Raw genomic sequence first — 132,479 nt, forward strand, 5'->3', positions numbered from 1 at the left:
AATCCCAGATCCCTCAAAGTCCACAGGGGACAGACAGCCTGTGCTTTGCACCGATGAGCCAATGGCACCAGCAGCAGCATGTGAATTCCCACCGGTTATAACAAGGGTTATAACGGATGAGGAAACACTCTTAGCAGTGAGAAGTAGGACGTCCTAGGGTCACAATAAGTGACAGAGCTGGCATTCAAGCCCACATTTTTAACAACAGTTTATTGAGCAGTCACTAAGTTCTTTGTGTGCATTAACCCATCTTACAGAGGAGACAACTGAGGCACAGAGAAATTCAGTCTTGCCCAAGGTAACACTGCTAATGAATGGCAGAGCCAGGGAAATGTGATGTGGCATAGATGTGTCCAACACTGAAAAGGACACAGGCCCACATCTCCTGGGAAATTGTGGCCAGTCCACTGGCCACAGAATGCAGTTACCCAAGCCTGGCCTACTGAGTGCCCCGTATAGGCGTGCTCTTATTAAATGATCTGAGCTGGCCGAGAGGAGATGGGACCACCTGCACTCATGAGGCACGTGGGCTGTAATCTCTGCCATAACTGAGGACGTTAGCCTGAATCCTGATCCTGGTTCCAATACAATCTTATTTACAAAAACAGGCAGCTGGTTTGTGGGCCACACTTTGATGTTTTAAAATATTACATTAACATATTGGTCTCAGTTAACTGAGTTTTAGGGGCCCCCTTAAGTTTGTGCCCTAGGCAGGTGCTTCTCTTGCCTTGCCAGAGCCCTGACCCTGCCATCACCAACTGACAGAGCCCCTGACAGTGAGTGCCCACGTCCTTACACGGGCCTGCCCCAACCCTCTTTCTGGAACTGGGTATCTCCTCTTTTGTCTTGAATTCAGGGCCCTGCAACTCCAAAGGACTGAATTCCCCTTTCCCCGAACCCAGTGGAGTGGCTCTCCTTCGCCACCAGAGGTCGCAAGTTACCGTCATTCTCTGTGCAAAGAAGTCAAAAAGAAACTTCCCTCCCCTTCCATCCTCTTTCACTTCCTTCTCTCCTCCCCTCCTCTTCCTCCTCTGTCCTCCTCCCCTCTGCCTCCCTTGTTCTCTTTCCTCTCCTTCCCTCTCCTCTTGCTGTCTCCCTCCCTCCCTCCCTCCCTCTCTCCCTCTCTCCCTTGAACTTGTTCATTTATTCACTCAACACCTTAGCTGAGTGTCCAGATGTGGTGGGCACCATGCTTATCACTCAGGATCCTGGTGAGCAAGACAGACCACACGTGGGGACGTCTAGTTCCCTCCTGCCTTGATTTTGTCATGCGTTCTCTCACTCACTCGCTCACTCACTAGGCATTTAGCAAGCGTGTTGGCTGTGTCCAGCTCAGTGCCAGATCCCGAAGAAGCTACAGTGACGAGGAAGTCCCCCTACCACCATCCCAGTACCGCTGCAATCAATGGTTTCCCCACTGCTCCCTGTCCCCCCCGCCCTGCCCCACTTCTGCCCTGGACCCCCCTGCATCCTTCCTCAGCAGCCAGAGACACCCTTGTAAAGCCAGAGGATGCCACTTCCCTCTTCAGAAGTGTGACGGCTTCCATCCCATGTCTCCTTGCTCACCAGCTGCATGGCTTGGGACCCCCTCACTGTACCTCTGAGCCACAGTGTCCTCATCTGTAAAATGGACTAACAGTGGTGTCTACCTCGTGGAGCTGCTGTGAGCACTCTGCTGGGTCGGCATTCCCAGGAAGCACACTCAGCGATGCAGTTTAGCATGTAGGATGTTTATTAAGGTGTCAGCCTCCAGAGAAGGGAAGGGAGGGAAGGAAGCAAGGGAGAGCGGGGGCAGAAGTGGGGCTGAGAGGCAGACCCAACAACAGCCTCAGCCAGCTTCCCCGCCCGGTGGAGGGGGGTGTCTGCAGCTACAGTGGCCCTGCAGAGATGTCCCAAGTTGGGCAGAGATGGCCAGGCCTTCATAATCTCACATCACCCAGACATGAGCGGGCCACCCCTGGAAGGGTGTGGGCTTGGATGAGGCCACTCTGCTTGTGACTCGATTCCTGAAGGGGAGACAGATGAAGGCTGCCTGCTGACTACATCTGCATCTGGGGCAAGCGGTCCTTCCTTGTAGAGGAACTGGGTCTCACATCAACGCCCCCATAAGCATTAATGAAATAATGTACGTAGAGCCCTACTGCAGTGCTTGGCACATGGCAACAATTAGCTGTTGTTGTTATTATATAATTTACATTGCTACTATTTTTAGAGACCAACAAACAGGCAATTATTATACAGCATCATTTGCTTCACTTTATAAGCCAGGAATACACAGGTGCACATTGCCTGATCTGAATCTATCTGAATCTATCTGAATCAAAAGGTCTCAGGCTGGGCTGAGAATTTTCATTTCTAACAAGTTCCCAGGTGATGCTGAGGCTGCTGTTCTGAGACCACTGCCCTAAGGGAAATCAAGGTGTTTCGCGGGAAGATCAGGAAACGGATGCTGGTAGGGCAGAAAGAATAGTTCTTTGCTCTACCCCTTTTACAGAAGAGGAAGCTGAGGCTCACAGATGCTAAGCACCTTGCCTAGAGTCATCAGCCTGTATGGTAGAGACTGTGCTAGACATTGTCTGTTGCCTACTAAAAGCCAGCCCCCTTGTTCCTTTTGGACAGAGCCTGGATTTGTCCAGGTATTTATTAGGTGCAGATGGCTTTATCTCAGAGAAGCCCAGATTGGTCCCTGATATAGGGGTGGGCATGTGACCTTTTTCTGGCCAGTAAGATACAAGAGAAACTTGCAAAGTTTGCTTTTGGGGAAGATTTTGCTTCTTACAGAAGGTGAGAGAATTCCAATCCAAGAGCATGGGATATCTTTCTGACCCCCTCTTCTCACTTTGGGCCAGCCACACGGTTCTTCCAATAGGCAGTCATGCTCCCATCTCAGGGCCATTGTACTTGCTGTTCCCTTTGCCTGTCACACTGTTCCTCACACATCCTCACATGGCTACCGCCTTCACTTCCTTCAATTCTCTGTCAAACACCACTTTGTCTTCCATGAGCACCCTGTATAGAAGCTAACACCCCCAGCCTCAGCCCTCCCATCACCTCCCCAGCTTTGTCTCCATCCCATTCACGAGCACCTGCTACCATTTATATTCACTTGCTCATTTGCTTCTTGTATGCGGTGCGGGGCAGAGGGTCCTGTTTGCTGCACTGTCTCAGCCCTTGTTTCTGTATTGGTGCCTGGAAGGTAGTGGGTGCTCAGTAAACATTTACTGAATTGAGTTGGATTCCCTTATACAAGCCCAGCCTGCTTGTTGGAAAAAAAACCAAGGAGCTACGTGAGCCTTCCTCCCCTATGCCAGCCAAACACACACACACACACACACACACACACACACACACACACACACACACACACACACACACACACACACACACACACACCCCACCTACCCACAGTCTTCCCTGCTGGAGGCAAAGCAGAGTAGGGTCCTGGCCTGCAGCTTGGAACAAAAAACAGTCAGAAGCCTGGGGGTTTGGTGCCGATCAAAGGCCTCCTGATGTTTGTAAACCTTTGCTCTCTGCCCGGGATAGAGGGGGTTAGGGGATGGCCCAGAATCCAGAGTTACTTGTAGCTCCAGGCCAGGGGAGTCCGGGCCCTGCCCCTTTCCCCGTAGAGAGGGAAGGCCCTGAGAGGTCAAGTTGCTTGACTCCCTCCCTCCAGGGTATCTCAAGGGGTGACTTATCTCCGCCCCAGCCTCAGCCCACCTGCTGAGACTTGCTTCAAAGCCAGTATTGCTCTTGGAGCCATAGAGGCCTTGACCAAGATGTCACGCTGAAAGATGCTGACCGTGGTACGGGGCTCAGTGAAGGGAGTGGGGGAGGCACTGAGAGTCCCTTCCGTGCAGGTGAAGTGGAAACTGGTGCCCATACTCTCCCCTCAGGCCCTCTCCCCTCTCCCTGCTTTATGTTTCTTCATAGCACTAAGCACCGTGTGATATGCTATATATGTCACTCAGGCATCTCGTTACAGAGCTGCCAAAATGAAACCTATGAGAGCAGAGGCTTTTGCTTCATTCGATCACTGCCAGAGCCCAGCACCCAGAAAGATGCCTGGTACATAGTATGCGCTCAATTCATATTTGTTGAACGAATGAGATGCATGATTCTGGTCGATGTTCATAGTAATAAAATACACTTTATTTAAAGCATGTTCAACTATTCAATAGTTGATTGAACCCCTGCTATGTCCCAGGTGCTGGGACTGTAGCACGGTACAATCTGGACTCCTTATTCTCATGGGGCTTCATCTAGGAGGGAATAATTTCAAATGGTGAGTCATGCTGTGAAGGAACAACTGAGGGGATTTTATACAGAGGGAGTGTTGTAGAGTTGAGGAAGGCTACGGTTCATTAAATTAGGTAGTCACGGAGGCCCTTCTGAGGAGGTGACATCTGAATTGAGACCTGAGTGAGGAGAAGGAACCAGCCACTATGAAGGGATGCTGGGGAAGGAGTGGGGAAGAGAGATCCAGGCAGAGGGAGCAGTCAGTGCAAGAACTTGGCATGTTCAAGGAGCAGGAAGAAGGTCACAAAGAGGGTGGCACCCAATGGTTGAGGGGAAGGCAGGTGGGACATGGTGTTGAAGTATTAGGCAGGATTCAGTTATTCATGTAAGTGACCAGCACAGTGCTTGGCACATAGCAAGCCCCTTAGTAACTGAGCTGATGTGTATAATTAGTGTGCGTGTGTATATATATATATATATATATATATATATATATATATATATACACACACACACACACACTTTACAGAGGTTGTAATTTGCGTATTAAAAAGGGGGGTAGTGGGCTTCCCTGGTGGCGCAGTGGTTGAGAGTCCACCTGCCGATGCAGGGGACATGGGTTCATGCCCTGGTCCGGGAAGATCCCACATGCCACGGAGCAGCTGGGCCCGTGAGCCATGGCCGCTGAGCCTGTGCGTCCGGAGCCTGTGCTCCGCAACGGGAGAGGCCACAACAGTGAGAGGCCCGCGTACCATCTGTCCAATGGGCATACCAATGGGAATGAAAATAAATGGTAGTCAAACCATCCTCTGACTGTGGAAGTTCTTTAAGAATTCCCTCCCCCGACACACACAAAAGATAAAACACACCAAAAAAAGGAAAAGAAAGAATTCCCTCCCACACTCTACTTTCTTTTCAGTGTAAAGGGGGGAAGAAACAAAGGCAGGGAGCTAATTAGTGGGTCCAGCCTTGGAGCCCCCTTGTCCCCTGTAGAGTTCTAAGTCATCCAGCTACAGGCCTCATGTCTGCACTCTCCTTCCTATAAGAAGCTCTTCTCCAGGTGAGAAAAGTAATAGTGGTGGTAACATTTACCTATTGCTGTGTGACAAACTGCTCCACAACATAATGGCATAAAACAACCATTTATTGTGTTTGCAGATTATGCGGGTCAGAACTTTGGACAGGGCAACTCAGGGATGTCGTGTTTTTTTTTTTTTTAACCGAGGAATGTCTTTGATCTACCACATCTGGGGCCCTAGTTGAAAGGCAAAGGGCTGGAATTATCTGAAGGCTCATTCACTCATATGCCAGTTAGTTATTGCTAGTGGCTTCTTGGGTTTCTCTCCATGTGGTTTTACTGCCTGGTTTAGTTTGAACTCCAGATATGACAGCTGGGTTTCAAGGGCGAGAGTCTCAAAGAGTGAGGGAACCAGGCAGAAGCTGTACCCACTTTATGGCTCAACCTTGGAAATCACATCGCATCCATTCTGCCATGTTCTATTGGTTGGTGCATCACAAGCCCCCACCCACTTTCCAGAGGTGGGGACATAGACCCTCAATTCTCAGTGCGAAGTGTTAATCACATTGTAAGAGGAGCATATGGGATGCACACGTAGGATGGAAGATATATATTGGTGCTGTCCTTGGAAAATCTGCCACAAGCAGAGTAACAATGGCCAATTGTTGCACACTTACCGTATGCAAGTACTGTGCTCTACGCTCGCCTGTTAATCCTCCCAACATCCCTATGAGTTACATACAATTTTTGTTCTCTTTTCAGATAAGGAAACTGAGGCCTAATGGGTTGCATAACAAGCAAGTGGTACAGCCAGAATTTGAGTGTTGCTTCATCCAGTGCGGTGTGACAGGCTCAATAAGGTAATGAAAATGGATTATTATAAGGATTAAATAAATTAATACATGTAAAGTGCTGCAAACAGTGCCTCACACATAGTTAAGTGCAGTATATGTGCTTGCTATTATTAATGCTATCATTATTATTATTACTACATTTGAGTCACCAGATTGAAACCTCTGCTCTAATAGAAGATATTTGTACTCTGAATCTCTCAGCTGGTTCCAGAAACAGGGAGCCAGTCCAGGGGCGCTGGGTGCAATATACCCTGGTCCCAGTTGCCTCTGGGCTTTGGGGAATGGGCTTGCGTTTCTATGATGTCAGCTGGTCCAAATCCCCAGGACTCGTTTTTCCGGTTTGGAGCACCCCATCCTCCCACACCCAGGCCTCACATGTCCAAAGTGCTCTCTGCAGGGCCTCGCTGACCATCCCAGGCTGTCTGACACTAACCTGGCTAGAACCTTTGATGAAGCCGACTATTGGGCTGGCTCAAGGTCAGGTCTCCAACTTGAAAGGACGTGGGAGAGGGTTTCATCACAGCCTGCAAAGGGTCCATTGGGAAATAACTTGCCCTAGGGGTTTACGGGAATCATGGCAGCATGACCTGGATAGGAAGTGAGCACTGCATCTCTTCCAGGGCCTTTCTCTTGCCATCTCTTGGTTTCCCAAATTTCAGATCTTTGCATCCAGTTTTTGGAATTTTGCCATAACCATGCACTTCCCATACTAAGAGTTACTTAGTGTTTTTCTTTGAGTTGCTTCACATGGTAAACTTCAATAGATTTAACTTAAAAGGAGGATTGTTTTAAAATCATGGGCTTTAGTTTAAAAAAAAGAAAGAAAGAAAGAAATCACTTGTCCTAAGTCAAAAGTAATTAGAAGAATGAATAAAATAAAAAGAAACCAGTGCTGTCCAGTCGCAGCAAGATGTCCAAGTCTCTGGCCTTGAAATCTTCTTCGGCTGTTACAAAGAGAGTTACCAAGTGATGAGATGTTAAAGGAACACTAACACCCAGCCGAGACCCTCTCCGTGGTGTAATGAAGAGTTAAAGAAAATTGACACAGGGAATAACTTTCACCCTGTGGGATTAAATGTTATTTAAATACCGTCTAGTACAACATAAAATGATCTGTGTTTCCTTACGCGTCTGCCTCTCAGGTGTTGAGAAACATTCCACCATCTAATTCGGTCTCAATGACAGCTCCTTTCTGTCCCTCCCTCAGAGATCTGAAGACATGTCCACAGAAAAACCTGCGCACAAATGTTCATAGCAGCGTTACCATAATAGCCCCAAAGTGGAAACAACTCAAATATCCATCAAGTGACACATGGATAAATAAAATGTGGTATATTTATACAATGGAACATTATTTGGCCATAAAAATGAGAGAAGTACTTACACATGCTACAGCGTGGGTGAACCTTGAACAAAATCATGCTAAGTGAAAGAAGCCAGACACAAAGGACCACGTATTGTATGATTCCATTAATACAAAATGTCCAGAATAGGCAAATCTAGAGAGACAGAAAGTAGATCAGTGGTTATCTAGGGCTTTGGAGATTGGGGGGAGATTGGGCGTTGGTTGAGACTGTTAATGGGTGTGGGGTTTCTTTCTAGGATGATGAAAGATTTCTATAATCGATTATAGTAATGGCTGCACAACTTTGTGAGTATACTAAAAACTCTGGACCTCTTGGCTTTAAATGGATGAATTGTATGCTATGTCAGTTATATCTAAGTAAATCTGTTACTAACATAATGAAAGCAGCATCTGTCACTCTGCTTAAATCCCTGCAGTGGCTGCCCTTGTCATTCAGGGTAGAATGCAGAATCCTTACTCAGCCTTTCAAGATCCTGTGTCTTCTAGTCGCTGGCTGCCCTTCTGATCACACCTCTGTACCCAGTTCCTTGATGACTCTAAGCCAGGTCTTGCTTGCTCTTGCCTCAGAGCCATTGCACTTGGCTTTTCCTTCCTCTTGGAATGCTTCCTTCACATACTCAGAGGGTCCACTCGCCCACTTTCCTTGGGTCTCTGCTTAGCTTAAGGCCCTTAGTCACCTAGTCATCCAGGGCTTCCCTGACCACCTTATCTGAAATGGTACCCCCGCCCCCCATCACAAGCCATCTCCCTCTCCTGCCTCATTTTCCTCCGTAGCACTTGTCATCTTCTCATCTTTATGCCATAATACATTTTACTCATTTGTTTATCATTTGTCTCCTCCAACTCCATCCCCCGCCAACTAAATGAAAGTTCCAGGTAGGCAGAGATTTAAAATTTTTGGTCTTATTCATGATTGTATTCATAGCCTGGTATATAGTTGCTATGCAGTCAATATTTATTGAATAAAAGGAATAATGAAAGGTATGTATGATTAGCCCCAAGTTTGCTGGTGAGGAAAACCAAGTCTGGTGTTTAAATATTCATTTAGTAAACATTGACAGAGCACCTACCACAGACCACGCCCAGGCCCTGGAGGTATTAAGTGGCAAAAATTTGGTAGAACTCAGGAGGGCCATGAGAACCGGATTGAAGTCTCTAGATATGAAGTTGTAGAAGGCAACTCAGATTTTGCATCAGGGAAATGATTCCACCAGAATCTGACAAAAGATGGATTAGCTTTTAGGGGTGTGGGGAGTTGGAAAGCAGTGGAGTTGTTCCAAAAGTGGCTCTCAACCCCAGCTGCACATTAGAATCTGCTGGGGGCTCTTAAAAATCCTGATGTTCAGACCACATCCCAGACAATTAAATCAGACTCTCTAAGGGCAGTGCCTGGGCGTCAGCATTTTTAAAGCTTCCCAGGTGATTCCAAGTGCAGCCAGGGTTGAGAACCACTGTGTTAGATGGTTAGAGGAGTGTTGATGACCCTTGTTATCTGATGGTACTGAGTATTAGGAAACAGCTTCTTGAGTGCATACGCTCAAATTGTTGACAACTCTCAAATATTTGAGGGGATGAGGTGTTATTTTACTTTAATGTTCACCGTAAAAGTCATATTTCTCGTATCTAATAAACACATCTAATGAAACATATCTAATAGAACATATACTCTGAGTCATTACTATGTCGTGGTTAGGCATGGGGACTCTGGAGCTAGACTACTGGGATTTGAATCCTCCTTAATAGCTGTGTGTCCTTGGATAAGCTACTCAAGCTCTCTGTACCTCAGTTTCCTCCTCTGCAAAATGGGAATATATTAGCATCTACTGCATAAGGTCATTTTTGTGTTCAGTGAGTTAAATCATATAAAGCTCTTAGAACAGAGCCTGGCACAGAGTAAGTACTCAGTGAATGTTGGCTGTTATTATTCATTAATAAGTAAGGTATGAAGACAACATTCCTTGAGCATTTGACATAGATCACTAATTTGATTAAATTCTCTTGAACAGTATAAACTGCAATTATACATTTTAGTAAATCTGATTCTTTTGAATGGTTCAAGCATATTAAACAGTAGACCAGGGACTTCCTTGGTGGTACAGGGGAATGCAGGGGACGTGTGTTCGATCCCTGGTAGGGGAACTAAGATCCCACGTGCCGCAGGGCAACTAAGCCCGCGTGCCACAACTATTGAGCTCATGTGCCTCAACTATTGAGCTCACATGCCTCAATGAGAGAGCCCGAGTGCCGCAAACTACAGAGCTCATGCGCCCTGGAGCCCGCGCGCCACAACTAGAGAGAGAAAACCCGCATGCCACAACTAGAGAGAAGTCCACGCGCTGCAACTAGAGAGAAGCCCGAGCAGACCGTGAGCCATGACGCAAAGATCCCGCGTGCCTCAACAAAGATCCCGTGTGCTGCGACTAAGACCCGACACAGCCAAAAAAAAAATAAGGAAAATAAATAAATTAAATAAATAAATATATATATATAAAAACTAGTAGACCAAGTATATACAGATTCATTGTGGATGAAACTCATGCATACTCTTACACCAAGACAGGTTACAAAAGTGCTGACCCCATGGAATTTAGTTTATTTCTTATTCATATTTTTAGAAAATCATAGTTTTAAAAAATTTATAGATAGAACTATAGAAATTACATAATCTGAACACCAGAGAGAAAATAGACTGAAAAAATGAACAGAGCCTCAAGAATCTGTGGGATTATAACAAATGGTCTAACATTTGTGTCATTGGAGTTCTGAAAAGAGAGGAAAAAGAGGAAGGAGCATAAAAGTATTCAAAGAAATAATGGCTGAAAACTTCTCAAGTTTGGCAAAAGAATAAATGTACGGACTCAAGAGGCTGAATTAACTCCAAACAAGATAACTAAAACTACACCAAGGCATATAGTCAAACTTCTGAAAACTAAAGACAAAGAAAAACACCTTGCAAGCAGTGAGAGAGAAATGACATCTTACCTCTAAAGGAAAAGCAATTCAAATGACAGTGAATTTCTCACCAAAATTCATGAAGTCCAGAAAAAAGTGGCATAACGTTTGTCAAGTGCTGAAAGAAGAAACTGTCAACTCAGAATCCTATATCCAGTGAAAATATCCTTTAGGAACAAAGGGGAAGTCAAGACCTTCTCAGATGAAGAAAACCTAAGAGAGTTTGTTGCCATTGGACCTGCTCTAAAAGAATGACTAAAGGAAGTTCTCTAAACCAAAAGGAAATGATAAAGGAATATTTGAATATCAGGAAGCAAGAAAGAACATAGCAAGCAAAAATATAGGTAACTGCAATAAACTGTTTTCCTCTTGGGTTTTCTAAATTATGTTTAATGGTTGAGGCCAAAATTATGACATTGTCTGATGTGGTTCTAAATGTATAAGGAGGAAATACAAGATAATAATACTATAACAGGTAAAGTAAAGGGACATAAAGGGAGATAAGGTATCTATACTTTACTGAAATTGGTACCAGTAGACTGTGCTGAGTTATGTACATACAATGTAGTAACTAGGATAAGCACTAAAAAAATCCATACTAATAAATGCACTCAAAATCACTATGTAAAAATCAAAATGGAATTCTAAAAAATGTTCAAGTAATCCACAGGAAAGCAGGAAAAAGAAAACAGAGAAATAAGAGAGATAGAGAATAGATAGAGAACATATAGAAAACAGAATGGCAGATTTAAGCCCTAATATATCAACAATTATGTTAAATGTAAATGGTCTAAAAACACTAATTAAAAGACAGAGCCTAGCAGAGTGGAGTTTTTAAAAGCATGACCCAACTGTATGCTGTCTGTAAGAAACTCACTTCAAATATAGGGCTTCCCTGGTGGCGCAGTGGTTGAGAGTCTGCCTGCTGATGCAGGGGACACAGGTTCGTGCACTGGTCAGGGAAGATCCCACATGCCACGGAGCGGCTGGGCCCGTGAGCCATGGCCGCTGAGCCTGTGCGTCCAGAGCCTGTGCTCTGCAACAGGAGAGGCCACAACAGTGAGAGGCCCGCGTACCACAAAAAAAAAAAAAAATGATATATGCGTATTGAAAGTAAAAGGATAAAAAAATATATATGGTAAACGGTAGTCAAAAGAAATCATAAGTGTCTATATTAATATCAAAGAAGGTAGACTTCAGAACAAAGAAAGTTCCCAGAGACATAGAGGGACATTATATAATAATGAAGGAGTCAATACACTAAAAAATTTAGCAATCTTAAATGTGTATATGCCAAGCAACAGAGCTACAAAATATGTGAAGCAAAAACTGATAGAACTGAAAAGAGAAATAGACAAATCTACATTTATAGAGACTTCAACACCCTTGACTCAATAATTGATAGAATAAGTAAATAGAGAATCAGCAAGGCTATAGAAGAACTTGACAATACCATCAAACAACAGAATCTAGTTGACGTTTATAGAACAGTCCCCCCAGCAACAGCAAAATACACATTCTTTCAAGTGACTATAGAACATATAGAAAGATAGTTATGCTGGACTGTAATACAAACCTCAAGAAAGTTAAAAGAATTGAAATTATACAAGGTTATGGTTCTTTGACCATAGTGGAATCAAATTAAAAATCAATAACAGAAAGATCATAGGAAAATCTCCAAACACTTAGAAACTAAACACCTCACTTCTAAATAATCCACGGGTCAAAGAAGACATCTCAAGGGGAAATAAAAAATACATTGAACTGAATGATAATTAAAATACACCACATAAGATTTGTGAGACACAGCTAAACCAGTGCAGAGAGGGGGAATTTTTATCATTAAATGTATACATTTGAAAAGGTGAAAAAGGTCTCAAATCAATAATCTAAGCTCCCACTTCAATGTCCTAGAAAAAGAAGAGTAGAAAAAAAGAAAAAAGAAAGAGAAGCATGGAAAAAAGAAAGATAGGCCTAGAAATCAATGAAATTGAAAACAGAAAAACAACCTCCAAGCATTGGTTCTTTGAAAAGAGGATTAAATTTAAAAATCTCTAGTAAGACTGACAAAAAGAGAGAGAAAAGATGCAAGTTACCAAATGAATGAATCAGGAATGGATGAATGAATCAAGGATATCACTATAGAACCTGCAGACATCAAAAGGGAGTACTAGAAACTCTACATGCAAACATTTAACAATTCAGATGAAACAGACCAACTCCTCCGAAAATAAAAACTACCACAATGTACTCAATATGAAGTAGATAATTCAAATAGCCCTATAACTATTAAGAAAATTAAATATAAAATTTTGCAAAAAATAAAAAAATCTATAGGCCTAGATGGTTTCACTGGGAAATAATACCAAACACCTAAACAAGAATTAACACCAATTCCATGCAGTCTCTTCTAGAAAATAGAAGAGAAGGGAACAATTCCCAATTCATTTATGAGGCTGGTATTATCCGGATACCAAAACCAGACAAAGGCAATAAAAAAAGAAAAACTACAGACAATATCCCTCATGATTATAGATGTAAAAATCTTTAATAAAATATTAGCAGGGCTTCCCTGGTGGCGCAGTGGTTGGGAGTCCGCCTGCCGGTGCAGGGGACACAGGTTCGTGCCCCAGTCCGGGAAGATCCCACATGCCGCGGAGCGGCTAGGCCTGTGAGCCATGGCCGCTGAGCCTGCGCGTCCGGAGTCTGTGCTCTGCAACCGGAGAGGCCACAACAGTGAGAGGCCCGCGTACCGCAAAAAAAAAAAAAAAAAAAAAAAAAATTAGCAAATAGAATTCAACAAAATATAAAAATAATTATACATCATGATCAAGTGGCATATTCCCCAGGGATACAAAGCTGGTTCACTACTTGAATACCAATCACTGTAATCCATCATATTAATAGGCTAAAGAAGAAAAATAATTTGATCATATTAATTGATGCCCCCTCCCAAAGCATTTGATAAAATTCAACACTCATCCATGATAAGAACTCTCAGAAAAATAAAAATAGATGGGAACTTTCTCAATTTGAAAAGGAGCATTTACAAAACACCTACAGCTAACATTATAGTTAATAGTGAAAGATTGAATGCTTTCTCCCTGAGATTGTGAATCATGTAAGAATGTCCTTTCTCAAACTCTTATTCAACCATAGTGCCTGAAGTTCTAGCCAGTGCAGTAAGGCAAGAAAAGTAAATACAAGACATACAGATCTGAAAGGAAGAAATAAACCAGTTCTTATTTGTAGATGACATGATTGTCTATATAGAAGTCTGAAGGATTTGAGAAAAAAAAAAACCTCCCAGAACTAATTAATGAATTGAGCAAGATTTTAGGATATAAGATAAACATACAAAATTCAATTTTATTTCTATATATTAGCAGTGAATATATGGATCCTGAAAAAAATAGAATACCATTTACATTGCTCAAAAATGCAGTACTTATGTGCAAATCTAACAAAACATGTATAGGACTTTTAGGCTGAAAATTATAAAATGCTGATCAAAGAAATCAAAGAAGATCTAAATAAATGGAGAGACATACCACGTTCATGGATTAGAAGAGCCAACAGAGTAAAGATGTCAATTATCTCCAAATCGATATGCAGGTTTAATTTTTGTAGATATAGATAATATTCTAAGAATTTACATAGAAATGCAAAGAAACCAGAATATCTGAATCAATTTTGAAAAAGAAGGATAAAGTGGGAGGAATCACTGTCCCTATTTTCAGGACTTATTATACAGTTACAGTCATTAAGACAGTGTGGTATTGGTAGAGGGATAGACAATTAGATCAATGGAACAGAATAGGGAAACCAGAAACAGATCCACCAAATATGCCCAATTGATTTTTGACAGAAGTGCAAAAGCAATTCAATGGAATAAAGATAACTTCTTAAACAAGTGAAGCTGCAGCAATTGGTAGGCAAATTGATAGGCAAAAAAAAAAAAAAAAAAAAAGAACCTCAATCTAAGCCTCATACCTGATATAAAAATTAACTCATGGACTTAAATATAAACATAAAACTATAAACTATCAAACTTCTAGAAAAAAATGTGAGAAAAATCTTCAGGATCTAGGGCTGTGCAAAGACTTTGACACCAAAAGCGTGATCCAAAAAAGGGAAAATTTGATAAATTTGACTCCACCAAAATTACAAATGTTTGCTCTTTGAAAAGTCTGTTAAGAGGATGAAAAGCCAAGCTATAGACTGGGAGAAAATTTTTGCAGACAACGTATTTGTCAAAGGACTGGTATCTAGACTGTATAAAGTACTCTCAAAACTCAACAGCAGAAAAAACGGTCCACTGAGAAAATGGGCAAACAACAGGAGGAAATAATTTCCCCCAAAGAGGATATACAGATGGCAAAGAAGCACGTGAAAAGATGTTAAACATCATTAGCCGTTAAGAAAATGCAGATTAAAACCACAGTGAGGGCTTCCCTGGTGGCACAGTGGTTGGGAGTCCACCTGCGGATGCAGGGGACGTGGGTTCGTGCCCCAGTCCGGGAGGATCCTGCATGCCGCGGAGCGGTTGGGCCCGTGGGTCATGGCCGCTGGGCCTGCGCGTCCAGAGCCTGTGCTCCGCAGCGGGAGAGGCCACAACAGTGAGAGGCCCGAGCACCGCAAAAAAACCAAAACCAAAAACAAAAAACCACAGTGAGATACCTCTACACCCCTATCAGAATGGCTAAAATAAAAAATACCACCCCAGTGCTGGCAAGGACGTGGGGAAACTGGCTCACTCATACGTGGCTAACAGAAATGTAAAACGGTGCTAACACGCTGGAAAATTGCATGGCGGTTTCTTCAAAAACCAAGGGTGCAACTACCATCCAATCCAGGATTGTACTCCTGTGCATTTATCCAAGAGGAACAAGAAGACTCCTCCGGGCTCCAGCCCACAGACGACTGACCCACCGTGGGAGAAAATAAGAAAAACAATCTCAACAGCAATAGCTGCTAACAGACCTCTTGTCTAGCAGAGACCATCACTGGCATCGCCCCCACTGTGTGGTTGAGAAAACTGAGGCTCAGAGGCCGTTGTCAAGGCCACGCAGCTAGTATGTGGCAGAGCCAGTACCTGAACCCACTTATTACTAGTAAGTGATTTAATCTTCCAGTTGTTATGGCCCTTTTCACGGGAGAGTAAGGAAGGGTTCAGCCAGTTGCCCCCGGCCACATAACTGGAAAGTCAGGAGGTTTAAACCGGAGGCTACTCTGCCTTCTGGGCTGGAGTCCTGTTCCTTAGTTCTAGGGTCGAACTTTTCCTAACTTTCCCGGGTCTCTTTCGCCCAGTCCCGGGGGAGCAGGCACCACCCTTTTCCTCCGGGAGGCGCAGGGAGAGGGCGGGCCCCCAAGCGCAGTCCCCTCCCCAAACCCTCCCCCAGGCTATAAGCCGGAGCCGGGGGGCCAGGCGCGGGCAGTCCCGGACTGGCCCGCTCCGCGGGGCGATCGCGCAGATGGCGGCGCTGGCGACAGTGGCTAAGAAGGTGTGGAGCGCGCGGCGGCTGCTGGTGCTGCTGTTCACGCCGCTCGCGCTGCTGCCGGTGGTCTTCGCCCTCCCGCCCAAGGTAACGCCTCCTTTGCCTGTGGGCCCCCCGTCCCGCGCCCTGGGCGGCCGTGCAACAGGCAGGACCCTCTCCTCCCGAGCCTCTGAGGCGGAACACCGCTGAGGTCCCAGTCTAGACAGATTTCACCAGACCCCCTCGACTGTCCCCCCTTTATCCTGCCTTGGCCTGCTGTGAACACCTCTTGCCGCAGTTCCCCTTTTCTAGCTGCTCCTTGGAGCCTGGGTCCCACCTAGCCTTCCGGATCTTCTCACTTCTCCAGGCATGATTTCTTTTTATTGAGCTCTAACTATGTGCTTGGCGCTGTGTTGCACATTTCACTTGATAATCACAAGGAACACTTGATGAATGCCAAGCTGTGTAACCTGGGGCAAGTCATTTAACCTCTCTGAACTTCAGTTTACTCATTTGTAAACATAGGGGAAACGATAATGCCAATCCACTGGGTTGTGGTGAATATTAAATGAGGCAAGCTATGTAAATCTCTTAGAACTGAGCCTGATTCACAGTAAGTGCCTAAGAACGCACAGGCTGGTCTTATTTCCACGCGCCTCATATGATGGGGACGGCCAAGATTTAATAAACGCTTGCCGAGAGCAAGGTGCAGTGCTAAAATTTGCTTTATGTGCATCATCTTATTTAATCCAGACTGAGAGTGCCCCTCAGAGGGGGAGGATCATTTGCCCCATTTTCCAGAGGAGAAAACTGAGGCTCGGAGAGAAGTGACTTGCTTACAGTCACACAGCAAACAGCTGAGTGGGATTCAATCCCTGGCTTATCAGAATCCAGAACATGACCTGTTTCTAGACTCTCCAAGAAAGTAATCCCTAGGAGATCAAAGGCTGCAGACTGAGGCCAGGAGTGTCATGATAAAAGTCACTACCAATGGGAGCTGGAAGGAGATGGTACTGCAGGTCCCTGTTGAGTCCCTCACCTCTGCTCAGCCCATTTGCAGCATCATGGGAGGGCACTAGGCTCATTAGACAAGGCTTCTACCTCCAGGAAGTTGTTTCACTATCCCTCATTGAGATAGTAAATATTCATAAAAGTAAAAGTAAAGAGAGTGTGTAACTTAGTGGCGGATTACCCAGCACCACCAGCAGAGACCAGGGGAGCTGGGAGAGGTGTTCAGAGAGGGATGCCTGGAGGAAGGAGCCCTCCTTGGGCCCAGGGGGTGAGGAAGTGATACGAAGGAGATGGTGTCAGGAGATCCAGGGCAAGTTCTTTGGTGTGGAATTATCCAAGCAATTAGACTTTCTTGACATGCAAGAGAAAACAATACATCCTGGTGTAAGGATCAGGTTGCTTATTCAAAAACTAGCCCACCCCAGACCACTCTCTGACTTCAGGACCTTGGACCAATCTCCTTTCTTCTTCGGGTCTCCCTTTCTTTGTCTATAAAATGGAGCGATCTCCATGCTAGCTTCTGAGATTTGACGCGAGGGGCTGAGTAAGGAAGTTGCCTCGCTGTGTGAAGCATCACCCGTGGAAGGCTGGATGGGTCTGGGAGGTCCCAGGCGGAGCTCTGGGGAAGAAGTGATGAAACACAGCAGGGGGTTCTGAAAGCTTCTCTCCGCTCTGCCCTCTAGCAAGATTTGTGAACCCAGGGGCAGGTCCAAGTGTTACGGGGCCTGAAGCATGTACTATTTAAGGGGCTCTCTTTAAGAAAAAGCATACAGATTTACAGATAGAAAATTCAGTACAGGGTTTGGGAGTGGCTCTGAAGCTTAAACTTCATTAGCTTCACAGAGAATCCACTTCCATATGATCCCCAGTGTGCACAGGTGACAGCGAGTGCCTGACCCTCTGCGATGGTGGTGAGCCTAATACATAAAGTGTTTCACTGACTGCTTCGCTCTTCTTATGTGCCAGGCTCCATGCTAAGAGCTTCTCAGGCATTGTCCTATATAATGTCCACATAATCGGGGAGGCAGCTGCTGTTAGCATCCCTATAGTACAGGTGAGGAAATGGAAGCTCAGCAGGGTTAGGTGACTTGCCCAAGGCCACACAGCCAGTACAAAGCCAGAATGCAGTGTCTGTACTTCTAACAGCTGCGTTTTATACTCTTTCTTTCGTTATAATTGACTAAGAACCTCTCCTGTTTCCCTACAGATCCCTGGTGGGTACTCTTGGTGTGGCCCTAGATGTCACTACCTTTTAAAGTGGCTGATAAGCCAGGGCCTCCTCCCAGGAGGCAGGTCTGACTTCTTGGGAGATCTTATTAGCCTCCCTCAAAATCTCTGTCGGCACACTCAAAGCCCCCTCCTCCGTGTAATATGCATGTATTTATCATATTATATTATTATTCTATCCTTGGATATTAATAACTGACATGTCTCTTAATGTACAGTGTGAATAAAAGCATCCTTAGAGAATAATGAACAGAGAAAATTGCTCTTTTTATTGATCTGTGACATACATTTAAAGCAAACCGAGTGGGTGTGCTCTGCACACATAGTTTCAAGACAATTCCCGTAATCGTAACCAGTTTTAATCCCGTGATAACCTCCCCAAACAAAGGCCGGCAGTCTAAAAAAACATTGCGCTTTCTGGGCAAATGAAGCTTCAAGGCAAGTGTCCTCCGCGTCTACCCCACCCCCAACATCAGAGTGCTGCTTCTAAGCCGCTCTCACCTGGAAACTCTGGAGCCACCAATGCCGGGCATAGGGTACACCTGGGTTCCCAAAAACTTTTGCAAAATTGTAGGTATCGGGAAAGAAGTTTGAGATCCTTGGCACTGATCATTTGCCCCTTGCTGGGTTCTGTTTTTCCAGCTTCATAAGGTCTACAGGCCATTGCTGCTCTGATGTTCTAGAAGTCTGTGTGATGGAAAGGGTTGGTTCTCATACACCTGTCCCCTGGCGACTGGTGAGGGAGGCTGCAGGGAGGCTGGGGTTAATCTGAAGGGTAGAGCCAAGGGGTGGGGATGGCAGGGGATGGGAACAATTCTTACATTATGTCCTCCTGGCTTGGAACCCTGTCAGCAGGGGTGAAAAGGAGTGGGATGCCCTTCTGGAATGCAGTGGCTGCAATTCCAGGGCCACTGGGGATCATGGCTCTTGCCACAAAGAGTGCCAGAGACTAAGGAAGTCAGGACACTGCCGGAGGGACCACCTCAAAGTTTTCCAGGAATGGGCATCTTGGGAGGTGGATATTAGAGGACTGGGCTTGGGCAGCTGGAGGGGATGGATGAGACTATTAAATCAGGCTTGCAAATCTGCACCAGTCCCTTGTGCTTGCAGAGAAATCTTGCCTCCTTTCTCTTCCTACACCCACTGAAGGCAAATTTAGCTGGACTGACCATCTGGCCAAGATGAGTTCTTACAGTGGGTACTCACAGGTGACTCTTTCTAAGGATGCTTTGAGGAGGGGAGGGGGTGCTCTGGGCAGGACTGCTGCAGAGTGTTCTACAGGCTGTGCACTGCACAAGGAGACCTGAGGAGGCAAAATGAGACTGAACCAACCTGCACTGCACATGCCGAGCTGTGTACTCTGGTGCAGTGCTGGGTCCACCTGAGGAAGAGCCCCTTTTCCCAGTTTGCACAAAGGCATCAAGTCTGGCTAGCAGCATGCTTGTTCTGGGGCGGTAGTACATCTGTGAAGTCAGAGGCCCACTTTTTTTTGCATATGCTCAATTCTTGGGTGGGGGAAATTCAGGTGGGTGACCAGGAAAATGGTTATTTCATTCCCAGTTTTGAATCTTTGGAATCAGAACTGGCTTCTCATTCCACATCATTGCTCAGTGACCTTGGGCAAGTCATTTGGCTTCTCTGGGCCTCAGTTTCTTCATTGATACCATGCCCATAACATCACCTTCCTCCCTGGTTATTATTTGGGCCCAATGAAATCGTATATTATACTTGCACCATAACTTCTTACTTTTTTATTCAACACTCAAGACATGTTTTAACTCTCCTATTTTGCAGATGAGGAAACTGAGACTCAAGTAAGATGATCAAAATAGCATGGTCCTTGGAGCTGGGAAGACCTGGGTTTGGGTCTTGGTTCTGAAACTGTGAGTCAGGGAGCTTGGGTTGGAGAGTTCACATTTCTGACCCTCGGTTTCCTCACTTGTGAAGTGGGGAGAACTCACGTGCTTCCCATAGGGCTACTATGGGACTTAATTAAGAGAAGATACAGAAATTGTCCAGTGCCGTGTCAAACGTGGTGGGAGTTTATAATACTAATAATTGATAAGAATTTTTTCTATTTGCCCCACACTGTTTTACATGCCTTTCACATTTTAGTTCATTTACTCTTCACATCAGCCTTAAGAAGTGGGAATAATGATTATCCCCATTTTTACAGATGAGGAAAGTGAGGCCCAGAGAAGGAAGGAAGTTGCCTGAAGCCTCACAGTGAGCTGTGAGTGGCAGGGCGGGGATGAGTGCCTCCATCTCCCTCTTCTTGTCCAGTGATTTCCCCCATCTCAGGCTCCCAGTCATCACTGTTTTATTCTACCGACATTTCAATTAATCTCTGAAGCCTAACTTCTAGATTAGGGATGCGGGGAAGCAGAGGTTAAGCTCCCTTATTTCCGTTCAGATTATAGTAAGCCCTCAAGAAAGGATAGGAACAGCTAATATTTATTGATTACTTACTAGAAGCTCAGGCCCCCTCTCTCCCTCTGCACCAGCCACACTGGCCTTCTTGGTGTTCCTTAAATATCCCAAGATTGCTCTCACCCCAGGGCCTTTGCACTTACTGTTCCCTCTGTCTGAACTGCTCTTCCCCCCAGGTGTCTGCAAGCCTTTCTCCCTCACTTCATTCATCTTAGTTCAAAGATGAACCTCCTCAAAGGCCTTCCCTGGCCACCCTATCTAACATAGAATACAAACAATCCTTTACACTTTCTTCTCTGCCTTGTCTTACTTCATGGTCTTCATCACTATCTGCCAATATATTATGTATTTAAGGAACGGACAAGTCAGAGTAAGCAGACTTAGGACTGGCTAGTTCAAATAATTTCAGTGGGCTTTGGGACATAGAGACTGTCCCTAGTTGTTTGGTCGCTGGCCCTGGATGATTACAGCAGGCGAATTGTGGCCTGGAGTGAGAGAGCCCAATAAAAGAGGTGGTTGGGGGTGTGGGCTCTGGATTGGCTGGTTTACATTTGAAAAACTGATGCACAGGTGAGTTGTTTATTATCTCTAGGAATTAGCTAGCCCTGGGAGAGGCAGACACTCCAGGTATAGCAAGGTCCCAAGATGCCAGAGCATCAAATTCAGAAACTTGCAAACATGGTTGTTACAATCTCCCATACTCCTCTTCTCTCACTATGGTCCAGCCTCATAGGCCTTCTTTTGGTTCTTTAAACCTGCCAAGCTTGTTGCTGCCTCACGGCCTTTGCACTTGCTGTTCTCTGCCTGGGATGCTCTTGCCCCTGATCTTCCGCAGCTGGATCTGTCTGGTCATTAGGGTCTTAGCTCCAAAGGCACCTCCTCCAAGGAGGTGCCTTTTCTCAAGAACACTTACTCTCCTCACCGTACAAAGCACTCTCTTAAACAGCTTCCTATTTTTTTTCTTTCATGGCATTCATCCCAATCTGAAGTGTTCATCATCTGTTCACTGTCTGCCTCCACCACTAGGCTGTGAGTGATGTAAGGGCAAGACCCGTGTCTGTCTTGTTCCCTGCAGCATCCCCAGTGCCTAGGACAGTGTCTCACACATAGTAGGTACTCGGTAAACAAGTGAATGAATGAATTTGCATTTGAACTCAGGTATCTGATTTCAGAAGACATGAACTTTCTAAAACCCCAGACTGCTACTCATTTGTGGAAGATTTGAGCTGGAATCGGTGTTTCCAGCCCTTTCGTTTTTCAGTTGGGAAGACTGAGGCCCAGAGGGCACATGGAGGGACTTTCCCAGCCCCTCCCAGCCAGGTGGTCCCAGAACCCTCATCTGTTCCCCATCCGTGCTCTCCTGCCAGGTTTCACCCGTTGCCCACACAGACCCCTTGGCCTCGGAAACGCTCCTCTGAGGTCCAGCCAACTTTCCACTTTCCTGGAGCTCCTGCCAGGTGTGTAAACAGGCCAGTGCGATTCCTGGTGATGCGGCGGGGAGCAAGATTGTGTTTCCTGACCTAACTCGGCAGGACAATGCCCTCTGGACTGATGAGCAGGATTTCAGACACCCTCAGACCTTGAAGACACAAAGTCAGCATCCTAGCTAGGCTGGACCTGGCCAGGGCCTGGAACAAGTGACACAGGTGTGCCCAAACTGCTCTCTCCAGCGGAGATGCACTAGGGACGAGAGAGATACACAAGGCCACGCCATCTCTGGCAAGCCTCCATTTCCTCATCTCAAAAATGGGCATAATGAAACCCACCTGCTTGGAAGACTTGACAGTGCCTGACATAGTAGGTACTTGATAAAGAATTGCAGCTCTTTCTATTATCTGCAAAATAGGGGTACCAGGCTCTCAGCTCTATGTACTTGTCCCTGAAATTCATAGGGGGAGGGGCAGCCAACGGGAAGGAGCCTGTGCTGGGTCGGGGCCGGAGGAAGGCAGGAGGACTGATACACAGGACAGAACAGTGATCCCCAGTCCGATGAAGACATTGGAAAAGGTCTGGTGAGGCCAGCATGCCCCTCCTGGCCAGCCCATGGTCCCCCTGCCCAGTTCCTTTTGCTCTACTGTCCTGTGGGGTCCTCTCTCAGTCTGGGCTGAGAGAGGGATTTGATTTCAGCTGTATTAAGCTCTCTTACAGGAATGTGCTGGTCCCTGGGAGGCTCAGGAAGTGAATTCAAGTTTGTTGATGTCCTGGGCCACATGCCTTATTCATACTCTCTCCTCTGTCCCCCAAGAGGCCTCCTAAGAGCCATAGTCAACACCTCTCTAGCACTTATGAAGTGCCAGGCACGGTTCAAAGCACTCAAGATATGCCTGCTAGCCGTTTATGCTCGCCCTGGCTCTGGCGCAGGTGCTGCTGTTATCCACATTCATAGATGAGGAAACCGGGTCACAGAACGGTTCAGTCACTTGCCCAAGCTCCCACGTTTTGGATGTGGCAGAGCTGGGATTCCGACTCTGGCATTCAAGCCCCAGAGTCTGTGCTTTTAGTTGCTGTGTGACGCAAGGGTGATGGACCCATTTTACAAATGAGAAGGCTGAGGCTCAGAGAGGTGAAGTCACCGGCCACCTCACGGCCATTGAATGAGTAGTGAGGCTGCCAGTCGAGCCTACGCCTGCCTTGTTGAAAGCCCACACTCCTTCATGGTTCAGTGGAGGCAACGGGGAAAGGAGTGATTGTGCTGGGTGCGGTGGGGGACATTAAGAAAGGCTTCCCAGAGGAGAGACCTGTCACTCTGACACTGGGGCGGGAGTTTGGAGGTCTCAGAGGGACCTGAAGATAGGAACTAATGTGGCTGGTCAAACATGATAGGTAGGAGCTTGGATTTGGGTGCTTGGGTTCAAATCCTGGCTTTTTAATATGCTGTGTGACCTCGGGCCAGTTACTTAACTTCTCTGTGCTCAGTGTCCTCATCTGTGAATGGGTATGATAATAATTAATGATGCTTGTAAAGGGCTCAACAGATGTTGCCTGCCTTCATGCATAAACCACTGCCTGTGTCCTGGGCTCTGGGAAATCCTTTAAATCAGGGTTCTTAAGCATTTTGCTCCCCAGGAGACATTTGGCAGTGCCTGGAGACGTTTTTGATGGTCTCAGCTGGAAGGAGCTGCTACCGGCATCTAGGGATGCTGCTAAACATCCTACAGTACACAGGATGGTCCCCACAGCAAAGAATTCTCGGGCCGCAAATGTTAGTGGTGCTGAGGTTGGGAACCTCTGCCTTCAACGCATTAGATCGTTTCATCCCCCAGCAGGCTATGAGGCAGGCACAGTCAAGTCCAGTTTTCTGTTAGGGACACTGTGTCCCAGAGAGGGGAAGTGCTTGCCTGTGGACACACAGCCTGGCCACAGAAGGCCTCCCAGGGTGGAGGGGATTTGGAAATGGAGGGCGTTCCAGGCAAGACAAAACACCCCCTGGCCCTCCAGCCCCGTTCCGGGCTCTGCTGCATGGAGCTGACCCGTTCCCTCTGCCCTCTGGGCTGTCAGCAGCCGGGAACAGCCTCCTTTCCCTTGGTTGGGAGAAATAACAAGAGAGGCCCTTGTTTGCTGCCACCCACAGCCCGGATTGTCCCCTCGATTTCACATGCCGCTTGCACCTTACTCTCATGACAATCCACTTCGCTGGCTGGCTTGGGAGGCCTGGAGAGTGGGAGAAGGAAGGGAAAGTCTTCCTGCTCCTTTTAGCCATTTCCTGCCCCTGTCTGGAGCCCCCTTGGATTTCTCTGGAAAGGGCTGGGACTCAGCAAAACTTCTCCTGGTGCCTGAGCAGGGCATTTTACAGCACAGAGTCCAAAAAACAGAAGTGTAGGCAGTTTCCTGAGACATGAGTCCTGGGAACGTGGTCTGCTGTGCCGACATCTGGGACTAGAATGTGGGGTCTCCAGGCCTGGGGGAGCTGGCAGAGGCCTGATGCAGGGCCCTGCCCACGACCCAGCTCCCACCTCTTGTTGGGGAAACTGAGGCTGTCCTGAGAGGCTCTTCCTACCTCCACTAAACTGGCCATCTACCTGGGAGGCCTGGCTTCCTTTCCTGCTCCTGATCTTCTACGGGATCTGGACCTCCTTCAGACCTTGGCTTTCCTCCTCTGGACAAGGGGTCTGCCCAGAATCACTGGGCTGGTTTGTCCCCCAGAATCACTTTCTGAGGGGGAGGGGGCAAGATCATGAGAGTATGAACTCTAGCACCAGATTTCCTGGACTCCAGGACAACCACTGCGCCACCAGGGAAGCCCTCCCTTGCCATTCTTCTTCTTGCCCTGAAGCCCAGAGCCCCAAAGGCCTAAGAAGTGAGGGACTGTGGGCAGTGGAGGGTCATTGTCAAGAACGGCTTGGAAACTCCACAGGTCAGGCCTTAACAGCAGGGGTCAGCTTTCCCATCCCCCATTGCATCAGCTCCCAGGATGTCTGGGGCAGGGCCAGCTGGACCAGAGTGGAGGTGGGATGATGGTAAACGGTAGAGAATTGAAAATGTCGTGGACAGGGAAGACCTCAGGGCCCAGGAGAAGTTAGGCTAAGTGGTGGGCACACAGGATGCAGCCTCAGATGATCCAGGCTGGATCCCTGCCAAGAACTTGCTCTGTGGGGGGAAGCAAGACACTTCCCTTGCCAGCCTCAGTTTCCTCATCTGTCTCATGCACCCGCTTGCCTCATGGGGCTGTGGGGAGGAGCCAGGGAAACCAAGCACTTTGTAAACAGTGAGGTACCCTGCAAATAGTAAAGTACAATTAGGGATCCTGCCCATCTTGTTCACTAATATACCCCTAGCACTAGGCAAACGGGGTGCTTAATAAGTATGTCCAGAATGAATACGGAATCAAAACAATATTTCTTTAGTGTTTCCTGTGTGCCAGACACTGTCCATAAGTGATTATTACATTGAGTTTAAAAGTATTAATTGAGCACCTACTACATGCCAGCTACTATTCTAGAGGAACATGGCAATGAACCAGATAGTCACAAATCCTTATACTTAAGGAGCTGACATTTTAGAGGGGTAAACATTAAAAACAAACAAACAAAAGCAAGCAGATAAGTAAGGTCTATAGTATGTCAGATGTTGATAAGTGCTGTGGAGAATAAAATCAGAGAAGGCAGGGAGCCTGGAATGGGGCTAAGTGCAATTTTAGAGTCGGGAAGATTTCGAGAAGGGAACATTTGAACAAATACCTGAGGGAGATGACATTGGAGCAAAGACTTGAAGGAGGTGAAGGAAGGAGCCCTGAGCGCATATAGAGGAAGAGCATTCCAGGTGAGGGGACAGCAAGTCAAAGGTCCTGAGATGGGAGCATGGAGAGTGTTCAAGAAATATCAAATGGTCTTCCTGGGTCCTCGTGACAGCCCTTCAGGAGACTGACCCCTGAACCCCTGAACATAGGGAAGCTAAGTTGAAGATCTTAGATGGGATTTAAAGGCAGATCCCACCATAATGCCTTCAGGCTGGATTTTACTTCAAGCAGAGAAAGGCTTCCTTCCCACACCAGGCCTCCAAAGGTGTGGGACAGGCTGTCAGGAGTGGCGAGAGGTGGAGAAGCCCTGAGCGGGCTGTAAGCACACCCGCCACCCATGTTGGGAACTGAAGGGCCCTTTGCACAGATGGGGAGACTGAGGCCCACAGAGAAGAAGAAGCTGCCCTCCAAGGTCACACAGTCAGTTGGCCTCTTTTTCAGAAGAACATGTTCTGTCCTCCTCTGGCAGAGCCAGGTCGCTGGGGACTCCAGGGTCCCATGCAGCTGCCACCCTGCCCCCAGCTGCCTGTCTGGCTCATGAATGATTAGCGAGGCCTGGGCAGCAGTGGGGTGTGAGCTGCTCCAGGAACGCTTTTAATGAATGGCTCAAAGAACTTTACCTTGTGACAACACCTGCTAGTAAGTCCAGGGGTCTAACACAGTCCGTTCCAGAGGAAAGGGTAGGAGGATAGACTGGCTGCCTCAGAGGTCTCCTGGGACAAGTCACCCCCTCCACTTTCTCCTCTTTCCCCCGTTGAGTCTTGAGCCCAGATAGACACAGCTGGCTCCTAACTGCTTTCTCAGAAGAGAGGGTAGGAGGGAGCCCTGCCTGGAAATCAGAGACTAGACATCTGTGCTGTCTCAACTATTTCCCTCTGGGTCACCCTGGGCTAGTTTCAGTCTTAACCCTCCATGCCTGTCTCCTCCTCCAGAAGGTGGGCACTAAGATCAGCCGGGCTTATCCTCAAGACTGAACAGATCCAGAGAGAATGGGAAAGGGCCTGTAAAGTGCTTTGCTGTTGAATATCTGTCCTTCCATTTCCAGAAACTACCAGAGTGTGGGAGGAGCAAAAGTCACAATAAGTGTAAAAGGCTTAGCTCAGCACCTGTAGGTAGTGAGTCTCAGTAGATGCTGGCTGTTACCATCACTACTGTTACTCTCCTCGCTGAGCCCAGGACCAGGGCCCAGGGGATCAGGACCACGGCCCTGAGCTCGGACCACTATGCGGAAATCACGGCTTCATCCTTTGCTAGAGATGCACACATGGATGAAGACGTTGCTGGACCTCTGTGTGCCTCCAGTTTCTCATTTCTAAACAGGGTTGTGAGACAAGCAGGTGAGCTAACGCAGGCGAGGCTTGGCGCCTGGTCATAGTAAGCCCTCGATGAACGGTAGCTTTACTATTCTCACCTGTCATTCACACTGAGGCAGTGTGAACTTGGGCCAGTCACTCAAGCTCTCTGAGCCAAACGGAACAGCGGTCGTAGCTGCCTCGTGGGGCTGTGGGTAGAGTTGAATGAGGGAATCCACGCACCGTGCCTGGCACATAGTAAGTGCTCAGTGTGGGCAGCCGTCCTGAATAACAGTGCTGCTGTTCTGAGCCCATGAGGGACAGCTGCTCGGAAGACCACGGAGAGAGCTGCTGCCAGCGTTGCAGGGCTTCCAAAGAACGGCCACATCCATCCATGCTCTCTTTGATCTCCTTCCCAGCTCTCTCAGGATGGCGTAATAAGCACCCTGATTTACGGATGAGGACGCAGAGGCTCAAAAAGGCCACCGGTCCTTCCAAAGCTTGAAGCTTGTAGGTGGTAGACCAGGATTTGCACCGGCAACTCTGTGACTCCTAGTGGCCGTGCACCCAGAGCCTCAGCTGGCCTTACTTAACTCCCTTTTTGCAAGTGGAGGCTCATGCCTCAGTGCCTCTTGGCCTCAGCGGAGAGGGTTTCTCCTGGGTTGTCTCGTCTTGCTGGGTCCTTTGCCTGGGCCTGCTGTGTGTGCTCCAAACTCCTTTCCTTTTGGGGTCAATATCTACCTAGCATCATTGCCTTCATCCCCACATGGCAGACTGGAAGTGCTTTAGGGATCACTGAGATGAAACTCCTGATATGAAGAGGGCAAGAAATGTGCAAAAGTAACAGATTCCATCAGTAGGAGGTAACATTTTATATATATTCCTTACTCTACCAGCACTCTGCTCGCAGCACTCAACCTACATTCACTTTATTTAATCCCCATAGCAATAACTCTATGAGGTTGAAATTCTTATCATCATTATCATCATCCCCATTTTACAGATGAGAAAACTGAGGCACAGAGTTAAGTCACTTTTCTAGGAAGCGGTAGAGGCAGGATTCAAGCCCAGGCACCCTGGCACTGAAAGCCAAGCTCGTGACTCAGGCTCCTCTGCTTCTTGGCATCAGGTCCTGATTTCAGCCCCCGTCTCCTAGCTCCCTGTCCACTGCTCCTTCTGCTGATCCCAACAGCTCCAGCTTCTCGGGAACTGGTCATTTTCCAGGTGCTGTACCACTGTGACTCTGAGATGCCATCGTTCCTGAGTTATCTGTGAGCAAACAGCTCCGAGCCTGCCCAAGGCCACTCACACCAGTCATGGATGCCTGAGCCACCGTGTTTCAAGCCCTGAGTGGCCCCAGGGGTTTTGACCACTGTGTAGGCCCAGCCTTGGGCTGGGGGTGATGAGGGGATACTGAGAGGTTTAAGGCATGGCTTTGGCCTTTCTAGAGTTCAATGTTCAGGGCTTCCCACAGCCCTGGCCCTGGACACTCCTGGGGAATGGGCCTCTAGTGGGCAGCAGGAGGGCACCACTGTGGGCAGCTGGCCCTGGTCCTGCTCCCTGAAGGGCCTGGCATGGAGCCTCCAGTGCCTGCTGAGAGCCTGGTCACAGCCCAGTGCCTTGACAAAACCTCAACCCAGCAGGGAGATGGGGCACAGGAGGGAAGGTGGTGGTGGATGCAGTTTCCGGACAGCTCCTGCCCTGGGCTCAGAGAACACACCATTTCTCTTTCTTTCTTTTCCTGAGTGAGGGGGGCAGACTTAGGGGCAATGGGGGAAGGTTGCCGTGTGTCTGCCTGGAAATCATTCCCCAGCTCAAAAGTTAACCGCCTGACACGGCACTTTCTTCTTTCTCCCCTGCCACCTCTGCGTGTTTTGCCTGCAGACTTTAATCCCCGTGGTTATGGATCGGCTGAGCCTGAGAAGCTGGGATTTCTTTGGTGGGGGGATTATAAAGCTTCCTGTAAGAAATGTCTGGATTGGGTTGGCATGAATCAGGCTGGTCAGGAACTAAGGGGACCCCTGGCCCAATTCTTGCTCCCAACCAGGGTCAGGACTAGGGAGGGCCAGGCGAGGCACCCTGGGAACAAAGTTTAAGGAGGGACTCACTGTCAGGGTCATGCACCTGCCTCACCCTGGTCCCAGCCCAGCTCCCAGCTCCTGCTGTCTGATAAACCTCAGGGCGCAATGGTCTTTCCATGAAACAAGATAAAACAAGTCCTTACTTCCGACTTGCTGTGTGACCTCAGGCAAGCCACTTTCCTTCTCTGGGCAGTCATTGTATTAGGGGTTAAATTAGACCAGGGTTTCTCAGCCTCAGCACTGGTGACATTGATCCTACTGGGAACAAATGATTTTCTGTTGTGGGGCACTGTAGGATGTTTAGTAGCATCCCTTGCCTCTACCCACTAGACGCCACTAGCATCATCCCCTCCAATCACCCAAAAATGTCCCTTTGTCCCCTGGAGGTCAAAATCATCCCTATTGAGAACCACTAGATTAAGTAATCTCAGGTTCATTCTGGCTCTGATATTTTAGGATTTATTTAAAGATTTAAGAACAATGTATTTGAAGCTCAGCATTTAAGGAATTAAACTTGTATTATTAAGAATAAAGTAACATTAATATATGATTTTTAATAATTATTACAACGTAACAATAGGTCATATTTGTTGAGCATTCCCACGTGTCCATCACTGCGTCAGTGGTTATGTTATATGAAATAAATCACTCTCCGAGGTAAGTACTATTATTATGTGCCTACAGCACACAGGGAGACTGAGGGTGAGGGCAGTTAAATAACTAGGTCACACAGCTAGAGTGTGGAAGGATTGAGTTTATAGCTCAGGATTGTCTGATTCCAAAGCCCATACTGTTTCTACAGTGCATGTTTATTGAAGGAAGATTAGAAAATACAGATAAACAAAAGGAAATATAGTACTTTCTGATGACAAAATCATTAGGTGGAAGGCACTTCTGGTTTAAGTTGGTGGAGTCCAGACTTTTCTATTCCATTCACCTTTCTGAAGCAGTCTGAAAACAGCAACAAAAAGCAGCAAATGGAGAAGAAAATGCCATCTCTGATGAAAGAAGGGCAGACCACAATCCCACCCTTGGTTTGTGAAGACGAGCTGACAATGGTGGTGGGATTTGGACCAAATTGCAGGAGGGAACCAAGAGCTTCTGCAGCCCCTGGGCAGGAGGCAGAATTCTCCAGAAGTATTTTTCAACTCTATGAGCCCTTCCTAATCCCAGCAAAGCCTGAAGCATGCACACGGGAAGGGAGAGTCGCTGAAATGCATGTGACAGTTCAGAGTTCAGATGAACTGGATGAAGAGGCTCGAAGACCATTGGTAAGAAGCAGGATGTTAAAGTGGCAGGTGAGAGAAGGATGGATAACGATCAACCATATGGTTGTAAGGGTTCTAATTTTCTCTCTCAGTAAGTCGAAGAGACTTACTCAAGGAGATACTGAAGAACTGTGACATTCTTGGGTCTTTACACTTAATCTCCACACTAAGTCTATTGCTTAGAGTAGAGATATATTTCAGGGCAGTGGTGGTGAGAAAGGGTTCTGAGATAATCCACAGGGCTACTGCATAGACACCTGCTGCCCCAGCTTCCTCCTAGCCCCTCTCCCCACACTTTCTTTTAACAAAGAACTGTGATAAGTAGCCAGCATGGGACCTACAAAAAGACTGTGTGAGAAATAAGAAGAAAGGGAACATCAAATGAATAGTAGACAAAGAATAAATACTAGAAGAGTTGTGTAATGAAGAGAAACTACTGAACAGACATTTCTCTGTGAAATACACAAAAAATTAAAGAAATGATGGCTTTCCTAAAATAAATCTCAAGACGAGAAATAAAAGGGTCAAAGAAGGGCTTCCCCGGTGGCACAGTGGTTGAGAGTCCGCCTGCCGATGCAGGGGACACGGGTTCGTGCCCCGGTCCAGGAAGATCCCACATGCCGTGGAGCGGCTAGGCCCGTGAGCCATGGCCGCTGAGCCTGAGTGTCCGGAGCCTGTGCTCCACGACGGGAGAGGTCACAACAGTGAGAGGCCCTCATACCACAAAAAAAAAAAAAAAAAGGGTCAAAGAAGAGATAATAAAAAGTAGACGGAGATGAAAAAAGCAGTCTTCTGGAAGTGGAGGGAGGAGAAAAGTGAAGCCACTCTATTATAAAAGCTCTTTTAGAAACAGCAAAATGGAAAATATTAAAAACATAATCAAGGACATGTTACACAGGCTAAAGAAGATTGAACAAAATGAAGTGGGAAAGAAAGAGTAAGAAAGGATGAAAGAAAAATGATCAATGGGGGACAAAGGAAATCCAACTTCTGCATAATTGGTATTGCTGAAGAAGAAAGAAAAAGAAATCAAACAAGTAAAACAGAAAACAATATTGGAATCTTTAATAGTAGAAAACGTCTCTGAAACCAAACGAACTTAAAACATATGCAAATTTTCTGTCTCCTAGAAAAAAACTTATACTCATCGACACTGAGCTATATCATGGTAACATGCATGAACTTGAGGATTCAACCAAAAAATCTTATGGCTATCCAGGCAAAAATATGATGAGCTGTAAGAGGGAAGAAATCAGGCTGGCCTCAAATTTCTGCACAGTGAAATATCTCCTAATTCTCAGAAAAAGAAAGCAAAACCCCAGAATTTTACAGATATATTAACTGTGTATTCAGGGAACGTCTACTTTAAAAAAATACATATTTATTGTTGAAATTTGGAAAAGCAGAGCATATAATGAACACATTTATTCATAATCTCACTCGTAAAATAGTCTGCCTTTCAAGTACATATTTCAAAATGCTTTCACGTGCATTCATTCTCATGGGATCCTCTGTGACGTAGACATCGCAAAATTATTATTTCCAATTTGCAGATGAATGAACTCAGTGACTTGACACAAGAATTCAGTGGCCAAACCACTACACCCAGACGTCCTGGCCCTCAGTCCCAAATTCTCTAGAGTAGCTCTGTCCAACAGAACTTTCTGTGGTGATGGGGATGTTCTAGATCTGCTCCATTGAGAAAGGTAGACACTAGTCTCACATAGCTATGGGACACTTGAAATATGACTCGTGTGACCGAGAAACTGGAATTCTAAATATCATTTAACTTGAATTAATTCAAACTTACATAGCCACAGGTGGCCCGAAGCTACTATATTTGGACAGCCCAGCTCTAGAGATTTCCTTGGCATTCTTTTCCCTTCTGAAAAAGAAAGCTGACCACTTTCCATTTCAGCCATCTCCCAAGCACATCCACATCAAGTTCTTCCAAATCCTGGCCTCTGGGATCAATCAGCCTTCATAGTGAGGACCAGCCTTCTGGCTTCTGGCCCCTGTCTTCTCGGGCTGCAGTCTCCTTCGGGCTTGTCCACCCCTGGAGGTTTTAGCTGAGTCATTCCAGCTTCTGCCGGCAGAGGGGACAGGCTGGGGATGTGAGAGATGTTTCACCTGGAGCCACGACTCCGTCTACCCTGGGCCACCTCAGCGAGATTCCCCTTCCTGAAGCTGAGCCTCTGGACAGAACAAAGTGGCAGACTGCTGACTCTTGAGATGACCCAGAAAGTGAGCCTGCAAGATCAGACACTTTCCCCCACCTCTGGACTCCAGAAGTTAAAATTCAAAGGAACAGGGTCTCGGGATCATGTGACTCTAGCCTTCTACCCTCCTTCTACCCTAATCTGCCCTTGAAGGATCAAAGGAAGATTCCATTCTGCAGACACGCAGACTGACTCTCCCTGTGTCCATGTGGCTGCTCTGAGTTCACCAAACAGGGGGCCCAGAGGTGGAGGTGGGTCAGACGTGCTGTGCACTGGAGTAAAATCATGGATTCACTGGACCCCACTCCCTGATCCACCATTTGGACCGGGAGCCATGAGATCTTCTCTTGTGCTCTGTGTGGTCCTGAAGAGATCACTCCTCCTGTGACCTCAGTTTCTGCACCTGTAAAATGGGGATTTTAAGACGGAGCAGGGATTTTTCACAGAGCATCCTGATTCCTAGTAATCTGTGAACAACTTGACATTAGATTCCAAGTTGTGTATGTGTGAGCCCTTTTCTGGGATTTTCCACTAATTAAAACCACTTAGATGAGAGGTCATAAAGTGGTGACCATGGGTCTGATGCATTTTGCAGATGTGTTTTTTGGCCCACGCTTTCCTTTTAATAGGCAAATCATTTAAAATGGTGAGATTTCACATAAAAGCACAATTTCAAGCTTCTCTTGAAAAAACAGGAGCTCTGGCATCATGGGTCCCACGTTTCCCCATGGCAACAGTCAGGAGCTGAGCAGCAGTTGCTGTTTCCAAGGGGCCTATGTTCCCCACTTCACCACAGTCCCCACTCCTCCCTATTGCACCCACGACACTAAAGCCCAATGCCAGCTGTAATTTATCATTAAACTTGGGCATTTTTTTCCCTGCTAAAAGGATGGTTTTCTGTACCCACAACACTGTCAGAATTGCAAATCAGACTTGAGAAAACAAGGTGATATTTCTTATGCCAGCCCACTTCGTTCATGAAATTGTCCCTTGCATTTGAGTTTGTGATGCCTGATTTAGAGTACTTAATCATTCATTTACCAAATGTCCATCGAGGCCCTGAAGACAGAGGTGAACAAACACAGACAAGGGCCCTGTTTGTGTGGAGCTTACAGTCTGGTGGGAAGAGAGCCAATGATAAGTGAACAAACAAGAAATACTTCGGCCATTGGTAAGTGCTTGACAAGAAGGCTGGATGGTGGAGATCAGACCACAGACAATAGCGTGGTCTGTGAAGAGGAGACCTTTGAGATGAGGCCAAACAACAAGAAGGAGTGAGCTGGGCAGAGATCAAGGGGCCAGAGATCAAGGAGTGAGGGCCAGGCGGGCCAGGCAGAGGAGATAGCAGGTGCAAAGACCTGGAGGTGGGAACGGGCTTGGCCCGCTGGATCTCTGAGAGCCCACCGCTTACTGTCCACAGGCCAGCTCTCTGGTCCCTGCCTCCATGCCTCCTGGGAGACTTTTGCTCTCCGGAAGCCAGTTTTTGTCCTTGAGGCCCGCCGGGGTGGAGGGGTGGGGGTGAGGGGCAGTAGTACTTATTAATTCCTCACCAGATGTCTGGCATCCAGATGGCAGTTCTGAATCCAGTTTGCCCACAGGAAGCTCAGCTGGGGCAGGGAAGCTATTTGGGGTCACCTCGGCCCTGCTGCAATCCCTAACCAGCAAGGTAATGAAACACTCTTGACCCACTCACTGCCCAAGCCCCGTGTGGGCCAAGGATCGACTTCCCAGCTCTTGCCATTTCCCTCACATCACCTCCCTGGCTGACACATGCTGTATCTGGAATCATTCCTCCACAAAGGATTGATGTTGACATCCCGGCAAGAGCACCCAGAGAGCGAGGAGGGAACAGGAGGGAGCGAGAGAAACAGAGAGAGAAAAGAGGGGAAAGAGGGAAAGGGAGAATGCATGCCTGGGACTCAAGGCCTTTGAAAGGCAACACTTGCAGCCAGAATTTACCAGCACTTCTCCCCCTCCCCCCCATTCTATAATGTGCAGAATTAATACATTGCACTAAAGAACTGGCAGGATGTCACCCCTGAAGCAGAAGTCCTTGAATATTTACAGCAGCTTTATTCATAATAATGCCAAAATGGAAACACTCCACTTTCCACCAGCAAGAAGATGTACAAAGAAAGAGTGGTATATTTACAGGATGAAATACTATGCAGTAGTAAAAAAGAATTAACTGCTGATACATGCAACTTCATGGATGAATCCACAGGCATTATACTGAGCAGAAAATACAAAAGTACATCATTTCATTTAAGTAAAGTCCAAGAACAGGAGAAACCAATCTCTAGCAATGGAAAGCACAGCAGTGTTTTGGAGGAGGTGTGAGGATTGACCTGAAAGGGGCTAAGGGGAACTTTCTGGGGGATGGAAATATTCTATACCTTTTTTTTAAACTATAGTTGATTTACAATGTTCTGTTAGTTTCTGGTGTACAGCAAAGTGATTCAGTTATACGTATATACATATATATATTCTTTCTCAGGTTCTTTTCCATTATAGTTTATTATAAGATATTGAATATAGTTCCCTGGGCTATGCAGTAGGTCCTCTATTTTATATATGGTAGTTTGTATCTGCTAATCCCAAACTGCTAATTTATCCCCACAACCTTTCCCCTTTGATAAGTTTGTTTTCTATGTCTGTGAGTCTGTTTCTGTTTTGTAACTAAGTTCATTTGTATCATTTTTTTAGATTCCACATATAAGTGATATCATATATTTGTCTTTCTCTATCTGACTTACTTCGTACAGTATAATAATCTGTACATCCATTCATGTTGCTGCATATGGCATTATTTCATTCTTTTTTGTGGCTGAGTAATATTCCTTTGTATGTGTATTTCTTTATTGGAAATGTTCTATGTCTTGATTGGGTTGGTGGTTGTGTGGGTACATACATTTGTTGAAATGCAAACTGTACACTTACAATGGACACATTTTATTGTACGTAAACTATAGCTCATAAAGCTAATTTTTTTTTAAAGTCATGTTTATTTTTCTCTCCAGCTATTGCTCTAAAATGTATTCAGTAGGGGACATTCTTCCCCTATAATCTGGACTAAAACTCCTGCAGACCATGACTTTCCCCATCACTCTTGAGAAGTAATTAAAATCCTCCAGTTACTTGAATATACAAACATGATCTCTATTCCGCAAGTCAATGTTCAGTTCCAGGCAAGGATCGAAATGTGGAACTTGGTTTGAAGAAGTCTTTTTCCCTCCCCTACCTGGGTGCTCCACGGGCTGGGAGCCACTGAGAGAGAGATCCTTCTCTCCCGGACTCCCCCTTAAGTTTTTCCTCTTCCTCGTGTTCTAGAGCGAGGTCTCTGACATCCAGTGTGAGAGAAGCCAGAAGGGCAGGAGGCGCCTGGGGAGCAAGTGAGTGCTTGCTGGCTCCTCTGTTCAGCTGGCTTCCCCCACTGGGGGCCTGGTACGTCCGTCGAGCATCGCAGGAGGTGGGGGAATAGAGCGTCCCCACTCCAGGAACACTTTCCTTGTGGGATACATTTTATCTGATAGGCTGCGCCCTTCCAGTGCCTGGTTTTCCATTGGTTTGCTGTGTATGAACTTTTGGGGGGGTCCTAGATAGAAGCAGACTTCTTAGGATTTAAAGTGGCCCTGGTGACCCACCTCTGGTCCTCAAGGAACACTCGGGATTTTCCTCTTCACATCTTTGGAGTATTTGTCCAGCTAGGGTTGCCAGATAAAATACAGGGTGCCCAGTTCACTTTCAGTTTCAGATGAACAGTGAATAATTTTTTTAGTATAAGTATGTCCCAAATGTTACATGGGTTATATTTATGCTAAAAAATTCATTCATTGCTATTCATCCAGATGCTGATTGGACATTTGGAAGTAACCTGCTTAGCTTCTCCCCACCTCCTACTTCTGTACTGACGTAATGCTAAGTGGAGGCCCGGGAACCTGCCTGTTTTATCCAGTAGGCTGCCCTTGTGACCTTGGCCAGGTTACTTAATCACTCTGTGTATTAGTTTCCTTATCTGTTAAATGGAGATAATCACGGGACCTACTTCATAAGGCTGTTGTGACAATCACAACTAAACTGAGATAACGCAGGGACAGTAGTTGGAATGATGGCCGGCACATAGTACATTCTCAGTAAATGTTGGGTCTTAGTAGTCTTATTGTGGTTGTGGTTGCTATCCTATGAAGAGAGGGAGGACTATAGCTTCCAGTTAGATTATTTTCTAGAGAAAAGGAGCCAAAATGGAAAGAAGGATGAGGCTCCTGGATGGGAGAATTGGGAGGGGACATGGTGATTATTAAAAGCATGCCCTTTGGAGGCAGTGGGGGCCCAGACGAGAGGTGATGGAGGGATGTAGATGGCAAGGCCAGGCTTGAGAGGGTTTCTTTTGGTCTAGGAATGCGAGAGACTCCAGGGATGCTAGAGAGTTAGAGGCTGCAGGGCACCCATGGATCACGCAGAGATGCAGAGGGGTACGGAGTGCAAACTCTGTAGTCAGATCGCCTTGGGTTCAAATCCTGGCTCTGCCTCGGCATCCTCGGGCAGGTTACCTGACTTACCCTCTTTGCCTCAGTTGTCCCATCGCTAAAATGGAGACAATAATATCTGCCTCCAAGCGTGGCTGTGGAACGGAATGAGTTAATGCATGTAAATTACTAGGAAAAGAACCTGGCCGATTGTAAGCACTTGTTCATTAACTCTCATTATACTCGGAGCCCTTTAAATGTTTAGGGGAAGAGAGTTTAAAGATTAGAATTTCTGTTTAGATATGCAGTTCATGAGCAGCAACACTACCCTGGGACCGAATTACCTGGGTCATAGCTTTACATGCATGACTAAATCGATGTCATTTATAATCTCCTCTGAAAAATAATAGGACCTCTCATTAAATGAATTAATACATGTAAAATACCTGGAACTTAATAAGTACTCAAAACACGTTGGTGGTTTTGGTTGTCATTGTTATCATAATTATTCTCCTACATGGTGATGTGAGGCAGGATAGAAAAGGCAGCTCTGAACAGAGCTTCTTAGGGTTCGGATTTACCAGGTGGGTTTTCATGCCACTGACCGCGACCATTATAATATTCTCTTTTCTTTTCTTTTCTTTTCATGCCCTTGTAAGGATAACTCAGGTAGCAGCGTTACCGTGGCCTCACAAAATGAATTGGGAAATGCTCCTCTTTTCTCTGTTCTCTGGAAGGGTTTGTGTAAGATGGGTATTACTTAGTCCTTAAATGTTTAGTAGAATTACCATGGAGGTCAGCAGGGCTTAGAGGGGTTTTTTTGTTGTTGTTTTTTTGAGGGGAGTTCTTAAATGATTGATTCTCTTTAATAGACAATGAAATATTCAGTTTTTCTTTTTCTGATAGTTGAATAAGTTATGTTTTTCAAGAAGTTTTTCTGTTTCCTCTGAGTTATCAAATTTATTGGTATAAAGTAGATCATACTATCCATTTAGTATCCTTTCAAAGCTGTAAGATTAGCTTGGTTCATGAGGGCGGGGTGGGGGGGCCCATGATGGAATCATAGCCCTTATAAGAAGAGAGCTTGTCTCTGCATGCCTGGCACCAAGGAAGGACCACGTGGGGACATAAGGAAAAGACAGCCGTCTGTAAGCCAGGAAGAGAGCTCTCCGCACAACCCAAATCTGCTGACACCTGGATCTTAGATCCTCCAGTCTCCAGAACTGTGAGAAATAAATGTCTGCTGTATCATTTGATTCAGTAAAGAAGACACACCATTGGTAAGCAAGTGACGTCCTGACATGTTCCTTCATTGTGTCTGTTTTGTCTTAATTAATGTAAATTAAAACATAACCGACATTCATAGTGGAACTAAACTCAGTGGTCAATGACACGAGTGGCTTCTTAGCTGAACTGAATAATAATCAAGAACTTTTACACACACACACAAACATATACACCCACAGTTTTTTCAGAGAGCCAGTTGTTAAACATTTACCAGCACACCACTTGAGGGATATTTGGTGGGTAGAGTCTGATACGGTCATTTGAGTTTGAGGAGAACTAGCCATGGAGAATGGTCCTATGATTGGCACTGTCAGATCTCCTGGTAAAAGTGCCATGACTATGTCTCAGTCATTTTCGTAGTCTCAACTCCCAGTCTGGTGCTCAGCACGTGGTCAGGAATAATGTTTGCTGAATGGATGATAGTGAACATGTTGTGAGCACTGTCTGAGTTGCAGAAGCACGTATTAGTTATTCAATAAATATTTTGGGTTCCTACTATGTGCCAGGCACTGTTCTTGGCTTCAGGGACACAATCCCTGCCCTCCTAGAGCTTACATTCTAGTGGAAGAGAAAACCAGTAAAGTACAAACTCTGCTTTCAGGTTAATTTTATGTCACCTTGACTAGGCTAAGAGATGCCTAGTTAGTTGGTGAAACATTATTTCTTAGTGTATCTGTGAGGATGTCTCTGGAAGAGATTGCGTTTAAATCAGTAGACTGAGACCTGCCCTCACCAATGTGTTGGGCATCATCCAATCAGCTGAGGACTTGAATAGAACAGAAGGGTGGAGGGAGGGCAAATTCCCTTCTGGTTTATCTGAGCCATCCATCTTCTCCTGCCCTCGGACATCGGTGCTTCCGGTTCTTGGGCTTTTGGACTCAGATTGGAACCTACACCAGCAGTCCCCTGCTTCTCAGGGCTTTGACCCTGGACTGAATTACACCACCAGCTCTCCTGGTTCTCCTGCTCGCAGATGGAAAATCATGAGACTTCCTGGCCTGCATAACTGTGGGAGCCAAATCCTATCACAAATCTCCTCTTACATGTATCTAGATATGTCCTATCCATTCTCTTTCTCTGGGGGACACTGACTAATACAGGTGGCAGCAATTGGTTATATGAAGAAAAATGAAGCAGGATAAGGGGATGGAGACAAGTGGTATCACGCTTCTGCCACACAAGGAGCCAGGACATGGCCTTCTACTTAAAACCTGGCTCCATCTCTAGGAAGCTGTGTGTCTTCAGAGTAGTCACTTGACCTCTCTGAGCTATGAAAACTGTCTCTAGCTGATGTTCGGGTCCATTTGTGGACTCACAGGTTCCAAGCCCTAAGAAGACCTTGTTGGCCACATTTGCTTTTTTGTGGCCTGAACCTTTGGATCCATTGGCTTCCAGGGTGGTCCCTGAAACTCCCCTGGCAGAACGTGGGCATTCCAGAAGCTTCTGTAAATGGGGTGCTGTTTATTGTGCTGCCACTTTCCTGCATCTTTGTTTGCTGTACTAGGAGTACCTGGGTTGGGTCTGCCCCTTTGTTTGCCTCTGTGGAACCCTGGAACGATGCCTTTTGGCTCCAAGCACCCATTGAGACAAAGAGGTCCTTTTCTATAACAGATGCAGCGCAGGATCTCAGCTGCCTGGGAAACCCCAGTTTGAGGTTCTAGAAACATGCCTGACACCTATCTGTTGCCTCTCTGGTCTCAGTGTTCATATCCATAAAGCAGGGGGCTTGGCGATGGTCTGACTGTCCTCCATTGAATTCCTGCATCAGGGAGGTATTAGGTTTGCCAGGGTAGGTGGGAGGGAGGGAGTGAACAGGGGGCCCAGTAGGGAGCTCCTCATCCCACTTCTCCCAGAAAAACTCCTTTTAACTAAATTTTACTCTCAAGGTTTGTCTGTTTCATATTGTGATTCAATATACAATTTTGCTTGGACAAAGGGCTGGAAGTTATAAATACTTATAAATCTGTGATTATCTAAGATCTCTCATCCCTGATATGTAGGAATCTGCCTGGTATAGGAACCAAAAAGATGTTAGGAAATCAAAACTTAGGCAATTTTTAGTCGTGGTATTTGATTCCATATTATTGCTTTTGCTTTTGATCTTTAAAATGTGTGTCCAATAGTCTGACCTCTTAAAATATTCGTTTCAAGCGGTTTTGATTTGTTTTACAATTATTCTTCCCTGACCCCAACAACTCAAAACTGTGAGAACTAATAAATGAAGTCAGCAAAGTAGCAGGCTACAAAGTCAACACACAAAAATCAGTTGCATTTCTATACAATCTAAAAAGGAAATTAAGAAAATAATTCATTTACAATAGCATCAAAAAGGATAAGATACTTAGGAATTAACCAAGGAGGTGAAAGACATGTACAATGAAAACTACAAAACATGGCTGAAAGAAATGAAAGACATAAATACAGATCTTCCTCAACTTGCAATGGGGTTATATCCCAATAAACACATTGTAAATTAAAAATATCATAAGTCAAAAATGCATTTGATACATCTAACCTACTCAACATCATAGTTTAGCCTAGCCTACCTTAAATGTGCTCACTTACATTAGCCTACAGTTGGGCAAAAATCGTCTAACACAAAGCCTATTTTATAATAAAGTGTTGAATATCTCATGTAATTTATTGAATGCTGTACTGAAAGTGAAGAGCGGAATGGTTGCCTGGGTGCAGAATGCTTATAAGTATATCGGTTGTTTACCCTCATGATGGTGTGGTTGGCTGGGAGCTGGGGCTCGCTGCCACTGCCCAGCATCAGGAGAGAGGATCAGACTGCATATTGCTAGCCTGGAAAAAGATCAAACTTCAAAATTCTACTGAATGCATATCACTTTTGCACCATCATAAAGTTTAAAAAATTGTTAAGTTGAACCATCAGAAATAGGGGACTGACTTTAAGTGGAAACATATCTTGTGTTCATGGGTTGGACAACTTAATATTGTTAAGATATCAATACTACCCAAAGTGATCTAAAGAGTCAGTGCAATCCCTATCAAAACCCCAGTGGTTTTTTGTGTGGAAATAGAAAACCCATCCTACAATTCATGTGGAATCTCAAGGGACCCCAAATAGCCAAAACAATCTTGAAAAAGAACAAAGCTGGAAGACTCAGAAGTTTTCCTGATTTCAAAACTTACTACAAAGCTGCAGTAATCAGAACAGTGTGGTACTGGCAAAAAGACAGATATAAACCAATGGAACAGAATAGAAAGCCCAGAAATAAACCCTCACGTATATGGTCAAATGATTTTTGGAGAGGGTCCCAAGACCATTCAATGGGGAAAGGACAATCTTTTCACCAAATTGTGCTGGGAAAACTGGATATTCATACGCAAAAGAATGAAGTTAGACCTTTATCTAACATCGCATACAAAAATGAACTCAAAATGTGCTCATGATCTAAACATAAGACCTAAAACTATAAAAATCTAAGAAGAAAACATAAGACAAAAACTTCAGGACATTGGATTTGGCAATGATTTCTTGGATATGACACCAAAGGCACAGACAACAAAAGAAAAAATAGACAAATGGGAAAAGAGGATTTGTTTTACAAAAATTCCCACTGCAAGAGACTTTTTGTAGGTCTGTAAATTGCATGAGAGAATGTAAACACTGGTACAAAAGCTAAGGCAATTGGGAAATGGAAATTCTCCTATGTTGGGCTTGTTAAGCAGAGTCTCAGGATGTGTTTTCAAGGTTTGGAAATGGATGTAGGTGGGTCTTACAGTCTTCCCTCTCTCAGTAAGGGACAACCTCATTCTTCCATTGAGGCCAACAACTAGAATTACCCTGGGCTTCTCTCTTTGCCTTACACATCATAACAGATCCTTGGCAAAGCTATCTTAGAAATAGATCCAGAATTTGACGACTTCTCATTACCTCCACTGCTCCCATCAGACCCTAGCTGCCAGTATCTGTTGCTTGGATTATTGCCAAAGCCATCTCATTGGTCTCCCTGGACCATTGGACCTTGCCCCTTTAGATGGATTAACTAATTGTAGTGTCTGCACATAGTTTGATGCCTGTCCTGTGTAGCTGAGGATATGTTCTATTAGGATGGTGCTTGTTAGGATGGAATTCAGTTCAGTGTGCTGTGGACCCTGAATAAAGTCAACAAAACCTACTATGAGTAAGAAGTAAGAAGAATAAATGGCACCAGACAGCACCAAATCCAAGAAATAGTCTGTCCATGCAAGATCATTGCCTTGAGAGAATATAAGAAAGCAAGGTCAGCGCAGTAGGCAGTTTTATTTAAATAGTGACTATGGGAATAATAAGACACTATTTGTTATGGATCCTGTGGGACACTGATGTATCAGAAGATGTTACCATTACTGCGCTCTTGTTTCATAAGCAGGTGAATAGTTTCACAAGTTTTGACAAATGTACAAACCCATGCAACCACCACCCCAATCGAGGTCTAGAACATTTCTGTCACCCCAGTAGTTTCCTTTGTGCTTCTTTGCAGCTCCCCCCGCCCCCGCAAAACACAAACATCCTAACCCCAGCCTTGGCAACCACAGATCCGTTTTGTTTTGAATCTTTGAAATTGCATTGTCAACCTGAATGCATAGATTCTAGCATTCAGCTGATAGCAGCTGTGGGGTACTTGGTTATGAGAGCTGGCTCTGGAGGTAGACTGTCTTGTTTGCACAACCATTGCCTCGCTACTGACCTCCTGGAATCTCAGTTTCCCAATCCACCAAATGGTCATAATAATTATACGTACTTCACTGGGATTTTGTGATGAATAAACAATAGCAGGTACCTACTAGCCCAATAAATATCAGTAATTATTATTACTATTTATAGTGTGGGTACCAAGTGTTGGACGTTGTGCTAAATGCCACGTATGGATGCAGCAGTTGCTACTGGTGCTCTGTCCACATCCCTGTTGGCGGTTACCGTTCTGCACATGCCAATAGCTTCTTGCAGAACCCTGGATGCTCTGCATGAACTTGTTAATTTGGCTGCTGCACAGGGCAGGTCGAAGTGCTGGAGAGTTAACGCTCCCATGAGCAGCCCTCCACCAGTGATGAGCAAGAGCTGGCAGATAAATAGCAGCTTCCTTGCCTCCCAGGGGGACTGCTCTGAGGCACGATCTCCACTGTCTTCTAGGGTCCCCATCAAGATTGAGCCCCAGCTGCCCTCCATAGTAACCTTCTTGTTAATACACTGTCTTGGCGTCCTTCTCTGTTTCACTTCCTCACCGCCCTTCCAGAACTTACTGAGATTCCCTGTCGAGCAAACTACTTTTCCCTCTCATGCTCATCTCAGGGTCTACTTCTTAGACAATGGGGTCTTTCATTTTATCGTCAAACTATAAAATGGACAGATATAGCTTCCCCATTTTATAGTTGAGCAAAATGAGGCTCAGATAGGTGACACCACCGGCTCAAAGTCTGAGCCTTGGGCACTTACCCTCTCCACTGCCTCCCCGAGGAATGGGCCCTGATGGGCCCTGCTCCAGGACCTCTTCTCCCTCTGCCACCCAAAGCTCTGCTGACCCTCCTGGGCCTGCATCTCCCCTCTGCAGGAAGGTCGCTGCCTGTTCGTCATCCTGCTCATGGCGGTGTACTGGTGCACAGAGGCCCTGCCCCTCTCGGTGACGGCCTTGCTGCCCATCATCCTCTTCCCCTTCTTGGGCATCCTGCCCTCCAACAAGGTCTGCACCCAGTACTTCCTGGACACCAACTTCCTCTTCCTCAGCGGTCTGATCATGGCCAGCGCCATCGAGGAGTGGAACCTGCACCGGAGAATTGCCCTCAAGGTCCTGATGCTCACTGGGGTCCAGCCGGCCAGGTAAGGCCAGGTAATGGGTCCAGCCCAGAGGTGGCGAGGCAGAGGGACCACATCTCTTGGAACCTAAACCCACTCTTCCTGCTCTGGTCATCCAGGGCAACAAACTCATCATGTTCCACCATCCACTTGTTTATTCATTTCTCAAATATTTAGTGAGCCGCTCTGTGTGCCAGACACAGTGCTAGGCCCTTGGGCAGTTCTCGAAAGTATGTAAGAATCACATGGGAATCAGTTGAAATGCTGATTCCCAGACCTCACCCCCAGGGATTCCTGTCCAGTAGTTCTAGAAGGGGCCATATTAGCAGTTTGACTCAGACTACTTGGGGCTGAATCCCACCTTTCCTGCTCTGGGAGGTGACTTAGGCTCTCTTTGCCTGTAAAATGATGATACAGTAGCTTGGACCTGCACAGTAAATGCTGGCTGTTATCATCCTGGTTTTCTATTTACCAGCCAAGGTGACATGGTGGGTGTGGAGTGGATGGAAAGATGGCCTTGGAGAGGCAGGGAGGTAGGGTCCATTCCTAAGGGCCTTGGGCCCCCTAGCTAGGATTCCAACTTTTATTTTAAGATGATTGAATGGCCTTTAAAATAAGGTCATTGTTGTTCTTTTAATCTTTTTTTTTTTGCAATTTGTTGAATCTTAAGGATTCCTTCCCAGTAATGTTTTTAAATTCATAAAGCACAACACATAGGATTTAAAACAACAACCACAACAATTACAGCAAAATGCACTTATCCAAACAATTTTTTAAAACCACACAAATTTGTGATAGAATACTATATGTACTTCTTTATTAACACAATAAATGATGAGATCTAGCAACAGCCTCATAACTGTAGTTTTGAGGCAGTTCTGAGTGTCGATGATATTCCAAGATGTCTCAACTATTATAATGTGATATGGAAATGTCTGTGATCTTTACTGGTAACCAACAACCCTTCTAACAGAGAAAAAAATTTTTTAATTAATTAATTTATTTATTAATTTTGGCTGCATTGGGTCTTCGTTGCTGCACGCGGGCTTTCTCTAGTTGTGGCAAGCAGGGGCTACTCTTCGTTGTGGTGTGCGGGCTTCTCACTGTGGTGGCTTCTCTTGTTGTGGAGCACAGGCTCTAGGCGCATGGGCTTCAGTAGTTGTGGCATGCAGGCTCAGTAGTTGTGGCTCATGGGCTCTAGAGTACAGGCTCAGTAGTTGTGGCTCATGGGCTTAGTTGCTCCTCAACATGTGGGATCTTCCTGGACCAGGGCTCGAACCCATGTCCCCTGCATTGGCAGGTGGATTCTTAACCACTGCACCACCAGGGAAGTCCTCCCCTTCTAATAATACTGAACTTTTTTGCCTATGTTTATCACTGAAGGAAATATTTAATTTCTATTAGATGTTAGTAAAATAGAGGTATATTTTCCCCTATCATGTCCATTCTGAATTATATCTATGGCCCCCCTGGTTATCAATCTCTGCTTTAAAGAATTCTAAGCTGGGGAGTGACATGACCAGATTTGCATTTTTTTAAAAATTCCTCTTGGCTGCCATGAGGGGATCAGATGAAGGTGAGAAGCCAGATGCAGCCCAGGTAAGAGACTGTTCTGGGGATCCAGGCGAGAGATGGTGCCACCTTGGACTAGGGTGGTGGCAGTGGAGATGGGCTGAATGGATAGGTTTGAGAGCTCTTTTTGTGGTGGGGATGGGGGTGGCGATGAGGGAGAAGGAGGTTCTGAATAACTCATGGTTTTCTAGCGTCTGCTCTGGGCCAGGCATTCTGCTAGGCTCTGTAGCTGTTTCCTCATGGAGGAACTGTCAGTCCTATGGGAGAGATTCCATCTATAGAACTGATCCCAACACAGAACAGAATTTAATACCTAAGGGACACATGGTGCAATATGAGCCCACGTGAGAGATATAGGGTGACTTCTTGGAGGAGGTTACATTTGGCCTTGAAGAATGGATGAGGCTGCTGTCAAACATGTTTTAAAGTTACAGCAATGAAAACGGTATGACACTAGCTCAGAAATAGATTTTTAAAACACAGAATAAATAATCTGGAAGAAATTGAAATCCGTGGGAAAGGGAAGGATTCAAGAAGTGGTGGGTGTTGGAATAATTTGTGTATTCTTTAGGAAAAAATTCTACTTAGATCCGACTTTGTTCTATACAGCTAAATAAATTCCAGGTGGATTAAGAGTTCAATGTAAAGAAAAGCAAATCACTAAACTTAGATTCCTGTTGGTGGGAGGGACCAAGCAATGGCAGGCAGGCAGGACATCAAGGCGTGTTTGGGAGCTGGCGAGAAACTCAGCAGAGCCTGAGCAGGGGTGCCTGGGAGGAGTGGGAAGGGAAGGGGGAGAGAGGAGGCTGGGAAGGCCACTTAGGGTGAAACAGTGGAGAGTCTTGGTGCCAAACCAAGACACCTTTATTCTGCAACGGGAGCTATCCAGGATTTGTGGGCAAAGGAGAGAAAATGTCAGGGTTGGTGTGTCTTTAGAACTAATTTACCTTGGGCACCTGAGGTCAGTTCACTTACATACACTGAGTCAGTTTCCTTAGATCTAGAATAAGCGTGGTGAATGGATTTGGTTCCCACTTGGTCACTAGCTTGTCCTCTCTGGGCCTTAACTTTCCATGTGTAAACAAGTGGGATACAAAGCAGAGGCCCCAGTTCTAGATCGGCCTCTGACTCCCTCTGTTCCCAGGCTCATCCTAGGGATGATGGTGACCACGTCCTTTCTGTCCATGTGGCTGAGCAACACGGCCTCCACTGCCATGATGCTGCCCATCGCCAGCGCCATCCTGAAGAGTCTCTTTGGCCAGGAGGTTCGTAAAGACCTCAGCTGGGAGAGTGAAGAGAAAGCAGGTGAGTTTGTGGGCAGGGACTGGGAGGAACTCCACCAAGGTGGAAGAGTGGGAGTGGGGACATCCAGAGGGTGTTGGGGAAGGCCAAGGGAATGCACTTATTGAGCACCTACTACGTGCCAAGTTTAATAATAGTAACTGAGAATTCACTAAGTCAAACCATGGTACCTTTTTTAAAAATTTACATTTATTGAGCATTTACTGTGTACTAAGCAATGAGTTAAACACTTTACATACATTAACTCCTTGGCCTCTCAAAACAGCCTCATGAAGTAGGTACTATGCAACTTGAAACAATGATGAGATTTATTTCAATGAGATTGGCAAAAATAAGAAAGCTGGATAGTGCCCAGTGTTGGCAGGAATGGGAGCCATTGGAACTCTGTGCGCTGCTAGACAGTGTGGACAGTCAGCCTTTCTTAAGGGCATTCTACAAATATTTGATCAAATTAAGAGTGCGTATACCCTGGAACCCAGAAGTTTGGCCCTGAATGCAAGTGCTAAAGGCATTCTGACACGGGTTCATGAGGAGACACATGTGACCATGTTTAGTGCAGCATTCCCTGTGGTATGCTGGTTAGGGTTCAGGTTCGGGTTAGGTTTAGGGTTGTGGTATGGCCACCATCGCCAGTAAAGGAGGAGATTGAGTGTGGTGGGTGCACGTCACCGAGCACTATGCTGCTTTTAGGAGCAAAGAATTAGAGGGACATATAGTTATAGAAATAAATCTCATAAAACCTAGTTGTGATTGGAAAAGCCAGAAGGAGATAATAGAACACAATATCGTTATGTAAATTAAAAATACTCTCAAAAGACAAAACGTTTGCAAGAACATAAACAAAGGAAAAGCTACACATTAAACGCATCCCAGTGGTTGCTCTGGGAAGGATGGGATTGGGAAATGGGGATAAAAGGGACCAAATTAATAAATAAAACAAAAAGAGTGGCCTTGTGCAACAGATAGTGAGAATGTGCCGTGAAATGAGGGATTGGATTCACTTAAATCTCTGAAACTGTGTTCTAAAGAAAACAAAACAAGTAGCTGCCATGTTTTTAAGTGACTAAATGAGAGCTCAGAGAGGGGAACTGACTTCTCCAAATCACACAGCGAGCAAATGGTAGAGCCCAAATTTGCACCCAGGCAGTCTGGCTGCAGAGCCCACTCTCTTCCGCATGAAATCAGCTGCATCAGTGAGAATTCTTTTAGCTGCAGGTAAAAGGATGCCTGTCTGCCAGTGACTTAAAGAACAAGGGTTTATTTTCTTCAAATGTCAAAAAGTCAGAGCAGGGCAGTTCCAGGGTCATTTCAGAGGCACAAGGATGTCAGGGCTGTTCACTGGTATCTCTGTGATTACCTTGGTCTTTCCCTCGTGGTTGCAAAATGGCTGCCACATCCTGAGTCTTGGGGCTCCGAGAGAATACCTCATAGTCACCTTGGGGTGGCAGCAAGCAGTTAACTCTGCTTTCTCATTTCAACCCAGCTGCCCCCACTTTACCTACATTATACCCTGAGCTTCCAAGTAACAATCACCGATGTTAGTACTGAGTACTTACTTTTATGCAAGGTCTCATCTAAGGGCCTTACATCTGAATGACAGGGAGCTAGCTTTGACCTCATTTAGAGCAATGGAAATGGAGGAAGAAATTTAAAAAGTGGTTAAAGTAGTCCCCAAGGTCACATAATTCCAAAACAGCAGCTCTGGTATTTTGAATCCAGGTTGGTTGACTTTAGTGCCTGTACTCTTAACCTCTGTTGTTCTGCCTCCCATAGAAGATGTTTTTTCTAAGAGTTTAGTGGCAAAAAAAAAAAAAAAGAAAAAAAGGTATGAAAGCCAGTTCCCTCATTATATGAAAGAAGATGAAAAACCTGAGACTCGAGAAGGGGAAGGGACTCGCCCAAGGTCACACACAGCGTCATGCGAAATCCAGAGTCTTTCCCCTTATGCTGCAGGATGTCGGGAGGCAGGAGACCCTGGGAGGCTGGGGCAGACCTCTGCTTTCATAGGCGGCGGGATCAGAGATCGGGGATTAGTTAATGATCAGCCCCAAGACCTAAAACGGGTAATTCCAGTGCAAAGAGAGATGTTCTCTTTCATCCAGTTTCTGTGCTCTGTCCTGGTGGCAGGAGGTAAGGACAGGAGTGGAGGGAGTGGAGACTCTGTTTATGGGCCAGGATAGGGGCGAGGAGGCTCCTGGAGGCTTTCCTGGAGGCTTTAAGTCCCTGAGGGACACCCGGAGCAACAACTATAAGGATGATGTGAGCTACCATTTCCTGAAGACCCACCCTATGCCAGACACTGTGCTCAATTTTTCATACCCATTAGCTGATCTAATCTTCATAACAGTACTATGAAGTAGATGACACCCATATTACAGACGAAGAGACTGAGGGTCAGAGAGGCAAAATGCTTTGCCCAAAGCAACATGGTGAGTTAGTTGCTGAGCTTTGTCTGAATCTGGAATCTGTGCTTACAAGCCAGAACAAGATAGAGCCTGGGGCAGGACGGGGCTCGCTGGACAACACCCTAGGGATCCTCAGCCTTGGAGGGCAGCCCTGCTGCTTCTCTTCAGTTCTTTTACACACTCTGCTACTTGCACTGCCTGGGGGACCGGGGCCACATGGGTGGTGGCTTCTCCTTCTACATGCATGTTCTCATTAGATCCTCCACTTCAGCCCTTCAAGGGTGGCCCTGTCATCATGCCTATTTTACAGAGGAGGAAACTGACGCACAGAGTGGTGAAGTATTTGCCCAAAGTCCCTCAGCCAGTAAGGGGCCCCAACATTTGGCTTTTGAATCTAAACTCTTCCACTCTCCCCCCTCCTTTTTTCTGCCCAGAGAAGGCTAGGCTGCCACCCATGCCTTTCCGTTAGGAATGCCCAAGACGCTCTCATTCCAGAAGCAGTCTTGTCAGCTGAGTTAAGCATTGTCCTCCTCTTCCCTCTTCATCCATGAGGCTGTGAGAGGGGGCCTCTTCCTGAGGCTCTTCTCTCATCTATAAAATGAGGACAAAACGACCCATTTCGTACATATCGTTGTCAGGCTTACATGAGAAATGAGAGCCTGGCACATAGACATGGTTAATACGTGGCAGTGATACTATTGCTATTATATAAAAACCAGTATAAGAGTTCCAGGAATTGGAAAGAGTGGGTAATAAGACGCTACACCTTGATTCAGGTTGAAGTTTCCTGTGACTGCTAGTTGAGAAGGATTTATTACCCGTCTCCTCCGTGGACTCCAGGTTCCATGGGAGCTTGTGTCGGTCTTTCTCATTGCTGTGAACTATAGTATTGTTCACCTAGAACACTGTTTGGCACGTAGTAGATAATCAATAAGTGTGTGAAATAAATAAATAAATAAACAAACCAGTTACTGAACTGTTCTATGCCTGTTTCCTCATATATAAAATGGGGATATTAATCCTTACCACCCAGGTAGTTGTGGGCACTAAGTAAATTAATGGATGTAAAACTGCCTATCCTGGGGACCTTTGACTTCCCCTGGGGTGCTATTTACCTAATCTGATACAAGAACTCTTTCCTGAGAGCCTTCTGTGTGCCAAACTTCAAGAACATTTCAGTCATACCAGGGAGGTTCAATTAGAGTTAGCTGTTCCGGGTCAGAGCCAGGTGGCTGCCTTTGGAGGTGGGGTGAGATTCAAGGGGTGGGGAATCAGTAGTCCTGGGAACAAGGCGACTCTGCCATTTACCCAGTGGGTCGTCTTTATCCCACGCTTCCCCCGTGTCTCTGGGCCTCAGTTTCCCGAGGTGTAAAGAGGAAGGTAATAACCCCTGCCCAGCTCTCCCAGTCTGTTCCGAGGCTGCCGTAAGATTACAAATGTGAAAGTTCTCAGCTCCCCACCTGATATAAACTCAGGGACTGTTCTTATTTGAATAAGATCTTACGTAAACACCGAGCTCCTAACCAGCCTGCGATTTCTGGACCCAGGGAGGTCAGAACCTTTGGAGACTTTGGCCTGTTTTCGTGTGGTCACTTGGGTCAGTGTGGTCACAGGAGGTACAGGGATGACCCGGGATAAACGGTTAAGAGTAGCTGAGCTGCTAGGGACTGAGTAGCACCTTGGTTTTCCAAGTTTTTTTCAACTTCATCTTCATTGGTTTTATCATCATCATTAGAAAAAAATAATGCTTGGTATCAAATTTTTTCACATTACTAATTTGCATAAAGAAAAAGCGAAACTCCCTCCTTCCTAATTTTAATTGCTACAGATAATTACTGTTCATAGCCATGTGTGTATGAATAGCTTCCTCTGCCTCGTCTATAGCACGTACAGTTTTGTATCAGGGCTCTCCAACTCCGATGCTGGCAGCAACCAGCTTCCATGGCTGAGGACTGTGGCAAACTGGGGAGCACTCACCCCCTCTAAGGTCATGGGCAGCCACTGGAGGCTTCAGTTCCCCATCTCTAACTTCAGGGGAGCCTTCTCAACCCTGCCTGCCCAAAAGAATGACCTACAGAGCTTTTAAAAATACTGAGTCCCCAGAGACTCTAAACCAGAACCTCCAGGGTGGGACCTGGGCATTCTCAGCAAATTCTAATGTTCATCCGGGGCTGAGGAAGGTGGCCTATTGTTATACCCGAGATGCTGGTGAGCTCTGCGGACATCTGATGCTGCGTGACAGCCATTCCCAACCCGGGTGAGAAGGGTACAGAGAGAGCTAGAGATGGGTGGGGGGTAGGGAGTCACTGGGTTAGGGTTCTTCCTGTCTGGCCATCCCCTGGGGAGCGACTTTGCCCACCAGCATCAGTGTCCTATTAACAGTCCTTCACTTCCTGCTTCAGTGCCCCGGCCTCCGGCCCCGTGTGTTGCATGTGGACGTGTGTTCCCATCACGGGAGCCCTGAAGCCCTTGTCCCCACGGCCCAGGGTGAGCTGATCTGAATTTAGCCTTCCGACCCCTGCTGGTGGGTCAGCCTCAGGCACAGTAAAAATGGCCCAGTCAGCCACCATGGAATGCTGCTCCCTCGTGGGACCAGCAGGAAAAGAACAGCCCAGAGTGGAGCAGGGGAGGGACTTCCCCAAGCCCCCTAGTGAGACAGAGAAAGAACTGAGGCTGGAGTCTAGACCCTTCCACCCAGTCCACGTGGCCAAAGCCCCCCAGGAATACATCTGTAGTTAAACAGGCTGAGTTTGTTATCGTCGCTGCAGTGAGGGAGAACACACACCACGGGCGACTACAGTCAACTCAGAGGGTGCTAGAAAGCACCTCTCATAGGATTTGGGCTTTGGTTGGGTCATTTTGGATGGGGATGGGGGCTAAGAAAGTAGGGTTTGCTCTAGATTGGGTGCTGTCAGAGACTGGTGACGATTCTGTGATTAGGCAAGAAGTAACCATTTATTTAGCAAGAGAATTGGAAGCTTGATATTTTGTGGGTGGCAAGTGGCTTTGCACTTAAACGAGATTATGAGGTGTCCTTGCTCTGGCTCATTTTATCAGTCTCAGAGTGACTTTGTCTGAAGTCAGTGATGTGTGAGATTGTTTAGGTCCAACAAGAGAACGATGTGTCTGTCGTATCTGGGTCAGACAAGTTCCAGACTTCAGGGACCACTCTTTTATTCTTTCTTGGTAGTAACCCACATTTTCTAAATCCCCACTAGTGCTCAGATTCCTGTTAAATTTTTAAAATCAGGGGCTGGCAAACTTGGGCCCACTAAATCTAGCCTGCTGCCTGTTTTTCATGCAGCCTGTGAGCTAAGCATAGTTTTAATGTTTTTAAATGGTTGGATGAATCAAAAGAAGAAGAAGATTTTGTGACATGTGAAGATTATATGAAATTCGGTTTCAGTATCCAAAAATAAATGTTTAGTCACACTAGTCATTTCTGTATTGTCTACGGCTGCTTTCATGATATCATGGCAGATTTGAGTGGTTACAACAGAGATCATATGGCTTTTCATATTTACTACTGGCCTTTTACAGAATAAGTTTGCTAATCCCTGCTTTAAATGACGTTTTAGTTGTTCAGGTTGCTATGACAAAAATACCAGAGACTGGTATTTATTTCTCCCAGTTCTAGAGTCTGCAAAGTACAAGATCAAGGCATCAGCAGATCCGGTGTCTGTTGAGGGCCTTTTTCTGGTTTGTAGACAGCCATCTTCTCACTGTGTCCTCACATGGGGAAAAGGCAAGGGAGCTCTGTGGGGTCTCTTTTATAAGGGCACTAATCCCATTCATGAGGGCTCCTCCCTTATGACCTAATCACCTCCCCAAAACTCCACCTGTTAATACCATCACATTAGGGATTAGGTTTCAACATATGAATTTTGGGGGTGATGAAAACATTCTGTCTGTAGCAAATAAGTCAACTCTTTAATCCTCTTGATAACCCTAGGGGAATTATTACTTTCATTTTATGAATTAAAGATGTTCAAGGAGATCAAGGGATTTATCTAAGCCAGAGTTTCTTAACTTTGGCACTATTTGACATTTTAGGTAGGATAATTCTTTCTTGTGGGGGCTGACTTACGTCCTGTAAGATGTTTAGCAGCATCCCTGACCTCTGACCACTAGATACCAGTAGCACCCCAACTCCCCCCATCCCAGTTGCAACAACCAAAAATGTCTCTAGACATTGTCCAATATCCCCTGGAGGCAGAATCGACCCCAGGTGGGAACCACACTGACCTAAGGTCGCAGAGCAAGTGATGGAGCTAGGACTTGAACCCTGAACCCATGTGTTCAGCTACCAGTCACACTTCCAATGCCCTGGGATGGATTCTTTTGCTCTTGGTGATGGTTTCAGCTGCCGAAACTTTTAATCCCTTCAGTTGTCTCCACGACACTCCAAGGCTCCTGCGGGGAGACTGGCCTATCAAGCAAGGGCTTCTTTAAAAATGAAGTCAGATCCTGTCCTGACTCTCCTCTGCTCAAACACTCCCCTGGCTCCACTCCCATCTGGCTCAGAGGAGAAGCTAAAGTCCTTACTGTGAGCCCCAAGACCTCTGTGTGATCCACACCACTTCCTGCCGCCTCACTCCTGCCACTTCTCCCACCTCTCCTCCTCCTTCATGCCCCTCCAGCCCCACTGATCTCCTTCCTGCTTCCCAACACACCAGACGCACTCTCACTTCAGGCCTTTGCACTTGCTGTTCCTGTTGCCCCCACCCCTCTTCCCACAACTCTTCAGATGATTGGATCCTTTTTATGCTGAGGTCTCAGCTCAAGTGCCATCAGCTCATATGTCTGCTCTGTTGACCTGATCACAGTAGTCCCCCTGCTCCTCCTCCCCACGCTGCAGTCACTTTCCATCACATGGCCCAGTTTCATTTCCTCTGTCATTTTCATCACAACTGGAAGTTTTATTTGGTTATTGTCTGTCTCCCTTTCTAGAATATAACTTTCATGGGAGCAAGGACACTGTCCTGTATTATTCACTGTGTACCCCAAGCTCATAGTCAATAGTACACAGTAGGTGCTCAATAAATGCTTTTTGAATGTATGGCAGACTGGGGTCACCCATCCCATTGCTGACCCATTACCACTCAGAGCTAGTCTTTCCCAAACATCCCTTTGACAATGACAGCTCAGGTTAGCCTAGGCTTGAGTTATGGGTTGTCAAGCAGCCTTGCAGTGAACTCCCTGCCCACGGGCCTGAAGACCTCTCCAAAAAGGGATGGGTGGGACAGGAGCTTGGAATTTTGAGTATCTTTTTTTTTTTTTTTTTTTTTGGATCCAATGACTAGTATAGGTCAGGACCTGAGGAAGCACTCTGATTGACTGCACAAGAATGGGACACTCCTGTCCCATTTACTACATCACACTAAAGACATCGTGTTCTTTCCTCCTAGCTGCTGTGCGGAAAAACGGCCTGCATACTGTGCCCACGGAGATGCAATTTATTGCCGGCACAGAAGAGTGAGTTCCTGGTGAAATTCACAGAGGAGCCAGTGCTTGATCCAAGGAGATGATGAACAAGAATTCAATGCTCCAAGCAGTCCTCCGCCTACCCCCCAGTTTTTCTCCAAATGACCTAATGCCCAAGTTTCCACCATTTATAGCTTTGGCTCCAGGCTCCTTGAAAAAAGCAAATGTGGGAAGGGCAGGGGAGCACATTAAATCCCTAAAGGTCTGCTGAGGTGCAGGGTCTAGAAGGAGGGACCAGAAGAACAGGAGGCACAAGCCACACGACAGTCGTGGAGGAGAGGGTGTACCAGGCCGAGCAGCTCCAAAGACAAAAGTATCCTGAGACACCCTTCGCACTTGTGTGACTTGAGAAGTATCTTGACACTGACAGCACATTTAGTCTTTGGTGTCTTTTGTATATGGCAGTGTGGATAAGATCTGGGTGCTTAGAACCATGCAGACCTGGCTTTGAAGCCTGGCTTTGCCGCTTACCGGCTCTGTGATTTGGACAAGTCACTTAACCTCTCTGAACCTCAGTTAGTTTCACTTACCAACTGGACATGATATCAGAACCCACCTTATAGGGCTGTTTTGATATTAAATGAGAACATGTAGCTAAAGCAGGTTTCTGGGCCTTCCATGTACGGATGGTAACGCTTGTTATTAACGGCATTGTTATCTCGATTTAATGGTGATGAAACAAACAGCAGGAAGTAAAAATGGCCCAGTCAGCCACCATGACTGGTGGCTCTCCCATCCTGGGCAGTGTGTTTCCCCATAAGGCCAGGAATTAGCTCTCCCATCCTGGGCAGTGTGTTTCCCCATAAGGCCAGGAATTCCTGACCTTATGTGTTTCCCCATAAGGCCAGGAATTCTGAGTGTCTTCTGAATGGCTTCTCTTTGGATTTGTTTAAAGCAAAGACTGTCCTGAGGAGGCGGAGGCTCCAACGGATCTCCAGGCTAACTCTAAGAAGGAGGAGGAATATCGCAGGAACATCTGGAAGGGCTTCCTCATCTCCATCCCCTACTCGGCCAGCATCGGGGGCACCGCCACCCTCACGGGCACGGCCCCCAACCTCATCCTGCTTGGCCAGCTCAAGAGGTAAAAGCCAGCGCCCCACCCACTCCCCAGCACCGGAGTTTCTGTTCCTTCTATTCTTCTCCTCCTCCTTCATCCAACATTCAGGGGTGTCTGTTGAATGTCTTCTATTGGCCAGGCTCTGGGGACCCAGCGATGCACAAACCCCAGCAAAGTCCTTACTCTGGGGCACTTCCATTCTGGTGGGAGAGACAAGCAATACAGGAAAAAGCAAAGGAATATATAATATGTTGGTGTGACAAGTTATGAAATAAAGCAGGATAATGGAGTAGAGGTGACAGGAGTGATGCTGTTTTATGTAGGTTGGTCATGGTTGTGTGATCTCTCTGATATGGTGACATTTGAGCAGAGACCTAGAAGTGAGGGGATGAACTCTGTGGACACAGGAGGGAACAGCAACCCAGACAGAGGGAATAGCTTGTACAAAGGTGGGACTGTCCTGGGGAACAGCACAAAGCCCAGCCAGGCTGGGGTTCAGAAGGGGATAAGGTGAGAAGAGGCCAGACTAAGGCAACAACTGTAAGGACGCGGCTCTTCCTAAAAGTGAGATGGGGAGTCAGAGGAGAGCTGAGAGCCGAGGGGTGACACGATATGACATCTCCTTCTAAAACCAACCCCAGTGGGAGGTGTTGGCATGTGGCTGTGATGTGCCGTGAGAAGCTTTGCAACCAGCCACGCGGGCCAGCAGTGGAGCGGATTCTGCCAAGAAGTGAAATCTCCCCATCGCTGAAACTGTTCAAGCAGAGGCTGGGTGGCCATCTGTCAGGGCATGAGAATCAGAGAAGGATTCGACAAGGTGGCTTGTCGTTGATTCCATTATTCCAAACCTCTTAGTCTGAAGATTTAAAAAATCCTTAGAATCCTTCAAGATTCTAAGTATTTTCAGATTCCAGGATTCTGAGAGGTGGGGTTTCTAAGATTTCATTGCGGTGGAGATGCATTTAATCTATGATTGTAAGTATTTGACGAACAAACAGCAACAAAACTATTTGATATTCAACATGGCCACATGTGCTGGCCAGCTTCTTTATCTGGTATTCAACCAAAGAATCAAGGACTTACTGGGATGATGGAGGGAAAGCTGGTTCGGTTGGTCTTCCTGAGAGCGGGCTTGGTGTACATAAATCAGTACTATACTTGCGGGTAGTCAAAGTTATTTTCATGAGAAAACTTAAGTACGCCCATGTCTTACCTCATGAACCAATTTTAAAACCTTAACCCTGCACCATATTCTCAGGTTCTCAAGTCCTTTGATTTTAAGAGTATGATGAAAAACAGTGATTCTCAGCCATGGGTGCATGTTAGAGTCTCCAGGGAAGGTGAAAAAAATATGCTTGGATCTCAGTTGCAGAGATTCTGATTCAGGAGGTAGCAGTATTTCCCCAATTGATTTCAGCCCACTGCAAACCTTCGGTGTCTTTTCGTCTCCATTCTTTGAGCAAGACTTGGCTGTGAGACTGGAAAACCAGAAAGATGGCCCTGCTTCAGATGTAGGGACGATCCGGGCTGACCCTTTAGTCTCCTCATTTAGCAGGAAGTGCCGGCAAAGGGGCAGTTGACTGGGAGGACAAAGCAGAGTCTTGGGTATTAGTTCTTGCTGGAGCACATCCCCAGGGCTGGACAGGAAAGACGTGGACTCTGGGGGCCTCAGGGGCTGGTCCTGAGTTGGGGGTTGGGGAGAATGGGAGGGCATTTGCTATCAGAGGGTTTTTAGGCTGCCTGTCTGCTCTGATGTGAGCAAGCCTTTGTTCCGACTTGAAAAGAAATTAGGGGGAAAATGCTGGAGCTGTAAGTAAAAGTATCAAACATGAAGGATTTTGTGTAAAGTGCACGCAAACTACATGCAAATCATATACAACATTTAATTGCACAAGCTAGGACCTTCTGGTCAGGAAGGAGGGTATTTGAAAGGAATATGGGGTTAATATGGGGTTCTGAATCCCCATCGGGGAACCTGGGGAGACAGGGAAATGGCTGCCCTGAATGTTCTCCTTGGCCTTTGCTCCCCAAATACATTTTATGAGTTTATTCTGATCATGCACGATATAGACACATTATAGAACACTCAGAAAATACAGAAAAAAAAATTTGAACGGCGTTCAATCCCACTGTTAATATTTAGCATACTTCCTTTAGTTTTCGTCTGTAAGTATATGTGCAGCCACCGGCGTGGCTGACCTCGGCGGGCTCTCACCTCCCTCTTTTCTCCAGTTTCTTCCCACAGTGCGACGTGGTGAATTTCGGCTCCTGGTTCGTCTTCGCCTTCCCTCTTATGCTGATGTTCCTGTTGGTGGGCTGGCTCTGGATCTCCTTCCTGTATGGAGGGATAACCCTGAGGTACCCTGGTGTTTCACCTGAGCTTTGCGGCGGGATGAACCGTGCTCAGTAGCGAGTGGCCGTCCTAAGTCGTTAGAGTTTCATGTCAGATGTGGCGCCTGTAGTCCTCCTCGCCTCCCAGGGCTGTGGGGATTACAGGTGCTGTGGGACGTCGCCTGCTAAGCCCAGGCCCTCAGTGAATGTCGCTCACCATCAATAATTACTAACAGTGTTGTTACTTAAGTAAGGTACACACTCATATCAGAGGAGCAGGTGTGTAGCGTTTCCCATTTCACAGGACCTCAGTACAGGAGAGAGTCTGGGGGGTCATGAGGACAAGGTATCAAATAACATTGACTCAGACAGTGAGAAAAATATTCCTTTATCGACTCATGTAGAATCGATCTGCTTATGCTGGGGAGAAAGTCTCAGTAGGGTGAGGAAAAACTTTAACTCTCTAACCTTTCCAAATTAGCCTTTTAAAAAAGAAAGAACAAGCCTCAGGCCCAGAGACTAAAGGCAGCAGTGGTATCTAGCCATTTTGCTTTGCTTTCATGTCTTTATTTTTGTGAGTACTCTTTTTTTTTTTTTTGCGGTACACGGGCCTCTCACTGTTGTGGCCTCTCCCGTTGCGGAGCACAGGCTCCAGACACGCAGGCTCAGCGGCCATGGCTCACGGGCCCAGCCGCTCCGCGGCATGAGGGATCTTCCTGGACCGGGGCACGAACCCATGTCCCCCGCATCGGCAGTCGGACTCTCAACCACTGCGCCACCAGGGAAGCCCTGTGGGTACTTTCTATGTATGACAAGTGATTCTTGTTTTCTACGTATGGGAGCGATAGAAAGTTTTCCATTTAAATACATTTCTTTAATTAAAATGCTGAGTCTAGTTGGAGGAAAATGTTAAGGAAACACGAGCCCCGTGGTGTGTGGCTATACGAACGTTTGTGAAAGTAGGTTATGAATGCCTGGAGTTTGGGGAATACTAAAATAGGAGCTGCAGCTCAGGGCTGGGGTAGCAGGCATGTCATAAAGTCATTCTCTGATTCAGTCCCGTCACCTCTCTGGGCCTTAATTTTTCTCATCTGTAAAATGGGACCAGTAAGAGCTACTCTGGATCAAAGAGACGTGAAAACACCTTGAGAATAGAAAGGCTCTGATCGTGGTGTTCCTTGATCCCTCAGAGCAGAAACTCAGGGTTCAAAGCCCAGCTTAGCCTAGAGAAGCAAGCCCAGACATTGGACTCAGATAAACCAGAGTTCACATCATGGTTCTGCATGACCTTGAGCAACTCTGTCACCTCCCTGAGCCTTTGGTTCTTTAATTTCTTCACTTGTAGATGGGGGATAATAACGAGCTACGCCTAAAATAAAGTCTAAATGAGGGAGAGTGCGAAAACTGCCCAGTGCTGAGCCTGAAACAGAGCCCCTTTCTCCTGTCTGCCTGTTCCTTGGACATCTGCAATACTTGGTCTCGGAGGAGGCTGTGATGAAGGAAATGCAGGTGGAGGGAAGCCCAGTGAGAGAGGTGTTTCTGGGTGGGTAGCAGGAAAGGTTCCGGCTAATCCCATGACACCAGCTTCCTTCAGCAAGTATCCACTGAGCATCTGCTACATGCCTGATGCTGTCACACAGGTGCTGAGGATGCAGCCCCTGGGCAAGACTGAGGCACTCCTGCCCTTGGGGAGCTTGCAGTCTAGGTCGGGGGAGACAGACAGTGAACAACTAATCAAAGCAGAAATACCAGTCATGATTAGTGCTGGGAGGGAAATGGATGGTGAGATCTGATGGTGCACGCTAGAGGGCTCTCACCTTACTGGGAGGGCAGGAGAGCTTCCTTGGGAAAGTGCGTTTGGAGCAGGAATAGGAAGAGTGAATAGATTAACTCAGTAAAGGGGAGAAGGAGATAGGGGTGATGAAGAGCATTCCGGGCAGATAGAGCAATGAGTGCAAAGGCCCCCAGGCCAGAGGTAGCAAGGGGTCTTCTGCAAATGAAAAAAGGTTAAAGGGACTGAGTTCAGGGTGTGAGGGAGATTTGTGGGCGATGAGGCAAAATGATCAACTGGGCATGATTTTACCTCCCCCCACCTCACCCCGACCCAGGGACTTTTGGCAACGTCTGGAGACATTTTGCTTGTCACAGCCAAGGAAGTACTCCTGGGGTCCGTGGGGTAGAGGCCAGAGGTGCTGCGAAACATTCTACAACATACAAGTCAACCCCCTACACCTCACAACAAAGAATGATCCTGCCCCAATATTGTCAAGAGCTCCAAGACTGAGAAACCCTGGGTTAGATCACTGAGGGCCTTGTGGGACATGGATCTTCACAAAAAAGAAGTTGTGAGTTTTTTAGAAAGCATTTATTTTTTTAATTTGGATAAGCAACACATACACACGGTTCAAAAATCAAAAACAATACAAAGAGGTATGCAGTGAGAATTCTTCCCAACCATGCCTTCGATTACCCAGTCACCCAATACATCCCTCCCAAACAGGTATCCACTTTTATTGGTTTCTCGGGTAATCTTCCAGAGTTTTCATAAGCAAATACAAGCAGATACTATATATTTTCTGGTGACTGGTCTCCCTGACAGATACCATTTTGTATAGTAACAGGTATTTTTGTAAGGTAGATTTCCATAGGAGGGAGTTCTTTTTTTTTTTTTTAATTTATTTATTTATTTATTTTTGGCTGCATTGGGTCTTTGTTGCTGAGCGCGGGCTTTCCTCTAGTTGCGTCGACCAGGGGCTACTCTTCGTTGCGGTGCGCGGGCTTCTCATTGGGGTGGCTTCTCTTGTTGCGGAGCACGGGCTCTAGGTGTGTGAGCTTCAGTAGTTGTGGCACGCAGGTTCAGTAGTTGTGGCTCACGGGCTCTAGAGCGCAGGCTCAGTAGTTGTGGCGCACAGGCTTAGCTGCTCCGCGGCTTGTGGGATCTTCCCGGACCAAGGCTCAAACCCGTGTCCCCTGCATTGGCAGGCGGATTCTCAACCACTGCGCCACCAGGGAAGCCCCATAGGAGGGATTTCTGCCTCAGAGAATAAACACTTTATTTTAATAGATATTGTCCAGTCGTTCTCCATAGGAATTGCACTAATTTGTTCCCCCATTTACAATGTATGAGAGTGTCTGTTTCCATGCAGCAAAGTGGATTTTTGCCAATCTGATAAGAGAAAAATAATTTGCGTTTATTTTAGAAGCAATTTTGAGAAACTTTTCATATTGAGGAGCAATATGAAAACTTTTCATATATTCATGGGAGACCCTGGTATTTCCTTTCCTGTGAATTGTTAAACTGTGTGTTTATATCTTTTGTACATTTAAAAAATTGATTGTTGGTCTTGGTTTTATTGATTTCGAGTACTCTTTCTATATTGAAAGATTAGTGCTTATTTTGAGTATGAGTTGCAAATATTTTTTCCTGATTTTTTACTTTGATTATAGTGCTTTCTTCCATGCAGAAATTTTTAGAAACATTTTATGTAGATGAATTTATCAATCTTTTCTTATGTGTCTTCTGAATTTTCAATTACAGTTAGAAAGGTCTTTCCATTATAGGAGTTATAAAAGAATAATCCCATGTTTTCTTCTAGTATTTTAATATTTTTTATGTTTAAATTTTTTATCTATTTGGAGCTTATCCTTAGGGTGCAGTGTAAGGATCCAACCTTGGGGTACAGGTTTGGATCCAACTTTTTTCTTTTGTTCCAGATGGCCCTCCAGTTGTCCTGATACCATTTACTGACACACAAACGTTTTTAATTTTAATGAAGTCAATTTATCTATTTTTGGTTGCTTGTGCTTTTCGTATCATGTCTAAGAAATACTTGCCTAATCTGAAGCCATGAAAATTTACCCTTATGTTTTCTTCGAAAAAATGTTACAGGTCTAGCTCTTCTTCTATTTAGGTCTTTGATCCATTTTGAGTTAAATTTTGTATGTGGTATGAGGTAGGGGTCCATGCTCATCTTTTTGCATGTGGCTATCCAGTTGTCTTAACACCATTTGATGAAAGACTATTCTTTCCCCATGGAATGGTGTTGGTACCCTTATCAAAAATCAATTGACCCTAGAAATGTGGGTTTATTTCTGGACTCTCAGTTCGATTCCATTGATCTGTATGTCTAACATCAATGACTGAATAGGTCATCTTTTCTACACCAAGCTGGGATACCAACTTTATCGTAGATTGAATCCCCATTTATGGTTTTCTCTATTTCTGGACTTGCTATTTTATTTCCTTGGTTTATCTGTTTATTCATGAGTCTGTTTGACCCCCTAAAGGATTTTAAGCCTGGGAGCCATATGATCAGTTTCACATTTTTAGAAGACTATCCAGGCTATAGGTGGGCAGAACAGATTTTAGAAAGGGAACATAGAGGCAGGCTGACCACTCAGCAGGCTGTTGCAGAGTCTCCAAAACAGAGATAGTGAGACCTGGCCAGATGGTGGCGGGGTAGATGAGACGCCAGTTAGACTGCAGTGGCCGCTCCTAACCTCCCCACTTTCTGTTTCAGGGGCTGGAGGAAGAAGAAATCTGAGATCAGAAGTGATGCAGAAAGTAGGGCTCGAGCCATGATTCAGGAGGAATTCCAGAACCTGGGGCCCATCAAGTACGTGGCACAGGGGTTCTCAGGGTGGGGAGAGAGCCAGGTACTAGACTTTCAAGACAGCTACCTCTTGACTTAATCCCTGACCCCCTTGGAGACTGAGTCCCAAGGGGATTTCAGGACCAACGGCCTGGGAGCCTAGAGATGGAGGGTGGGGAGATGACTTACACAGTCGGCTCTTGCCCTGTCGCTGGGGTAGATACCCTGAGGACCAGTAAGCCTCTCAGGTTGAACTTGGAGGGGGAACCTGTCACCTTCCCGCCTACTGCACACTTTCCTTCCTGGTCCATGGAATACCGGATGCTGCCTTGGGTGGCTTCCAGAAGCTTGTTTCGCGCATATTTCTCACGTAGTGAAAATAACTAAGAGTTAGCAGGCCTTCACACAAGGTCTGACTCTGCCACTAATTTTTTGTGTAGCCTTGGGCAAGGCACTAACCCTCTCTGGGCCCTGCTCCCTGATCTGTGAAATGGGCACATTGGGTAGATATTTGCTGCAACATTTAGGGATTCTCTCTTTCTGCCTCTGTCTACCGCTCTCTCCATGTCTGTCCCTCTCTGTGTCTGTCCCCCTCTGTATGTATGACTGTTCCTCTCTCTTTGCCTACCTCTCTGTTTCTGTCAGTTTCCTTTCTCTCTGCTTTTCTGACTCTGTCTCTGTTTCACTTCTTTCTCTCTCTGGATTGTCCCTAGGACTATGGGAAATTCCCAGCGGGAGTGATATGAATGGTTTGTGGGGAGGGGTGCCTGATGCTCAGGAAGGCTCCTAGGGCAGCATGGGAGCCCCAGGAAAGGAATCACTTACACCTGGGACACCACTCCCCTCACTCTCGGGACCACCTGGGGAGTGAACTACTTCCAGCTTTCAGAGGTAGGGCCTGGCCCAGTCACACCCAGTGGGCCCCTGCCTGAGGGCTTCCTGTGCTGTGGTCCAGCCACAGCCCACCGTCACAATGGTGTCTGCATCTCTGTGCCACAGGTTTGCCGAACAGGCCGTGTTCATCCTTTTCTGCATATTCGCCATCCTCCTCTTCTCCCGGGACCCGAAGTTCATCCCTGGCTGGGCCAGCCTCTTCACCCCTGGGTGAGACTCTGGGGACCCATGGGATGGAGTCCAACAGGGAAGACTCGGGGCTGGGCCGCCGGAGCTGAGGAGGCAGTGTAGCTGGGGAGAACTGGGCTAGGTTTCCACCTCTCATCCCATGTAATTATTAACAGTTCCTTCTTTTGCCCTCAAAAGAGTTTAGGTTTAGATGATAAAACATTTAGCGTCTCCTGTGTTAAGAGCTTTGCCTTTGGAATCAGACAGAACTGGGTTCGAATGCCAGCTCCGCCACTTACAAACTGTGCAACCCTGAACACGTCATTCATTCATTCATTCACTCAAGCAACTTTTATCGAGCACCTATTTTTTGTTAAACATTATGCCAGCAGCTGGGGACAGAGATAAAAACAAATAGACAACGAAATAACTGCAGATTGTAATGAGTGCTGTGAAAGAAGGAGTGAGAGGGTTATACTCTCAAAGAATGGACTGGGGGGCATTGACTTTGGATAGGTTCTGGAAAGAACCAAAGTTTAGGAAGAGTAAAAATTAGAGACACACTGGGAATATCTACTAAAAGCCTGAGGTGGAAATCAACATTTGAAGAACTGAAAGAAGCCCAGTGTAACCAGGGCCTGGTGGGAGGGAGGTGAATTGGCAGACATGTGACTGGAAGGGCAGGTGAGGACCAGACCATGAAGGGTCTTGTTGGATATGCTAAGAGTTTTGGTCTTGTTTTTTTTTTTTTTTTTTTTTTAATGGGAGATCAGTAGCAAGCTATTGGAGGGTTTTAAGGTACTTAATCTCTCTGTGCCTCAGCGTTCTCATCTGTAAAATGGTATTGTAAATAGTCCAATTCTCATTGAATTGTTCTAAGGAGCAGTGAGCTAATACATGTCAAGTGATTAGACTGGCACCTAGAAAGAGCTCAATCACATGTTAGCTGTATTTATTAGGGAATGGATAGTGGGGGCAAAATATAGGTGGGGAGAACAGTTAGGAGCTATAGCACCACCTAGATGACCCCAGCGGTCGTCAAACCAAGGCTCATGGACCAAATCTGGTCCACCGCTTGTTTTTGAAATTTTTTTAATGTTTTTAAGTGGCTAGGGGAAACATTTTGTGGCACATGAACATTATATGAAATTCAAATTTCAGTATCTACAAATAAAGTTTTATTGGAACACAGCCACACCTATTCATTTACGTATTGTCTGTGGCTGTTTTCGTATTGTGTGCCCTTTATAGGAGATGTTTACTGAACCCTGGTTGAGGATGAAAGCTTCGATGGCTTGAATGAAAGTGGGGGCAATGGAGATGGAGCAGACAAGCTATATTTCAAAGTTGGAAATGATAGGACTTGCTACTGGGTGGGATTTGGGGGCATGAGGGAAAGGAGTACCTACACAGGTGGGTAGTTGGAGAATAACATTTCTTTAGGGGGTTGGGGGTGGCCTATCAACAATTCCATTTTGCAGTTGTTTTAGACGTGTCAAGTCTAGAATGCCTTTCAAATACTGCAAAGGGTAGTTGGATGCGCAAGCCTGAAGCTCAGAGGAGTCAGGTTGAAGATATAAATCCGGGGGTCACCATATAAATTTCCAATTTAAATCCCTAGGAATTGATGGGCTCAGCCAGGGAAAGCATATAGGAGCGTAGAGAAGACTCTGAGGAACCCCAACGTTTAGGAGCTGGGTAGAGAATGATCCCATTAGAGAAAATGGAGAAGAAGCAGTCCGCGAGGTAGGGGGAAAACACTGGAGCAACGGACTAGCGCAGGTCAAGAGAGGGGAGTGTTTAAGGAAAGAGTGAGTGGGCAAATGTGTCAAATTCTGGTGTGAGTTAGAACACGATTAGATGGAAGATACGTCCTCTGGATTTGGTGAGCTCTGATGATTTTGATCGGCACCGTCCAATAGAGATGTTACGTGAACCACAAATGTGATTTTAAATTTTTTAGTAGTCACATAAAAAAGTAAAAAAAACCAAACAGATGAAATTAATTTGAATAATGTATTTTATTTAACACTATATCATTTCAATATGTAATCCATATAATAAATTATTGTTGAGCTAGTTTACATCATTTTTTCCACACTAAATCTTCAAAATCTGATGTGTGTTTTACACTTGCCACATTTAGTCTTGTCACATTTCAAGTGTCCAATAGACACATGTGACTCATGGTGACCATACTGGATAGAGCAGCCCTACACACTTCACCCTCTGAGCCGCACACTCCCCCCACCCCTGGTAAAATGGGGGATACACGTTCCAATTTCATGAGGGTTCTTAAGAGGAAGAAACAATATAATATCATGGAGCCAAAAGAAGTGGCTCTTATTACCATTCTTTTATTTTTCCAAAATGTAGGTACTTTGGGTTTTTTTTCAAATGAAATCTGGTGTTATAAACATTCCAACAATAGTGAAAATCACTTAGAACCTCAGTCTGCAGTTCTGATGTATGTCTTTTTTCTGACTTAAAAAATGCCTGTCTGGGAACTGTTCTACATCGTGATCGCATTGGTGGTTATAGGACTGTATACATTAGTCAAAACTCATTGAACTATATCCTTAAAATGGGTGCATTTTATGGCATGTTAATTATACCTCAATACAACTAATTTTAAAACACATGCAAACTCACTAAAAAGAAGCCTAGCAAACACAAGAATTTTTTAAACAGAAATGTGATTACAGTAAACATAGTATTTGTTGTTTTTTTTAACTTTTTATTGTTTATTGGAGTAGAGTTGATTAACAATGTTGTGATAGTTTCAGGTGTACAGCAAAGTGATTCAGTTATACATATACATGAAACATAGTATTTGTGATCTGCTTTTTTCTTTGTTGTTTAGTTACAAAATTATGCTCATTATAAAAAACTCAAACAATGCTAAATTGAAAAAGTAAAAGTTAGTTTTCCTTCATTCCCCAGAGATTATCACAATTAACAGTTTGGTGTATAACATTTCAGATACACACACACAACCCATATTAATATATACACACATACATATATGTTTACATATAACAAAAAATTGGAAAATACAATAATACGATCATAGACAACCTGCTATTTCTGACCCACTTCATTCTTTTTAAACAGTGCATTGTAGTCTATAGAATGGGCGCATCTTAATTTAACCAATTAAATCCTTTTTGGATCGTGTCCAATACTGCAGATAAAAACTTGCTTTTTTTTTTTAATTTACAAGGTAACTTGGTTGTATTTCCATGTCAAATGTAACAATTGATAATATCTTTTATCCTTTTTTTGAACAGCTGAGGGGTATTTCATTATATATATTGTAATACACAGTGTATTTAAACATGTCCCTACTAAAAATCCTCCATTTTTTTCTAATCTTATCAATAATGAACATCCCGGTACATAATCTGTGTACAAGAGCCCAATTATTTCCTGAGGATAAATTCCTAGAGGTACAACAGCTGGATTAAGGGGTATTCACATGTAAAGTTTTGAAATGTATTGCCAGCATGTGTTTCTCAACATCCTCATTAGATATTATCACCCTCTTCACGTTTTGCCTGTCTGTTAGCATGTGTTTTGATCTGTATTTCTCTATTACAGTGATATTGACCATCTTTTCCAGTTTCTTGGCTGTTTGAATACTCTTAGTCCCAAATATGTGGGCTGAAGGCCCTTTTGTTGGCACTTGGCTCTGTGCCTCATTGAACTTGGAGCCAGATATATCTGAGTTCAAGGCCATCTCCTCTACAGACTATGGTCTGGCCCTGAGCAAGTTGCTATTGCTCTTTGAGCCTCAGATTCCTCATCTGAAATGGAAGATGCCTGCCCTCAAGGGCTGTTTCTGAGACTTCTGTGGGCTTAACGTCTCCATAGGACATGTTGTGGATCCTTGGAAGGTGGTAGTGAGGTTTTGAGGGGCTATGAGGTGGGCTCCATCTGAGCTCTGCTGGTGTGAATGGGCTGCCTCACCATGTACTAAGCTGCCCATCCCAGGAGGAATGCAAGCAGGAGCTGAACAAATACATACAGGACTGTTACAGGAGCCCCGGTTATGGTGACGCATGGGGGTACCAGAGACCCCAACCTTCTGTGGCTCTCAGATTCTCCCCTCTTTGATCAAGTCCCTCTTCCTAGGGTCCTTGAAATGGGAGGATAAACATTTGTTTGGCTCAAGCAGAGTCTAAATGCCCCAGGGAGCAGTGGATAAAGAGCTTCTGCATCCGTGGGTGGTTGCATCCCTGCTGATTGCAGTGCAGAACAGAATCCGGTGGCCGCCGACAGTGTTCCCTTCACGGTGGGCCTAATTCCCTTCGACAGATCCTCATTTGCAAATCTGCCAAACCTTGGCCTGCTGAGATGCCCAGGGTCACATGCTTTGGGGCCTTGTCATTGTAGGTTTATTTCTGATGCTGTCACTGGCGTGTCCATTGTCACCGTCTTGTTCTTCTTCCCGTCGCAAAAGCCATCTCTCAAGTGGTGGTTTGACTTTAAAGGTAAGGTGGGCAAGGCTGGGGTGTCGGTGGCCTGGAGCGTGGTAATCAGTGGCCTGAAGGTGGACTGACAGCCCTATTGTACCAATCACGTGGTGCTGCTTCTTCCCTTGCCCTGCCTGAGCATTTACCGCGTCTGGGTACTCAGTGCTGCCAGCGGGGACAGTCCAGGGCAGGGATTAGCAATTACAGGCCATGGGCCAAATCCAGCTGGCTGGCTGTGCTTATACCGCCTGTGAGCTAAGAATAATGGCTTTCACGTTCTTAAAATGGTTGAAAAGAATCAAAAGAAAAATATTTCATGACTCGTGAACGTGGCATGCAATTCAAATTTGTGTCCACAAATAAAATGTTTTTAATTTCTTCAATAAGAGGTTTGCGGACATCTATTAATATTTTCTTTAGTCATATAAGTACCTATACAGTAGCCTCGACTTGGCCCAGAAAAACTCTGGGCCCAAAGCAGGAGTTGCAAGTCAGTTGCCTGAGGGCCCGGAGATGAAAACCTCAAGCTGGGTTTAAATGGATAGCAAGTGGTGGGGGAACTGAGGCAAAACTGGCTCTAGGCATTCAAATTCAGCCTCAGGGAGTCACTGAGCCCTCCACACCAACCTGCCTGTAGGCTGGCCTTCAGATCACCAATCTGTGACCCCACCGGAATTCCAGCCGGTGTCTGCAGAAGAAGGTGCCAACGCCTGCCACCTGTGACAGAGGCTGTGACTGGCCCATCTCCATCTGGGGCAGTGGGATGAGCTCTGGACCAGGAGTCAGGAACTAGGAGGTCATAATCCAACTATCTTCTATTGTTGGAAAAAAATAGCGTATTACACAGGACAGCTCCGGTTTCCAGGAGGAGTGGGGTTTTGTGTGTGTGCAGTGCGGCGTACAGACCAGTAGGGAGCCGATTTCCCAGGGGCGCACAGACTGTAGCAGAGCTGGACCTCGAGGAGGCTTAGGCTGTGGCCCCTGAGGCTCTGCCACTGAACGGGATTCAGTTTTTCTCTTCCTCTCTGCTTCTCTGTCTGTGGCCAGCCAGCTTTCCTCACCATCCACTCTCGGTATCATTTCTTGGTCTGTTCAGAGTTTCTACTGCTTCTGAGTTGTGGCATCTCGGTGGCTTCTGCTTCATCCGAGTTCCCGCTTCATTGTAACTTCTGTTCCCTTGTGGGGTAGTGCCCATTCCCTCACAGTACCTAATCCCACTGCTCCGGCTACTTCCTGCCTCCTGTTTCTGTCTCTCGAAGCATCGAGTCCCACACACCTTCTGCTTCCTCGTAGCAGCTACTCTCTTAAAGGCTGTGCTCCGTCTCCGGGTGTGTCTGCTCCCTCCAGCCACTGCCCCCTCACAGTACCTTTTTCCTCACACGTTCTGCTTCCTTGGAACTCAGCCCGCTCACGGCCTCCATATCACCCGGCCCTCTCTCTCTGTCCGCTCTCGCATCTTCAGTTATCACTTCTCTTCACCGAGTTGTCTCTCTACTTCCTACTGATGCTTCTGAGTCAGAAACTGCTTGGTCCAGCTTGTTCTTATAAAAGCAGATCTCTTCCTACTGTGTCACCTCGTGGCCTCATAGTTTCCTGGCCAGCCTGTGGCCTGGCTGCTCTAGATCAGGTGCCCAGCCATGGTTCTGTCACCTGTGGGTGGGCTCATAAGGCCCAGAGCTTCCTCTCAGCTGGGACTGTGGGGAGGGCACTATGGCATACATGTGCGGAATCCCAGCTCTGTTACGAATTTGCTGGGTGACCTTGAGAAAGTTCCTGTACCCTCTGGGCCTTGCTTTCCCAGTTAGGAAGTGAGTGGGGCCCTTAGTCACTTTTCACCCCTGGCTTTAGCAGTTCTCTAGGACATGTCCAAACGCAAACGCCACATAACATTTTTGTGTGCCGCTGATTGGATGCAGGAGAATGTGTTTGGTGAAACTTGGCCCTCCCTGTCCATCTCTCCTTTCACATTTTTGAAACAGAGGACAGTTTCTGTATTACAAGGAAAACAGCAGCAGAGGATGATGGTAATTGGCAAGACCTTCAGTGTCAGAGCCTGGTGGGATCTGTGGAAAACAGCCAAGCCAACGTCCAAATAAAGGGAGCAGCTGTTACTCAGTCTCCCTGACTGTCCCCGTGTAGGAAAGCACGACTAGTTTTGCCAGATTTGCTGATTTTTTAAGAGAAGCAAAGAATCTGGAATTTATGAAATCTCCCTGATTTTAAACTTTGGCAGCTAACACTGGAAAACGAATACTATGTGGGCCCATCCAGTAGTGGTAAAACACATCTCTAGGTTGGATCCGGCCCATGGAGTGTAGCATCCTGCCTCAGCTGAGGGTTCTTTAAACTGGAGTTTTCAGTGTTGCCCAGTGGGTGGGGAGAGGGAATTCCACCCACACTGCCCATCCTTCGGCAACCAGTGGGCCCGTGCAGACTTGGCCGAAATGATGCTTTCTAGTACTCAACACCCATGTCTTACAGGCAGCCTTAGAGAGTGGTCAGTCAGTTTCCATGGAGAGAAAGTGACTTGATCAAGGTCACACAGCTAGTTAAAAAGAGACAGGAGGTGGAACCCAGACATCCAAGCCAACCTTGATTTTCTTATCTTACCCACTGTCTTCCATTCTTCTATGGATCTGAGTTGCACTTGCAACTCCCTTTATGGTCACTCAGCAAGTATTGATGCCCTGCCTACTATGTGCCAGGCACTGTGCTTGTGGTTGACGATGATGATGATGACGACGATGTTGACGATGATGATGACGATGTTGATGATGATGACGATGTTGTTGATGATGACAACGATGTTGATGATGATGACGATGTTGTTGATGATGATGATGACGATGTTGTTGATGATGACGATGTTGATGATGATGACGATGTTGATGATGACGACAATGTTGATGATGATGACGATGTTGTTGATGATGATGATGACGATGTTGTTGATGATGATGACAATGATGTGGATGGTGATGTGGACGGTAAGGAGGAGGAAGAGGAGGTGGAGGGTGTCGTTGAGGAGGAGGAGGAAGATGGCCACCATGTGGATGATGACAGCTTCCATTTCCTCTTTGCCCAAAAAGCTCTTCCTCCAGATATCTCCAGAGAAGCCTTCTCTGACTACACCATCTATTAAAAGCACCCCTCCTTTGTCACTCTGTTCCTTTCCTGTATTTTCTTTTTCTTCATAGCACATACAGTGTCCCAACATTATACATTTATTGATTTATCACCTGCCTCACTTATTGGAATATAAGTTTTCCAGTGGGCGGGGTTTTCTCTGTTTTCACCACTCCCATATCCGCAGTGTCTAGAAGAGTGCTTGACACATGGTAGGTCCCCAATATACACTTGTTAAATAAATGACCGAGGACGTGCTCTGGGCCACATCCTGGGCTGAGCCCTTTGCATACATGGGCCCGTGTCATCTTCCCAGCTGGTCTCTGAGAAGGTACTGCTGCTCCCTTTCGCAGATAAGGACACTGAGCCTCAGAGAGGCAGAGCCACTAGCCCAAGTCACATAGCCGAACGGCAGAGCCAGGATTGAATTCTTTCTAGTTCAACCTCAAAGCCTGTGCTTTCAGCTCCTGCTCTAGAAGGCAGCTGGCATAACGTGGAAGTGAGAAATTTAGACAGTTAGAGGCTGCACGTATGAGAAATAGTGGCAAGGGCATGGTTGGATGGGAAAATAATAAAGGCAATAACAGCTAACGTTAATTGCCATTACCATAAGGTAAGCAGTCTTATAAGCACTCACCACTTAACTCACTTCACCTGCATTATATTCAACTCATCTCAGGGCCTTCTGCCTCCCCTGTCCGGCCCTGAAAAGTGAGTCACTTTACTTTTGCAGACCTTGGCTGTCTCTTTAATGAAATGCTATTTTATTGCCTGAAGGCAGAGGGCTGGGCCTCCTGACATCTCCAGCTGCCTCTTCGAGTTCTGGGCTTAAATCATACATTGTGTTTGGCCCAAGAATCCCCTGGCGGTTTGTGATGTCAGAACCGCCTGGGTACACCCAAGGGCTGCAAATTATCTAGGGGAGGGCCTTTATTAAGTAGCTTTGATTGTCTTTATTATCCAATTATTAACTTTTGTTTTAGAAAACCACGGTGTACAATTTTGAAAAACACTGAAAAGGGGAAACAAAATATCAATGGGTACTAAACCAGGAACTGTCCTGACAGAGGGCGAACTGCTGTGAATGGGCCAGACCCATCCTCCTCCAGAGAGGCCGCTGGCAGCCCGCGGTGAAGAGTGCCAGTTCAGGAGTGCTTACTCGGCACCAGGCACTGGGCTGTGTGAGTTGAATATATTATTCGACAAGTACTTATGGAGTGACTTCCAGGTGTCAGTCAGGGACACTGGGATACGGCTGCAAACTCACCAGAAACGTCCCTCCACTCACAGCTCCCTCGTTGCTTCATCAGTGCCCACGAGAACCCCCAGGTACGATTATTGTGTCGGGTATTGGCTGAGGATATGGGGGCTTAGAGGCAAGGTCACGTTTCAAGGGCACACAGGGAGCCAGGGTCCAGGAGGATGCTCTCAATGCAGGGATGACCAACTATAGCCCGTGGGCCAAATCGGGCTGCCACCCACTCCGTCAATAGAATTTCATGGAAACACTGCCGCACCCACGTGTGTCCGTTTTGTCTGTGGCGCTTTCATGCTACCGTGGCAGCCTTGCTGCAACAGAGGGCTGCAAAGCCTAAATTAGTCACCCTCCAACTCGCTACAGAAGACATTTGCCGACCCCTTGTTCTAACTACTGCAGACGTGGCTGCTTCTGAAGAAATACAAATCATCCTGTACTCCCGTGGACCAAACATTCCCTTGGTTTCTATTCTCCTGCATTTCCTTCCTCTTTTCTCCCTCTCTGTACACCTTCAGTTACAAAGAGGGCCTTTTCTCTTGTAAATGAGAGTGAAAATAGTACTTACCCAGAGGGGCTTGTCACGAGATTTAAAGGACGTTCTGCGTGTGGACTGCCCAGTTCCAGAAGATTCTCAAGCTGCATTCTGAGTAGAGCAGACGCCCCAAATCAGACGCTGGAGCCAGATTGTGGCTTCCTGGAGACCCCTGAGTGTCCCCACCAAGATGGGGCTGCTGGGGCCGGTATCTCCTCCTCCGGCTGACTGTCCTGAATGTGTGTTGGGCCCCCTCCCTGCCCGGAGGGGAAGGGTGTCCCCTCCCAGGCTAAGTGTCTTCTCTCTGCCCAGCTCCCAACACAGAGACAGAGCCCTTGTTGACATGGAAGAAGGCTCAGGACACGGTGCCCTGGAACATCATCCTTCTCCTGGGAGGGGGCTTCGCCATGGCCAAAGGCTGTGAGGTAAGAGCAGCAGGCAGGCTGCAGGCTGGGGAGGTGAGTGCCGGTCCCGGGGCAGCCGCAGGTGCAAGAGCAGAGGCAGCAGACTACACGGGCCCCGCGGGCAACACAGATTCCCCATCTGCCACATGAGGGTCATCGTAGTTGACACCTCACAGCTCCCTGCTGTGCCTGGCGCTGCCCAGAAAGAGAGAAGAAAGGTACGATGTAGAATCTCAAGGAGCTTGCAATGAGCATTACACTAGTACTACTACTAATATGACTAGAGGGTCCTGTGGGCACAGAGGAGTAACACCCTAGCAGGCTCACCCTGTACCAGGCACTGTTCAACGTGCTTTACACATATCTCATTTAAACTTCCCAGCAAGCCTATGAGATAGATGCCATCGTTATCCCCATTCTATAGATTAGGAAACTGAGGCACAGGGAGGTAAAGTAACTTGCCTGAAGCCACACAGCTATGTACTCAGGATAAGAATCCAGGTAGTTTGGCTCTAGAGCCTATGCTCTTGACCGCTATGTTAGGTGTTGTGAATATTAATTACTTGGTGTTACTATTAATGTTATTCTAGCGGGCTCTGTGAGCACAGGAGCAGAGCCGGGACTAAACTGAGGGGAGTGAGGCACTGACAGAGCAGAATTTCCGGAGGCACGCAGTCTCAGCACAGCCAACCCTGCTCAGAGGAAGTGCAGCTTCAGTGTCCAACATGTGTCATAACATATTATCTCATTGAATCCTCACACTGGCTCTCACGGTTGGGGAATATTTATTTATTTTTAATTTTGGCCGTGTTGGGTCTTCGTTGCTGCACGCAGGCTTTCTCTAGTTGCAGCGAGCGGGGGCTACTCTTTGTTGCGGTGCGCAGGCTTCTCATCGCGGTGGCTTCTCTTGTTGTGGAGCACGGGATCTAGGTGCGTGGGCTCAGTTGTTGTGGCTCATGGGCTCTAGAGCGCAGGCTCAGTAGTTGTGGCACACAGGCTTAGTTGCTCTGCAGCATGTGGGATCTTCCCGGACCAGGGCTCGAACCCATGTTCCCTGCACTGGCAGGCGGATTCTTAACCACTGCGCCACCAGGGAAGTCCCGGGAATATTTTTATACCCATTTTCCAGGTAGAAAAACCGAGGCCTGGAAAAATGAAGCAATTCTCTTAAGGTCATACAGTTGCCCTCTGCTTAAGGGGTGGGGTTCGAACTCCAGTCCATCTGATTTCAGAGTCCAGCCTCCTAACGGCTCTGTCTTGAGAACTTCCCAAGTGCCAGACACCTCAGGAAGCACTTTGCAAATACTGACTCTGTTAATCTTCAAAGACACAGTTGAAGTAGATACTGTTGCTGTCCTCATTTCCAAGATGAGGAAATGGAGGCAACTCGAGGCTAAACAAGTTGCTTACTTTTGTGCAGCCAGAAGGCAGAGCTGGGATTTGAACCCACAGCTCATGAAGCTGGGCCCCACCCCGCCCCCCTAAATTTCTCCATGTAAGCCGAGGTATGAGAGGCCACAGCCAGTTAAGGGTCAAATGGGAAATTAAGGTAAAGGAAACCTGAAATGACTTCTCAAATTGCTTACTTTTTAAAATTCGGTTTTGTGTTTGCACGGCAGAAATAGAGACACAGATGTAGAGGACAAACGTATGGCCACCAAGGGGGTAAAGTGGGGTGGGAGGGTGAGAGTGGTGGGATGAATTGGGAGATTGGGATTGACATATATACACTAATATGTATAAAATAGATAACTAATAAGAACCTGCTGTATAAAAATAAATTCAAAAAAAAAAGAAAGGAAAATTCAGTTTTTTTAAAAATTTATTTTATTGAAATAAAGTTGATTTACAATGCTGTGTTAGTTTCTGCTGTACAGCAAATTGATTGTTTTATATATATATACACATTCATTTTCAAATTCTTTCCATTATGGTTTATTACTGGATATTGAATATAATTCCTTATGCTATACAGTAGGACCTTGTTGTTTATCCATTCTCTATATAATAATTTGCATCTTCTAATCCTAACCTCCCAATCCATCCTTCCACCACCCCTCTCCCCCTTGGCAACAAGTCTGTTCTCTATGTCTGTGAGTCTGTTTCTGTTTTGTAAATAAGTTCCTTGTGTGTCATATTTTAGATTCCAAATATAAGTGATACCATACGATATTTGTCTTTCTCTTTCTGACTTCCTTCACTTAGCATGATAATCTCTAGGTCCATCCATGTTGCTGCAAATGGCATTATAAAATTCAGTTTTAATTATCAGTTTCAAATAGTGTTACGGAAACCCAGGCTTGGGATCTGAGTACTTGGATTCAAATCCGAGCTATCCTACTCCTTGCTGGGGCCCTTTAGGCAAGTTCCTTAACTCCTCTGGGCACCAGTTTTCTCAGCTATGAATGGGCTTGAAGTTCTTACTCTATGGGGTTGTTGGGAGTAATTAAAGAAGAGAGTAAATGAAGGGATACACCGCTAATAGGAGCCAAGAGCTCCCTGTGTGTTCTCTCGAAACACTCACTCCATGGTGACTGCGGGTTCAGCTTCCAGGAGGCTGACTCTGAGGCGGGGATTAGTGAGCAGGCATTAGGCTGTGCCCTGTGAAAGGGAGGGAAGGAAGCAGGAGAGGTGGGGAGACTCCGCCCCAGGAGTGGTATAACCTCGGGCAGGACAACTTCCGGTCTGAGCCGGTCCCTCAGGGGCTGACAGTGAAGGCCGTCTGCTGCCTGCACTCCCTGCGCTGGGACAAAAGGCCTTCAGAGTCCCGAGAGCGGAACCATCACGCTATGGACCCCACACCAAGGCCACACTGAAGGGGGACCGGGGGGCACATCCAGCTTCTCTACATAGCTACTCTTTTTATGTGAAATGTGTTTTTATTTTGTTCATTTTTTTCAATAAATGACACATACAAAGGTACAGACTTCAAAAGGAACAAAAAGATGGATGAACAAAAGTACTGTTTTTGTCTCCATTTTAGGAATCCTGAGGACCAGAGAGGTTAAGTGACTCATGCTAGGGAACACAGCTCATAGGTAACAGAGCTGGGCTTTGAACTTGCATCTGTCTGACTCTTCTCACTATTCTCACTATTGCCTCCTACTGGGGATATATCAGGGAAGGCTTCTGGGAGGAAGTGGCATGTTAGCCATGGCCTTGAGGAGGCCATGCAATGCAATGGTAGAAAGCATGGGTGGTGGACCCAGACCATCTGGGTTGGAGTCAATCTTTCACCTCTGAGCTGTGTGCCTCCATTTCCTAAATCTGTAAAATGGGCATAATAATGGTGCCCATCTCATAGAGTTGTTACACTTATTAAGTGAATTAATACATGTGGAGAACTTAGAACATAGCCAGACATGGTTGTTTATTATGATTAGATATTATGGAAAAGGGGAGGTTCTTGCCCTGAGCAACTCGGTGGAAATGATGCCATTTATCGAGATGATATGAACCTCGCCTCACGCTGAGCCTGACCTGCACCCCAAAGGCTTCTCCAAGCTCAGGGAGTGGTGGACAAAGACTGGCTCTCAGTGGGCCTGGCTGCAGGACCGCTGAGCATGCCGGGAGGCCAGTCTGGCTCCTGGCCCAGCCTTGGGCAGCTGGCCGCGGTTTCTATTCAAAAAGGACTTTGTGTGACAGCTGCTCCCTCCCCCAACCCCTGCTCGTACCATCCCCCCCACAGGCGGCCTGCTGCAGGAGGGACCAGAGTGCTCAGGGCATGTCCTGCTTCCTAGCCCTGCCCAGTGCCCTCGCCAGGTCACAGCCAGGCCTCCTGGGGCTTAGAGGCCTTTGCACTGGGACTGGACTCCCACCTGCTGGTTCTGAAGGGCTGGAAGCAGATCCCAGTGCTTGCTCTGAGCTTGACCACTTGATGTCCTCACTGCAGGTTTCTCCTGCTGCAAAACTGCCCATATAATTAGACTCTAGTCTGATGGCTTGACTTGGCCTACACACGACAGCCCCTGCCTACCTTCCTGATGTCAGCTCTTACCTCTATCCCCTCGTGGGCTCCCCTCCAGTCCCATTGGCCCCTTAAAGTTCCTCAACCACACGACTCATTTGCACCCCAGGACCTTTGCATCTGCTTTCTCTCTGCCAAATGCTCTTGCCTGAGATCTCTGTGTCCTTACCCTCAGGTCTCGGCTCCAAGGTCACGTCCTCAGAGAGACCATCCCTGACCACCCTGTCTAAAGTAGCATCCGCCCTTCACAGTCACTCTCCCTCTTATCACCCCACTTATTTCCTTTACACCATACCTACCCCCAAGTTATCCTGTTCATTTGTTTGTTTATTGGCATCTCTGTTACTAGAATGTAAGCTCCACAAGGGCAGGGACCATACCTGTCTTATCCATTGCTGTTCTAAGCATCTAGAAAAGTCCTAGTACATAACATGATCGTGTAATAAATATTTGTTGGACAAGACCTACAATATGGGCTGTTTTGAGGACTGATGACATGATGGATGGCAAGTACCTAGCAGAGGGCTGATACAGACCAGGTGTTAAAACCAGCAGCCTATGTCAACCTCACCACTTCCCTTGTTATTATAATTTTACTGTCTCATAAAAAAAGGTCTTATTCTGACACCTTCACTTATATCTCTTTTAATCTCTACCCACAATAAACTTATCTACAAATATATTCAGTGATACAAGCTTGGTATTAAATCAGAGTGGAACAGACCCTATAGGCAAGTAGAAACATGTGTATTCTCCTGAATCCCTCATTTCCTGCTGGAGAGTTATCTTATTATTATTGTTGTTGCTGTTGTTGTTATTTTATTGACAAGGTAGACTGATGAAGTAAGAGCCAGATCCTGGGCTCAAAATTCCAAACTTAATTGACTTATCTGGGCAAATCACAACCTCTTTGTGCCTCAGTTTCTTCAACCATAAAATACAGATAATTATACTACTTACTTCATGGAGTTGTTTCGAAGATTAATAAGTTAACATTAACAAAATACTTAGAAGAGTGCCCAGCACAGAGTGAGCACTATATTAAGTGTTTGTTAAGTTAAATAAATAATAATAAGCTCTATTCAGTACTTACTGTATAGAGGAATCGTTTCTACCTGTACTCATTTAAGCCTCACCACAACCCCTTGAAGAAATCAAGGAACAGAGATGTTCATTAATTTGCCCAATGCCACACAGCTTGTAAGTATTACAGTGGTTTGAATGTTCACACATGTGCGTAAAGTCTTCCTCCTTTCCTTTAATCAAATTGACTGGCTCTCTCTACCTAAGAATTCTTATACAGAGCTGTACACACACAGCTGAGCCTATTGTGTTTTATGAGGATTTTAAAGAGATTTTCAAGGGTTTTCTATTGAGATTTCAACTTTTTAAAAAAGAATTATTTATTATTTATTTGTGGCTGCGTTGGGTCTTCATTGCTGCGCGCGGGCTTTCTCTAGTCGCAGCGAGCGGGGGCTACTACTCTTCGTTGCGGTGCGCGGGCTTCTCATTGCGGTGGCTTCCCTTGTTGCAGAGCCGGGCTCTAGGCGCACGGGCTCAGTAGTCGTGGCTCACAGGCTCTAGATCGCAGGCTCAGTAGTTGTGGCTGGCGGCTCTAGAGCGCATGCTCAGTAGTTGTGGCACACGGACTTAAGTTGCTCCGCGGCATGTGGGATCTTCCCGGACCAGTGATCGAACCCGTGTCCCCTGCATTGGCAGGCGGATTCTTATCCACTGCGCCACCAGGGAAATCCCAGAGATTTTAACTTTAAACATTCCACTTGTACCATAACACCCTCCTTTAAGATCTGACCCTACTATATGTCAGAGAGATCAGGGAGAGAGGACCTCCTGGAACTGGGAAAGGAGGAGGAAGAGGGGGCAGCTCAGCCTCTCCCTCCCATCCTGCGATGTGGCCTCAGGTACCTCTTGGCAACTGTGGGGGCTATAAGGAGCACAGTTTGACAACCACAGCCTGGGGCAATTTCTGAGTGTTCCGCCACCTCTGACATCTCGTGACTTGATGCCACTAATGGCAGCTGGCATGTTTTGGGCACTTGCCCGGTGCCCAAGCACTTTTCTAAGTGCTTTACAGATTAGCTCCTTTTATCCCAACAATAACCCTCTGGGACAGGGACTGGTACATCTCAGTTTACAGAAAAGGAAGTGAGGCACAGAGAGGTTAAGTTACTTGCCCAGGATGACACAGCTAGAATGGATTAAGGTGGGGGGACAAACTTAATCTGATTCCAGAGCCCTTGTCCTCACCCCCTGGGCATGCTGCCTCTGACCTTGCCTGTTGTTGGTCCTGGAGTCCCTGGGAAAACCATGTGGCTGTGTGTTTCCAAGGAAACAGAGCTTCTGATTCGAAGGGAATGGGAAAGGGCAGGTGAAGCCCGTTCGAGTCCCCTTGAGAGCAGCTGGGGGGTCTCCTCTCTCTGGAAGCTGCCAGGCCTCCCTCCGGCTACGGAAGCTGAGCCAGGGCCCTGAGTGGCTGCTGGGACGCTGGCTGGAAGCCTGGCACCCAGAGGCCCGGCTACAGGGAAGCTCTTGGCTTCTCATTCATCCAATTCATTAATATTCCCTCTCTCCAGCCGCTCTCCATTTAATTGCACACACGCTGTCGGTCTCTTTGCCAGAGCTGTGGCCTCTGGGAAAAACTAGTGGACCCATTTTTCCCTGCAGTGTTCCCTGGGCCAGGGGAGGGGCTGGGGCTCGACTCTGCCATATACTATAATTTCTAAGCTATCAAACAGTGCAGATATGAAAGAAGCACCTTAATTTTATAAGGTCTCTTCCAGGGAAAACTAGCATGTATTATTCATTCCTTGAAGGTAACTTTTAAGTCATATCGTAGCGACAGATGTATTATTTTATTTATGTAAAAACAGAATACTGCATTCTAGAATCCACTATGAAAGCTTAATTTCTGGAATAAGCAGCAAATTTTCTATTAAATACAAAAGAGCATAAATTGTCTCCGATAAACCGGAGTTTGTTGGTACCAAAAGATACTGCGTAGACATACAAGTGTATGTCTACCATAAAAGGGCTATGGTAGACATACACTTGATTCTAAACGTTAGGGGTCTAATCCAACTCTGCCCTTGATCAGCTCCTAAGCCTACAGCTTTGTTATCTTTAAGAAAACGACCTACAGGCAGCGCCCTTGCAGCTTTAATGAGATATTGCTGCATGGCACCACCAGGGGGCAGCATCGAGCACAATTTTACATCAGTTTTTCCTCTTTGGGGTTTTAATGAAGGTGCGTTGGATTCCGGGTTGTTAAGCATACATTTGAAGTGGTGAGGACAGAGGTGGGGGAGAGTATCATTATTAAATACTCGGAAGTACAGTAATTCCTGGAGAACTCAGCAGAGAGAGAGCTCGGAGATAATTCTGCAGCGTTGGTGGCAGATGTAGTCTGGAGCCAGGGAGGAGACCATCGACCTTGTCTTTTCTCTGTCCTGGAGGGCAGTGGCCCGCTCTGGGCACTGCCCTTCATTAAGAGGTGCAGTGACAGTCTGGTGTATCCAGTGGAGGGTGCCCCGTGACAAGGAACTTTGCAGGAGAATGTTAGTTTACTGACGTACGTGGCCCTGAGTGCAAAATACATCTTAGTCACTACTTTGGGGACCTTGAGCAAATCACAAAAACTTTGCCAAGTTAGGGTTCCTTCTCTGTAACACAGGGAGGAATGCTTACCTTGCTGGATGGTTGGGAAGAGTCAGGGAGGTAATGCAGGCAGGCGCCTGGCACCCTGTAAAGCCTCAATGATGGTGATTCTTATGATAAGGAATAATATGTTAATAATGTTTGTTTGTGGTACCACCATTGTAATACTCATTATAAATATCCTTATTATTGATAATCCTGTTGTGTTGTATTTGATATATATCTGACACGTTTCCTATTATATATGATATATATAATATCTTGTATATATTATATATTTGGTATGTATTAATACATAATAATTATAAAATTAATATTGAATATTTTGTATAAATGTGTTAATATTTTTGTAATTAGCAACCATCACTGGAGGAATGAGAAGATTTAGCATGCAGGGTCCAGTTCCCCTCTCCCACTCAAGTTTAGGGGGTCCCACAACCAAATGGATTATTTGGAGAACCAGATGGATTATTTGAGGATCCAGGGGTTTGGGCCCTGGGCCTGTAGAGTATGGAGTACAGAGCAGCTCAGGAAGCAGAGAAGCTGGCTGAAGTCCAGGCTGGAATATGTGACCTTGAGCAGGTGACTTACCCTCTCTGAACCTCAGTCAACCCGTATATGAAAGGGTGTAATTGCCATCGCTGTGGCCAACCCTAACCCTCCCGCCTTGGCCCAGGCTCGGCGGTGGGGGTGGGGGGGGGCGGGCAGCTGTTGGAGGGCGGGGGGGTGAAGAGGTGTCCTTGCTTCCTCCCCTCTGCAGGAGTCGGGGCTATCCGCATGGATTGGTGGGCAGCTGCACCCCCTGGAGAAGGTGCCACCAGCGCTGGCCGTGCTGCTCATCACTGTGGTTGTCGCCTTCTTCACAGAGTTTGCCAGCAACACGGCCACTATCATCATCTTCCTGCCTGTCCTGGCGGAGCTGGTGAGGGTCCATATAGGGTCCTGGGGCGGGAGGGAAACACCTCTCCCCAACACACGTTCAGAAACCTTTCTCGCTCCTGGGAACTCCACCAGGAGCCACAGCTGGTCATTGCTCTCGTCCAAAATGCATGATAGCGTCAGAACCATGATATATATTTTTTAAAACAATACTGTTTTTTTCTTTAAGAACTGCATAAACAGAGTAAATATTTTCCAAATGCACCAAATTCCCTCCTGTGGGAAATTCCCTCCTGTGGGAAAAGTAACCCATGGTGACATGGAGAGTTTTCTAGGAAAATAGGAATTGCCAAATATGGATGAAGAAGAAGTAGAAAATCTGAGTGGACAGATAACCTTAGGAGAAATTCTAATGGTAGGCAAAGCTCTAGCCTCCCTCTAAAGCAGGGTTTCTCAGCACTATTGACATTTTGGGCCAGAGAATTCTGTTATGTGAAGCTGTCCTGTGAATTGTAGGACGTTTAGCAGCATCCCTGTTCTCTACGTACTGGATACTAAATTGTGACAATCCAAAATGTCTCTAGACATTGCCACATGTCTCCTGGGGAGGCAAAATTATCCCCGGTTGAGAATCACTGCTCTACAGATCACTAGCCCCAGAGGGATGTCTGAGGTGAGAGCTAGCAAACCTTCAAGGAACAGATAGTCCCCACTTACCCCCAGTGTTCCAGAGCACAGAAAGACCGAGAAAGCTGTGCAATCAAGGTACAAGGTTAGCAAAACCCTGACACCAAAAACAGAAGGAGAGCAAAGGAAAAGAAAGTTATAACTCAATGTCGCATGTAAACAAGGATGCGAGTAACAAAATGGATCCAAGGTCATATGAATTCTACTAGAAATTTCAAAACTGATTAACAGACACTATCAGCATAGTTTTATATTTAAGTAGACTAAAGAAGACCAAACCATATGATTATCTCGATATAGACCAAAGTGATCAGATTAAATCGATGTTGCAAGTATATGCTTTGTATGCAAACAGTGATATGCCAGGCACACTCTCTGAATCACTTTTTGCTTTTTATTTATTTATGCATCAATTTATAATGGATATCACACTGTATTAGCACACACAGATACACTTTACTCTTTCTCAATGACTAGAGAATATTCCATTATGAATCCATAGTTGCTGATTTTATTTAAGCAATCTTCTACTGATGAACACAGAGGTTGTTTCCAGCCTCTGCTATTTCCCAGCAATGCTGCCTTGGCCTCTCCTTGTCTGAGCACCTTTTTATACGTAGATACATCTAGATCTCCAGAACTGAGATCCCTGGGTGAAAGAGCACATGCATTTACAATTTTGTAAGAGATGGACAAATTGCCCTCCCAAGTGTGGGCGTGCCATTTCCACCCCCACCAGCAGTGTGGGGTAGGGGTCCCCGTAGCCCTGCTAAGTGTGATTGGATTTAATCACACCCTTCCCCAGGATCTGATGGATCGGGCAATTGAGAGAGATGGGGGTGCTCTGGGAGGGAGGAGGGAGAGCAGAGCCAGTCAGGTCTGCAGGGGCAACTTTTGCTGAAGAAGATACTAGCAAATGATTTATTCTTCTAAACGTTGCTTATCATCAAAATCAAAACATTTTACATGCAAGGGGGTGATCTTAGTGCTTTTTGAGAAAATGTATATGCTTTGGTTTACAAAAATTCCCTAGAGGGGCCAAAAAACCTTAAAATAAAATGCTGGCAAAGTGATCAACATGAGTTACAGGTGGACGTGTCATTCGGGGGAGGTGATGAGCCGGTGGTCTGCTAACTGAGGCCAGCCCACAGACACCTTTGATCCACACGGTCTTAGAAATCTGGAAATGAGTGCCGACGGTGCTACCTTGAGCTCTCTTTATCTCTGAAATCCAGTGAGGCCCCAACAAAAGGTACCCAGAGGCCAGCTGTTTGGATCGTTAGGCTGAGAGAAGGCCCAGGCAGGGGACTTGAGGTTTTTTAGAGCCGTGATTCTCAAGATGTGGTCTCTGGACCAGAAGCATCAGCATCACCTGGGGGCTTGTTAGAAATGCAAATTCTTGGGGCCCCCCCGCCCTAGACCTACTGACCCAGCAACTCTGCAAGAGGTGGCGCGAGCGCTCTGGGGTTTAACAAGCCCTCCAGGTGATTCTGATACGCACTCCAGTTGGAAGAGGGAGTGTTCTAGAATAATCTCCCCAGCCCATCCTCCCTGACGAACCTGCATGTGCTTGGAATGTCGCTAACCTAGGAATGTTCTCTCCATATCTCCCTCGGTCTGGTTCTCTTCTTGTCTGTCTGTCTCTATGTCTGCCTGTGTGTCCGTTCTGGCCGCATTTCTCTCTGTGTGTCTTTAAATCCATCTTCCCGTTTGTTTCTCTCGTTCTCTCTCACTCACCAATCTCTCTCCATGCATCTCTGTGTCTCCACCTGTCTCCATCTCCCGTGTGGCTTCTCTGTGTTTCTCGGCCTCGGTCTGTCCCGCCCCCGCTGGCCCAGGCCATCCGTCTGAGGGTGCACCCCCTGTATCTGATGATCCCCGGCACAGTCGGCTGCTCCTATGCCTTCATGCTTCCAGTCTCGACGCCCCCCAACTCAATCGCCTTCGCCTCTGGACACTTGCTGGTCAAAGACATGGTGAGTCTGGGCACTTTCTAGCAGAGGTCCAGGGAGGTGGGTGGACACCAGGGGTGGGCAAGGCAGCAAGGCAGGAAGGACCTGTGCTTCCCCCAACATCCCGCAATTTCTGAATAGGTCCTTCCGAGTGGGACCAGAAATATACCTTTTAGCAAACACTCTGAGATGATTCTTATGCTTAGTCAACTTCAGGAAGCACTGCCTCGGCGACTACTTTCCAAAGTTTGCTTCAGAGACTAGGGGCTTCCCCTCTCTCTGGGCAGTGCCCTGTCTTCTGACTTGTTTGGCCAAGCGCTCTGTGCCCGGTGGCGGCGTCTCTAGGAGAGGAGCAGTGGACCACACCTGGGACTTAGGGCCGGGCCTCGGTGCCCAGCCTGCTGGAGAGGAGACAGAGGCCGAGGGTCGTGGCAGTGGCGGGGGACCTCCAGCTTTCGGCAGGGCCCCCCGCCAAGGCTCCCCTGCTGAACTGGCTCCTGCCCCCTCCTCCACCTGCTTCCTGCTGCCCTTCCCCCTCCACTGGCTGCCTGGGGTGTCTGCACCGTGGGTGCTCAGGGACCTAAGCTTCGGGGTCCTAAGCTGGTGCAACTGAAATGGGGGAATCTGCTTAACCAGTCCTCAACCCACGCAGGCTCTCCAGGCACAGAGTTCCCCCAGGACAGATGGAGACAGTGAGAGGCAGAAAGAGATCACAGAGCAAAGAGACAGCAGGGACCCAGGCAGACAGACGTTCATCCACTGTGGGTTCATTCACTGCACAGCTATTTGCTGAGCACATTCCATGTTCTGGGCGGGGGGCTGAGCAGTGTAGGGGAGACACAGGCTTGCCTCTAAGGAGGTTGCCTTCTATGAGGGAGACAGTAAATGAAAAGCAGAGGGTATGTTTACTGATCAAAGCAGATTATTTTTAGGTTGTGTGATCCTGGGTGAGCCCAATTCTCTGAGCCTCATTTTCCTCTTCTGTAAAATGGGAATAATGATGATGATGATGATGATGATGATAACAGCCCTCACAGGGTTGCTTTCAGGGTAAATTACATAGCTCTGTGACAACTGCATGGCACAGTGCCTGGCACCTAGAAACCACTCAGTGAATGGGGACATTTTCAGCTCCTTGAGGGTCAGCCTAAGGCGTGTAAAGATGGAAGGGTCTTGGGTATCGGCCAACCTGGGTTTGTGTCTGGCCCCATCACTTCCCAGCTGTGCAGTCTTGGGTGAAGGGCTTTCTGACTCTGAGCCCGGGCTTTTCCAGCTGTATAATGGGCCTCGAGCAGAGCCCCCCTCACCCTGGGCTCCATTGCAGGCGCGGACGGGACTCCTGATGAACGTGATGGGCGTCCTGCTGCTCAGCTTGGCCATGAATACTTGGGCACAGACCATCTTCCAGCTGGGCACCTTCCCGGACTGGGCCAACATCCACCTAAGCAATGTCACAGCACTGCCATCCACCTTGGCCAATGACACATTTCAGACCCTCTGAGTCCCCCTCAGGTACTCTCTTCGGGCTGGGCCCTCATCTGCTGCCAGGACCCTACAGGATGATCAAGCAATTCTTCTCCGTGATCCAGCACGCAGCAAGCGAGGGTGACTTCCAGGGGTCCACTTGGGTCCACAGTCTCGTTATCTAGGATACCTTCTCCTCTGTCATGCAGGTCAGGGTGCAGCTACCTCCCAGATCTGCTGCCTGAGCAACAAGCTCCTTTATCTCTGAGCTGTTCTGTGGTTAGGATGCAAGAAAGCCCAATTTCAGCAACAAGAAGCAAATCTGGAATGGCGTTTGTCTTGAATAGGTAGGGTGGGAAGCACAGCTAGCATCCCTCGCTGACTACACGAGTTACCATCTGGAGAGACCATCTTGCCTTTAGAGATCACCTTCCTTCAAGAGACTCTGGGGCTGCTGTGTCCCAGTCCAGCTGTTCCAGCTGTTCACAGCTGGTGTGCGCTCCGCTTGGTGGGGGCCAATTCTCTGCCAGTTATTCAAATATCACCCCTGCTGATACCCAGCAGCCAGGGGTATTTTCAATCCCTGGAGACAGGGGGAGGGACAGATGACATCCTGAGGACATGGAGATCGTGCAAAGCCTCCTTGCTGCTTCTCCGGGCTCCCGAGCGCACAAGAGGAGTTCTAGACCTTTCTACCCAAGCTTATTAGGATTTTCCTGTTCAGTCTGATTCAGTGTGGCCACAGTTCCAGGGTCAGGCCAAGTCTGGGCCATGCCCTCTCACAGGTGACCCATGGCCCCTCCAGCCAGGCCCCTTCTGCACGTGGCCCACAGGGGCCTTCGTGACTGCAGGCTGCTTCTTCTTCCAGGAGCTGGTCTTTACCTCCCTGCCCCGACCCGAAGCGGTAAGCATGTTCGATTAGCAAAGGCCACATTTTTCAGGGGTGAGAGAAAAGTCAAAAGATAAATTGGGGCCTTGTAAGAGGTCAAATGTCTCAGGCAGGGAAACACCATAATCCTCTTCTACAGACGAGGACAACTTAAGACTTCCCCTGAGCCAGTGGCTGGTGGGGCCTGTCCTAGAGGATCTGATCCCTCCTTGCTTCAAGTAGGAACATCTCGAAAAGGCACCGGCTGAGGGGCCCAGAAAGCTCACCTCCCCAACTTCCTATGCCTCTGAGGGATGAGGTTCCCCAAGCAGCTCGGGCTGGGAAGCAGCACCCAGGGACTGAACTTGTTCTTGAAACAGCACAAGTGAGTCATGGATGTTCCCCTGGGAGCAGTGGGGAGGAGGGAGAATGGGCTCCCTGTCCTTCCCGTGGGGTTACTTCAACATTTAGTCACAGTTACAGCCCTTTGGGGTGGGGCGTGCACTTCTATTGGATGGGGCAGTGGAGAAATTCATTCACAGAGAAACCCAAGGGGCTTATAACCGGATGAATCGTGATTTCAGATACTTCTGATTGAAAATTCTATAAAATAAAGAATGTTAATCAACCCTGGGCCTGGAGATTATTTGCCTTTGTGGCCATAAAAGAGCTTCAAAGCCCTAAGTTCTGGAACTGGGGGTTTCACAGAATTGACCTCCCTGACCTCACTTCCTTACTGCTCTCCCCTCTCCACTCTACTCCAGCCACATACTCAAACTCTCCTGCCTCTGGGCCTTTGCACACGCTGTTTCCGTTACCTAGAACACTTTGCTCCCAAATCTATGCTTGTTCCTCACTTTATTCAGGTCTCTGCTCAAATGTCACCTCCCCAGAGAAGCCTCCCTGACCATCAAGTCTAAAATATCACCCTCATTACTTTTTATCCCCTTATCCTGCTATATTTTTCTCCTTAATATTTAGTCAGGACACTGTATTACTTTCTTGTTTATTAACTTTCTCTCCCTCTAGAAAATAAACCTATGAGAATACAAACTTTATTTTGTTCAGTGTTGTAACTCCAGTTCCTAGAACAGTTTCTGGCACATAGTAGATGCTTAGTAAACATTTGATAAGTAAATCTATACTAGAATTTATGAGAAAGCAAACTCACTCTTCAATCTGGGGTCTGTTTGGCTCATTTCTTTATTCACTCATTCTTCCATTTATTCATTCAACAGTATTTATTTAGAATCTGTTACGTGCTAGTCCACTGTCCCCAGCCACATGGAAATTAGCCCTGGAGACAGGCAGTAGGCAGGTAAACAAATAGGTAAAGTGACTCTGGGTCATAACGTGGGCTAAGAAGAAAATGAAACTGGCCAGTGTGAGAAACCTATGGCTATGTTAGCTATAAAGGCTGTGTTAGCCAGGGTGGTCAGGGAGGACTTCTCTGAGGAGGCGGCCCTGGGCTGAGACCAGTAGGAGTCAGCCATGTGCTCAAGGTGGTGTGGGAGGAAAGGAGATGGCAGGGGTGGTACAGAGTCATTAGAAATTTACCAAGGACTCATCTGGAATACACAAGGAATACCCAGAAGCCAGAAGAGACAAAAACAAAACACCGGAGGCTGCATAACAAATCACCCCAAAGTTCAGGGCCTTAAAACACAACACATTTCTGCACTTGGTCAGAGTTCTGCAGGCCTGGTTTTGTCTCTGCTGTACATGGTGTGGCTGGGGCCACTCAGCTGGGGGTTTAGGTGGCGCTGGAAAGTCCATGGTGGCTGTGGACCCTGCAGGGTCACGTGGCTTCTCCAGGAGTCCAGCCTGGACCTCTGTACGTGGCAGTGGGCTTCTCAGAAGGCAAAAGCAGAAGCTACAAGTCCCCTTAAGGCGTGGGCTTGGGAGTCCAAGAACGAACGTCAATTCTGCCACATTGTATTGGTCACATCAGGTCACAGGGTTAGCCTGGTTCAAGGGGAGGGAAATAACTCCGCTCCTTAATGGGAGGAGTGCCATCCACATACAGGGCAGAAGATGGCTAGCCACCAACTTTGGAAGCCTTCCACCATAACACCCAAGAGAAAATGGGGTGAAAGTTACGAATATGCCGTTCTGAAAAGGGATATATGAGTGGCCAGCGGGTTTAGAAAGAGATGCTCAGACCACTTGTAATCAGGTAGGTGGAAGTTAAGCCACGGTTCAACAACATGCCAATCAGACTGACGAAAACTAGAGAAGCGGACAGTGAGTGATGGTGAAATGCGAGGGCACAGAAACCCTTGTTTTCTGTTGGCGAGACAGCTATTACCTTCAGCCTGGAAAGCAACTTGGTAGTAATTGGGGATTCATTGTCTGCGTTCCTATGGCCCATCCTGTTCTTGGGCTTATATCCCAGCAAAACTATCCCATGGGTCCCTAAGGAGACAATGTAGGAGGATATTCATGCCACAGTTGTCTGAGGTACCAAGGAGCTGGAGGCCACCAAGGTGACCATCACTGGGGAAGAGGGGCATTTAAATAAAACATGGAGGAAGCACACCGCGGAAACATGGCCACAAGCAGACGCGATGAAATGTGGAGTGATAGCATGGACACGGACAGACTCCGGCACAAACGTCAAAGAGAAGCGCAGGATCATGTGGGCAGAGGAATGGAAGCTGTGAGGGTAAATGGGGGAAAAAGGTGAGTAAAACTCGTTGAGCGAGGAGTTCAGTAAGCCGCATTGGACAGCCGGCTCCACCCATAACATCTGTATGACCTTAAGCAGGCCCTTTACTGTTTGGACTTTGGTTTCCCCATCTGAGAGATGAGGGTCTAGTTACAAGGTGTGGGCAGGTGGTCACTTATGGAAACCACAAGAGAAAGCATAGACCCTGGTGGTGAGAGGAAGGGCTTAGTCATGGAGAAGCACCTCTCAGCCCAGGGTCTGCAGGACAGCTGCTAACCTGGAGCTGGCAACTCCAGGTGTGTCCAGGGACACATCCAGCCCTTGATGAGTTCACAGGGAAGTAGCTGCCCTGGGTCTTCCTCCCCTCTCTCTCTCTCTCAGCTCTCCTGCTGGGGCTCCCCAATGGGCAAACACAGCTGTATTGATGAGGGTTCTCCAGAGAAACAGAACCAACAAGATGTGTACATATGGAAAGAGTTGCAGTTCGAGCCCAAAGGCAGCCTGCTAGCAGAATTCCCTCTTGCTCAGGCGAAGTTGGCCTTTTGTTCTTTTCAGGCCTTCAACTGATTAAACGAGGCCCACCACGTTATGGAGAGCAATCTGCTTTATTAAAACTCCATTGATTTCAATGTAAATCTCATGTGGAAACACCCTCACAGAAAGATCCAGAATAATGTTTGATCAAATATCTGGATACCATGGCCCAACCAAGTTGACACATGAAATTAACCGTCATACCAACAGAAGCCAGAATGTAAGGGAGTCCTTTGATGCAGCCAATCCAGGTCCTCCTTTATCATTTTTTTGTATTAATTACATGTTAAAAGGATAATATTTTGGATGCATTAGGTTGAATAAAATATTTTATTAAAATTATTTTCACTTTTTAAATGTGACCACTAGAAATTTAAAAACTTTCTATGTGACTCACATCATTTCTCTAAGAGAGCACTGCCTATCCGATAAGACTCTAGCCACCTCTCCACATTCTGAAGCCAACTGGACGGTGGCAACATTCTACCCCCACAAGCTGTAAACTTCAATAACTCTAATATTCTATGGACCTCTGATTGTGATTCTAGAACTGAAGACTTACCACTTCCTCTTCATGTTCTGTCTTATGGCTCTGAATCCTCCACCCAGAATTCCGCTCAGCAAAGCTCATTCTAGTTTTGATGATTCAGACACTCCTTCCGGATGCTGTGGGCTTAGGTTCAGGCCAGCCTTATATAGGCAGAAGTGACTGCCTGTATGTGCTGAGAAAAGCCAAAAATATCTTCTGCCCTTTCCCTCCCTATGCTCACATCCTCCCAGATCTTATGCATCCACTAGAGGCCCTGGGGAAATGACCAACATGTTCCTTAACCAATCAGCTCCCTCATGCCAGTGCAGTAACTAAGCAAATGCCGGTGTTTTCCAGGACTTTTCCCTCCGACCAGCACAATGCCCTGAAGTTTCCTGTGTGATGGGACCCAGGCCACAGGATCTGGTCCAGTGGGCATCATAGAGGCCTGTAAGATCTGGTCTGAGAAGCCTGGGGCTCACTCAGGCCAAACTATCAGTCCAGGTTGGAAAGAGCTGGCCTGGAGCATTTATATATTGTTTACTGGGCACTGAACATACATTATCACATTGAATTCTCAACCCTAAGAAGCACGTACTAGTATTCTCCTCATTATAGCAGAGTACATCCAAGTTCAGAGAGGGACAGTGTCTTTCCCAAGGTCACACAGCACAGTAAGTGGCATAGCTGGCCTTTGAGTGAAGTCTGCCACCTCCACCCCAGGGACCCTGCAGATCAGAGGAACAGCTAGACTGCTCCCTGCATCAGTCCTACTGAGGCCTCTGTCAGAACTTGTAAACTGGTGGCCTTTATGCTGGCTTTGCCCCACAGACCTACCAAGACTGGCCTGCACAAGGGTCTTTCACTTTTTAAAAATACTGGCTTTTGAAACTTGGAGGCGTCTACATAAAATTGGGAATGACTGGCATCTTTGGAAAAACTGGCCACCCTGGTAATGTTGGGCCTCACTTTGGAGGGGCTTCAACCCCTAGCTGGAGCGGAGTGGAAGCTGCCCTTTTCAAAGGGCCTCCACATGGCAGTTCACCGCTGTTTCCACCTGGCCCTCTGCTCCTTACCTTAGGTGGCCCCTGCAGGTACCTGCATTTCCTGCTCTCCGTCTACTCTGTGTGCCCAGTTCTTTGCAGACTTGACAGTGGCCTGGCTTCCTAGAGCGGCTTGTGATCCAGGGAGGGTGTTAAGCCCTCTGAGGACTACAGGTGTCTCATCCAATGGTGTGACTATGAGAATGCCACTTCCCTTATCTGGGCCATGGAACACGCTCCTTCAGGCCTGAGCAAGTGACCCAGGCAATGTCCTTAGAAAGGAAACGACAGGGAGTCTGGAACACTGCCTAACTGTGCCCCCCGCCCCAGTCCATCCTGTAGGGTGGGGGGCTGGGCGCTCAGGAGAGGCCTCCTGACGGAGGTGGTCCTGCTGGCAGTGATGGGGCACAGAGACACTGGAGTGTAGGGGGGAGGAGGGTCTGCTTTCCAGGAAGGGATTGGCTTTCAGAACAGCCCAGAAGTGTACCTGCAGGTCAGTGACTGCGGCAGAGCCCACAAACAGAGAATTCACGTTCACTGAGTGCCTGCTCTTGGCAGTGCCAGACGCATCCCAAGAACCTTGTGAATTCTTCCCTCCCCACCAGTAGGGCCCAGTGGCTGACCAGTAAACTCTGGAGCAAGGATGCTGACTATAAATCGTGGCTCTACCTGTTACTACCTGAGCGGCTGGGTTAAGGGACTTAAGTCTCTGGATCTCAGTTTTCTGAACTAAAGAATGGAAATAACAGTCCTTGCCACAAAGGGTTGTTGGAAAAAAAAGATTCAGTGAACGCCAAGAGAAGCTATGTAGCAGAGTGCCTGATACTTAACAAGGGCTCGATAAATGTTAACTGTTCTTATCCTTACGCTCTTTTAAGAGGAGAAAACTGAGACAGAGAGGCAAGGTCACCTGCCCAAGGTCACACAGCTAGGGAGGGACGGAACTGTGATTGGAAGCCAGGTCCATGTTGGGATAAAGACAGGAAGGGAGCTGAGCGGGAGACCAGAGTCCCTGACGATTGGAAAGTCATAGCAGAGGTCCAATTGTCTCCTGTGGGTTTCCACCCCCTGAGAGTTAGAGATCACGCTCTTCTGGGGGCACATAACTATGCAAGGGGAAGGAACATGAAGCCGAGCTGAGTTCTAGCCCCAGCACTACCGCTAATGAGCTGTATGGCTTCTCTGAGCCTCAGTTTCTTCCTCTGTAAAATGGGACTAATTCTACCTTCCTGCTATCAGGATTAGAGACTTTGCTTGGAAAAGGCCTCTTCTCTCCTCCCACACCTTCCACTGGCTCCTGCCTGCCGGAAGAGGATGAGTCAGCTTGCCCACCCCCCTGGGAGGTGGGCCCAGGCAGGGCGGGACAAGGCCAGCAGAGGCACTTAAATCAGGGCAGAAAAGCAGAAGTGACAGTTCTGGTCACTTTTGGAGGACGGAATTCCCCCCACTTCCTCTCCACTTACCTTCGCTGCCTGAGCCCGCCTGCCCAGATCCACTGCTGTTCAGGGAGCATGAGGGCCCCCCAGGAGATAGCTGAGCATCTCGTCAGGACCGGGTAGGTCTGGGGACTTGGACACTGGGGGCCACAGGCAAGAAAACAGTCAGTGGTCAGGCCTGATGGGTATGAGCTAGGTCTCAGTCTCTGCCATTCCCTGGCTGTGTGACCTTGGGTAAATCCTCACCTCTTTGAGCCTCAGTTTCCCCATCTGTGAAATGGGAGTAATGATAATGTCTACGAGACTGTTGTGAGAATTGAATGAGAAAACGCATGCTCAGGGCTTGCCATCATGCTCGGCTCAGAGTAAGCTCCCAACGAATGGCAGCAGGTTCCTTAGCATTTACAACATTCAGCACAGACCTTGGCACCCAATACGATTTACAATTGGTTTTCCATTCCAATGTCATTCAAATTATTAGCTATCACTTTAACAGCGACCATGTTTCAAATATGAATTATACAGTAGAAGGGAGTTTAGTCCCAAATTAAAATGTCAGCGGGACTGGGAAGACCCTAATTCATCACCTCTAACCTCAAGTGGGTCCTCAATGCCGCCCAGCGTGTATATAACTTCTCGAGTTCATTTACTCTCCCACTTTCCTGGCCACCTATGTTATACCTTCTTCTTCGCCTTCAAATTTCCATCATCTCCTCTAGCATCCTCACCATCAGTGCTGATCTGCCTTCCTGCTACCCTGAACAAACAGAAGTAAACATGCTACAGTCCACAAATATTTACGGAGCACCCACTATACATCAGACACTATTCTAGGTCCTTGGTATTTATCAGTGATCAAAAGAGACCAAGTCCCTGCCCTGGTGGAATTGAGGCTCTAGTGACAGGTAATAGCTGACATGGTACTTCCTATATGCCATGACCCTATGAGGTATCACTTTTATGCACCATTTTACAGATGAGAAAACTGAGGCACGAAGAGGTTAAGAAACTTGACCAAGGTCACACAGATGGTGAGTGATGAAGTAGGGATTTGAACCCAAGCAGTCTGGAGGTCACGCCCTTAACTATTGCTCTGTTCTGTGTATACTGGTTGATACTGATACATAAGTACGCACACCTTACCTGTCCATTCACCATCACCTGTAACCATTTCCTGTGCCTTCCCACCTGCTACTAAGGATGAACAGCCCCTGCTCCTTTCTAAGACCAGCCCCAGTTTCCATGCTCTCAATCTCACCCATGCCACTCACTGAAGAATGTCACACCAGCAAGCCTCCCTTTCATCAATGTCTCCCCTCTTGATTGGATCCCCCATCTGCAAACATGCTCAAGTTCCTCCATCCTAAAGGAACTTGGTTCCATTTCCCATGTCAACTACTGCAACATTTCTCTGCACCTTTACTGCAAAAATGACCTGAAACCGTTGTCTGTACTCGTGCCTCAATTTCTTCTCCATCCAGCCTCCCTTGGGTCCACTCTAGTGAACAAGCCACCCAGGTGCCCTGGTCCAGGTCACCAGTGACTTCCACGTGGCTAAATCCAATGGTCATTGCTCAGCTCTCATCCTTCTTGACCCACCAGCAGCACTTGACACGTTTGCTCACTCCCTTCTTGAAACATTTCATTGCCTTGGCTTCCCAAGCTCCACAGTGCCTGGCTTCTTGGTCTCCTGGGCTGGTTCCTCCTCATCTCCCAACCCATGAACCCTGGAGTGCCACTAAGCTCTGTCTTCGGAGCTCTTTCCTCCCCGTCAGCACACGGTCTTAAGGAATCTCATCTACCCCATGACTTTAAATACCGTCTATCAATCCACAACTCCCAGCTTTATATCTCCAGCCTGCTCTCTCCTCTGAGTTCCAGATTGTTTCCAATCACACATTCAGCAGCTTGCAGCTCAAATTTCTGACTGCCAGCTGAATTCTTCCTCTCCCCCCTCCACCCAAACCTGTTTCAACCACAGATTTCCCATCTCAGGAAACAACACCTCAGTGCTTTCAGCTGCTCAGACACAAAACCTCATTGTCATCCTGAAACCCCCTCTTTCTCTCACACTCACAACCAATCAGTCTGCCAATCGTGTTGGCTCTTCCAGCAAAACGTATCCAGAGCCCAACCTCTTCTTACTATTCCTCTGCTATCACTCTTCCATGGAAGCTCTATGAGGCCAGGAATTCTCCTCTGTTTTATCCATTCCTGTTTCTCCAATGGCTAGCACAGAGTAGTTGCTTAATAAATATTTGTTGAATGAATAAATAAGAGTACAATAGAGGAGAAAAGTTCCTCAGAGATCAACTGGTCCACTCTTCCCATCCTCTAAATTATAGAGGAAATACTGAGATTCATAAAGAAGGAGTGTCCAGGGTCACACTGAGCTGACCAAGACTATGAATTCAAGTGAAAAAGCATCTCTCCCCATTTCTCTCTCTCTCATCCTCTCTCTTTCATTTGTGCTTCTCTCTCCATGACTCTTTCATTCCCTTGCACCAGTTGCCCTCACAAGACACAAGCAGCCCAGGTATTCATCCTCTCATCCTCAGGAACTGCATGGAAACTAGTTCTTCCCTGACAAGTCAGTGAGAATAATCCTGGGGAAGGCTCTGATTGGCTCAGCTTAGGTCATGTGGGTTTGGGGTGGGTTACTCTGATTGGCCCACCTGGGAGGAGTGCCCACCACTGTGGCTAAAGGGGTGGAGCCTGTTGGCAGTTGATAAGTTTGTAGGGCAGGGGCATTGGGCAGACACACAATGCCCCAACCCTCCTGATAGAGGCTCCCCCTATTTCCTTGTGTGCAGGTGGAGATTCTGGTACCTGGGGCTCCACAAGGCCCTTGCCCTGCTGCAGGCCGCCTGGGTTGTCTTCTCCCAGCCTGTCCCAGCCAGCTGTGGCCAGCTGCTGACCCAGCTCCTCCTGTGTGGTTCCCTGGCCATTGCTGCCGCGGGTCTGACCTACTATGGGCTGGTGTCCCTGCTGCTTTATCCTCTAGGGCCCTCGGCCATGGTGGCCACTGTCTGTGGCCTCCTGGCCTTCCTGGGCCTGGGACTGGTGCCCCCCGCCCGCTGTCTGTTTGCACTCAGCGTGCCCACCCTGGGCACGGAGCAGGGCCGCCGCCTGCTCCTATCCTGGAGTACCGCCACCCTGGCCATTGTCGTGGTGCCCAACATCTTGGCCAACATGCACGCAGCTGGGCAGGTGCTGAGGTGTGTCACGGAGGGGTCCCTGGAGAGTCTGCTCAACACCACTCATCAGCTGCACAGAGCCTCCCAGGCTCTGGGCCCTGACGGCCAAGCAGGCAGCCACGGCCTGACGCTCCAGGCCCAGGGCGATGGCTCCGCCTTCCGGCTCCACGTGTTCAGGGTCACTCAGCAGGTCCTGGAGGACTTCTCCGGCCTGGAGTCCTTGGCCCAGGTGGTGGCCCTGGGGACCCAGCGGGCAGTCACAGGGCTCTTTATGCTGGGCCTCCTGGTGGATTCAGCCTGGTACCTCCATCGATACCTGACGGACCTGCAGTTTGATAACATCTATGCTACCTGGCAGCTGGCTCAGCAGCTGGCAGAGGTCGGGGCCACGCACCTGGTGGCCTCCCCACCAGCCTGGCTGCTGTGGGCGGCCCGGCCAAGGCTGTCCCAGGGGGAGCTGCTGAGTTGTCTCCTAAGGCTGGGGCTGCTTACCCTGCTCCTGATGGCCACAGCTGTGACAGTGGCCGTGGACCACGCGGCCTTTCTCCTGGCGCAGGCAGCCGTGGGCTGGGCTCAGCAGCTTCCCGCTGTGCCCATCACGCTCACCATCAAATATGATGTAAGTGACAGGAAGGTGGGCACAGAGTCATTTCCTTGAGGGAGAGGATAGGGTTTGTTAAACCCTTGACTCAAAATTGAATTTTACTTGCCTTCGAGTCGTGGTGCTTGGATACGCTGTGGGATCCAGGGGCTTTGGCAGACGAACCATGTAATTCTCACGACAGCCTGAGGCAGTGGGTTCTGTTTTCACCCCTTATCGCAGGTGAAGATACTGATACCCAGAGATATTAAAATAATTTGCCCCCCAAGGCCACTCTTCACACGTCGCAGCATATCCCAGCCTCATTTTTCTCACTTGTACAAACTGGATCAATCCTCCTTACCCTACAAGGTTACTGTGAGTCTTAACATGTGGTAGTCTCTAGAAGTGCCTAGGCAGCTCCATACCACATGGGAGATGTTTAATAAATAGTGACTATTATTAATAGCTCACATCTGTAGATAACAGACTGGAGGAAGCCTTGGGAACAGCCCACGGGCCAATTCTGCCAGCTTCCTGTTTTGTATTTTTTTTGCGGTACGCGGGCCTCTCACTGTTCTGGCCTCTCCCGTTGCGGAGCACAGGCTCCGGACGCGCAGGCCCAGCGGCCATGGCTCACGGGCCCAGCTGCTCCGCGGCATGTGGGATCCTCCCGGACCGGGGCACGAACCCATGTCCCCTGCATCGGCAGGCGGACTCTCAACCACTGTGCCACCAGGGAAGCCCAGGTTCCCCTCTTTTAAATGAAGCTGCTCATGGACTCATCCTCATAAAATTGTGCTTACTTGATGGACTAGAACATCTGAAGTTTCGCTACGGGCTCAGAAAAGAGTAAATGCCCTTAAGCATGAATTGGTTTTCTCTAAAGTGTTCCCTGCAAAGAGTAATAACAATATCAATAGCATTTGTATGGTGCTTTTCATTCCGTAAAAAGCCTGTTTCAGATGCCTGATCTCAGTTGACCCTCCTCAAAACGGTCAGATTTTGCGCCCATTTTGCAGATGAGGACAGGGAAAGCTGGACCCGTCCAGACCCACGAGCATCCAGATGTGGTGGGGGGCAGGGAACGGCTGGGGTGTCTCTCTGCTGACTTTGCCTTTTTCTCCTTTTTGAAGGCTGCATACACCATCCTGGGCTTCATCCCTTTCCTCTTCAACCAGCCGCCTCTGGAGAGCCCCTACCTCTCTGCCCACAACTCCTTCCAGTGGGAGCTGCGCTTCATCGCCCCTGGCTGCCCGCTGCTGCCCCCCCGGCGCCCGCACACAGCCGCCCACCTGGCCGCAGGCGCCCTGCAGCTCGTCGCTTGCTCCACGGTCCTCCTGGAGACCTACGCCCGGCGCCTGAGGCACAGCATCGCTGCCTCCTTCTTCAAGACCCAGGAGGCAAGGAGGGTCCACCACCTTCATGCCCGGCTCCAGCGAAGATATGACAGGCACCGAGGCCAGCAGCTGGCCCCGGGCACTCCATACTGCTCCTGAAACCCGGGCGGGGCAGCAAGCACCTAGAACGGCTAGACAGACCTGCTGGATACCTGGAAGGACAGACAGCAATGGCGCCGAGAGGAAAGCACTTTGGAGTTGCCCAGACCTGAGTGGTAACCTTGGCCCTTCTGCTGCCTCCCCTGTGTGACCTTGGCTAGGTCGCTTCACCTCTCTGAGCCTTGGTTTCTATATCTGCATAAGGACTGCGTAACAACAATCAGTGTGACCTACTTTGCACACGGGAATGTGTTAAGGGCGGAAAGAGATACTGGGCAGGAAAGGCCTGGATAAACAGAAAAGGACGATGCAAAGTGAAGACAGTGTTCCTCCGGCTGGTGCCAGGTGTCTGTCCAGGCTTCCGTCTGCACAGGCTGCTGTACCTGGTAGGTGGAGACTTTGCACCCTGACTGTGTCTAAACGCCCCTGGAACTTATTTATATGTCTCTGGATCTTCTGAACTTATTTATACTCATTAAAATTTTCTTGATTTTATAAATAAATGTATTTATTAAATTCTAAATTAGATTGTTATTCCTTTGCTTCAAATTCCTTCAGGGTTTCCCCATCTAGGGTTGCCAGGTTTAGCAAATAAAAATACAGGACACCTGGTTCAACTTGAATTTCGGATAAACAATGAATACGGGTTTGGTATAAGTATGTCCCGAGGCTACTTATACGAAACCCGTATTTGTTGTTTATCTGAAATTCAAATTGTTGGGTAATCCGTATTTTATGGCAACTCCATCCCTATCGAAGTTACAATAAAATCGCAACTCCATACCCTGTGGGCTTGGTATTCCCTGTTTTTCCCTCCGGGTCGTTCTCTGCTTTTCTCTCACCTGCTCTCTTTCCCAGGAGTCTGACATTTGTGGTTCTATCACCCTGGTTCCCTTGACCTCTGACTCCTGGTTGGGCTCAGCCAATGGGAGGCACCGGCAGGTGATTTAAAGTGGGAAGAGAGAACGAGGTCAGGCTGTTTAGCCCTGCGGCCTTCTGGGCATTTATTTGGCAAAGGCCACGTTCCACGCTCTGGGTGACCTCGCTCCCACTGCTACGGTTCCCCCTGCGTTCCAGAGAGGCACAGCTTCCATCTACCAGGTACAGGTCTCTGGGGGTGTCGTTATCATTCCCTTAACCAAGTCCCCACCTCTATGCCTTCATTAAATTCTCTTTAGGGAATTCCCTGATGGTCCAGTGGTTACGACTCCGTGCTTGCACTGCAGGGGTCACAGGTTCAATCCCTGGTCAGGGAACTAAGATCCTGCATGCTGTGAGACCGAAAGGAAAAAACAAAACAAAACTCTCTGTAGTTATCCCTTTGAGAGCTCTTTCCTGGGTCACAAAACCTTGACTGAGCCAGCCTCTTCCTCCCTCCCTATGCCCTGGCCGCATGGACTTTAAGCTCCTCAGAGGCTGGTTTGCACCTCGGGGCAATGCCTTTGCTATTCCCACATCCCGGAACACTCTTTCTTCAAGTCTCGGCATGGCCGACTTCTTTGCGTCACTTGGGCATTAGCTCAAATGTCACCTCCTCAGAGAAGCCTTCCCTGACTATTCTACCTAAAACTGTCCCATCCCACCTAGTTCTGCTCTATTACAGGAGTCAGCAAGCTCCAATCTGTGGGCCAAATCGGGCCTGTTTCCATGACTAGAGTTGTATTGGACCATTGCCACACCCATTAGTTTAAGGATTGTCTCTGACTTCTTTTGCTCTGATGGGAAATTTGAGTAGTTGAGACGTGGCCTAGAAAATCTGAAATATTTACTATCTGGCTCTTTAAATAAAATGTTTGCTGACCGCTGATCTATCATATTAAGTTGTTTTACCATCTTTATACGTACCCTTATCAATATCCTTCATTCCCTATGCATTTGTATGTTTAGCTGACTCTTTTTTTTGTTTACTTGCTGGTGTGTTTCATGTCATCCCCACAAACATGTAAATCCCATGCTATCTGTCTGGTCCTCCACAGTTTTCCTAGCATCTAAAGCAGAACCTGAGCAAGGGCTCAGGAACAATTAGTTGAATGGCCAGATATCTGGAGGTAGAATTGCGCTCTCTCTGGTCTGGGCTCCTTCCTGAAGATTCTGAGCTTGCAGAAGGGAATAGTCAGGCACTGGAAGCAGCCTGCATCAGGCCAAGTTTGTGGCCAAAGGGAAAGATACAAAGCACTAAGCAATACATCCCCTAGGGAGGGTGGGAGGGAGATGCAAGAGGGAGGGGATACGGAGATATGTGTATACGTATGGTTGATTCACTTTATTATACAGCAGAAGCTAACGCACCATTGTAGAGCAATCATACTCCAGTAAAGATGTTGAAAAAAAAAAAAAAGGAAAGAAAAGAAATACATCCCCAGACAAGAGTTTCAACTTAAACAGCCAGTACATTTGAGAGAATCACATCAGGCCCCAGGAAGTGCATCAGCTTTGCCTCCTAAGGCCAGCTCCCTCGTACCACGCATGTGGTAGACAGAATAATGCCCCCCAAAACTGTTCATACCCTAATCCCCAGAACCTGTGAATATGCCACCTGACATGACCAAAGGGGTTTTGTGGATGTGATTAAGTCAAGGGTCTTGAGATGGGGAGATTATCCTGGATTTTCTGGGGCGTGTGGGGAGGCAATATAGTCACAATGGTCTTTATAAGAGGGAGGAAGGAAGGTCAGAGTCAAAAGGAGGGAATGTGATGACCAGAACAGAGGTTGGAGTGACGTCATTGTGAGGAAGGGGCCCTGAACCAAGGAATGTGGGCAGCCCGTCCTGAGGTGGCAATGTAGCAGAAAGAGGGTCTGTGGATTCCCCGGGGCCAAACTCACCTCCCTCCTCTGCTCCCCTCCAAATTCTGGCTAGAGTGGATCTGGGGGACCATGAATCCTGATTAATTATTGTAAAACCCTGAGTTGTTTTTTTTGTTGTTGCTTTCAACAATAGGGATTTAAAAAACAAAATAGGAGTTTACAATCTTTTCATCATTGCCCCTATACTTCTCAAAAAGTAAGCTTTCTTGCTCACTGGGTCAGCTTCTAGGGCTTTCTTCACGTGCAATCTGAGTAAGGGGTAGATAAGGAAGCAAAAAGAAATATGAAACTCTAAGTTGATCTAATTTAGAAAGAACTAATGTGGGCTGAATTGGGTGTCCTATCAGTCAGGGTTTTATTACAGATAAAAGAAATTTCTTTAGATATTTTAAGCCAGGAGATATTTAATACAGGGAATGAGTCCCTACAAACGTTTGGAAGCGCTGGAGGAGGGGACCTCCAGGAATGAGAGCCCAGAACTGCCTTAACCGGGGAGCTCAGCTCTGGGATAATCAGGAAGGTGAGAAACCGGAAGCACCATTCAGATAGCTGGCTCTCAGGATGCACTGTCTTAGCTGTGTCCATGGATGAGAAAGATGCCTCTATGACACCATCCAACTCAAACCTGGAATTCAGCACCAGGGGCCTTGGACAGCTCCCCAACCTTATGTTAAGAGAAGGTTTCTTCCTGGCCTTAAATTAATCTTCTAGGTCAGACTTGCACTGCAAACCCAGTCTTATTTTTCCAGCTGATGCTGCCATGCTCTAACTCCAATAACTAGAGTAAAATTAATCTCTTTTGTGTCTTATTTTCTTATTGGACCCCATCCCAAATTTTATTTATTCCTCCTCTGCATCCAAGTTAACTAAAATGTTATTGCATAATGGTTATAAGCTTGGGCTCTAGCATCAGAGCACCTGCGTTTAAGTCACAGCTTTGCCACTTCCTGGTGGTGTGACACTGGGAAAGTTTTCTTCTTTGACTGTTCTGAGCCTTTATTTAATAAGTTCATTTAACAAATATTTATTGAGTTCCTCTCATATACAAGGTACTTGTCTGGGTGTTGGGTATGTAGCTGTGATTCTTATGTAGTCTGCTTCTGTTGGGATAAGAAAGATAACAAATAAATATTCAAAGAAATCTATAAAATAATTTCAGAGTGGTAAGTGCTATGAAGAAAAGTAAAGGAGCTGTGGTTCACAGTAATTCAAGGGAAGTGACTTTAGGGTGGTTGAGGAAGGCATCTCTGAGGAGACAGATCCCAGTGGAGACCAGAAGGGATGATATGAAACCAGCCATGTGATGACCCAGTAGAAGAGGTTTCCACGTAAAGGGAACAGCAGGTACAAAGTTTCCAAGGCAGGAAGGAGCTTGCCACATCTATTAGCTTTCCAGGACTGCTGTAACAAATTCCCACACACTGAGTGGCCTAAAACAAAAGTTTATTGTCTTCAGTTTGGGAGGCTATACGTCTGAAATCAAGGTGTCAGCAGAGCCCGCTCCCTCTGAAGGCTCACGGGAAGAATCTTTCCTTGCCTCTTCTTAGCTTCTTCCTTGGCTTGTAGTTGCATCACTTCAATCTCTGCCTCCGACTTTTCATGCCTTCTTCCCTGTGAATGTCTCCTCTGTGTCTCCGTGTCTGAATCTCCCTGTCCTTTTTTCTTATAAAAATGTCATCCATTGGATTTAGGGCCACCTTAATCCATTATGACCTCATCTTAATTACGTCTGCAAAGACCCAATTTCCAAATAAGGTGACATTCTGAGGTTCTGGTGGACATGAATTTGGGGAGGATACTATTCAACCTAGTATACCACGTAAGCCAAACAGAAAGATGGAAGCTATGGTTGAAGCATCATGAGTAAGAGGGAGAGGTAGAAAAGGGCCACATCACAGAGGGAATTCTAGGGCTTGTATAAAGTGTTTGGATTTGTTTTAAGTGAAAAAGGATGCTGTTGAAGGGTATAAGCAGGGAAATGGTTTCTATTTTTTAAGGGATCCCTTGATGCTGTCTGTAGAGAGAGGAGCAAGAATGTAGCTGAGAGACCCGCTAGGAAACAATTACAGTTGCCCAAACAAAAGATTATGGATAAATGAAAGTGTTGGTAGAGAACATGGTGGTGAAATTTGGATTAATTTGAGGTACATTTTGGGGGTAGAATTGAAGAACTTGCCAAAGTATTGGATGTCAGTGGTGAGGGAGAGAGAGAGATAATAACTCCCAAATATTTGGTTTTAGCAACTGGGTGGATGTTTTAGCAACTGGTGGCTTTGCTAAGATAAGGAAGACTAGAAATGGATGAGGTAGGATATGGGAAATCAAAGAATTCCACTTTAGACATATTTAGTTCATTGCCAAGTACTACGCCTTGCTGCTGGCAACTGAACAGCTCGATTAGGCAGGAGAGAGAGAGCTGGCAGGCTTAGAGAAGTCCAGGAGCCACTTGCAATTAATATGGCTAAAAGGATTGCTCTGGACCACATTCAGGGAGGACTGCCACACCTGGAGCGGGGAGGAGGCATCCTGGACTTAACTGGCCTTTGCTACCTTAGAAAGAGCTGAGCAAGGGACAGCTGGGATTGGAGTGGGGGCAGGGTGCATAAAGTTGGGAGTGTTGGGGTTCTGCTTCTGTTTGGTCCCTACTGTCTGCATGACATTGGAAATTATTCCTCTCTGGACCTAATTTCCTCATCTATAAAATGGGAATAATAATACCTGCCTAGATAGGGCTGTGAGAAATAGACATAATGAATGTAAGGCACCTGCCGTGGTGTTCGGCTCCAAGTAGGATGCTTTGCTATTGCTACTGATGAAGATTGCAGAGAACATTGCTGAGAGGTAGTATAGCATGGTGGGTAACAACACGGACTCCACAGTCAAGCTACTGGGCTCAAATTCTAGTACTCCGCCCCCTTACTAACCTATGTAACCTTGAGCATGTTATTTAACTGCTCTGGGACTCAGTTTCTTTGTCTGTAAAATGGGCATCTAATAATAGTTTCCCTATAGGATGTTGTAAGTATAGAATTAAATAATACTTGTGAAGCACACAGAGTATCACCAGGCAATACTAGGTGTTTCATATACATTAGTCATGATTTGTTACAAAGACTGACAATGGGGGGCAATAGGACCTTGGCTGGTGCCCCCCAAATACTCCCCTGCCAAGTTCCCTCTCATTAATTTTTTTGTCCATTTATCAGATCTGTAGGCAGAGCAAACTGCTCAGACACACAGAGAAGTGTGTATAACTGTAATTACCAATATATTCACCCCTTACTACAGCCAAGCACAGCTAAGCATTACATGGATTTTCCCCACATCAATCATGTGAGCCTCCCGAGGACACTCTGAGGTGGGTTCTGTCATTATTATTCCATTTCACAGATGAAGAAATAATTTTTAGAGAGCATAATTGATGGCTCGTCAGCAGTGAATAATTCCTCAGCATCTGCTATGTGCAGGCAGGAAGCTAGGCTCCCTGGAAAGCAGCCTTTATGCCTTTTATGAGGCTTAGTGCGGTCCCACCTTCAGGACGCTTCCTCTAGTGAAGAAACAAGTTTTTTCCTTCTTTCGACTACCATTAAGTACCTTTTCTGTAGCAGGAACAGAGCTAAAGATTCCTAACAGGTTTGTGCCCTGTGAGTGGCACAGTCTTAGAGATGGGAGAAACTCTTGTGGGAAGGTGGGGCACACCCTCCAAGAATTTACAGGTTTTCTTCAGGAGGAAAAAAAAAAAAAACAACTGGGAAAAGTAAGCAGGAGAAAGTGAAAAGGTGACAAGGAGGACACAGGACCAACTCAAGTCTAGATGGGCAAATACTTTTCCTTCCCCACAGCTCTGGGCCTTGGTTCCCCATTTGTCAACAGTAGGGCTGAAGTCTCTGCCAGGGAAAACACGACAGGATCCCAGGATTGTGTTGGGAAGCCAGCGAGTCGCGGACTCCTCCGCCCTTGCCCAGTGGAGCCGCTCCTGTAGAGAAGGAAGGGAGGGAACGAAAGCCCAGGGCAAAGGCGCGCAGGCAGGGCGCCAGATCCCACTGCCCCTTTTAGGCATCCGTTCCCCAGCGCACCCTGCATCCTCTACCTGACCCCGTGTGCAAGCAGAATCAGACAAGTGGCATCAATGGAGAGGACAAGCCAAGTCCGGCAGAGGAGCCTGCCTGGGGTGGTCGTGAAAAGCAGAGAGAAGAAAAACGCTAGGGAGGCGAAGATCGGTCAGTACGCACCGCGCTTCATTGGATACCCGGATTTAGAGTCCTGAGCTTCGCGAACCTGGGGAGGGGAGGTAAGAGCTGAGAGCGCTCCAGCAGTCGCTCCTGTAGGAGGCGGCAGTCGGGTGCCCGGTCCACTGCTAGAGCGCGACCCCACAATCCAGAACGAGCCCCTACAGCAAACCCCACCCCGGCAATGATCGCGCCAACGCCGGCTACAAGTCGTCTTGGAAACGGAGCAGCACGAGCCTAATTCCTGATTCCTCGGAGTCCCCAGCGTCCGCGTAGTGAAATTGAGACCCTGCAGGGAGCTGAAGAAACCAGTTCAGCTGGAGACCAGCTGCGGGACCTGCAGCTTCCTGCACGGAGATTCGCCGAGGACACCTTCGCACCCGGGAGTAATTCCCTAACTCGCTGCTGCCTTAGGGGTACAGCACGGACAGGGGCGCATGGAGAAACCCACCAAGCACCCTGAGCGCGCGAGGCCTGGGCCCCATTCACCACCCTCCATTGGCTGTACGGGCCCTGTACCTTGACCCTGGTGCCCCTCGTGTGCGCCGTGCGTGTGGTGGGCAACGCCACGGTGGTCCTGGTGGTGGTCCGGAGCCGCCACATGGTCACACCCACCAACTGTTACCTGGTGAGTCTGGCCACCGCGGACCTGCTGGTGCTCCTGGCTGCTGAAGTGCCCACCGTGGCCGAGGCGGCATCCGTGCGGGTTTGGGTCTTCGACCACGCAGGCTGCCTGGGCATCACCTACGTGCAGTACGTGGGCATCAACGCGTCCAAGGTGGAGCGCTACCTCGCCATCTGCCGTCCTCTGAGCGCCCAGGTTCTGTCCACCGCGGCATGAACCAAGCGCACTGCAGCGCTGGTGTGGCTGGGCACCGGCGCCTACGCGCTTTGGCTCTTCCTGGTGGGCACGCGCGAGACCGCGTAAGCCGACGGCGTACAGGAGCAGTGCGGCTACCGCGTGTCACGCTCTGTAGTCGCCCGTCTACTTCCTGGACTTTGCGCTCTTCTACGCGCTGTCCCTGGGCCTGGCCACCGTGTCCTATGCACTCATAGCACGCGTCCTCTTCGTGGGGCCGCTGCCTCCTGGTGACTGGGGACGATCGGGCTCTGTGCACCAGGGCGGCCCCGCTGGCCAAGGGCGCTTCTCCTCCCGCGGCAGGAGGGGTGACCTCAACTCCCGAAAGCAGGTAGGGACGTCCCTCCTCATTCGGACCCCTGTACTGAGCCAGCAGCAGATTGGTGGATGGAACCTTGGGCCCTCCTAGAGTCAAGCTCAAGTTCAAGTCCAGGTGGTGCCACTTACTCGGCTTGTTTTTGGCGACATCACTTCTGAGCGTTTCTGAGCCTCCATTGCCTCTCCTGTTGTATGAGGTAACGGCACAGAAATGGCATGATTCATTTAGAGTCAATGTCACAAACTAAACGCTAAATTCATCTTGGTTTGTTATTAAACTTCCTCAGTGAGTCCCTACACCGTAGCTGTTATTCTCTTTCTTCTACTGATGGGGAAAGTGAGGCTCAGAGAGGTGAAGTGACTTTCCCAAGACTATACTACGCCATCTGGCGCTAAAACTGCCCCAATGGACCGGGACAGTCTGAAAGCCCAAGAGGATGGGTTCTGGGGAGATGGAGAGAAATTCAGCATTTATTAAGCACTTACTGTGTTTCTGATTCTCTGATGGTTCCTGATAGTATCCCTATTTGGGAGGTTTCATACCTATTTTTATGGACAAGTATACAGGCTTAGAGGGGACAAGGGAGCGACAGAGGCGACACTGTAAGGGAACTGCGTGCAGGAACGCATGTGTCCAGGCTCCTCGTTCCCCCCCACCCCCATTCCAGCAGTGCAGCCTCCCAAGGGTTTTCTAAGAATGCAGGTGGGAGGAGCGCTCTCTGGGCCCAACTGGCCTTTATCTTCAGCCTTCCACCCCCAGCCTTCCTGGATATATACTATAGAAGGCTTTCTCACATTTAAAATGCTCATTGGGTATACTCCCCAGTGTGTGTTCTGATGCTGAGCAGGAAAAACAGTAGGAAGAATAAGGGACTATACACCGCTGGTGTTCCTAAGAGAAGTTTAGGAGAAAGATAAGGATTTGGGAATCATTAGCATTTTGGTGGACACCTCATAGTCTGTAATCTTCGCTTCTCATCTATAGTCTTCGGTGAAATTCACACGCACCTTTCCTTTTTGTATTAATGGTTCCTAGCAATCAACCAAGCTGAGTAAGGACGACAGACGCTCCTCTAAGGAGCCCTCCGTTGTGGGCGGTGGCCGCGGTGTCTTACGGGGAATGTAGTCCGGAAAAGCTTCGACCGCCCTTTGGAAAACCTGGGAAGGACGGCCCGGCGGACTCTTCTGCGCATGTGGGGCCTCGGCTTTCTACGTGGGCGCGTCTGCTTGTTCTCTAGGCTTTTCCCGCGGCGGGTCCTGCAGCCTACGGGGCGCGGCGTTCCGTGGTCACCTAGGCCTGGTGAACTGGGAGCGAAGCCGGTGCACCCACAAGTTAAATGACTGGCGGGGAGCTCCGAGCCCTCGGGGGCTGGAGGGGAAGTGGCTGGGCGGAGCTGGCCTCGGTCCTCGGAGAGTGGATGCGCGCTCTCTCCGCATCCCTCTCCAGGGAGGCCCGGAGCCGGGTTTCCCGTGGTCCCGGAGAAGGGGAGCGAGGGCCGGGCTCCTGACCTGCAGGCCTCATGGCGGGCGCTCCCTGCAGCCCTTCATTGCCTGAAGAAGGTGCTCTGTGGAGGTGCAAGGTTTGTACATCCAAATGGCTAAAATCTGATCCCCAAAGTTCCGCTGAGGCGCTTGGATCTGCAGCCTGCTGGGCTGGGTTGAAGAATACTGGAGGACGTTAGGGAAGGGAAGGAATATTTATAGAAACAAATATGGTGATCATTATATTAGTTATTTTATACTAAGCATTTATTAAAAGAAAGATGTGAGCTTCAGTTGAAGAGAATGGCCAGGGTGTGGATATGACTGGAAAAGCTTTCAGGGGGCTGGCGCTGGGGGGTGTTGTCTGCAGTGCTGCATGAGGTTTTAAGAGCCTGATGTTTGTGTTCAGACCAGATGCTGCCACAGAACAGCACTGCATCCCAGGGCATGTTATTTCATCCTGTTTTCTCATCTGTAAAATGAGCCTAGGAATAATATTTGCCCCATAGGGTTGTTCTGAAGTAAAAAGTAAGCCCAGAATATAATACACCCTCGACACGTATCCCTTGCAATCAGTGTTACAAAGATTTTTAGATATCTCCCTCAGTCCTCCCAACCAGGCTGTGAAGTCGGCATTACTGCCCCCTGTTGGAGCACATTTTAAAACCTCATTTACAGAGAGCTAAAGTGATTTATTCTCTGGTGACTGAGTTGATTTTAAAATGAAGTCTATTTTACTCCCAGTCTCATGATCTTTGTAATATGCATTCCCCTCTGCCTACACATTGGGTTTTTTCTGGCATGATGACTTGCCTTCTGTGTGCCCTAGAAAGCAGTTATACTATGTATTTTGATAATCAAACCATTGGACCTATTTTTCTTAGGTCACAAGGCGTAATCGAGGCTTCTAGGCTCTTTCTGCCTCCTGCGGTATTGTCTCACTTCTCAGCAGCCTTGATTGGATTTTAGGAAAGGTCCAGCTCACCAGGCACTTGAACCTTGGGACCCCAAGTGCAGATTCCAGCTAATGGAAAAGTGGCCGCTACGCCCAGGTGGAAACAAAACCATCCCAGTGAAGGAAAAAGCAGAAGGCGCCAAGGACAGAAATCACACCTGGAAGAACATGTTTCTGAAGTGAAATCTCTCCCTAGGATTTTAAGGCCAAGACAGAATTCCTGAAAGGAGCATATTCAAGAGTTACTGGACCAGGGGCTTCCCTGCTGGCGCAGTGGTTGGGAGTCCGCCTGCCGATGCAGGGGATGCGGGTTTGTGCCCCGGTCCGGGAGGATCCCACATGCCGCGGAGCAGCTGGGCCCGTGAGCCATGGCCGCTGAGCCTGCGCGTCCGGAGCCTGTGCTCCGCAACAGGAGAGGCCACAACAGTGAGAGGCCCACGTACCGCAAAAAAAAAAAAAAGTTACTGGACCAGAATTTTCCTCTCCAGGGTGAGCAGAATCTGGGTGATCATGCTATATTCAAAGACCATTGATTATTGTGACTCAGCAAAGCCTCAGTTCAACTTTCAGAAGAAAGATGTGAGTTGCAATGGAAGGGGAAGGGCAGGGTACAGATTTGTCAGGAAAAGACACTTCATTGGAGGATTGGTGAGGCTGTGAGTTGGAGGCAAGGGGTACCAGGCATAGCTAAGGAGATTACTTCCTAAACACATACTTGTCATTCCCTGCAATCTCCACTCTGTCTTTTTTTTTTTTTTTAAGATTTTATTTTCATTTATTTATTTATTTTTGGCTGCACCAGGTCTTAGTTACGGCATGCATGCAGGATCTAGTTCCCCGGGTAGGAATTGAACCTGGACCCCCCTGCATTGGGAGCGTGGAGTCTTCCACTGGCCCACTAGGGAAGTGCCCTCCACTCTCTGATTCTGAGTTGCTGGAACCATGGTTCTCACCTGCTCATGTCATTTCAACCCACTTGATGCAGTCTGTGTCTGCCGCCACCACACTCATGAATCTGTTCTAGTAAATATTTTCAAATCTAGTGGGTATTTTCCAGTTCATGCTTTACTAAATTCTTTGTTGCATTTGACAGTTTGACCACACCTTCCTTGAAATGCATCAGTGAGAATGTCTGTGAAGCCACAGATAAAGATACACTTAGAGAGTTGTCACTTTACCCCCATCCCATTCTACCCCATTCCTGTCGCCACCATTCTTTCCAACTATTCCCACCTGTCCCCTGAAGATAACCAGTTTCTTTGGTTTCTGGTCTACCCTTTCTGTATTTCCTTTTCTACACATAAGCAGATACATGTGTATTTTCTTACATCCCCTTTCTTACATAAAAGGTAGCATACTATAGATACTCCTTCTCACTTACCAATATAGCCTGGGAATCACTCCATATTGGTCCATAGAGATCTTCCCCGTTATTTATGCCTTCTAATATTGCTTTTGGTCACCACTCTCTCTTCTGAGCTTCAGAATCAAATATCCAGCTGCCCACTGGACATCTCTACTTGTATCCTTCACAGACTCGAGCATGGCATCTGAAACAGCAATGCATCAGTTTCCTATGCTCAATTCTTTTTTTTTGGTTTTGTCTTGTATTCCTAATCTCAGCATATGATGCTACCAAAATGATCTGGAACAAAATAATCTGCACATTATGTCTCTCATGCACAACCGATTAGTGGCCAACTCCTCTGGCTCCTCATCATGGAGGATTGATTCCCTCCTTCCCACCCCTACCAGAGCTGCCTGTGGTCATGTCTCACCATGGTGTCCTAGTCTTCTTCCCCTCTAATCTGATCTTTAATCCATTTCCCATTTTTCTAGAGTTGGGGACAGCAGACATTTTCGTAAAGGACCAGATAATAACTACTTTTGGCTTTGCCGGCCCTATGGTCTCTGTCAAATCAACTCAGCATAGCTGCTGTAGTGTGACAGCAGTATAGATAACGTGCAAACAAATGGGCATGGCCGGATTTGGGTCTTAGTGGGTTGGATTAGGCTCACAGGCTGTCGTGTGCAGACCCCTATGCTCTGGAGCATTGCTTCCAAAATGCAGATTTGATCACAAATCTTAATAGTCCTTGCTGACAAACATCTCTATGGATTTCCATGATCACAACAGTGGTCTCCAAAGTGGAGGATGGGGGCACCCCAGGGATCCACTGGGCTTCTGTTCACCTCAGACTAAATGTATTCTTTCAGAGATTGGTTTCATTCAAGGACCTGACTGCGGACTTCACCCAGGAGGAGTGGCGGCACCTGGACCATGCTCAGAGGCTCCTGTAGAGGGATGTGATGCTGGAGAACAACCGCATCTCAGTGGGTAAGTACAGCTTCCCTGTGTAACTACCAAGAGATGTGTTTGCTCTGTGTTGCAAAAACATGTTGAATTTCATTATTTAGCCTTGAGTGTCAGGGGAGAGAGATGATTAAACCCTTTGAGGCAATGTTAGCCTTGTGCTTGGGCTCACTGCCCTCCCTCCACCCTTCCCCTGAATGTTCTAGCTCTAATGACCTGTTGCTGGACATCTTCATCACACAGCTTTTGAAGCTGTCTTTCTTCATCCTTCAAGTCCCCAAAGTCCAAAGGGCTTGGTCCAAGTTCTATATCATTTTAACAGAGTATCAATGTTAGCAAACCAGATGTGATCTTCAGACTGGAGCAAGGAGAAGAACCATGGACAGTAGAGGAATTCTCAGGTCAGAACTACTCAGATGAGTGATAACTAAGCAGGTGGAAACCAGTGGAAATGAGAGTTCTATGGTGGTTAGTGAGTGTAGTTGGCATCTTTGCAATGTTCCTCAGGAATCTCTTTTTATAGGCCCCAGACCTTGGGAAGTAACTGAGGGCAAATGACTGTCATGCTATAGATACTTAAAAACATTGTCCCCAAATAAATGTACTTCTTTTTTTTTTAATTTTTATTTATTTGTTTGCTTGTTTATTTATTGTTGGCTGTGTTGGGTCTTTGTTGCTGCGTGCGGGCTTTCTCTAGTTGCGGCGAGCGGGGGCTACTCTTGGTTACCACGCACGGGCTTCTCATTGCGGTGGCTTCTCTTGTTGTGGAGCACAGGCTCTAGGCACGTGGGCTTCAGTAGTTGTGGTGCACGGGCTCAGTAGTTGTGGCTCGCAGGCTCTAGAGCACAGGCTCAGTAGCTGTGGCACACGGGCTTAGTTGCTCCGTGGCATGTGGGATCTTCCCGGAGTAGGGCCCGAACCCATGTCCCCTGCGTTGGCAGACGGATTCTTAACCACTGCACCACCAAGGGAAGTCCTAAATGTACTTCTTTAATCGAAATTTATAAAGATTTTTGCTGCTAAGTTATCCATCCCTGGTATACAGACCTTCTTTTAGCGTACTCTTAAATTTAGTTCTGTGGCATTCTCTTTTGCCTACCTGACCCCACCTTCCTTTAACATAGACTTGCTGTATATTCAGACATTCATAGGTCAGTCTTAAAAAAATAAATCTTGCTTGATTTACACAATCTATTTGCAAATCTAGTTGCATTCCACGTTTCTCTCCATCCTTTAACTGAGAGATCAGTTTCACTCTCCACGCTCAGCCCCACTGCGGGGGGACTAGGGTGAGACAACCAAGGTGCCTCAGATACAAAACTTAAGAAGACACTCACTCTTGGGGTGGTGCAGGTGCCCTAGAGGTCACACCTACCTCACCCTACTTCCAGCCCTGCTCAGCCCACAATCTTTCTTTTTATTCTTTGTATTTGTGCAAATTCTGAAGTTCCCATGTCGCTGGCAAAATTTGAGACTCACCCCTTCCTCTGTGTCTCTTTGTAGCTCTGACCATCTCTCTGAAGTCTGTTGTGCTGGTCTCACTGTCTCTGAGTGCTTCTTTGAGTCTCATCTGTCTTATTCAATACTGTGTCAGAAACACTTGCAGTATACTTTGTGCTTACTGTTCCTTGTGACTGTTTTCCTTTTTCCATGGCAGAGGTACTCGTATTCTTTGCTACTTTCCTCTTCCTTTCATCCTGTTAAACAGGCTGGTGTGGGTGGGCTGGCTTCTTTTCTATTGTTTGTTTTTTTCTTTCCCCCAAATCAGTCGGAGATGTTTGTATTTGACATTTCCTTAATCCTGAAGAGCTGGGCCAGTCCAACAAGGCATTTGTAAGGAACTCTCATTTCATAGCAAGTGTGTCACGGATCACAAGTTATTATTAATGGTACTCCCTCCTAGAAGCTGATGATGCCTTAAAGGAGGACAAGGAAATCCAAGGCAAACATTTGAGGCAAATTGTATTCTTCTGCAATAAAACACTGATTACAGAGAGAGCTACTGTATTTGGGAAAACATTTAATCTGGGCATGAATATTGTTCCCTCAAGAAAAACACCCTACAGATATCCACCTGGAAACAATTTAAAAACTAATTCAGAAGTAATCGTTGCAAAGAAAAGCTACTTTAAAAAGGTTCCTGATGAATACAGTAGATGTGGGAAAACGCAACTCATTTCTAAGCAAGAGAAAAGTCGTTCTGGAATGAAACAATACAAATATAATCCAGTTAGGAAAGCCAGAAGTCAAAATGAAGATTTGATTCTGCACCAGAACATTCAGGCTTTGAAGCGACCTTTTGGGCTATGGAAAATGTGGGAAAACCACTTCAAGAGGGCAGTCCTCTTCACATAGAAGAGGATACATTCTGAAAGGAAACCAAGTTAATGTAATGAATGTAGGAAAACCTTTTCTAAGAAGTCCACCCTCATTGTACACAGAGATTTCATACAGGGGAGAAACCCTATGTTCGTAATGACTGTAGGAAAACTTTCCGTGTAAAGACGAACCTTACTCGACACCAAAGAATTCATACTGGAGGTCGACCCTATGAATGAAGTGAATGTGGAAAAACCTTCACTGACAAATTGGCCCTCGTTGTGCATCAGAAGATTCAGAGGGGAGAAATCCTATGAGTGTCATGAATGTGGGAAGACCTTTTTTGGGAAGTCAGCCCTCACTGAACATTTCAGGTCACACGCGGGAGAAACTTTACGAATGCAAAGAATGTGGGAACACCTTCAACAAGAATCTTACCTCGCTGTTCATCAGCAAACTCACAGAGGAGAGAAACCAACTGAATGTGGGAAAACCTTCTGTCATTCAGCCCTCAATGTGCATCAGAGATCTCACACAGGAGAGAAACCCTATGAATGCAGTCAGTGTGGAAAAAATTTGTGTACTAAAGCAGCCCTCACAGCACATTAGATAACTCATAGAGGAGAGAAATCTTACCTATGTAACAAATGTGGGAAATTTTTCTGCCATAAGTCAACACTCACTATACATCACAGAACTCACACTAGAGAGAAACGCAGTGTGTTTAATAAATGTGGTAGAACATTCACTGTGACGTCAAACCACAGTGAATATAAGAGAGTGCACACAAAGGGGAATCTTTATGAGTGCAACGGACGTGGACACGCCATCAACAAAAACTCACACATCAAGCATCAGAGAACTATATGGGAGAGACCATATGAATGTAGCGAGTATGGGAGAAGCTACTGCCGGAAGTCGGCCCTCACTCACCATCAGAGGACACACACAGGAGAGAGACCCTATGAGTGTAATGAATGTGGGAAAACCTTCCACCAGAAGTTCTCCCTTGTTCAACACCAGCGAACTCACACTGGGTAGAAGCCGTATGAATGTGCTGAACGTGGGAAATCCTGCCATAAGTCAGCCTTCAGAATACATCGGAGAATTCATATGGGAGAGAAACCCTAGGAATGTAACAAGTGTGGGGAAGCCTACCATCGGCTGTGGACTCTCACTGAACATCAGAAAATACACACAGGGAGAAACCCTATGAGTGTCACGGATGTGAGAAAACATTTTGCCACAAATCAAACTTCCTGCTACATCAGAAAACTCAAAAGGAATGAGCTCCGAGAAGGCGGTGATCAACAAAGGAACAAATCAAGTAATTTACACAATGCTAAAACTCTGTGGATAGGCATAGAGGAGTGAATTGTATAAACACAATTAATGTGAGAAAACTTTCAGCCATAAATCAAACCTCATTATCACATCAGAAAACTCACACAGGAGAATAAAATAGAGTGTGTTTAATAAGTGTGTTGTAACATTCACTAGGCACCATGAAAACGTTCAACAATTCAAACATTATGCCACATGTGCCTCCCTTTTAAAATAATGAAAGAGATGATGTTTAAGTTAATCTGTTCCTTTCCACATTGTTGTGTGACAGTATGTTTGAGGAGCTAACCTTATTTCATTCTACATCAAAACCAACTGTTCCTATGATAATTTAGTAGCTTATAATTTCCTAATTTATGGTGCTTTAAATTCTCAGATTGAACAGGTTGGGTTTTGTCTTCTAACTCTGTCTCCATAGCCTTCTAGTAATGGACCCAAATCCCTTCATCTGCAGAGGTGGTAATAAGGGGACTAACCGTGGTATTCCATCCTCTTGGTTCCACATCCTGCCTGCATGATGGAACCTCCATAAAAACCCCAACAGTATGGGGTTTGGAGCTTCCACATGGAGGTGCTGGGAGAGTGGCTTCGCCAGGAGCTCCATGCCCCTTCCCACATACCTTGCCCTACGCATGTCTTCCATCTAAATGTTCACCTGTATCCTTTATCATATCCTTTTATAATAAACTGGTAAACAGCAAGTAAACTGTTCACCTGAGTTCTGTGAGTTGCTCTAGCAAGTTAATCAAACTCTAGGAGAGGGTCACGGGAACCTCTGATTTATAGCCAACCTGTCAGAAGCACAGGTGACAACCTGGACTTGGGATTTGAAGTTGGGGTTGAGGGGCAGTCTTGCGGGACTTGTACCCTTACCCTGTGGGATCTGACACTATCCCCAGGTGGGTATAGTCAGAAATGAGTTAAATTATAAGACACTCAACCAGTATCACAGAATTGCTTGGTGTGGGAGAAAACCCACACATCTGGTGTCACAAGTGTGAATGTGGTGGTAGTGTGGGATAAAGGAGAAACACAGGAGAACTGAGTTTTTCCTGCACACAGGGGTTAAGACTTCAGTGTATCTTTTGGAGCGACTCACATCAACCTACAACACCCTGTTGGATTCTGTCCTCAAACATGTGACAGTGGATTTAAATAAGGAATTAATTATTAAAAGCAAAAAAAGGAAGTTGTGCACACTATGTTAGTGTTTAGATGACATTTTAAGCCTCTATATAAGCATTTCTATCTTCTCTCTCCACTTATCATACCGACAACTCTATTATTTGCTTAAACAGTAGAAATATCTTATGTGTTTTAATATTAAAATCCGATAGGAAATTAAGATTTTTCAGCTGAAACTTGCCAATGAGAATGTCTTGAATGGCCTAACTTTTGCATAATGACTATCCTTTTTATTTTCATATAATTAGAGACTTTTGGCTTATAATTAGTGATAGTTCCCAGGAAACATAGCAACAGATATAAAAAGAATATGTTAGACATTGCTTATTGGAATCTAGGCTTCTATTGAGTCTGGTGTTAGCAAATTTGGAATACTAGACTTTTCAGTACAAGCTGTTCTGTTCTATTAAGCTTCTTTCTTTTCTCCTTATAATACAGACTTTACAGTTAGGGGCCATATTGGAAATTCTTAATGTTTTTAAGCACATAAAATAATTCCTGTTAAATTTGACTCTAAACCAGAATTTTAAGGACCAAAATTAGGAGTAATTGCCAAATTTCCCCCTCCTTATTCCAATAACCATTTTACATTTTTATAATTGTATTTATAACATTTATTTTGCACTCATTTTAAAACTTATTTCAGTTGCATTTTCAGCTCATATGTAACTTAACAGACACATTATAGTTTTATAGGTTATTTGCAAAAAGTGAACTTATGTACACACCTTTTCTTAGAGATAAAAAGCACACAAGGAACGATCTTGAGACGAGGGGCCACATCTGGGGATTACAACAATTTAGCTCTGTGGTAGCCACTATTATACTCTAATATCTGGGAAAGCAGAGGTCAGAAAGATGAGAAGATGACCCTCGAAGAAACAGTGTTGTCTTTCCATCACTTTCTATGGATTGAGGCCAGTCCTAAAGAGACTTGTTAGACTACGCCCATCCCACTTGGCCGAACAGGGTTAAGCTGCCACCAATGATTATGGGAACCAATTCAGGAAAGTGTAGATTTCTGACACAAGACCTGATTGTATCCAGCATTACACACCAGTATTAGCATGCACTAGAAAACTTATGAGTTAGTCATCAGGGAATACAGGAAATCAACTTATTACAGATAACACTATGAGTCATAAATTCTCCAAGTCCTGAATCTAAGTCCTAGAATTGTTGCAGTCTCTCCATCTCCTCTTCGTTCTCCAGATACATCCAAGAATTTGGGGAGGCTGGGTGTCTCTGAGTTGTTTTCATTTAGAACAGGAGCAGAAACTGTCTACTCACCACTGACCCACAAACTTTGGATTTCTCATGTCTACCCTCTTAACTCTCTATCCTTTAGTTTTTTAAATAGTGACCCACTTTTTGTTTTTCATTGTTCACTGGCAAAGTTTCTTCTTCTCTGAAGTTTTAATTCCAAAGAGATGGCTTTTTTCCCCCTTACTTACACTTAGGTTAGGGTTGCATCCTCTCCATGCAAAGGTTTACACTTTTAGAGAGCTACCTCTATTAAAAATATGACTTTATTCACCCAGTGAAAATAGATTATGAACAAACAGCAAAATGAATCTGTTCTTTTTACTACACCCTTGGAGCAGCCTCTTAGCCTACTTCCCATCATAGGAACTGCCTTATTCAGCTTCACGTTTTGCTTGAGCATGTTTAACTATTTTTGCTCAAAGATTTGAGTCAATTATAATATAGAAAGTACATCTCTGATCACATCTTCCCGTTTCTTCAACATGTATTTAAATTTCTAAAATATTCCATACAGGATGAATTCATGCAGAAGAATGGGCTTTGGTTAAAACCCTTTCCACATTGATCTCTTTGGTTTAGATTTTTGATTTCTAGTAAAAGGTAAGTGATTTCTAAGTGCCTTCCTGCATCTTCTAAAGTCTTAGGGTTTCTTTTTATTATGAGTTTTCAGATGTCAAGATACAGAGTTTAGACGGAAAGCTTTTCCACATTGATTACATATGAAGGGTTTCTCTCCAGTATGGATTTTCATATGCTTACTAAGGTTTGAACTGTGGTTAAAAAGCTTTTGACACTCACTACATTTATAGGGTTTCTCTTTAGTATGAATTTTTTTATGTCGGTTAAGATCAGAGTAATAGCGAAAGGTATTTTCACATCTGTTGCATGTAAAGGGCCTGTCTTCAGAATGAATTTTCTGGTGTTTAATAACATTTGACTGATGTTTAAAGGTTTTTTCACAAACATTACATTTGTAGGGTCTCTCTCCAGTATGAGTTCTTCGGTGTCGCGTTAGATCTGAGAAACGGACAAAGGTCTTTTTACAGTTATCACAGATGTAAAGTTTCTCCCCAGTGTGGATTTGTTGATGACGATTAAGATCTATGAGCTGGGTAAAGATCTTCTCACATTCATTACATGAAAAGGGCTTCTCTCCAGTATGAATTTTCTGATGTTTGTTAAGATTCGATTGGCTTTTAAAGGATTTTTCACAATCATTACATTTGTAGGGTCTCTCTCCAGTATGAACTCTTTGATGTAAAAGAAACTGAATATGGATTGAAGTCCTTTCTGCAGTGATTACATGTGTGATATTTCTTTCTAGTATGAGTTTTTTTGGTGTTGAATTTTTTCTGAGAAACTGTGAAAGGTCCTTCCACAAAATGTACGGACAAAGAGTTTCTTTTGTGGAGGAATTCTTTGATGCTGAGTCAGATGTGATCTCTTGCCAGCATGAAATCTCTGATGTGTAATAAGGGATGAAAGAAACCTGAAGGCCCTCGGACACACATCACACTTGTGTGGTTTCAGTCCGCCGTGTGTGCTCTGTTGTTGAATAAACATTGAAGCCCTGTTAAAGATTTTGCCACATTGGTTACATTCAAGGTGTTTATCCAGAATGTAAATTCTTTGGACCACTGTAAATGATGCGGGATGCCTAAAGTCCTTTGCATTTTCATCGTATCTGTGGGCTTTCTCTACCTTGTGAATTCGCTGGTGTTCAGTAAGTTGTGACCTATAGCTAAAAGCCATGCTGCAGTCACCACATTCATAACGCTGAACAAAAGTGGAAGGTTTTTGATACTTTGCATGGTGAGAGCTTTGCCTGAAGGTATTCATAGATTCATAAAGGGCATGATAATTCACCAGTGATGGTTGACATGCTAATGGGAAGACAGTATGAGAAAAAGAAAATTAAATCCAGGCATCACAACAAATGAGATCACTAGTTAGTGGGGTAGCAGGGAGAGAAGGGTTCAGTGACTGAGGACTTTGGAGGGGTAGGAGGAGAAGTTGGAGTTTGTCAGGGGAAGAATGAGAGAGGAGTGTTCTCCAAGTACAAGGATAATTTAAGTGAGCAACGTGTATCCAGTGAAAAATTTCTTTCAACTTGAAATACTTAATATTTGTAACTGAAAAATGACTCGTTGAAATTGTAATCACCAAAACAGAACAATTTAAAGACTCTAAAAAGAGCCACATGAAATTCTAAGCAAGGATTAAAGTTTTATTTTCACTAAGGTCCTTTAAAATCTCTCTCTATAGATACAGCAATTTGTGAAAGTGATTATACTTTAAATACTTTGAACAAAAGTGGGGATTTCTCTATGAGTAAATATTAACCTGGTTTATCAATTTTACTAATATTTAATATTTTACTTTATGACAGGGTTATTATTGATTGGGCCAGTGCTCTACTTGGACATTTGAGTTCTGTTTATTTTTGTTGTTGCCGAGAACACTAAGAACAATCATATATACACATCTTTTTTAATTTGTTGAAATGTATTCTAGGCATAGATTCTTAGAAATGAAAAGGAGTCCTATTTTTTTGTGTATACACACACCACACTCAAGTAAATTCTTATATTGCATGAGCACATCTTTCCTTTCTAGTATCTTGATAACCCTAGACTCTATCAAACTTATGACCCCACAGTTTGACAAAAAGATAATTTCTAGCATTTATTTTTTTGCGTAATAAAGAAATCTAAATGAAAATGGGTTAATTGCTAGGAAAATTTTCTAATTAAAAAGGTTAATTAACAATGGAAAACTAGCATGTGTTTCTTTTACCCTCATCATTCTAGATCTTAAAATGCTACGGAAGTAATTAGAAAATGTATGGCTACAGAGGAATAGTTTAAAGATATACATGACTAAAAAAAAAAAGATATACATGACTAATACTGTCTAAAAGACATTGCAACATAAGATGAAATCAGGTGGTAATAAAAAAGAACAAAGTGAAAATTGATTTGAAGATATAATATTTAGATAAACCTAATAGTTCACATGTATAGAAAAATCGTATGGCCAAAGACCAAGTTATACAGAGACAACACAGTAACCTGGGAAACCTGGTTGGAGAACCCAGAGGAAAAAGGACTGAAGAAATGGAATATGTAACTCAAAAGTAAGAACAGTCAAGATTAAAAGAGAAGTATCACCATCCATTAATATAAGTCCCATAAGGGAAAAAAATGTGAGAAGATTTGCCAACTTCAAATGGCTTAATATATGGGCAACTGGAATCTCTGAAAGAGATGAGAAAGGGAGATGGAAGGACCAGAAAGAAAACTATTTAAAGAAATAATGGCCCCAAAATTTCCAAACACAATGAACACTATAAACTCACAGATCTAAGAGGCCCAGCAAAGTCAAGCCTAGGAAACTTGAAGAGAATCACAGCAAGGCATATCATAATCAAATTGCTCAAAGTCAGTAATAAAGAGAAAACTGTAAAATCAACCAGAGGGGGGAAAAATGCTGTGCATGAAGATAAGGATGACATTAGATTTCTCACTGGAATACTGCAAGCAAAAAAAAAAAGGAAGATCTTTAATGTTTAAAAGAAAAAGAAAACAAAAACCTATCAACCAGAATTCTATGCCCAGCTAAACCCTTTCAAAAATGAAAGCAAAGGAGCTTCCCTGGTGGCACAGTGGTTAAGAATCTGCCTGCCGGGCTTCCCTGGTGGCGCAGTGGTTGAGAGTCCGCCTGCCGATGCAGGGGACATGGATTCTTGCCCCGGTCCGGGAAGATCCCACATGCCGCAGAGCGGCTGGGCCCGTGAGCCATGGCCGCTGAGCCTGCGCATCCAGAGCCTGTACTCCGCAACGGGAGAGGCCAGAACAGTGAGAGGGCCGCGTACCGCAAAAAAAAAAAAAAAAAAAGAATCTGCCTGCCAATGCAGGGGACATGGGTTTGATCCCTGGTCCAGGAAGAGCCCACATGCCACGGAGCAACTAAGCCCATGTGCCACAACTACTGAGCCTGTGCTATAGAGTCCACAAGCCACAACTACTGAGCCCATGTGCCACAGCTACTGAAACCCGTGAGCCTAGAGCCCGTGTTCCACAACAAGAGAAGCCACCACCATGAGAAGCCCGTGCACAGCAACGAAGACCCAATGCAGCCAAAAATAAATAAATTAATTAATTAATAATAAAAATAAATTTAAAGAAATAATTTTTTTAAATGAAAGCGAAAAAAATCAGACATACAAAATTTGGATTTAACCAAAGGAATAAAAAGCACAATCATAACTACATGCTAAATATGTAAGTTTGTTTAATAATGATAAAGAGGTCAATTAATCAGGAGCATTGTTTATGCACCTACAGAGCTTCAAAATACATGATGCAAAAAGAACGTCAAAGAGAAATAAATTCACAATTATAGTTGGAAATTTCAATACCCCACTCTCAATAATTGATTCAAGAGGTAAGCACAATATCAAATATAGTTGAACACAACTATCAATCAGCTTCCACCTTAAAATCTTTTTTTTTTTTTTTTTTTTGGCGGTACGCGGGCCTCTCACTGCTGTGGCCTCTCCTGTTGCGGAGCACAGGCTCCGGATGCGCAGGCTCAGCGGCCATGGCTCACGGGCCCAGCCGCTCCGCGGCATGTGGGATCTTCCTGGACCGGGGCACAAACCCGCCACCAGGGAAGCCCAGAGGCAGCTTTTTGAGTATTATGTTAATATTATTCATATTCATATCTAATAGGAAATACAGGTATTCTGATTTTTTTTAAAGTCCTGGCTTTTTTCCTAGGGTTTTTTTTTTCTGTTCTTCCAGATGAAATTTAGATGTGTTCTGTAAAGTAAAATAAAATTAAAATTAAAGGAAGAAACCACATCACTCAACTTATTGAGATTTTGATTGGAATTTTGTTAAAGAATGTTGTCTCCCTATCTAGGAAGACAGTACATATCTCCGTTCACATTTTAATGTCACACAGTTAGAGTGTAATAGTTTCTTTTGTGTAAGTTCTGCCCAATTCTTGTTAACCTAGTCCTAGATACTGACTGCTACTGTGACTGGAACTTATTTCCTATTACTACTATTGGCATAAGAGAAACAATTGATATAAAAGTACATTGACCTGCACATCATCTTAATCATGGAATCAAAGTTAATATTACCAAAAGTGGGACAAACTGACATCATGTGTGTGAAACTCATCTGGTGTAATTTACTGAGAAGAACATAACATCCATTATGTTATGCCAAGAAATGTATAACCTGAATTTAATTGTGGGGAAACAGTCAGACAAATCCAAATGAAGGAACACTTCAAAACAAGTCTGTCCTCTTCAAAGTTACCAATGTCATAAAAGACAAAAAAAGGCTGAGGAACTAGATGAAAGAGGTCTAAATGACATGACAACTGGATGTAAGGACTCTGAATCAGTTGCTAGATCAGAAAACAAAATAGTTATAAAGGACATTATTGGTACAACGGGTGAAATTTGAATATGGTCTACATATTTGATAATAATAGTATATCAGTGTTCACTTTCTTGAATTTGATTTGTGGTGGTTATGTAAAAGGATGTTCTACTCTTAGAAAATATATGCTAATTTTAGGGGTGACAGTTCGTGTTTGAACTTACTCTCAAATGCTGAGGAAGATGAGAGAGAGGAATTGAGAGAATGCAAATGTGGCAAAATAATAACAATTGATGCTAAGTAAACATTTTACAGGTGTTCATTCGTAATGAATCATTCCTGCAACTTTTCTGTTAAGTTTGAAAATTTTCAAAATAAAAATGCAAAAAGAATAAGAAAATTATTAACCACTTGTTTAATGACAAGGTCAAAATAACACACCACTTTTAGGGTCCTATTTTAATAAAGGTATCACCTAACATGGTCATTTCTGGGAGAGGAGATTATGAGTACTCTCCTTTGATCAAATCTTCGTTAGATTTATGTGTATCTGCCGTTTAGCCACAGTTTCGGTGTATTACTTTTGAAATCCAGTTTTGAGTGGAGGTGGACAAATTATCCAACTCACCAAGTAAAGCAGGAACTCTTCTGACATTCTCTAAGGAAGGGGACGCTGAGACTTATGGGAAACGGAGTCCCGAATTTGATGGATTACCGGGAGGAGAGCGCAGGGAACTGGCCCCTCACGGCTCCTTCTGCGCATGTGCATTTCTCCTCATTGTTCGCCCGCTCCCTGGTCTCCAGCTTCGCGCGGCAGATAATTCCGGAGCCTTCGGGTCTACACGTTGCTCAGTGAGGGGTCCTGCACGAAGGATGTGCGCTACAGGTGAGAACCTAGTTTGGAGGGGTTTTTTTGCTGAGCTTGGGGTAGGTTTTGTGCCCACACCTGGTGGAAGCAAAAACTTGCGCGAATCCCACGCAGGCTGAGACCCTATATAGCACTTGTTCCTGAGTCTGGTCTGCATTTGCCGCTAAAGAAAGCCAAGTGACAGAGCAGCTTGGCTACGGACCTACAGGTTCCACGAAGAGGCTAAGGGAGAAGCGCGGGTTACTAGGTCAGAACAAAGTGCGCTGAGAAAAAGCATCCTAATGGTAACGAGCTGTTTCCAGAAGCTCCTCGAATTTGCATGTGCCCTGGCCAACCATTCATTATCGAGTCAAATCCAGGACACCGGCGGGGGTGAGAATAAATTCTGATAACATTTATTATGTGCAGGCTGATTTAAGAGCCTGAATTTGAACTAAGACAAGTTCAAATTCTAGCCTGGCCACTGAGTCTCCATGGACAAAATGATGAGCCTCTAAGTCTCAGTTTCCCCATCTGCCAAAGGAAGTTATTCCAAAAACCTGTCTCAAAGTCGTTTTGAGGATTGAATTAAGAACCTGTAAACACTCAGCAGCGGTCCTGGCATTCACTAAGCACCCGGGAAATGTTAATTGCCTTTATCACTGTTGTTTTCATTAAGATCGTTATTGGTTCTCAAAGACCCCCTGGAAAGTCAGTATTACCCATCCCATTTTAACTGACAAGAAAACCAAGACTCTGGTGGGGAAGTCTCCAGGCCAGTAATTGAAGGAGCTGGGATTACAAACCTCAAACAGTTTTATTTCCAAATCCCATGCTGGGTTTTGTCTAGCAGCACATCCTTCACAGGACTAAGCAGAGTGGTGCCCGTCCCTAAGAGCCACAGGGAAGGACCTGGAGCGTACAGGGACTGAGTCTTTTCCAGAAGCTCTGGAGATTTTCTGGGAGTGGTTCTCAAAAAAGTATGTATCAGAAACAGCTGAAGGGCTTGTTAAAACCCAATAGCTCTGTTGGGCCTCACCCCCAGAGTTTCTGGTTCAGGAGGTTTGGGGAGGGGCCCAAGAATTTGCATTTCTATCAAGTTCCCAGGTGACACTGATGCAGCTGGTTGGGGACCACTCTGTGAGAACTTCTGTTGTAGAGGATGGTGAATTCATTGCAAGAGAGAGTTGGGACTGGGGCTGAAGATTCCAGTTGTTTGAATTTACCCTCCCCCCGCCCCAGCCAGGTACAAGTTTTCCCTGGATCACACAGCTCTTGTGAGGAAAGAAGGAGGGGGTACCAGGAGTAGGACTCTTACCTGGGAGATCCTCATGCTACCCGGACACGCTCACCACAGCTGCAGGGCAGAGATCCCAGAAACAAGCAGGTTCTCTATTTGCTTGCTTGGAAGCAATTCCTGATCCTTCTGCCCTGAGTAACACTACCACACCAGAGGTTGTGGAGAACCATTGGTCCGTGAGGTGTGGGCCAACTTATCAAAGGGAGGGGGAATTGGGCTGAGTGTGATGGGCAGGAGGCAGGCTTCTCAGGAAGAGGAAATTCTGAGGACGGTTGATGAGGACATGTCTGGGAGGAGGGCTAGGGAGGCACTCTCTCCACTCCTCCCAGATGCCCTTAATTCTCCAGCCCCTCTTCTGGGATTTTGCACAGCCCTCAAGCCACGCCCACCATCACATGAATTTAGAGATATGCCCCGCCCCCCATCCCTGACTTTATCCAGGTACAGGAAGAGTTTTCAGGAGTTCGATTGGGGGCCTGAGGAAGTAATTAGCATGGGGTTAAATACAGGGTTTCTGGATCCACACCGCCAGGGTTCAAAGCCCAGCTCTACAGCATTACTTTAACTTCTCAATTTCCTCATCTATAAAATGGGATAATAATAGTACCTACAGCTTGCTCTTTAAAAAACTTTTTTAATTGAATTGCTTTATTTAGTTTGTTAATCCTTGTTAGGATTTTTGTATCTAAGTTTATACGGGGAAACAAGTGGCTAATTTTTTCTCCACTTATCCTAAACTGACATTGGCCTCAAGAGTACAGGAGCCATACAGATTGAATTGGGGAAGTTTATTTTTCTGTTTCTGGCATGTATTCTGTAGATTATTGTTTTTCTTGAAGGTTTGGGGAAAATTGCTTACACAAATGGACTTGGAATTTTGTAGGTGTGTGTTAAATTTTTAATTTCTGCTTTGTTTTTTTCTATTAGATATATATTTTTTATTGAAGTATAGTTGATTTACAGTGTTGTGTTAGTTTCAGGTGTACAACAGAGTGATTCAGTTATACATATGTATATTCTTTTTCAAATTCTTTTCCCATATAGGTTATTATAAAATATTGAGTATAGTTCCCTGTGCTATACAGTAAGTCCTTGTTGTTTATCTGTTTTATATACACTGGTGTGCAGATGTTATTCCCAGATTCCTCATCTTGCTCCATTTAAGGAATAAATGAGGTTAATATATGTAAAGGACTTAGAACAATGTCTGTTACATAGTAAGCACTATGCAAGTATTGTTGGTATCACTAATATTATTATACCCACATTCTTATAATCTAGCTTTGTATTATTCCTAAGTGGTGGAACCAAAAGGCACATCCAGGGCCCCTGCCTCCCCAGCCACTGTTCTGCCCACTGCATCTCAGTTAAGTCAAAACAAGTGTCTTTATAAAACATCCTTAGAAGACACTGGAACCAAAGGAGAATAAATCCCTTTTTAAAAAAATAGACTTGTTAAAGCACCCCTATCCCTGTTGTCAGAAGTTCCTATTAATTCTTTAACTTCACGGAGTTAAAAATATCAGTAGAATTTCTATCAGGTTTTGGTTGTTGCATCATTTTATACACTTTTTCAAATGGAAATATTCAAAACATACGACAGTAAAGAAAATAATATGACCGTATATACTTGTCACAGCTTCAGCAATTATCAACATATATATCCTCCCTGCCACTAACATGCACGCACGTATGCACACGTGCATACACTTTCCCCCTCCACCTTCTTCTACTGGATTATTATTATTTTTTAATTAATTAATTAATTTAATTTTTTTTAGCTGCGTTGGGTCTTCATCCCTGCGCACTGGCTTTTTCTAGTTGCAGTGAGCGGGGGCTACTCTTTGTTGCAGTGCGTGGGCTTCTCATTGCGGTGGCTTCTCTCGTTGCGGAGCACAGGCTCTAGGCACGCGGGCTCAGTAGTTGTGGCACGCAGGCTCTAGAGTGCAGGCTCAGTAGTTGTGGTGCACAGGCTTAGCTGCTCCGCGGCAGGTGGGATCTTCCCGGACCAGGGTGCGAACCCATGTCCCCTGTCTTGGCAGGTGGATTCTTAACCAGTATGCCACCAGGGAAGCGCTCTACTGGATTATTTTAATGTAAATCCCAGACATCAAAAACTTCAGAAATGTAACAGGTTTAATAATAACCAAAAGCACAGCATGGCATCCTTGCTATGCTATCTGGGTTTAACCAGGTCTTTCTTAGTTGGATTTTACCTTATTTTATATTTGTCTGCTATTAAATCAAAGAAGGCTATAAATTGTAAGAAACCAATAAGGAAAAAATATTTACTCTCCACCATGAAAAGCCTGCTTCTTTTGGCTCCCCCTGGTTATACCAGGGTTGCAAGAGTCCCCTCAGCATGCCTGCCCCTTCTGAAGGGTCAGAGACAATCTCCCACCATGTGACTGTCAGCTAATACGTGGGGATTTCTAGGCAAGTTGCTCTAAGGACCTTCAAGGTTGATCATATTTCTCACAATTTCTTTGCTCTCTCCCTTTCCTTCAGCTCTGCCTTCACAGTTCTCTGAACTTTTCCAGGAGCAGGAGAAAATGAACACAGCCCAGGTGAGTTGATTACTTATTACTCAGTATTTTTCAGTGACATCTAAGAGGTGCTTTGCGTTTTTAATAACTTTCTTGTCAATTGTCCTTCCTCATCTTTTCATTTCCCAACGTTTTCCTGTTTTATTTTACTTTCCTTCTTTCTTCTTCTACTGGTTTTGAAGGTCTACATTTTATTTTTATTCCATTATTACCTTTGATGTGTTTAACGCATATGTGAACACATTTTTCTACCAACAGCAGGAACATTTTCATCTGTAGTTTCATCCAAATAAGATACACTCCTCCCTTACGTCGGGCTTTGTGGAAATGCACTAAATATTCTTTATTTCATTTTCTCTTTACATAATAATTATGTATTCTTAGTTAACAATCGTATCACATCTTCTAGCTACTTAAACAATAATTATTTCAATTCTAATATACATTTCCCACTTATTTTTGCCGTCCCAAGTTTGAAGATAAAGTGACAGAATTATAATAGTCAGTTATAATATTACCTACAATTTAGGGCTGCTTCTTATGCTCCAGTCACTCTTAAATTCCTTACCTGGATTAGCTCATGTAATTCTGACAACAGCATTAGGAGGTAGGCACTTTTATTATCCCCTTTTCACTGAAGTAAAAGTAAATAACTTCTCAAGAGCTTGTAACTGCAGTCATTCTAAGGATACATCATTAGAAATTTGGCCAGATGGAGACCTGGAGTCCAAGTCTACTGCAAACTTTCCACCCTTTGTTGGGAGTAAGTCATCATCTGCTTGTGTTCCAACCAGCCCAAGATCTCGGAATGGGAGATCTCTTAGGCCTAGGGTTGCCAAATAAGACATAGGACGTATAAAATAAAGTAAATCTTAGCTCCACGCACGCTTCCCTTTCATAGTCTATAAGCCACCTACCCTCTCTGGCTGTACCAAGAACCAGTTCCTGTAGCTCTGTCTGTCCACCACGAGTTCCGTATGGCATGCATTCTTTCCCAGATTCTGCTGAGTTTTGATAGAGGCCTCTGGAGCGGTCTACAGAATCACTATGTGGTTATACGCCTTCTGAGTCTGGGTATCCGAAAGAGCCTTTATTCTGCCCCACTCCATGAATGATCGACTGGTTATAGAATTTGGGGGTGAAATCCCTTTCCTTCAGAAGATTATGGATGATCTGCGTTAGCTCCTAGTATTTGGGGAGACTGAGAAGTCGTGTGGCAGCTCGATTCTCATTCCTTTGTAGTAACCGGTTTTATTTTTTCTTCTTGCGAGTTTTTCATTATCCTTGGGCTTCAGGTATTTCCGCAGGCAGTGTGTCTGGCTGCCTGTCTTTTTTCAGAGTGCCTGCTTGGTAATTGGATGGATCCTATGGAGATGAAGACTGACTTGCTCTGGGACATTTTCGGTTCTTTCTGTGATTATTTCCTTCCCTCCACTCTCTTTGTTCCTGCCACCCAGAAATCCCATGAGACGGTCAGTGCCTCTCCCCAGTCGGCCCTCTGTGCTCCTTTACTTTCATCATTTCCATTTTTCCGTGTTTTTATTCTGTGCGTTGAGAGATTTGCTCATTTTTGTCATTTGGGTCATTTTGTTTTCAAGTCTTAAGAGTTTTTGGGGTTTTTGTTGTTGTCCTAAGTCAGCAAAAGAATATTTAATATCTGTATCCTTTTTCTGTGTTCATAGCCAACTTTTCTCCTTTTAGGGAAATAAGACTCTCGTATATGATTTGCAGACACCAATGGGAATACTTAAAAATTATTCTCTTCAGTATCTTTACTTACATTTGTTTTCATAGTCTTCAGTCTTTTGGTCTTGGTACTTATCTTTCAGGCTGTTGCTTTTTACTGGCATTAAATTTGTTTAGCAGCCTTCAAATCTGTTATTCCTGCTGCTGCTTTCTCAGATCGTTGTTTTCCCTCCAGCATCTGGACCCTTTGCTGTTTTCTGTATGAAGAGAAAGGTAAAGACCTCATTAGATCAATGTGGGCAGCCGATGTGTGATGCGCGACAAGTCTGTTTCCTTGGCAAGATTTTCCTCTGAACGAAAGGACTGACTTGGGGCCTCTTATACGGATTATTGGGTTCTGTGTACAGAACAGGCTTCACTTAGGCTCTCCAGAGAGGGACAAAGCTTGAGGGGACCCCCTTCCACCCGCCAAAGGGGGTAGTGCCTTACCTGATAGCAGAGCATGATAGTCTGTCTCCCCAGAGTTGCCTTAAAACAAAAGCTGTGACCGAATCAGGGGACTAAGCACAGTACCCTGCTCCTCTCTTTGGATGCAAAGTTCACGCAGACACCTAGAGGCAGTTCCTTGCTTTTTTTTTTTTTTTTTTAATTTTACTTTATACTGGAGTAGAGTTGACTAACAATGTTGTGTTAGTTTCAGGTGTACAGCAAAGTGACTTAGTTATACATGTACATACATCTATTCTTTTTCAGATTCTTGTCCCATATAGGTTATTACAGTGTTGAGTAGAGTTCCCTGTGCTATACATCAAGTCCTTGTTGAAGTTCCTTGCTTTTTACAGGGAACGTTCTCCTGAGTGTTAACCCTCAGCCCACTCCTTCTGGGGGTCAGGAGTGTGGCAGCCCTTCCGTGACTCACGTTCACTGTTCTTCAGCCCAGAGCCCATCTCGGCTTCCAGCTGCAGCTGCTGCTGAGCTGGGAGGTCTCTCCGGGCTCTGAACAGAACTTGAGACTTTTGCATGTTCTATGTTTGCATTAAGGGGCGAGCACAATGCCTCCAGTATCTGCCTCCTACTCTATATCTTCCAGAAACTTCCTCTGCTCTGAGAAGTATATTGGTGTTTTTATGACTCTCCCTGCTCTACTTTTGGAGGCAGAGGACGTTAGGTTGTGCAATCAAATCTTTTTCTCCTCCGTGAAGCATACCCTGAAAAAACTGAGATTTAACCCCCCTCTCCCTTTGTGACCTCACTCTACCTCGTACACACATTTTTTCATGGTTCCTGTAAGTTATTACTGCATGTCTATGTTCATGTAGAAAGTCCCATCATTCTGTAAACTCCTTAAAGACAGAACCAGTGTCACACATACACAATGGAATCCTACTCAGCCATAAAAAAGAATGAAATCATGCCATTTGCATCAACATGGATGGACCTAGAGATTATCATACTAAATGAACTAAGTCAGAAAGAGAAAGACAAATACCATGTGATATCACTTATATGTGGAATCTAAAATATGACACAAATGAACTTATCTGCAAAACAGAAACAGACCCACAGACATAGAGAACAGACTTGTGGTTGCCAAGGGGGAGGGGGAGGGGGGAGGGACGGATTGGGAGTTCAGGGTTAGCAGATGCAAACTATTAATATATAGGATGGATAAACAACAAGGTCCTACTGTATAGAACAGGGAAGTATATTCAATATCCTGTGATAAACCATAATAGAAAAGAATGAAAAAGTATGTATATATATATGTATAACTGAATCACTGTGCTGTACAGTAGAAATTAGCACAACATTGTAAATCAACTATACTTCAATAAAATAAATTAAAAAAACAAAAAACAGGACAAGTGTCTTACCTTAGCATCCTCTATGGCTAGGGCAATTGTAGGCCTGTAGAGGAACTCAAATTGTTTTATGAATCACCAACTAAAGATAGAGGCAGAGTATTTCTGGTATGATTTCTCTTTCTCCAACAAAATACAGGCAGACTTCATTTTATTGTACTTTGCTTTATTGAGTTTTGCAGATACTGCATTTTTTTTTACAAATTGAAGGTTTGTGGCAACCCTGCATCAGGCAAGTCTATTGGTGCCATTTTTTTTTTTTTTTTTTTTTTTTTTTTTGCGGTACGCGGTTCTCTCACTGTTGTGGCCTCTCCCGTTGCGGAGCACAGGCTCCGGATGCTCAGGCTTAGCGGCCATGGCTCACGGGCCCAGCCGCTCCGCGGCATGTGGGATCTTCCTGGACCAGGGCACGAACCCGTGTCCCCTGCATCGGCAGGCGGACTCTCAACCACTGCGCCTATTGGTGCCATTTTTACAACAGCATTTGCTCACTTCGTGTCTCTGTGTCACATTTTGGCAATTCTTATAATATTTCAAACTTTTTCATTATTATTGTATTTGTTAGGGTGATCTGTGATCAGTGATCTTTGATGTTACTATTATAATTGTTTTGGGGCACCACGAACTTTGCCCATATAAGACGGTAAACTTAATCTATAAATGTTCTGTGTGTTCTGACTGCTTCACTGACCAGCTCTTCCCCCATCTCTCTCCCTCTCCTTAGACCCCCCCTATCCCCTGAGATACAACACTATTGAAATTAGGCCACTTAATAGCCCTATGATGGCTTCTAAGTGTTCAAGTGAAAGGAACAGTTGAATGTTTCTCATTAAATATCAAAAGCTAGAAATGATTAAGCTTAGCGAGGGAGGCATGTTGAAAGTTGAGACAGGCTGAAAGCTAGGCCTTTTGTGCGGAACAGTTAGCCAAGTTGTGAATGCAAAGGAAAAGTTCCTGAAGGAAA

At 46.1% G+C, this 132,479-nt stretch overlaps 3 protein-coding genes across 5 annotated transcripts; all 3 read left to right on the forward strand.

Moving 5' to 3' along the window:
- The first annotated feature begins 6,050 nt into the window (after positions 1-6,050).
- SLC13A3 (solute carrier family 13 member 3) lies at positions 6,051-88,354 on the forward strand. 3 transcript variants are annotated; one of them, XM_060030691.1, is made up of 13 exons: positions 6,051-6,114; positions 43,979-44,244; positions 46,937-47,097; positions 54,908-54,974; positions 55,879-56,064; positions 58,273-58,398; positions 62,892-62,987; positions 63,963-64,067; positions 68,421-68,518; positions 73,729-73,841; positions 82,223-82,384; positions 84,867-85,004; positions 86,305-88,354. In XM_060030691.1, the coding sequence occupies exons 2-13, from the start codon at positions 44,009-44,011 to the stop codon at positions 86,479-86,481; spliced, it is 1,665 nt and encodes a 554-aa protein (XP_059886674.1). In that variant the 5' UTR covers positions 6,051-6,114; positions 43,979-44,008; the 3' UTR covers positions 86,482-88,354. The 3 variants fall into 3 exon arrangements, with proteins under 3 accessions (XP_059886674.1, XP_059886672.1, XP_059886673.1); XM_060030689.1 differs by lacking the exon at positions 6,051-6,114 and adding an exon at positions 15,880-16,011; XM_060030690.1 differs by lacking the exons at positions 6,051-6,114; positions 58,273-58,398 and adding an exon at positions 15,880-16,011.
- Positions 88,355-93,597: 5,243 nt separating this feature from the next.
- On the forward strand, positions 93,598-99,250 carry OCSTAMP (osteoclast stimulatory transmembrane protein). Its single transcript, XM_060032904.1, is given in 5 exon segments — positions 93,598-93,641; positions 96,336-97,338; positions 98,436-98,791; positions 98,793-98,937; positions 98,940-99,250. Coding segments are annotated over 5 exon segments (1,701 nt in total). The 3' UTR covers positions 99,093-99,250.
- A 10,749-nt stretch (positions 99,251-109,999) lies between these two features.
- Positions 110,000-115,369, forward strand: ZNF334 (zinc finger protein 334). Its single transcript, XM_069541445.1, is given in 9 exon segments — positions 110,000-110,026; positions 111,665-111,789; positions 112,086-112,192; positions 113,668-114,198; positions 114,201-114,378; positions 114,380-114,472; positions 114,474-114,508; positions 114,511-115,281; positions 115,284-115,369. Coding segments are annotated over 8 exon segments (1,833 nt in total). The 5' UTR covers positions 110,000-110,026; positions 111,665-111,757.
- Positions 115,370-132,479: the final 17,110 nt, after the last annotated feature.

The sequence above is a fragment of the Delphinus delphis genome, chromosome 15, assembly GCF_949987515.2.
Source record: "Delphinus delphis chromosome 15, mDelDel1.2, whole genome shotgun sequence".
Classification (NCBI taxonomy): Eukaryota; Metazoa; Chordata; class Mammalia; order Artiodactyla; family Delphinidae; genus Delphinus; species Delphinus delphis.

Excerpts from the sequence above, each read along its gene's own strand:
- SLC13A3 (XM_060030689.1), top strand. The coding sequence starts at position 15,901 with ATGGCGGCGCTGGCGACAGTGGCTAAGAAGGTGTGGAGCGCGCGGCGG. Across the intron at positions 58,399-62,891 it reads TATGGAGGGATAACCCTGAG|GGGCTGGAGGAAGAAGAAAT; the intron begins GTACCCTGGTGT and ends TTTCTGTTTCAG. Across the intron at positions 73,842-82,222 it reads CCATGGCCAAAGGCTGTGAG|GAGTCGGGGCTATCCGCATG; the intron begins GTAAGAGCAGCA and ends TCCCCTCTGCAG.